This window comes from Mya arenaria, chromosome 14 (genome assembly GCF_026914265.1).
Source record: "Mya arenaria isolate MELC-2E11 chromosome 14, ASM2691426v1".
Taxonomy (NCBI): domain Eukaryota; kingdom Metazoa; phylum Mollusca; class Bivalvia; order Myida; family Myidae; genus Mya; species Mya arenaria.
The window spans coordinates 36,087,991-36,232,169 of NC_069135.1; the positions used below are offsets into that span (position 1 = coordinate 36,087,991).

General features: G+C 35.9%; 6 protein-coding genes across 7 annotated transcripts; 2 read left to right on the forward strand and 4 right to left on the reverse strand.

Annotated features, from left to right (window-relative positions):
* The first annotated feature begins 2,169 nt into the window (after positions 1 to 2,169).
* On the forward strand, positions 2,170 to 4,481 carry LOC128216049 (GTP-binding protein Rheb homolog 1-like). The gene is made up of 2 exons (XM_052922641.1): positions 2,170 to 2,249; positions 3,731 to 4,481. Exons 1-2 carry the CDS (start codon positions 2,170 to 2,172, stop codon positions 4,479 to 4,481), a joined length of 831 nt encoding a protein of 276 aa, XP_052778601.1.
* Positions 4,482 to 5,994: 1,513 nt separating this feature from the next.
* On the forward strand, positions 5,995 to 6,636 carry LOC128216050 (uncharacterized). The gene has a single exon (XM_052922642.1). The coding sequence runs from the start codon at positions 5,995 to 5,997 to the stop codon at positions 6,634 to 6,636; it is 642 nt and encodes a 213-aa protein (XP_052778602.1).
* Positions 6,637 to 9,197: 2,561 nt separating this feature from the next.
* LOC128218248 (glutathione S-transferase 1-like) lies at positions 9,198 to 22,629 on the reverse strand. Of its 2 annotated transcripts, XM_052925861.1 has the most exons (5): positions 22,417 to 22,629; positions 22,078 to 22,172; positions 14,898 to 15,014; positions 12,761 to 12,880; positions 9,198 to 9,715 (listed from the first exon to the last, which is right to left on the reverse strand). In XM_052925861.1, the coding sequence occupies exons 1-5, from the start codon at positions 22,547 to 22,549 to the stop codon at positions 9,539 to 9,541; spliced, it is 642 nt and encodes a 213-aa protein (XP_052781821.1). In that variant the 5' UTR covers positions 22,550 to 22,629; the 3' UTR covers positions 9,198 to 9,538. The 2 variants fall into 2 exon arrangements, with proteins under 2 accessions (XP_052781821.1, XP_052781822.1); XM_052925862.1 differs by lacking the exon at positions 12,761 to 12,880.
* A 4,433-nt stretch (positions 22,630 to 27,062) lies between these two features.
* Positions 27,063 to 51,843, reverse strand: LOC128218534 (sodium- and chloride-dependent GABA transporter 1-like). The gene is made up of 14 exons (XM_052926220.1): positions 51,192 to 51,843; positions 47,569 to 47,700; positions 40,548 to 40,759; positions 38,778 to 38,893; positions 36,979 to 37,111; positions 36,311 to 36,445; positions 35,730 to 35,833; positions 32,737 to 32,861; positions 32,274 to 32,386; positions 31,747 to 31,878; positions 31,167 to 31,269; positions 30,186 to 30,286; positions 28,206 to 28,373; positions 27,063 to 27,780 (listed from the first exon to the last, which is right to left on the reverse strand). Exons 1-14 carry the CDS (start codon positions 51,556 to 51,558, stop codon positions 27,670 to 27,672), a joined length of 2,052 nt encoding a protein of 683 aa, XP_052782180.1. The 5' UTR covers positions 51,559 to 51,843; the 3' UTR covers positions 27,063 to 27,669.
* Positions 51,844 to 56,551: 4,708 nt separating this feature from the next.
* LOC128216051 (uncharacterized) lies at positions 56,552 to 87,156 on the reverse strand. The gene is made up of 17 exons (XM_052922644.1): positions 86,149 to 87,156; positions 83,003 to 83,082; positions 82,086 to 82,191; positions 80,170 to 80,244; positions 77,676 to 77,764; positions 74,571 to 74,644; positions 72,637 to 72,791; positions 69,725 to 69,783; positions 68,740 to 68,817; positions 67,801 to 67,861; positions 66,015 to 66,102; positions 62,654 to 62,838; positions 61,696 to 61,857; positions 60,765 to 60,789; positions 60,059 to 60,396; positions 57,687 to 57,833; positions 56,552 to 56,719 (listed from the first exon to the last, which is right to left on the reverse strand). Exons 1-17 carry the CDS (start codon positions 87,154 to 87,156, stop codon positions 56,552 to 56,554), a joined length of 2,898 nt encoding a protein of 965 aa, XP_052778604.1.
* Positions 87,157 to 90,587: 3,431 nt separating this feature from the next.
* Positions 90,588 to 105,442, reverse strand: LOC128217780 (uncharacterized). The gene is made up of 9 exons (XM_052925155.1): positions 105,265 to 105,442; positions 100,599 to 101,514; positions 100,175 to 100,398; positions 97,641 to 97,755; positions 95,953 to 96,090; positions 95,342 to 95,640; positions 94,771 to 94,870; positions 91,210 to 91,301; positions 90,588 to 90,721 (listed from the first exon to the last, which is right to left on the reverse strand). Exons 2-9 carry the CDS (start codon positions 101,512 to 101,514, stop codon positions 90,668 to 90,670), a joined length of 1,938 nt encoding a protein of 645 aa, XP_052781115.1. The 5' UTR covers positions 105,265 to 105,442; the 3' UTR covers positions 90,588 to 90,667.
* Positions 105,443 to 144,179: the final 38,737 nt, after the last annotated feature.

The window sequence follows — 144,179 nt, forward strand, 5'->3', positions numbered from 1 at the left end:
TAACAGGTTAGTTTTTATACGCAGTTGCTTTATACCCATAGACTTAGCATAAAACAAAGCTATCAAAAGCTTACTACAATGTTCCGCTATTTTAAGATACTTTAAGATTATACTAGTAATTTCATGTAATATTTAATAAGCTTTTATGTATGTGGATAAAACTTGCAGATGGGATGACTATCATCAGTGAAGGATAGTCTCGCCAAAATAAGGCCTATATAAAAATAATTCGTCAAATGAAAATGAAAATGAAATTTGAAATGGATTTGACAAGTCATCCATTTTAGTCCAGTCATAATAAGTTCAGTCGTATCGTGACAAATTCCACCAAATTGTGCACTTTCGTTCAAGATATCTGCCAAAATCCAAGATGGCCGTCGTGACACTTCATATTATAAAGAGGAACTGTAATAGTAAATAAATTGACTCATTTGAGGTGAAGGAGACGAGCAATATTATATACCGAAATGTCCACCGAAATCTGTTATATAGAAAATGATGGCATAACTTTCCAACGCGTGGTGCGGACCGATAATCCAAGATGGCATTCAAAATGGCCGCCATAAATTGTCGATTAAGTGAAAATACTATGATTGAATATGATAACTTTCTTACTTAGATATAGATGGAATTCAAATTTCCATACACCATTTACCACTTCAAGGTCAAGAGATGATCATTTGAATGACAAAGCATGAAAAATTTAAGGAGCATTAACACATTCAGAACAATATTAGAATGGCAATATTGTATGAATAAAATACTGGCGAAAAGCAAAGTAACACATCATGAAAAATCACCTTCCAGCAGTACTTTCAATACTTTGATTATTGATAGAAACGTTATTTTACTCATATTGACAAAGTAAAATCTTCTTCCCATGTGTTGTATTGGGAGTCGTGAAACATTAAAACTCAGTTTCATTATTTTGTGCAAGTTGGTCAAATCACTATAGGATATACACAGATTTTATTTGGTGATCTGTGACCTATACAATAAAGCCAATAGCCATTCACCTCTACTTCGCATTAGAAAATAAAATAATTTTTATCTGATATTTATTCATTTCGAGATTTTCTGACATTGTTAAACTGCAGTAATTCATCTTTATTTCATGTTGGTAGTAGTAAACACTTTGATAAACCTGAAGAAAAAATAAATAGTTTGGGTTAAATATCATGATTTGTTTAAATGACACCAAATGATTACATGATTAAATGATTACAACGGTCATATGACACTTAAATTGGAGATAATTCCCATCAAATTACTGTGGTTTCGAAGTCCAGATAAGCTTCTTAAGTACCATTACACTGAGGACTTCAACAAAGGTTTATTAACTCGTCCTTTCGTTTCGTCTCTTAGCACATAGATTTACCTCCCTCTGTAGATTAAGAAATGTGTAATAATATGTTTTTATATGAAATGTCAATATTTCTTGTCTGTTCGTTATGCCTCTAGAAGGTTTATTATTTCTTTGTAATGATCTTTAATTGTATAAAAGGATTTTTTTTATTGATCATGAATAGCTGTCGAATACTTTTTTCGTCGTTTTTCGGTGAGCCTTTGTTCAAATGGCCATTCTTTAACACTCGTTCTAGAACTTTGTCAGATACATCGACTTGAGTCGGTATATCGTACCTTTCTACTATCGCTTGTTTTAAAATTTATTTTAAAATCCCCCCGTGCACGTTGACAGAGTAAAATGCCCATACTGTATATGCCATGTGCTGCATTTGATAATGACAAACCTGTAAGTGTGACCTTGACCTTCGAGGTTGGGACAAAGGTCTTGCACGCGAAACCGTCGTCTTGTACCTTTCTACTATCGCTTGTTTTAAAATTTATTTTAAAATCCCCCCGTGCACGTTGACAGAGTAAAATGCCCATACTGTATATGCCATGTGCTGCATTTGATAATGACAAACCTGTAAGTGTGACCTTGACCTTCGAGGTTGGGACATAGGTTTTGCACGCGAAACCGTCGTCTCTATCTACCAAACGCATACATGTGCAAAGTATTTTAAAATCCCTCCGTGAGTGACAAAGTTTAAACATAGACAATTTTAAACAGACGGTAGAAACACTTTTATTTTGCCCACTTTGAGGGCATGCACACAACTCTAAGGCAAAAGTCAAGAAACATCAGATTCTAGATCTGATTCGAAAATGCATAAAGCTGAGATTCGACAGCATACTCAACAGCATAATCAACCGAAGCTATTGTTTTCCAAGTATGAACAAGGGAGGTAAGAGACGTCGTACATGTACTAGCAAAAGATAAAAGGGAAAGAAAACTGATCTTGAAGGTAACTGCTCGGAGGCCTTTAAGAATAAGAAACATTGATTCAATGCACCAAAGGGCGCCATAAACATGCGTAAATACGTAATAAATGCTTAGTCTTATGGAAATGAATGTCAAACGAAATATAAATCTAGAAATAAAGTGCCTTTTAAATAATCGTTTATCGCTTTCAATCAAACACCTCATAACAGCTTTTGTCCATTAGGCCAAATAACCCGTATCGATACGCCCAAAACCGTATTGCTATATATATATATTGCAAAACGTTAGATCTGTATCATGGTATATTGCGATACGTTTTTTTGCAAGTTATTGCAGATACGCCGGTAAGAATAATGTAAATATTCTTTAATAAAGATTTTACCTAAAAATAATGTTACTGTTTTCTTATGTATACTTTATCAAATCACATAAGTTGACGTAGTATATTGCAAACCGTGTGCGTGTATGTATACGGTAAAAAGTGCCGACTCGGCTAGGTATTCATGAAACATATTAGGGCATTTCCTCTATCAAGTCAATTTCCTGAAATTTTGTAGTCAAATTGAATGAAAAGTATACGAGTTGTTTTACATGAAAGTATGTTTTTTGAATCAAATAAATGAAAATAAAGCATTTCGGATATGTTAAAGCGATGATTTCATATAATAAATGAGAATAAAGCATTTCGGATATGTTAAAGCGATGATTTCATATAATAAATGAAAATAAAGCATTTCGGATATGTTAAAGCGATGATTTCATATAATAAATGAGATACTTATATATAATAATAAATTTGAATATCAGAAAATGACTTAAAACGTAAAATAAATACCGGTCAAGGACAACAAGCGTTTTATTGAAAGTGAAAACAACTATCAGGGAAGGAAGATAATGGACAGGCGACAAAATTTAACCATGATTTCCCGATTCCCTTTAAAAATGTTATGGTAAGAAATACCACAGCTTGTTCAACATTAAATCAATGCGTTCACATGTTTTTTTGTAATATTGAAGATAGTTCTATATAAGATCTTGATATTTGTTTTGACGTGACTTCGGAAGCGATAATGAACGATCCGATAAACACACAAGGTTGTCCAGCAATCCCATATTTTGGATGCATATATATACATGCGAGTTTCCACCAGTGACTTTAACTGAGTCAACGGCTTGAACAGACTGCTTGGAAAGGTACTGGTTCACAGCAGACATGGCCTGCATCGTCCTTCATCCGAAACAGTGAGTACGACTTTGATTTCTCTGTCTGTCTGTCTGTCTGACTCTCTCTCTCTTTATATATTTATATTAGACAGTTTTGATATTAGTATACTGATTGGAGTATTGCTAGAACTTATGACTTTAAGTAATATTAACTAAGTTATAAATGACACTATTACCGAACTAAATTTATATATAATACTCATGATTTCCAAATTCTAGGTCAAATTTCCACAATATACAAACGCCGTCATTCCGTGTGAGGGCAGGGACGTCACCCAGACGGAGCACACGTATCGCTATCCTGGGCTCGAAGCAAGTCGGCAAATCCACGATAGCGGATTGGTTTGTCAACGAATGGCTGGCGAAAGAGTTTGTTTCCACCATAAGCGGCCATCACCTTCTCATGACTGACAGTATGACTGTAGATCTGATCGACAACGACTACCATGACCTACCATTTACCAGCGTCATGAAGATGAATCTTCGGCGAGCCGATGGATTTGTGTTAGTGTATTCCGTTGACGATGAGTCTTCGTTCGAATACGTCCGACAGCAGAGGGAAGAGATCATACGCATTCGCGGACACCATCTGCCGATAGTCGTCGTGGGGAACAAAACAGACCAACAGACCCGCCACATAAATCCGGTTGTTGCGGACTGCATTGTCACAATGGACTGGGAACACCAGCATGTGGAAGTGTCCGCGCTGAAGAGGCGGGAGCTACAGGTCGTGTTTGAGGTGCTGTTCACCCATCCGGTGATCAGGCAAAAGACCGGATATTGTAGCATCAAACGCGACCGGGCCAAGTCCCTACCCAACTGTGAGATGCCTATTTCAAAATCACGAAAGGGGGTCAACTCATTTATGAAATTCATCAACGTCTTGAAAAGGAAGGAGTCCAGCGACAGCCTGACACCAGCCGGTACAAAAAGCAAGAAACTGTTGAATAGGAAGGTGCCATGCAAATAACAGTGGCTGACGAATAGTGCTGATACTTGTGCACAAAGATCAACATATATATATATATATATATATATATATATATATATATATATATATATATATATATATAACAGTCGAACCCGGCTGGCTCGAACTCTTAGAAACCGGCGAAAAAACCTCGAGCCTCGGAAAATTCTTATCTTGAGTATAAAGAAGTGGGTCCTTAACATCCAGTTCGAGTCAACGAGGAATTCGAGCCAAACGATTTCGAGCCAACGGGGTTCGACTGTATTAGCACTATTATACCTCACATGCCAATATCATTGATTCTAGACAATGTTTCAACAGTCGTTATATTTCCATATCACCATTTGTTTGCAGTTATAATATCCACTCGTTTGTTTAGTTTTATCAATAAACGTTATGAAAATATACCGTATGTCGTTCGTATTGTTAAAGAGTTGAGGAGGGAACTATCGTGTGTATATTCAAAATTGTTCGAGCAAGGCTGGACTCAACTGTTGCCGTAAACATTGACAACTAGATTTGATGCCGTGTATTTATCCGGTGTGTGTGTGTGCGTGCGCGCGCGCGCGTGCGTGCGTGCGTGCGTGCGTGTGTGTGTGCGTGTGTGTGAGCTAAACCGGTGTGTGTGCGTGTGTGTGTGTCCATTCGGCGAGTGCTCCGATGAGATTGTCAGTCATTTTAGGTTTTGGAGCATAGTGCACAGACAGAATATTACCATTGTAAGAGCTACCCTGGTTCTTTAACGTGCACAAGTGTATAGCACTGTCATACGGTATCCCAATTAAACGTCCCACCCGGAAGACGATTAGTAGTCTAAGTGGTGCGGCGGGGAATCGAACCTGCGACCCCTTGATTGACAGTCAAGTGTGTTACCACTAGATCACGAATCCGCCCCATCCCATGGATGTTATATTCTTTATACAAATAATCTTATTATATCGAACAAGGCGACCAATAATAGTTGGTATCATTCGAACAGGAATAGGTTGCTGGTACAATGTACAGCAAATGACCGAAAATACATTATACGTATGTACAGTTATCGCAGTTTGTTTGTTCTTTACTTCAATTGAACTTGGACATGGAATGGCCAATTTTATAATCGTTCAAGGATCTAAAAGCTGGAACGAGCCAATGTTTGCGAAAATCCATGGAAACCAGTTAAATAACACTGCTGACAAAAATTGGATCGCAGATTTTTATATTTCCGTTCAAAAATTAATGTTTTATGCATTTTCCTTAAACCGTTAGTAACGGAAATATGAAAATCTACGATCTGATTTTTTGTCACCAACCTTATATCATCGGTCTGCAGATATTTACGCAAAAATTTGCTCTTTCCAAGTCAAAAAATAAAAAAAAGTTGTAAACATGGTAGATCTGTGAAAGTGCAGCTTTAAACCGTTTCAAATGATACCAACTTGAAATGGAGTGACCAGGCGACAAACACCCAAAAAATTGTACATTAGGTACCTCAGGTGCTGAACACTAGACTTATACCTTTAAGTTGAAAATGAAACTGGGTACAGTAGCCAAAATAAACAACCATGGATCCAACAATAAACTACCCCGGGCCCAGCAGCCGAATATAACCTGCCCCAAGCACGCCGAGCAGCCGAATATAACCTGCCCCAAGCACGCCGAGCAGCCGAATATAACCTGCCACAAGCACGCCGAGCAGCCGAATATAACCTGCCCCAAGCACGCCGAGCAGCCGAATATAACCTGCCACAAGCACGCCGAGCAGCCGAATATAACCTGCCACAAGCACGCCGAGCAGCCGAATATAACCTGCCACAAGCACGCCGAGCAGCCGAATATAACCTGCCACAAGCACGCCGAGCAGCCGAATATAACCTGCCACAAGCACGCCGAGCAGCCGAATATAACCTGCCACAAGCACGCCGAGCAGCCGAATATAACCTGCCACAAGCACGCCGAGCAGCCGAATATAACCTGCCACAAGCACGCCGAGCAGCCGAATATAACCTGCCCCAAGCACGCCGAGCAGCCGAATATAACCTGCCACAAGCACGCCGAGCAGCCGAATTTAACTATTGTGGCCCCAGCAGCGTCATATCTACCTTGGGCCGAGCAGTCAAACATTAATAACTATGGACCTAGCTGCTCAAAAATTATACCCTGGGCACAGTAGCAAAAACTAAATTACCCCAGACATAGCAGGTTAATAATCCCTGGGCCCGGCAGCCCATAATAACTCACCTCTGGCCCACCATGGTCTTGTTTAAAGACGCATTAAATTAAGAACCTAACATTCACACAGCAAGAGCTAAACTACGCCACAAGACAACATATCACATAAAAATCAGATACCCAATTTTTGCTTCACTACGCCACAAGACAGCTTAACACATGCCACTCAATCTCCAATATTCGCTTTACTACGCAACAAGACACTCATGACATTAAAATAAGATCCTAAGTACCCGCTTCACTACGCCACAACACAACACACATTAAAGAAAGTCAGATACCCAATACTCACTTCACTACGCCACAAGACAACCTATCACATTAAAGTCAGATACCCAATACTCGCTTCACTACGCAACAAGACAACATATCACATTAAAGTCAGATCCCAAATACTCGATTCACCACGCCACAAGACAACCTATCACATTAAAGTCTGATCCCAAATACTCGCTTTACCACGCCACAAGACAACATATCTCATTATAACCATATCCCCAATACTCGCCTCACCACGCCGCAAGACAACATACATGTATTCAATTTTAACCATATTCCCAATACTCGCTTCACTACGCCACAAGAAAACCTATCACATTAAAGTCAGATCCCAAATACTCGCTTCACTACGCCACAAGACAACCTATCACAATAAAGTCAGATACCCAATACTCGCTTCACTACGCCAGAAGAACCCCTATCATTGTAAAGTCAGATACCCAATACTCGCTTCACCACGCCACAAGACAACCTATCACATTAAAGTCAGATCCCAAATACTCGCTTCACTACGCCACAAGACAACCTATCACAATAAAGTCAGATACCCAATACTCGCTTCACTACGCCAGAAGAACCCCTATCACTATAAAGTCAGATTCCAAATACTCGCTTCACCACGCCACAAGACAACCTATCACATTAAAGTCAGATCCCAAATACTCGCCTCACCACGCCGCAAGACAACCTATCCCATTATAACCATATCCCCAATACTGGCTTCACCACGCCGCAAGACAACATACATGTATTCAATTATAACCATATCCCCAATACTCGTTTCACCACGCCGCAAGACAACATATCCAATTATAACCATATCCCCAATACTCGCTTCACCACGCCGCAAGACAACAACTCCAATTATAACCATATCCCCAATACTCGCTTCACCACGCCGCAAGACAACATATCCAATTATAACCATATCCCCAATACTCGCTTCACCACGCCGCAAGACAACATATCCAATTATAAACATATCCCCAATACTCGCTTCACCACGCCGCAAGACATCATACATGTATTCAATTATAACCATTTCTCCAAATACTCGTTTCACCACGCCGCAAGACAAACTATCCAATTATGACCATATCCCCAATACTCGCTTCACCACGCCGCAAGACAACATATCCAATTATGACCATATCCCCAATACTCGCTTCACCACGACGCAAGACAGCATACATGTATTCAATTATAACCATATCCCCAAATACTCGATTCACCACGCCGCAAGACAACATATCCAATTATAACCATATCCCCAATACTCGCTTCACCACGCCGCAAGACAACATATCCAATTATAACCATATCCCCAGTTCTCGCTTCACCACGCCGCAAGACAACATATCCAATTATAACCATATCCCCAATACTCGCTTCACCACGCCGCAAGACAACATATCCAATTATAACCATATCCCCAATACTCGCTTCACCACGCCGCAAGACAACATACATGTATTCAATTATAACCATATCCCCAGTTCTCGCTTCACCACGCCGCAAGACAAGATATCAATTTATAACCATACATGTATTCCCAATACTTGCTTCACTACGCGACGCGAGTACCAGCTAGTACTCAGATTGGCAACACTTATCGTTAACAGCTCCTTTTGAAGTACCATGAGTCCACATATAATGTCTTAAAGGGTATGCGAGTTGTGTAAGATAAAACATTTGCATTCTTCTTTAGTTTAAGGTTTGAATAGAATATAAGCAAGTGTTATATTCGCACAGATTGTACGCGTGTGTCTGCTATTCGATTCAAAATTTGCGCTCGTACAAGGTAACCATGATGAAATAAGGCTTGCTCCAGCAATTAGCCATACATGCTATATTTCTGAGAGACTTCCCAGGGGATTTTGGTCTGAATTCCAGGGGATTTTGATATAACACCAGGGGATTTTTACGCGGCGAATTTTTGCGCAATATCTGCATTTATAATATAAGAATAAATACAGAAATACACTCTAATTACAATATTGTTTTGATTTAGTCATCAAAGTCCTTCATGGAATGTTACAATCATAAGATTATAAATGCTTTCCACTGTCAACATAAGCAAGTTAAAAAAAATAATAATAAAAAATAAAAATAATTAATTCCAGGGGACCAGGGGATGGGTCGAAATTCCGGGTGATTTTTACCCCCGCCGGGGGATATTGCATGTATGAATTAGCAGCCATTACGATAATATCAAACACGATCTGAACTTAATCGATTTTATTGCATTTTAGAACAAAAAGAAAACAAGACTTAAACATGACAACGTTCATCCGTTATAATGCGTCAAAGCAATTATTAGTCCATTTTTAATGTATTTGCATACTTGCAACATAAGCGTGGCCAGAGTAAAGACTGTTGAATTGGTTTCAGGCGATTTTGTGTTTGATCTTCTTTCGCCATCCATTTTGTCATAAAATTTTGTTTCATTTATCATCTATGGTATATAAGGATAATACATGCATAGCCAGCTAAAAATAAGTTCAAACATAATTATTATGGTACGTATGTCCATATTTAATAGTCTTTCTGAGGGCGGTCCGTGTTTAAAATTCTGTCTGAGGACGTTCCTTAAGCCACTTTGCAATATTAGGCAGCTGCTCCACCCTGGCCATGTGGTCACTGATAGCCGTCCGGCCCTCCAACAGATCAATGTCGTACCTTTTCATAAACTCACGGATCTTGAACATCATGTAGTAGATCCCAAGATCGGCAACCGTCACCTTTGATATTGAAATAAATTATGAGCACACTTTGTTTTTTTGTGATGTGATATAGAGTCCACCTATCACACGTGATGTCTTGGGTCCGAGCCCGCCACTACAACTACAACTACTACAATTGCTACTAGTGCTACTAGTGCCTCTACTACTACCACAACTGCTACTAGTGCCTCTACTACTACCAAAACTGCTACTAGTGTCTCTACTACCACCACTTCAACTACTACAACTGCTACTAGTGCTACTAGTGCCTCTACTACTACCACAACTGCTACTAGTGCTACTAGTGCCTCTACTACCATCACTACAACTACTACAACTGCTACAAGTGCCTCTACTACCACCACTACAACTGCTACAAGTGCCTCTACTACCACCACTACAACTGCTACAAGTGCCTCTACTACCACCACTACAACTACTACAACTGCTACTAGTGCCTCTACTACCACCACTACAACTACTACAACTGCTACTAGTGCCTCTACTACCACCACTACAACTACTACAACTGCTACTAGTGCCTCTACTACCACCACTACAACTACTACAACTGCTACAAGTGCCTCTACTACCACCACTACAACTACTACAACTACTACCAGTGCCTCTACTACTACCACTACAACTACTACAACTGCTAATAGTGCCTCTACTACCACCACTACAACTACTACAACTACTACTAGTGCCTCTACTACTACCACTACAACTACTACAACTACTACTAGTGCCTCTACTACCACTACTACAACTGCTACTAGTGCCTCTACTACCACCACTACAACTACTACAACTACTACTAGTGCCTCTACTACCACCACTACAACTACTACAACTGCTACTAGTGCCTCTACTACTACCACTACAACTACTACAACTGCTACTAGTGCTACTACTACTACTACTACAACTACTACAACTACTACTAGTGCCTCTACTACTACCACTACAACTACTACAACTGCTACTAGTGCCTCTACTACTACCACTACAACTACTACAACTGCTACTAGTGCCTCTACTACTACCACTACAACTACTACAACTGCTACTAGTGCCTCTACTACCACCACTACAACTACTACTAGTGCCTCTACTACCACCACTACAACTACTACTAGTGCCTCTACTACCACCACTACAACTACTACAACTACTACTAGTGCCTCTACTACTACCACTACAACTACTACAACTGCTACTAGTGCCTCTACTACTACCACTACAACTACTACAACTACTACTAGTGCCTCTACTACCACCACTACAACTACTACTAGTGCCTCTACTACTACCACCACTACAACTACTACAACTGCTACTAGTGCCTCTACTACCACCACTACAACTACTACAACTACTACAAGTGCCTCTACTACCACCACTACAACTACTACAACTGCTACTAGTGCCTCTACTACTACCACTACAACTACTACAACTACTACTAGTGCCTCTACTACCACCACTACAACTACTACTAGTGCCTCTACTACCACCACTACAACTACTACAACTGCTAATAGTGCCTCTACTACTACCACTACAACTACTACAACTACTACTAGTGCCTCTACTACCACCACTACAACTACTACAACTGCTAATAGTGCCTCTACTACTACCACTACAACTACTACAACTACTACTAGTGCCTCTACTACCACCACTACAACTACTACTAGTGCCTCTACTACCACCACTACAACTACTACTAGTGCCTCTACTACTACCACCACTACAACTACTACAACTGCTACAAGTGCCTCTACTTCTACCACCACTACAACTACTACAACTGCTACTAGTGCCTCTACTACTACCACCACTACAACTACTACAACTGCTACTAGTGCTACTAGTGCCTCTACTACCATCACTACAACTACTACAACTGCTACAAGTGCCTCTACTACCACCACTACAACTACTACAACTGCTACTAGTGCCTCTACTACCACCACTACTACTCCTACAACTGCTACTAGTGCCTCTTCTACTTCCACTACAGCTGCTACAACTACTACAACTGCTACTAGTGCCTCTACTACTACCACTACAACTACTACAACTGCTACTAGTGCCTCTACTACTACCACTACAACTGCTACTAGTGCTACTAGTGCCTCTACTACTACCACTACAACTACTACAACTGCTAATAGTGCCTCTACTACTACCACTACAACTCCTACAACTGCTACTAGTGCTTCTTCTACTTCCACTACAACTGCTACAACTATTACTAGTGCCTCTACTACTACCACTACAACTACTACAACTGCTACTAGTGCCTCTACCACTACCACTACAACTGCTACTAGTGCTACTAGTGCCTCTACTACTACCACTACAACTACTACTACTACTACTACTACTACTACTACTACTACTACTACTACTACTACTACTACTACTACTGCTGCTGCTGCTGCTACTGCTGCTGCTGCTGCTACTGCTGCTGCTGCTACTACTGCTGCTGCTGTTGCTGCATATACTACTACCATAACTACTTCCACTACTGCTACTACTGCTGCTGCTGCTACCTCCACTACTACTACTACTACTGCTGCTGCTGCTGCTGCTGCTGCTGCTGCTGCTGCTACTGCTACTGCTACTGCTACTGCTACTACTACTACTACTACTACTACTATTACTCTGCTAATGATGATGATGATGATGATGATGATGATGATGATGATGATGATGATGATGATGATGATGATGATGATGATGATGATGATGATGATGATGACATGATGAGATGATGATGATGATGATGATGATGATGATGATGATGATGATGATGATGATGATGATGATGATGATGATGATTATGATGATGATGATCTACTACTACTACTACAACTACTACTACTACCTCATTTCAAGTTTGAAATTTATTTGTACGCATAGAGATAAGATATAGGTAGGATTTGGAATTTTGTATGAAGTTTGGCTGAGACACAGTGAAGTGTTAGAATATGTGTGTAGAAGTACATATTTTTTTAAATTAGAATTACATATGAATAAAATACGTGCCGTTTTTCCGACATAGTACCCGTCTTCACCATTCTTGTTTTTGTTTTCATCTAGTCGTTTTTCAATGAATGACGAATACAAAGGAAAGGTCTCCTCTTTAAACTTCTTGACCAGTTCGAGCTGAAACAATGAACATATCTGGTAGCTGTAAAGGGGATATACACCGTATGATGAAAAAGCGGAAAAAAGAAGAAAATTGTCGAAAACTGACATAAACTTGGTATCGATGTGTACAATGCATTGAAACTAACTAACTGAAGTACCCCATAGTTTACAAATATTTTTTTTTCGCATTTTCTTCGTATTTTTCCATTAAAAAGATTACTAGGTATGTCTACTTAGTAGAATTCATTTTTATGCGTGATTGGCTAGTCGATGTTATCACGTGATATTACGAAGTTAGGTATATAGCTTAAATATTCCAAAGGTCTAGGGTAAGCCTTCGTAGCACAGTGAATACAACACGGGACTGCAATTTTGGCGACACTGGTTCGAACCCGGACTCAATTCCTTTTTTGCATTTTGGTATTTTTTTTACAATAATGATATCAAAGTGTAAATCATTTTATTAAATAATTGTCCTGAGATTCGTTACAGAAAAAAACTTTTTTTGGTGCCAATCTTGTGTATAGTCCCTTTTAGATAAAACAATCAATACAAAGCCACGTTCCGTAAATATTTGAAATAACTCCTTTCTCGTTATATATATATTGCTTTGCATATTTTAAATGGTACATATATTAAAGACACAATGACTGTATATGAACGCATCATTGGCAAACATTATATAGGTCATACAAGTATACACAATGGCATATATATATAAAAAATCCCACTCATTTTTGTAAACCAGCAGCATTTACTTAAGGATAATATTGCTATGATTACTATTTTCAGCAAAACGTTCATATGTATCTTTTATTTTACTTAATTGGACAAGACACCAGATGATCCAAAATTCGACAAATACAGTATTTCCTCAAAACATAAGACTAGAGCGGTTAAAGCTAGCCAGTGGAAGGTCATCAATACACCCCTTAACATGATTAAAAGAATAATCGATACCTCCCTTAACTTGATTAAAAGAATAATCAATACACCCCATAACATGATAAAAAGATTAACCAATACAAGAATAATCAAAACACCCCTTAACATGATTAAAATAATAATCAATACACCCCTTAACATGATTACCAGAATAATCAATACACCCCTTAGCATGGTTAAAATAATAATCAATACACCACTAAACATAATTAAAAGAATAATAAAATACCCCTTAACATGATTAAAAGATTAATCAATACACCATTTAACATGGTTAAAAGATTAATCAATACACCCCATAACATGATTAAAAGAATAATCAATATACACTTTAACATGATTACAAGAATAATCAATACACTCCTTAACATGGTTAAATAATAATTAATACACCCCTTAACATCATTACAAGAATAATCAATACACCCCTTAACATCGTTAAAATAATAATCAATACACCCCTTAACATGATTAAAGAAACAATCAATATACCCTTAACATGATTAAAAGAATAATCAATACACCCCTTAACATTATTCAAAGAATGAGCAATACACCCCTTAACATTACTAAAATAATAACCAATACACCCCTTAACATGATTAAAAGAATAATCAATACACCCCTTAATATGGTTAAAATAATAATAAATACACCCCTTAACATTATTTAAAGAATAAGCAATACACCCCTTAACACTCATCTTAAATTCGGGCTCCATTTGATTTTTTTATTACACTACTTAACATGATTAAAAGAATTATCAATACACCCCTTACCATGATTTAAATAATAATCAATACACCCCTTAGCATGATTAAAAGAATAATCAATACACCCCTTAACATGATTAAAATAATTTTTAATACACCTCTTTACATGATTAAAAGAATTAACGTATTGATCATGTTGCTGTCTCATCTGAGGTTCCCCATTTAAAAATAGCGCATAATGATTTCCCGTGTTGACAACTTTCTTTTTGTTACCTGCAATTGTATTATCAGGTGTATAGTCCCTTTAATACCAATGAAGCGATGTTTAGATAACACGAACGGCCAGGTGAAATCATTCTCTCAATGATTCCTACCTTTTTGGATTCATCCTGCTCCGTCTTGAAACCTACGAGGTGTTTGTTCACCATTTCCGCAAACACCTCCATGAGTTCATCAACAACAAGTCCCTCCTCCTCGTCCGATCCCATCAGACCAAACAAACACAAACGTGATAACAGGCTTTCTTGACTGCGTACCAAGGATAGATTTTAAACATTTCATTTAAAGATGCACTCTTATTCCCAAATAAGATTACCAAAATTAATAAAGTTGTTTTAATCTATCAAAAAGGATGAATAAATGTCTAAAACAATGGTTTTTATGAAGGATACCGAGTTTAATTTGAAAGAAATGAGCATAAAACACGGTATTTCTACCTTATGAGACTATAGTAGACCGCAGTAAATCTTTTAGCATTCACCAATCATTTAATATGTTTGCACTTTCTGCTATTAAATACAAGGCTACACTCGTGTTATCAGTAATTAATATTTTCCATAAATGCATTATTTAGTAAGTAGTTAAAGGTATATAAGTCAAAATTGATATTTGTTTTACATATGTTTGCATTGATTTTGAATAAGAGTGTCACTTTAAGGATATTAATGCATCAGTACTATTGTCGAAAATCTAACCCAGGTATGAAACCGATACTAGAAATCTTGATTAAATGGTCTCACCAAGGTACGAAACCAATCCTAGAATAATCTTGATGAAATGGCAATCTCCCACAGAAATGAGACCGCTCATAAGATTGTCGATGGAATCAATGCGCCAAACTCAAACCTTAATCAGTACATGCAATACAATATTTTGTGGCTTCAAAACCCTTGTTCCTACTCAATTCCAATGAACTCATCAATTATCACTGACCATTCTATGGCGGTGACCATTCATTGTAAACTTCCTTTGCTGTATTGTGTGTCTTTCATCAATAGTCTGCATGGCTTTGCCTCATGACCATCGTGCCATACATGAATGATCCCCTGCCTTATGACCATCGTGCCGTATATGAATGATTCTCTGCTTTATGACCATCGTGCCATACATGAATGATTCCCTGCTTTATGACCATCGTGCCATACATGAATGATCCCCTGCTTTATGACCATCGTGCCATACATGAATGATTCCCTGCTTTATGACCATCGTGCCATACATGAATGATCCCTTGCCTTATGACCATCGTGCCATACATGAATGATTCTCTGCCTTATGACCATCGTGCCATACATGAATGATTCCCTGCTTTATGACCATCGTGCCATACATGAATGATCCCTTGCCTTATGACCATCGTGCCATACATGAATGATTCTCTGCCTTATGACCATCGTGGCATACATGAATGATTCCCTGCCTTATGACCATCGTGCCATACATGAATGATCCCCTGCCTTATGACCATCGTGCCATACATAAGTGATTGCCTGCCTTATGACCATCGTGTCATACATGAATGATTGCCTGCCTTATGACTATCGTGCCATACATGAATCATTCTCTGCCTTATGACCATCGTGCCATACATGAATGATCCCCTGCTTTATGACCATAATGTCATACATGAATGGTTCTCTGCCTTATGACCATCGTGCCATACATGAATGATCCCCTGCTTTATGACCATAATGTCAAACATGAATGATTCTCTGCCTTATGACCATCGTGCCATACATGAATGATACCTAGCCTTATGACCACCGTGCCATACCTGAACGATTCTCTGCTTTTTGACAATCGTGCCATACATGAATGATCCCCTGCCTTATGACCATCGTGCCATACATGAATTATTCTCTGCCTTATGACCATCGTGCCATACATGAATGATTCCCTGCCTTATTACCATCGTGTCATACATGAATGATTCCATGTCTTATGATCATCGTGCCATACATGAATGATTCCCTGGTCATATTATGGGCATCGTGTCATACATGAATGATTGCCTGCCTTATGACCATCGTGCCGTATATGAATGATTCTCTGCTTTATGACCATCGAGCCATACATGAATGATTCCCTGCTTTATGACCATCGTGGCATACATGAATGATCCCCTGCTTTATGACCATCGTGCCATACATGAATGATTCCCTGCTTTATGATCATCGTGCCATACATGAATGATCCCTTGCCTTATGACCATCGTGCCATACATGAATGATTCTCTGCCTTATGACCATCGTGGCATACATGAATGATTCCCTGCCTTATGACCATCGTGCCATACATGAATGATTCCCTGCCTTATGACCATCATCCATACATGAATGATTCCCTGCTTTATGACCATCGTGCCATACATGAATGATCCCTTGCCTTATGACCATCGTGCCATACATGAATGATTCTCTGCCTTATGACCATCGAGCCATACATGAATGATCTTCTGCCTTATGACCATCGTGCCATACATGAATGATTCTCTGCCTTATGACCATAGTGACATACATGAATGATCCCCTGCCTTATGACCATCGTGCCTTACATGAATGATCCCCTGCCTTATGACCATCGTGCCATACATGAATGATTCTCTGCCTTATGACCATCGTGGCATACATGAATGATTCCCTGCCTTATGACCATCGTGCCATACATGAATGATTCCCTGCCTTATGACCATCGTGCCATACATGAGTGATTGCCTGCCTTATGACCATCGTGCCATACATGAATGATTGCCTGCCTTAAGACCATCGTGCCATACATGAATCATTCTCTGCCTTATGACCATCGTGCCATACATGAATGATCCCCTGCTTTATGACCATCGTGCCATACACGAATGATCCCCTGCCTTATGACCAACGTGTCGTACATGAATGATTCTTTCCTTATGACCATCGTGCCATACATAAATGATTCCCTGCTTTATGACCATCGTGCCATACATGAATGATCCATTGCCTTATGACCATCGTGCCATACATGAATGATTCTCTGCCTTATGACCATCGTGGCATACATTAATGATTCCCTGCCTTATGACCATCGTGCCATACATGAATGATTCTCTGCCTTATGACCATAGTGCCATATATGAATGATCCCCTGCTTTATGACCATCGTGCCATACACGAATGATCCCCTGCCTTATGACCAACGTGTCATACATGAATGATTCTTTGCCTTATGACCATCGTGCCATACATGAATGATTCCCTGCTTTATGACCATCGTGCCATACATGAATGATCCCTTGCCTTATGACCATCATCAATACATGAATGATTGCCTGCCTTATGACCATCGAGCCATACATGAATGATTTTCTGCCTTATGACCATCGTGCCATACATGAATGATTCTCTGCCTTATGACCATAGTGCCATATATGAATGATCCCCTGCTTTATGACCATCGTGCCATACCTGAATGATCCGCTGCCTTATGACCATCGTGCCATACATGACTGATTCTCTGCCTTATGACCATAGTGCCATATATGAATGATCCCCTGCTTTATGACCATCGTGCCTTACATGAATGATCCCCTGCCTTATGACCATCGTGCCATACATGAATGATTCTCTGCCTTATGACCATCGTGCCATACATAAATGATACCTTGCCTTATGACCACCGTGCCATACCTGAACGATTCTCTGCTTTATGACCATCGTGCAATACATGAATGATCCCCTGCCTTATGGCCATCGTGCCATACATGAACCATTTTCTGCTTTATGACCATCGTGCCATACATGAATGATTCTTTGCCTTATGACCATCGTGCCATACATGAATGATTCCCTGCTTTATGACCATCGTGCCATACATGAATGATCCCTTGCCTTATGACCATCGTGCCATACATGAATGATTCTCTGCCTTATGACCATCGTGGCATACATTAATGATTGCCTGCCTTATGACCATCGTGCCATACATGAATGATTCTCTGCCTTATGACCATAGTGCCATATATGAATGATCCCCTGCTTTATGACCATCGTGCCATACACGAATGATCCCCTGCCTTATGACCAACGTGTCATACATGAATGATTCTTTGCCTTATGACCATCGTGCCATACATGAATGATTCCCTGCTTTATGACCATCGTGCCATACATGAATGATCCCTTGCCTTATGACCATCATCCATACATGAATGATTGCCTGCCTTATGACCATCGAGCCATACATGAATGATTTTCTGCCTTATGACCATCGTGCCATACATGAATGATTCTCTGCCTTATGACCATAGTGCCATACATGAATGATTCTTTGCCTTATGACCATCGTGCACTACATGAATGATACCCTGCCTTATGACCACAGTGCAATACGTGAATGATTCTCTGCCTTATGACCATCGTGCCATACATGAATGATTCCCTGCCTTATTACCATCGTGCGATACGTGAATGATTCCCTGCCTTATGATCATCGTGCCATACATGAATGATTACCTGGTCATATTATGGGCATCGTGTCATACATGAATGATTCCCTGCCTTATGACCATCGTGCCATACATGAATGATTCCCTGCCTTATGACCATCGTGCCATACATGAATGATCCCCTGCCTTATGACCATCGTGCCATACATGAATGATTGCCTGCCTTAAGACCATCGTGCCATACATGAATCATTCTCTGCCTTATGACCATCGTGCCATACATGAATGATCCCCTGCTTTATGACCATCGTGCCATACACGAATGATCCCCTGCCTTATGACCAACGTGTCGTACATGAATGATTCTTTCCTTATGACCATCGTGCCATACATGAATGATTCCCTGCATTATGACCATCGTGCCATACGTGAATGATTCCCTGTATTTTGACCATCGTGCCATACATAAATGAGTCCCTGCCTCATGACCATCATGCCATACATGAATTATTCTCTGCCTTATGACCATCGTGCCATACATGAATGATTCTCTGCCTTATGACCATCGTGCCATACATGAATGATTCTCTGCCTAATTACCGTCGTGCCATACGTGAATGATTCTCTGCCTTATGACCATCGTGCCATACGTGAATGATTCTCTGCCTTATGACCATCGTACCATACATAAATGATTCACTGCCTTATGACCATCGTGCCATACATGAATGATTTCCTGCCTCATGACAATCGTGCCGTACATGAATGATTCCCTGCCTTATGACCATTGCGTATAATTGTCTGCCTTATGACCATCGTGCCATAAATGAATCATTCTCTGCCTTATCACCATCGTATCATACATGAACGATTCTCTGCCTTATGACCATCGTGTCATACGTGAATGATTCCCTGCCTTATGACCATCGTGCCATACGTGAATGATTCTCTGCCTTATGACCATCGTGCCATACGTGAATGATTCTCTGCCTTATGACCATCGTGACATACGTGTATGATTCTCTGCCTTATTACCGTCGTGCCATACACGAATGATTATCTACCTTATGATCATCGTGCCATACGTGAATGATTTTCTGCCTTATGACCATTGTGTCATACGTGAATGATTCTCTGCCTTATTACCGTCGTGCCACACACGATTGATTATTTGCCTTATGACCATCGTGCGATACATGAATGATTCCCTGCCTTATTACCATCGTGCAATACATGAATGATCCCCTGCCTTATGACCATCGTGCCATACATGAATGATTCTCTACGTTATGACCATCGTGCCATACAAGAATGATTCTCTGCCTTATGACCATCGTGCCATACCTGAATGATTCTCTGCCTTATGACCATCGTGCCATACCTGAATGATTCTCTGCCTTATGACCATCGTGCCATACCTGAATGATTCTCTGCCTTATGACCATCGTGCCATACATGAATGATTCTCTACCGTATGTTCATCGTGCCATACAAGAATGATTCTCTGCCTTATGATCATCATGCCATAACTGAATGATTCTCTGCCTTATGACCATCGTGCCATACATGAATGATTCCCTGCCTTATGACCATCGTGCCATACATGAATGATTCTCTGCCTTATGACCATCGTGCCATACATGAATGATTCTTTGCCTTATGACCATCGTGCCATACATGAATCATTCTCTGCCTTATGACCATCGTGTCATACCTGAATGATTCTCTGCCTGATGACCATCGTACCATACATGAATGATCCTTTGCCTTATGACCATCGTGTCATACGTGAATTATTCCCAGCCTTATGACCATCGTACCATACCTAAATGATTCCCTGCCTTATGACCATCGTGCGATACATGAATGAGTCTCTGCCTCATGACCATCGTGCCATACCTGAATGATTCCCTGCCTTATGACCATCGTACCATACATGAATCATTCTCTGCCTTATGACCATCGTGCCATACATGAATGATTCCCTGCCTTATGACCATCGTGCCATACATGAATCATTTTCTGCCTTTTGATCATCGTGCCATACATGAATGATTCTCTGCCTTATGACCATCGTGTCATACCTGAATGATTCTCTGCCTGATGACCATCGTACTTAACATGAATGAGTCTCTGCTTCATGACCATCGTGCCATACATGAATTATTCCCTGTCTTATGACCATCGTGCCATGTAAGAACGATTCTCTGCCTTATGACCATCGTGCCATACATGAATGATTCTCTGCCTTATTACCGTCGTGTCATACATGAATGATTCCCTGCTTTATGACCATCGTGCGATACATGAATGATTCTCTGCCATATGACCATCTTGTCATACATGAATGATTCCCTGCCTTATTAACATCGTGCCATACCTGAATGATTCTCTGCCATATGACCATGGTACCATACAGGAATGATTCCCTGCCTTATGACCATCGTATCATACAAGAATGATTCTCTGCCTTATGACCATCGTGCCATAAATGAATGGTTCTCTGCCTTATGATCATCGTGCCATACATGAATGATTCTCTGCCTTATGACCATCGTGCCATACATGAATGATCCCTTGCCTTATGACCATCGTGCCATACATGAATGATCCCTTGCCTGATGACCATCGTGCCATACGTTAATGATCCCTTGCCTTATGACCATCGTGCCATACATGAATGATCCCTTGCCTTATGACCATCGTGCCATACATGAATGATTCCCTACCTTATGACAATCGTGCCATACATAAATGATTCTCTGTGGCTGGGCTTGCCCTTTGGTTTCACTTATTCCTAAAATAAAAATCCTTGACATACAATTTGCAAGATAAACTACAGCGTCGATAAACTCACCAAACTTCTTTCCTAGATATCGTACGATTGCTGCAGACTGACAGAACTTCCGGCCGTCTATCTCCAATACCGGAAGTGCCTTCATCGGCTGTTCTGTGGAGAAAGAATATTGAAAATGAAACGGTACGATAATACTGTAGAAATTCGCTATCCCGAAGGGAAAAAGACTTCGAGTCAACATAATTCCGAGATATCCATCATCGCACCCACCTCGGTACGTATTTTACTTGAAAATGAAACAATGTTGCGAATTGCCATGATCTGATATGTAGTCATTTATTTGTTTACCTTTTTTCTGAACATTTTAACTAAAACAATGCTCGCTACTTAGACCAACCTTCTTTAATCCCGGGCCATTGATCCATCGGTATTCGAACATCCTCGAACTCCTGTCCAGCCTGCTTAAACACGAGCCGTGCAAATTCCGCTGTACCTCGGGCATCAAAGTAGGTCAGCTTATAGGATGGCATAGTAGCAATGTATCGAGTGATCCCTAATTAACTGAAATTATTTGAATGTCCTGTTTATTATATAATGGACGTAATCTGAATCCGCAATCACACTGTCTTGGTTAGGCCTAAATAAATAAATTGCTTGGTTAGGGTAACATCCTATATACATATAAAAAAATACAAAAATAAAAAACCTATCTACCCTACCTATTGGAGAATGGTGTTAAAGTTATCTTCTGTATAAGCATTTAAGGTTTTAAACTACATATCGAAAAGCAATTGAAATATATATATATATATATATATATATTTTAAGTTTTTCATTGTTTTTTCATTTTGACAATAAAAACGGTAGGGTCGGCGCGTATTCGGTAGATACGGTCGGGTAACCCGAACCAAATGTATTTTTAAGGCCTTATCTCCCCTATTTTGATGACAAACTGGTCAGGATGGGCTCAGTTGTAAACGAGCTAGATTAGAGTTCATATCATTTAATGTACACCTCTCTGCATATATAAACTGAGATATGATCATGAGCATTATCGTTCACAAGAGTGATTATGCTATGCGTACCACAGATTTATCACGATCGAACCTCTGATGAATGAGAATAAATCATGAGTAACTCATGTTAAACATAAGTATAAGCGTAGTATTTGATTTGCATTTTGCATTGTGACAAATACAAAATATTCTTCATATTAAAATTATAAATAGGAAGTCGTTTTGTTCCATGAATTCAGTATAGTTTACATTATGTTTACATTATGTCCAAAGTATTTAACTTTAGGCTTATCAAGGACATTCATCTTAAATTCGGGCTCCATTTGTTTATACAGGAGAACTTCTATAGAGACCATATCAAGGCCACTTAAAGTGACACTCTTATTCAAAATCAATGCAAACATATGTAAAACAAATATCAATTTTGACTTATATACCTTTAACTGCTTACTAAATAATGCATTTATGGAATTTATTAATAATGATAACAAGATTGTAACCGAGTATTTAATAGCAGAAAGTGCAAAAATATTAAATGATTTGTGAATGCTAAAAGATTTGCTGCGGTCTACTATAGTCCCATAAGGTAGAAATACCGTGTTTTATGCTATTTCTTTCAAATTAAACTCGGTATCCTTTATAAAAACCATTGTTTTCGACATTTATTCATCCTTTATTAATTTTGGTAATCTTATTAGGGAATAAGAGTGCATCTTTAAGTGACATTTTTCCACGGCTAAAGTGGACTATTTGCTTTGGTCACTATTTTGTAATTGCAACCTTTACCTTTGTTAAAGTAAACTTTTGCTACGTTCACGATTTTGTAACTGTACATTTTTCCTTTAGCCAAAGTGGACTTTATATAGTATATTGTCGTATTTTTTTTTGTATTTTTTAGCTGCATTTTCTAAAATATGCAAAAATGTACCAGTTCAAATATACATTACTATAGTTCATTTCACATTTTTTTTTTAAATTTTAAAATGCCATGTGTATTCAGACAGTGACAAAGCGTACTATTTTTGACCAGTTTACCGTTTATTAATTTGTAGCAAGGGTCTGATATGCCTACGATGAACGTTGGACCTGAAGGTCTTCCGTTCAGAAACTAACTGTGGTGTTTGTATGCCCTTGTATGAGTCTCTAGTTGGCTGTCGTTTTGACCATCACCAGGGTTTACAATTGAATTTTTGGGTGCTGTTTTTGTCCCTCTAGTTTTTTGACAGGGTTGTTTTCAACCCTGTTCAGTGTAGCCACAAACTCGACACTCACAACATAAGATGCCTATTAATACTAACAAGTGTCGTCTGCCTCTTTACCACCAAAATATAGTTTGAGAAAGTGCGGACCATAAAAATTGCAAGCTATGTTTCCAATAACCGAGCTAGATTTGACAAAGCAAGAACAAATCATAACACAATAGCTATTTAATTATTGTATAGTACATGAGCGGGATGTTGGAGATTAATGTTATAATATGTTAGGATTTAATACTTTTACAAAGAGAATGATAAAAAACTTGAGCAATGAATGGTGTTTGAATGTTAATTAAGGAAATGCATAAGAAATGTATTTTTTTAAATTCCACGATGGTAGCAGCAGAAAAAAGTTTTATATAGTTTTATGCATTATGCGAAACTGTAACAGTTTGTTGCTTGTTCATGTCTACTTCGGAAGGCAATATTTTGTTTTGAATGAAGACTTTAAACTAAGATCACTTCACGATTTCATCACTATTGTAAATGAAACATAACGCATTATACGATGCTTAAAGATCCCTACCTTCGGTATTTAAGCAGAGTTTGATTGAGAGCTTAGTTTCTGAAATCACTTCGACAAACCTTACACAAAACCGCAGATTGATGTAGCACTGTCAAAACATTTATTTGGAAACAGGTTTGTCGAAGTGTTTGAGGAATCTAACCAAATCAAACTCAGGTAATAAAACGAAGGCGTGGCTCTTTGCGCAGCACAGACCTCCTTTTGTTTCATGTCATCATTCGAAGCCTTCCGCATTTTTGTGACGTAATTTATCACGTGGTATACACACACTGTTGTTTAAAGTTCCAAAGTCTATATTCCTACTCCCAGTAGCTACTTTGATATGCCTATTATGCCAATTTGGATGGTAACCATTGATGGAGCTCATTCAAACCATTATTTTGCCAACAGGTTTGTCAAAGTATTTGAGGAAACTAATCATGTAATCAAACTCCGGTAATAAAACAAAAGCGGTACTTTTTGAGCGGCAACGTCTGCCCTTTGTTTCATAATTGAATTACGTAATTTATCACTTGGTTAACTTACACAGGTTTTAATAACCTTGGTAACATGGACGTTTGGAGAAGGTTATACATTTTATAGTACTTTCGAGAAGGCAATACATTTTATAGTAGCTGACTTTGGAGAAGGCTATATATTTTTATATTAGCTGAATTTGGAGAAGGCTATACATTTGATATTAGTAGCTGAATTTGGAGAAGGCTATACATTTTATTGTAGCTGACTTCGGAGAAGGGTATAAATTTCATTGTCGCTGGTAGAGTTCTTGGATGAATCTTGGTATAGAGGTACGGGACACATGTTTGCAAGAAAATTTGCCCAAAGATATCGTGTTAATTATAGTGTTAACATTATCGTATATTGTATATTGCAATTCCAAAAATAAAAATGTAAGTCTCGTCATCGGAAGTATAGGGCCCAAAAATATGTCAATTGTGGATAGATGGTAGCCCCACATGAATTTGGTATATTTTGAAAGGTTTAATATACATACAAAATTGACAAAAACTAATATAACATATCAATCAAGTATTTTCGGCTTTGAAAGCTTGCACATAAGTCTCTCTCTCTCGCTCCCTCCCTCCTCTCTCTCTCTCTCTCTCTCTCTCTCTCTCTTGTTTTTTGGCAATGTATACCACTTCGTGAAGCATTCACTATTTTCGCATGCATTTCATTTTTTAAGACCTTTTTTTTAACTTATTGTGAAAGTAACTCATTTTAAAGGACCAATGTGACATCTTTAAACCTTTTTAACTTTACAGTGTTTTGTTTGCTAAATGAATCGGAGATATTCCGAGAACTTCTTACAAATTGTTATGTTTTTAGACCTTGAACATTTATCCTTTTACTACAAACATATTTCGTCAATTATTGCTCACAGTTTCTTGGGTAAGTTTATAGGCAATTTCACTTGATACCGTCTCTTTTATTGTTTACTTGTTAAAGACTCTTGTGCCATATAACAGTTTCTTGGTTAAGTTTATAGGCAATTTCACTTGATACCGTCTCTTTTATTGTTTACTTGTTAAAGACTCTTGTGCCATATAACAGTTTCTTGGTTAAGTTTATAGGCAATTTCACTTGACACCGTCTCTTTTATTGTTTACTTGTTAAAGACCCTTGTGCCATTTAACTGTTTCTAGGTTAAGTTTATAAGCAAATGCACTTGTAAATGCTATTTGTGTCCTTTGATTTTTAAAGACCCATGTGCCGTTTATTATGATATTGGTTTAGTTTATAGGCAATGGCACTTGACACTGTCTCTGGTGTGTTGTTTGATTGTTAAAGAGCCTTATACCAAATGTTTATTATTATATTTAATATAACCTAACGACTTCTGTTACCTTATTTATAGCGCTTAATTTGTAATTGATATGTACTTTATTAATTAAGTTTTTAAATGATAGAATTTCATGTGTTTTTTTAATATATCCTCTGTATTCCCTATGTCCCCTGATATTTTTAGTAGTCAAACTGTTGTACAACAAGAATATTAACTCGCAGTCGGGAACGTTTTATGAAAGGGTATTTACCCACTGTCTGGAGAGTTTTTTTGACACGATATTTGCAGCTGTGTTGCAACCATTTACCCGACAGACCTCGCGCCAACTCTCTTGCGGTAGTCGGACGAGTATAGGACGGTATCTGTGAGGATGATTTATTTTAATATAAAGGTAATGTATACCCGTGTGCTGGTGATTAAGCTCATTTCAAGGATACAAAGGTAACATATACATAGTTTACAATATATTTTATTACTATGTTTTAACTCCAATTGCAAATATTTCTTTTTGAATACACTACAAGTCTATGAGTAACAACATAATAGTTAGATCGTATAACACAAAGTCTCGAAACTTCTTAAGATAACAAGCTTATTTCATTTGACCAAATACAGATTGGCTTATCGTGTTAATCATACGATTATTCAATATCAAAGTCCGAATACAAAGATTGTAAAAATAAATATTAGAACGAAATCAAAATATAAAAACGTAGTGACCTTAGCTTAGTCATGTTACAGGAGATATTTCGAGAAATTGAAGCCATATTCTTAAGTTTAAGACTACTGTACATGCATCTTTTCCGCTATATACACACAACATATTTGTTTAAGGATAAACTATATGAAAAGTTATTTTTCTTGATATCCCGTTCTTGCTCTAAAAACACAACGTGTGTCCTAATTTGCGCACTCTCGTTCCCATTACTGTCAAATGTTCACGGCCTTGGTTCAACAACACACCCTTTGTCCGAGCCGCATAGCAAACAAAAAACTGCAAGCTATCAAGCTGTTTCATCTGAAGAATCCCCACAACTCACAATCACCTCAATACCGCGTCGCCTTCAATCTAGACGGCCGCGTCTCTAAGCACGTGCATAGTAACCTCAGAGTACGGCGGAGGTGCGTCTGGTCGCTCCCCCGGTAGTTTGATATCGGGCCGGAAGATGGTCTTGCACCGCTGAAAGTGTTTTACATAGCATGAATCCCTCCAAATGAATTGATAATATATGATTTAATATGTCAAACGTGTAAGTCGCCCTGTGTGTTTAGTTGATTGCCTATTTTGGATTATTTTTTTTGCCTTAAATCAAGATCAACATATCACTGCTTTCCTCGTCCATGCACGTAGTTTTCATTACACTTCAATATAAGGGTTTATTTAAATTTGCTATTTATACAGTTTTGCCAACCGTTGAAAAGATATAAACGCACCAAATAACCTTGTACACATTAAATGCTACTGTTGATATACATGTTCATAAGAATCACAGCCAAACTAAATAAAATCACGTTTATTCCGAATGAAAACTACACGTAGATTTTATTGGAGAGATTTAAGACAAAAAGATACGTAAATTACGGAACTAACAGTTATATAACAACCTCAGTATATGTTCCAGGCGTCTTTAGAAAGATGTACACCATGTAGATAGGTATGAGCCCGACCGAGGACAGCGCCATCATAACACCGATGCCATGAGCCCAGCCCGGGTACTTGTAGCTGAGGTAGGTCACAGGCTCAAACTTGACCGTGTAGAAAAGAAACACGCCCTGAAACATTAGGAAGCAAAGCAGATAGACAGGTCATTCTTTTATACATCTACCATGAAGAAAGTAACAGTTAATGATATTGAAATGTTATGTCAAAGTAAACACAGTAAAACAAACAAACAAAACTGAGCATTGTTAAAGTAAAATGAAAGAATATACTGCAGGAGTAGTTTAGAGTAATACTGAGCATGCGAGAGTCACAGCATTTTTCAAAGGTAGCTCCGGATATAGAAAGAAAATCATTGGTTCAATGTAAACATAGCAAATAAAACTGAATATAGTTGATGTAAAATAAAAAAAATAAATACCGCAGGAGTAGTTTACTGATTGATACTGAGCATGCGCGAGAGTCATCGCATTTTTCAAAAGTAGCTCAGAAAATATTTAGAAAATTATTGTTTCAATGGATAACGTATGTATGCAGGTAGGATTTCATGTTCACCTCGAAATTTGTCGACTGTCAACGCTGCATTAATGCATAGTCTACTTTGAATCGTATGTAAAGACATTGCTAGCGTAGCTGCGGTTATTAAAGATGTACGTAAGTGTGGTTCCCTCCTTCCTACTGGCAGACTACCGGACATGTCAAGGAATTTATGCACCAAATTTCTTGCGTTTAATTAATATAGCATGGAAAGTCGGAAAACAGGGATATGAGGTATGTAAATGTGTCAGTAAGATTTAAAAAATATGTTGATAACGTAGATTATATGATTGTTTTAATATTTTGACCAATCGAGGCTGCATAGAACAACAGCTATCCCGACTTATATCCCAAATTGTATAAAATCTATATGGCTATTCCTGTTATTAGAGACATATTGTTCTAAGATATATTCTACATTCAATATAAAACCCCCCACAAAAATTCAAGATTTAAAAAAAACAACAAAAAAACATGTTTTACTCAGTGCATGCGATTTACTAGTGTATGTCTACTACAAGGCGAGTTCAAAGTCTCATAACTACAAACGTGTAAGTATGAAATTAATGAAGCTCCACAAGGGAGTAAAACTGCACCATATTACTAGTATTAATTATTGTAACATTGTTTGGACCTTAACGACCATTTTACTAAAAGTTTGCTAACTGAAGGATCGCCTAGCTTTTTTTGGTTTTTAGAAGATTTTTATTCAAGGAAAATAATATATACTGGTATAATGCCGTTTGATACCTTATTTGAGTATTTTGTCATTTAATTTACAAGTACTCATTTTTGATAGAGGCATTGAGAGAAAAGCATTCATTCTTTGATTAAACTTTGTAGCACTGAAGAAAGGATACATTTTCAGGCAGGAATTTAGAGCATTTGGCATTTTTTCGCAAATGTTTTAAGTAAAATTTAGGAAATGTGTTGTTTTGAAAAAATGTTAAGATGAATTTTGTTTTAATTTTCGTTTCTATTTTGCCATAGCATCATGGCACATATTGGAAATACTCACTTTTCTGTCTTTCTACGAATATTTAAGCCATCATTTCTAAATCAATTTAACGCAATTGATAAATCAAACTTGAACGTTAACAATCAAGTCAAGAACATGTAGTATCGTTTGTGAAGTACAATAAACAAATAAACACTATTATATTCAATCACACACATGAGATCATGACATTGATAATATATATGCTTGTTCCTAAAACCCTTCGTTGGAATATGATTTTGTGTCAATATTTAGACTGAACGAAGAGTTTTTATCTTTAGAAAATGCTCGATTAATATATTCAATTCATATATATTCAATTCATTGCCAATTTTAATTGGTACGTAATTTAAAATAGTTCGCTACTTGGTAATCTTCATATTTTACTCACCATAGTAATTCCTGGTGTGCCGATCACCCACGTGAACTTCCAGAATGCGCTTGGGTAATAACCCAACATCGAATGGAGGTTTTCATAGAAACGGTTTATACCTGAAAACAATAATACAATGGAAACTACAGGGACAAGCCAAGAAGTCGAAAAAATAATAAAGATATAAACCCTGATTAGAGCCTGGCCCCAATTTCTCGAAACTTCTTAAGTCCCTTATAACAGGATTAAGCTAATCTCACTATTTTTGTTGTTCTATAACATGTGTTATATTTACTTCTTCAAGAATTTTTAGAAATTATGTAGGAAAAATCTGTATGATTAACAGAATAAACCATTTTTCATTTATCAAAATCCATTTTCAGTATGTTTTTTGGCTAATTGAAATAAGCGACTTAAGCCTGTTAAGCTTAAGAAGTTTCGAGAAATTGAGGCCAGATGGCAAGGGTTCTAACGACGATGTGCTAAAGTCACCACCAACACAAATACAAACACCACATACAAAGTCATTATTTACTATCAATTTTATTGCGTGCTTTACTCACTGTAGAACTAAGGTCTTTAGCGATACTTATATTGTTTTTCATTTCAAATGATAACAAAATTGGCTGAACAGTGTAAAGCCTCATTTTATTTTTAGTTCTTCCAAAATGTACTTAACAAATATCTTTATGTGGAAATTTGGTTCCATTCATTTTAGGTAAAATTTGTCTTCCAAAATAGGACTTCGTAAAACGAATGAAAAACGAATAAATAAAGAGTGTTAAAAGACATCTAATTATATAATAAAAGAGCTATAGAGACTCATCGGTACTCTTATAATCAAACGCTGTCCCATAAACCGAATTGTTATGGCTTAAACACGGAATAAAACAGATCATTTCAAAAGCTAAACATACGGAGCGAATGTGGTAATTTGAGTAAAGAACAACACGAAATAGATGAAGGAAAAATTGCAATAAACTGAATAGTTTTAAGTACCGTAGCCCCAAGCGACAGCGATGCACTCAAAGAAGATGAGGAGGAGAAGACAGAGGCCGCTGGCCGCGTAAAAGTCAAACAGCTGGTACATGTACATACCACCCTGGAACAGGTTTTAAAATTTAAATCTAACTATAACATGAACTCCATAGTAAATTGTTTCCCTTGCCATGCTTTGTACCTTTTTAGAATAGTCTGCTTTGTAAAACGTTTTAGTCATCTTATTTATAAGTTGTGTCAACATATCAGCATTCAAATTAATACTGTTTTCTTTCGATTTAACTGTTTTTTCCTATTCCTTTTAGAATAATCAAAATGGTCATAGAAAGTATATTTGCTAGTTAATGGGATTGCACATACGTCTAAGGCATCCAAAAACTTGTTAAATGTATAATGTATAATCTCTATATATAAACATTGTTGGCAAATAATTTATATGCCATAATGGAGTTTTATTATTGGCAAGTTTCCGTTTAGAGAAATTAACAAAAACACATGATATGAACGGAAATTTGAAACTCAATCATGAAATGAATAATTGATGTCATGCATTTAATTATATTAGAGACAGCAGCCACACCTCAGTGACGCAGGACAGCCCCACGATATAAGACATGAAGCAGACGACACCGATAAAGATCTCGCGCCTCTTGGAGAACAGGGACGGGAACTCATCAATCAGAGCAGTGAAGAACCCCTCCATTGTCACAAACTAAAAAACAACAACAACGAAAAATGGATGGTCATATGCTTGCAATTCTAAAAAGGAAAAATATCACAAACACTTTCACAAAAGCTCTGTTTTTTGTGCAAATCTGGGGCATTTATTTCAACAGACCGCCCGAGTTAGCACGAAAATCTGGAACTACAAGTTTTTTTCGATACTATGGTGACAAGTCCTTTTCCTATAAAGATTATCCTCTACAGACAAGAGTCAAACCTGGATTAAGTGGCCACCTATAGGAGAAGGTCAAAGTGGTTGCTTTCGACAGATGGCCACTTAATTCAGGTTGGAAATTTCCGCCACGTAATCTTTGTACTGCATTATTCTGTTCAAATTATTTTTTGTAAACTCTTAATTATACTGGGTGAACTGTAATTTGTTACCTGACTGTCTAGTCCCAACATGAGGAGCATGAGGAAGAAAAGAACGGACCAGAGGGGCGAGATGGGCAGCTGCACCATTGCGCTCGGGTAAGCCAGGAAGGTCAGTCCTGGACCTGCAAGTTAAGCCCAGAACATTCAATATCTGTCAAAATTATATATTTCAAACCTATGTATTTTACAACGACTGTGAAACAAGTTATTAGAACATTATACGTATTAATCACGCTCGTGGGCAACATGTTATGCGAGAATGTTGTCTTGTGTTAAAGGGGAAACCGGAGTACCCGGAGGAACCCCATTTGTTCGGCTTGGTGACCACCAGCCAAACTCACATGCCCCCAGGCCGGGAATCGAACCCAGGTTTTCTAGCTGAGATATGAGTGCGCTAACAACTAACAATACTCGTAAAATAATAACATAAAATCTAGACAAAAGTAAACACGAAATAAATAATGATACGCACCAGAAGCGGCAACCTCGCTGACCGGAAGTCCTTGTTCTCGTGCCATGAATCCGATGACAGAGAATATAACGAACCCGGCAAACAGGCTGGTACAGCTATTCAGAATTGAAATACACACAGCATCTCTGAAATTTAAAGATCATTACAAAGGTGATAAGTATACAGTAAGTATGTCTAAAATAATTTTATTGTACGATTGTTCAGTCTTTATCTAGGTCAATGAAATCAGAAACCATTAAACCAATATAAAATAACTGGTAAAATTATATCAACAATATTAAGCCGTCGACCGTGAGTTTTTTTATCAGGGTAGTACAAGCGTGGATTATATTCACGTCCTCGTGGACATTTGCTAGATCATCGGTCGTGTTACAACAAAATAACATATTTTAATGTTTTAAAGGGAGGCAAACGCGAACACGGTTGAGGAACTTTTGATGGTTATCGATAAACACAACGACTTATTAGCAACGTTGTCATTCACTATTCGACAAAGTAATAAAGCGGCGTATTTGTTTTCTAAAATGTTGAACAATTAACAACAATTTTGACATCAAGCGTTCGAAGTATTTCTTTACTTTGGAGCATACATTTGTTCGTCTTGCTACGCGTTCTGTTTTAAATATTTTAACTTGTAAAATCATGAAAAGGAAGCGTATCAATGATTCGTACATACACAAGAGATAATACCTGTAGAAAGTTCATGCTCAGTAAAAGTGTAAAGGTGGGATGGAAAAATGAATTGGCAACCCGGTTTCTTATATGAAAGTCATCGTCGGTCGAGTGCTATGTATCTCTAATACAAGCAACGATAATTGATAAGTCCCACTAATAATGTGTTCCGCACGTATGATATTTGGACATTATGTCCGGGTGCCAATATTTAATGATTAAACCGTGTGATATTTGAAACGGTCATACCTGTACACCAGGTATTAAGGAAATGAGAGAACGACGTACACTTTGAATGTTCAAGAGGTTGGTTAACGGTTCGATTTGTTAGATGATTTGAATTACCTGACATTAACGAAAGAGAACAATTTTTTTATGAACATATGGGAGTTTTTGTTGAACGCATTAAATCTGCCAAAAACGGCCGAGTCTTTTGGTGAAGGAAACTCATGAACGGTTTTCATAAGCACAATATAGGAAGACGTCAATAACCTAAAATTTATGAAAGGGAATGGAAAGTCACAAATCAATTTTAAATGTTTGTGTGGAACTTGTTGTAGCTACAAGGTCCGGCCATCGATCCAATACCGAGCCCATGGGATGAAAATACTTAGCGAAAATTCATTGGCGATTTTCATTCGCACGATATAAGAAGTTGTAAATAACCTGACCTTTACGAAAGGGAACAAAACAAAACACTTTGTAATTGTAGATGTTGTTTTGGAAAATGTTGTGGCTACCAAGTGAGACCAGCGACCCTAGGTCGAGCCCGTAGGAGAAGAAGACTCATTGGGGATTTTCATTCACACGAAATAGTAAGATGTGAATAACCCGACCGTGACGAAAGGGAACCGAAAACCACTATATACTTAAAGAGGATGTTGCGGAACTTGTTGTAGCTACCAACTAAGACCACCAACCCCTAGCCGAGCCCTTAGGAGAATACAATTCATTGAGGAGTTTCATTCGCACGAAACTAAAAGATGAAAATAACATATATGGAAGGGAAAGGAAAATACAATGAACATGACTCAATGAACATGACTATTGTATATGTTGGTGTGGAACTTGTTCAAGCTACAAAGAACAACGATCCTTTAGTAGAAGTAAATTCATTGGCGATTTTCATCAGCATTCATTTAGATGTGAATAACCTGAAATTAACGAAAGGGGACGGAAAAACGCAAGGTAATTGTATATGCTGTTGTGGAAAATGTTGTAGCAACAAAGTACGATCAGTGACACTAGTCCGAGCACGTAGGAGAATAAAAAAATATTAGGGATTTTCATTCGCACGAAATCCGACGTGAATAACCTGATCTATGCGAAAGGGAACGGAAAAACACAATGAAATGATAAATTTGGGCTCGGAACATGTTGAAACTACCAAGTGCGATCAGCGACCCTAAGCCCAGCCCGTGGGAGAAGAAAATACATTGGGGTTTTTCATTGCACAACATATGAAGATGTGAATAACCGGACCTATACGAAAGGGATCGGACCCCCCCCCCCCCCGCCCCCTCTATATACTTGTAGATGTTGTTTCTGAACGTGTTTTAGCAACCAAGGGCGACCAGCGACCCGAGGCCGAGCCCGTCAGAGAAAAAAAAACTTATTAGGGATTTTCATTCGCACGAAACACGAACCTATACGAAAGGGATCGGGGAAAAACACTATATACGTGTAGATGTTGTTTCTGAACGTATTGTAGCTACCAAGAGCGACTAGCGACCCAAGGCCGAGCCCGTCGGAGAAGAAAACATATTGGGGATTTTTATTCGTACGAAATAAGATGTGAATAACCTGATCTATACGAAAGGGGTCGAGAAAAAAACCCACTATATACTTGTAGATGTTGTTTCTGAACTTGTTGTAGCTACTAAGAGCGACCAGCGACCCTAGGTCGAGCCCGTCAGAGAAGAAATTTCATTGGCGACTTTCATTCGCACGAAATAAGAAGGTGTGATTCACCTGACATATACGAAATGGAACGGAATAAACTCTATAAATATGTAGATGTTGTTTTGTCCAGAACATGTTGTAACTATTTAGTGCGACCATCGACCCTAGGTCGAGCCCGTAAAAAAAAGAAATTTCATTGGCGACTTTTATTCGCTCGAAATAATAAGGTGTGAATGACCTAAAATATACGAGAGGAAATGGGAAAAACACAATATACTTGTAGATGTTGTTGTGGAACTTGTTGTAGTGCGATCAGCGAACCTAAGCCGAGCCCGTAGGAGGTGATTTTCATTCGCAAGAAATAAGAAGATGTAAATAAATTGAACTATACGAAAGGGAACGGAAAAAACACTATATACTTGTAGATGTTGTTGTGGAACTTGTTGTAGCTACCAAGTGCGATCAGCGAACCTAAGCCGAGCCCGTAGGAGAAGAAGATTTGAGTGACCGCGTCGATCCATACCTAAAAGGGAATAACCACAATTTAACTTTAACATCTTATTAATTTTGCAACGATTATAAAATATGTTATAACAACAGGTCCCTAATTACTTTCATGATAATGGTGTTACGCTAGAATGTGGTATCATTCTAACCAAGTAAACCGAGTTCATGGTGGACACCCACTTCTCCGGCTTTGTCAAGAAGACTATATTTGAAGGTGGGAATGAACTAGTTGTATAGGTGCTCGCCTCTAACATATTGAGTCTGTGGGCTCGATCAAATAAGTGGCTACTTAAATTTGCCTTCAAAAAATCGTTCTTTAATGAAAACGAATAAAGGTGAAGTCGCACTTACAACAATTAATAACGTTTCCAAATAATTTCAGCATTGTTATGTTTATAGAATTATGTTTACTGGTTGTCGGTTACGTAGGGAAAAGTAGGACACGATGCTCGGTTCTGATCATATAAATCAAAGATAATTAGCCAACACTTACACTTGAGTTCTTGATCTTCTCGAAGTCTGGAAGTAGGTAGAACTTGATGCCGTCCATGGCCCCGGGGAGGGTCACACCTCGTATAAGCAGTATTGACATTAGGATGTAGGGAAACACCGCGGTCACGTATACGACCTGTTGGTGGAGAAAACAATGAAAGTTATCGTATATCAATCGTGTCAAATGAATCACCATAAGGCTCCGCTTAGGCTGATCCTTTATTGTGGAAGGGTGTCAATGCACTTAAAAGTTAAATGCAATGCATATACCATATCCAGGCATGTATCGATATCGTTTTGAATAATTAAAAATTAAAGTAACTACAGTCAAAACCTGTTGTGTCGAACTCCCAGGGACCTTGAGCCACGGGGAGTTCGAGCCAAGCGGGAATGCTTACAATTAGTATAAAGAGTTCGGTTCTTTACATCCAGTTCGAGCCAACGAGGTAATCGAGCCAAACGAGTTCGAGCCAACGGGTTTCGACTGTATATCTTATAATCGTAACATACAAGTATAGACTTTGGTTTGTCCACTTATTACAACACTTATGTTTTATGTGTTCTTAATGTATCTTTGCTTATGTTTGCTTTATCTCTTTCTTAATCAACTTTACATCAGCATCGTTTCCTATTAACTTAGTAGTTGGCATTAATGTATCCGCAAATCACCTTTCCTGTCCATTTGATTCCTTTCCAGATACAGAAGTAGCACATGATCCAGACCGCCGCTAGACAAAGTGCGAGCTGCCACCGTATAGCGCCCGGCTCGTCTATACCGGACGAAATCTGCAGCACGTAACGTCTGCAACACATGCCACATATCAAGATTATCTGCGTATTATAATGAACTTAACAACTGTCAAAATGTGTCTATATATTTCGGACCAGGGGGTTGAAGGGGTGGGATGCAAGCTTATTTACCCTCGCAATTGGGTTATAGCCATTCGGTGAGCACATTTCTGACGATATTTTGGGGGTTTCTTTTATGTAACCAATGTATAGATAGAACAATCCTGATTCCTCGGCGGCTTTAACAACTACAGTCAAGCCTGTATTACATGTAAGTGGTCACACTGGGGAAAAGGTCGAAGTGGCTGCTTAAAACAGGTGGCCACTTTATCCAGGTTGGACCTTTTTTTGGTAATGACTTGCATCAGTTACATTCCTGTACAATGACTGTTAATTAGGCCATTTTTTTTCGACAAGCGTATTGCTTCACAAAAGCCATAAAGGGAGTACGAATCCTGCATCCGGATGTTATTTAAAGGGAAAAATGGAATTGGTGCGGTAAAATATAGAACGATATGTTCGAAACAATTGTTGACGATGACAACGAATGACCACTGGTACCGGATTATTTGAAACTCAAGTAAAAGAAAACCCACACAAAAACCCGTATAATTCCTAACTAAAAACTACGATGCAAAACATGTGAAAAATATTGAAATATTCTTTTTTCATAAATATTTTATTTGTACTGTCTATAAAGTACAAAGTTATTAGTTGTGAAAAAACAACAATACTATTTTTTCAATACATCCGGTGCAAGAGCGAATGACTTGCAATACTTACCTTGGGTCTGTTTTAATAAAGGAATTCGTAACTTCAAATATCTAACATTCTTATGCTAGAACGTCACACCTATCAATATTCATCTTTAATTCTGAGAGAAGTTCAATTCACTCAAATATAAAATAAAACAACGAAAACACTACGACTTATTTGAAACAGGCCACTAAACCTTAAAACTGATTTGTATAACGATACATGATCCGTATTTAACGGACTGTGAGCGGACAAGTTATTTAAAAATAACACTTTGGCATAAAATAGTAAATATATTGGGTATTTTGGCCATAAAAGACAGGTTTAGGATAAAAAAAAATAATTCTTGTTTGTACAGAAGAGCTGCTCATTGGGCTAGTGTTAGTAAATTATTATTTATCTGAATTTAAATGAAGAAAATTGAGTCCTGAATCATGTATCTTGACGCTCTAATGCCTTTCGTTGGCAAGGGAGATCTCAATAACCAAAAATATGAACTTTATGGTCATTGGTTGTTGCTAGTTCTGTTTACTTGGCGACCTGTTTAAATGTCTGAATGCTAACGACTCTCCCTGTTCCTAACTTCACTACTTACATTCAGAACACCTCGGCCATTTTTCATCGAAAACAACCTCTGACAATGTCAGAAATCTGTACGTTTCACTATGCTGCAAGTAGATCGCGTAGTAGTTTCAATTAAGCAGTTAAGCTTAATGACTTTACTCTTTGGAATCATAAGTATTTATGCAATAATACACTTCAATGGCAATCAATTTAGACTTAGTGCGACACAACACACGTTAGAACACTGCAATTAATTAATCTATTATTTAAAAAAATGCACTACTTCTACTGATGTACCGGCATACATCCGAGGTTGTTTTCGACGGAAAATGGCAAGGAGTTCCGAATACACTACTTACTCCCAGAATTCACGGACAGGCGATGTGTACTTGGTGCCATCGTAGTACTGCTTGCAGGAAAACTCACTTACATTTCCATACATTAGCGATATATTTGAATAGTCGGTTTTGTTCACCTGAAAGAAGACGCGCATAATGAAACAGAGTTGAAATGAACAGTCTTCTTCATACCTATTTTAGAAATCGGACTCAATGCCCTTGCCTCTCGCTGAGAAAGATTTCAAGTGGTGTAACACAATTATTAACAAGAACAATGGCAAATAGAAACTGTGGAGCATGTTTTCTACATTTTGTGTACACAGTCAGAAACAACGCCCTTGCAGTTGAGCTGTTTCAGTTGAGCTGTTATGAAATAATTTACAAGTGCAATAACAAAAAGAAAACTGTGGAGTGTGTTTTCTACGTTTTGTCAAAAATCAGACCCCACACTGCGCTTATGTTGTTCCAGGCCATTTACTTTGCAAATAGGATCTGTGTGGAAAGCATAGTCATACATGTCAACAAGAGCAAGCCAATATTTGAAACTTAAGTACACACAGAACATGGAGAAATAGTGTTAAAGGGACTAGACACCAGATGATACAGTTGCAAGAAAAAACAACAACAAAAAATGTAAAAAAAAACCTTACATTAAATTGATATCGTTGTGTAAAACACAATACTCTTACTTACTGGTGTACCCCATCGCTTTCGCGGTTTTGTGCATTTGAATAAAGGAAAGAATACTCGAAAATTGTCAAAAAGTTACATAAAATTAATATCGTTGTGTACAACACAATACTCTACTTACTTTCGCGGTTTTTGTGTATATTTTCCAAATCGAAATTAACTGGGCCACGAAAATCCCAGTAAATTTAAAAATGGGGCCGGTATATGTATCTATACTAATCACGTGACGTTCACACACTAAATATAAACACTATAAACTGGGAGACCATTGTGCGCTCTTTTCAAAACTCAACAACACAATATTGTTTTAATTAGAAAATTGGTGTATTATCGGCCTAATACTAGCTTTTTTTGGCAATTCTATGCTTGTTTTGTGGAAATAATGTATTTGCCGATTTTGAGACAATCTGGTGTCTAGCCCCTTTAACAGTCAGTGTAGTAAAACATTAATAGTTTCAAACCCAAAATACAAAGACCCTGACTTCTCACCATACAGAGGAATGCCTGCTTCCACCACAAACGCGTACTAAATACCTGGGCTGGTATTCAATATTGATCTTAACTGGATCTAAGAACGATGTAGCTAATCGGATTATTTGTCAATAGTAACTGACCAATTGAGTAAATAAAGTCAATGATGCATGACCATAAGATTTACTTCAGTTGAGTATTGAATACCACCACTTAGCCTCTTTCAAAACTTCACAAAAGCGTCTGATTGGATTGAAAGCTGCACAGATTGAACGTTTTGACAACTTTTTTATTTTTTGTCTTGGAACGAGCCAATTTTTGAGAAAATCCATGGAAACCAGTTATATAAGACTGCTGATAAAAAAATCAGATCGCAGATTTTTATATATAAAAACAAAACTTGATATTTTATGCATTTTCTTAAACCGTTAGTAACGGTTTAAGCCATAAAACATTAATTTTCGAACGGAAATATGAATAAATACGATACGAGCAATCTTATATCATTGGTGTGCAGATATTTACGCAAAAATTTGCTCTTTCCAAGACAAGACAAAAAATAAAAAAGTTGTTAAAATGGCCAATCTGTGAGAGTGCAGCTTTAATAGATCTGCAAACCACTGTAAATACCTCAAACACAAATGTCTTATTCGTGCATCGGAAGGGGATATGATCTCGGTCATAGTTGGACATGCACGTCTGGGTGTTCCACCAATTATCGCACGAGGCCCAAGGGAGCGCTGCCCGGAAGCTCGAAAACAGGTAGAACAGGCCCCAGGCCAGGATCACGATGTAGAATATGTTCAGCCACGCTGCCATCACTGCGGCTGCGTAACCTACGCCTGCATCCAAAATATATTACATACATTAGCCTTGTCTTTTTTATTGAAACAATAATTCCGCGAATGGAATAATTCACTTGCTTGGAGCGCCCTCTACTTTGATTGGGAAATTATTAAACAATAATGCATTAGGTAGGACTGTTGTAAATATTGAGCAATTTGAATTTTAACATTATCATGATAAACGAAACAGTCGAACTTGGCAATTTCGTCACGAACAAAATGAATGCTGCAGTTTGGCAAGCAATCAAACTAGAGCAATTTTAAAAGTCTATAATCGTTGCAATTCATTCTCATTCATAATAATAACAATAACAACAATAATAATAATAATAATAATAATAATAATAATAATAATAATAATTATAATAACAACAACTTTATTTAACGAAGGTTACATACTAAGTGTACAATCATTACAGACATACTACTTATTTCCAGCATGGCCTTCACACAAAAAGTATTACAAAAACACATATACTAAGTTACATATTAAGCAACATACAAAACATACAATCACACTATCACTATCATACATTTCTTCGACAAACACAACTTAGTTTAATAAAATGATTATAAATTACAATAAGTTCATACTGTAAGTAATGTAGATATATTCGGTAAAACCACATTCAATCAATATATTTTCAACATTTACATATTTGGTAGTACAATGAACTACATGTATTTATTATAATGTGAATTAAATAAAGTGTCAAGATTTTTTTTCATGTGATAAAATTATTCTGCCAATAAGTAGCCTTTTAATGCATGTTTAAAGGCTGGTAGCTTATCTTGACATTAAATGTATGTAGGAAGAGAATTTCAAATTTTCATTGCTTTATAGGCAAATGTAGTTTTGATATAGTTTGTTCTAGGTTTTACAACAAAAATATCCTTGTTTTCTGAAGAACGCAAGCTATAGTGCTCATTTTTGGCAAATGTTAACAATTCTGTGAAGTACGAAGGAGTCAAACATTTCATGCTTTTGAAAACAAGTAATGAAAGATGATAATAGCACCTGTCTTCAAAAGATAGCAACCCTGACTGTTTGAATATGTTTCCACAATGGCTAGTTCCCGACTTCATTATTAGCTTAATCGCTCTTTTCTGAATATTAGTGATTTTTGTGGTATCTGAGGAATGTGTTAGTCCCCAGACACTACAACAGTACTCAATGTTTGACATGATAATTATATGCATTATAATACAATAATTTCATCTCATCTGTTAGATGATATGCTATTCTTCTTAGAATTGCCAATTTTGAATTAAACTTATTCACTACAGTCTTAACATGTGTATGCCATGACAATGTCTGATCAACATGCACCCCGAGGACCTTTTGACATTTCACGTTTTCTACTGACAATCCATCTATTGATAGTTCAAGTTACAATGCATTTTTGCCTTATAATTAGTACATAGAATCATACATTTGGTTTTTGATGGATGGATTGACATATTATTTGTCTTACACCAACAGTTCACGCTATTAAGACTTTTTTGTAGATCTGATTGAATGCTCAATATACTTGGACCTATTTTGTATAACGTGGAATCATCTGCATATAAGTCAATACATGAGTTGGAAGAAATTAAAGGCATATCATTGATGTATATTAGAAAAAGTAAGGGACCGAGTATTGATCCTTGAGGGAAACCCGACCTAGTTTTCATTTTCTCAGAATTAATGTTGTTCCCTTTCACAAATTGCATCCTGTTAGTAAGATAGGACCTAAATAACTTCATAGACCTTTCTATGAAGTGATAAAGTTTAAGTTTGTGTAAGAGTATTTCATGGTCAACTAAGTCAAATGCTTTTCGAAGATAGAGATAAATGGCCCCCACATAATCACCACTGTCTATTCATCAGAGCTTTGATAATGATATTTCTGTGGTGCGCATATCATCATCACTCTGGTATACGAGAATGTTGCTATTATGTTTGGTAATTGTTTGCTAAATATAAAGACAGCTGCAAGGATGAAACACAACCGGAGTAAAATATATGCATGTAATTATTCATATAATCATAGTGACAACAGTTGGAAAAGTTTGTGAATAAGAATTGCTACGTTCAAGGGGAGGACATTTGGTGAATTTGGTCAGAGCTGACAGTTTTAGAGCAACAACACCACAGTAAATAGTGCGATCTCGGTGTCACTCGAACTTCGTCAGGATAGAACATCTTACGCATGGGACTTAAAAATGGTCGTTCATATGGGGTTACAACGTTATTTTGTATACCTAAGTTGTGTTCTAATTAAATCAACGCGAGATTATTTAACCAATTATATACGACGTTAAAATTACTGCATCGGCTGTTTCTGTTTTAATACATATAACATAGAACCTTTCATTAACTAATATTAAAATTATGTTAAAGGCCTAGTTTAAGCTTTCTATAAGTGAACCCCCCCCCCAAAAAAAAAAAATAATAAAAAAATAAAAAATATATATATATATATATATATAATAAATAAATAAAAAAAATCGTGTATAGTACACAACTTCTGTGTATTGATCTTTATCTTAATTGACTTGGGTTGCTTATCAGATCTCCGATCTGAGTGTCCAGCTGTGCAGTTATAGAGGTTTTATTATCGAAATGGACAATATATTTTGTCTTTTAGTTGTTTTTGTTGTTGTTTTCAAATGATAATTATATCATTATTACAATGCCTTTGAATAAGAATAAGAGTCATTTGATATATAACAATCCATTAATATAATTTAACCAGGATGGTTTTTTATATAACAATGGTGACCATGCAATTAAAATGGATTTAAATTTATATGTTATATAACTATTTAAAAACTTATCACTCTTATTTGTTTATTATTTATTTCCATTTGGTCTAATTGATAAATACATCAGCTATGCAAATTGTTTTATATGTATTAGTGAGACAAATACACAGGAATTTGGCCCCTACTGGGACACCAGTGCAATTAACAGGAGATGCACAGCAGGGGATTATCATGGCAAACATTCCTTAAACTAGGCCTTTAAAGTGGAATTAACTAACTTTTATCACTGATTAATAACTAGTAAGGATTTGATCACATTTGTTTGTAGTAACATAATTTTACATGCAAATCTGATCAAATCTGCCAAGATGCGCTCTATGGATTCATTATCTTTATAACCGGGCGTTCTTTATACACATAAGCATACGTATGTCCATAAAATAATTATGTACAGGTTTGGAACTCATATATATAATTGAATATTTCTTTATATATGTCTTACTCTAAAATTATAATTATTAAAAATTTAACCATCAATTAATACCAACATACTTATTTCATAAAATAATTCGGTGAAATAAGGCCCCAATTTCTCGAAACATCTTAAGTCCCTTATAACAGGATCAAGCTCAGCACGCTATTTTTGATTTGGCATAGATTGCGTTATATTCTAATTGTTTATGAAATCCTATTAACGTCAGTAATTATGCTAAATGAGATGAACTATTTAAGTGAGTTACGCTTAAGAATTTTTGAGAAATTGTGGCCAGATTTCGAACAGCGTTAGTCTGTTTTCTAGTGTTTTTACAGAGAAATGTAGTTCTAAATGATTTTGAGAAAAATGTCGTCAGGTTCACAAGTCGGTAGTACCGTGCCCTTTGCAAATATCTCAGTTTACAAATTCATATAGAACGATTGTATCAAGCAATGTTTTTCTAATATAAACAGAAACCCTATGCGTTCATATATATTAAAACAAGTGAATAACTGACACGAGAATTACTCAATCCCAACTACTTTATTAAAACAATCCATCCCACACTAAGTATGTGTATACCACGTGATAAATAACGGCTACGTCAGAAGGCAATATTTTGCTTCAAATGAAGACCTTTAACAAAGACAGTTTTACTATTTATTCACCATATTAAATAAAACATGGCACAGTCTACGCCGCTTACATATTCCCGCATTCAGTCTGTTACTAAAGTGTTTAGTTTCTTAAAACACTTCAACAAACCTTTTCACAAAACCGCCGCCTGATGCAGCACTGTCAGAACATTATATTGAAAACAGGTTTGTCGAAGAGTTTGAGGAAACTAACCACCTAATCAAACTTTGGTAATAAAGCGAAGGCGGGGCTCATTAAGCAGCATAGACTGCCCTTTGTTCCAATTAAAATGGTGGAGAAAAAGAAAAGTCATCTTCGTTTTAAGTCATCATTCGAAGCAAAATGTGCCTTCCGACCTAGCATTTCATGTGGTATACACACACCGCACACTTATTTCAGCTAACTTTTCGTTTTATGACTATCACTGCATTTGCCTATATTTTGACACAGTTACTAAGCACAAGGCGTGCTTATAAGCGTGTCTAAGCAGTGCGATTTATCTGGCCGTAATGTACTTGCAACTACTGTATTTGTTACTATGATTGTTTTGCTTTTTTCACTTTGATGCTGCTTCGATTAGACATTGCTTTTATTGATAAATGTAGGATAATGCGAGGTTTCAGAACCGGTTTTGGCACCCAGTGAATTGTTTTCACTTGGTGTTGAAAGGCGGTAGACCGTACATTTGTATTAGTCGCAGAATAAAGACATCTTAGTTGTTTAAACATTGTATATTTTACAACGATTGTGAAGAAAGTTATGATAACTTATACTAAGTCACTCTCTTTGGCACTATGTCGCGCGAGATTGTGGTCTTGTGCTGTCGGGGAAACCAGAGTAACCGTTGAAAAACCACTTGTCCGGCTTGGTGACCACTAACCACAAACCAAACTCACATGGGCCCAAACGTCTTGAGGGATGCATGTTTCCAATGTTGATAAAATATATATTTTCAAACTAAAACCTATTCAGACGCGTCTTTGATGTCTTTGTATCAAAATTCGTCTCGTAATCTTATAAATGTGATATGTGTTTGTTCTCTGGTGGCGTTGTGTGTCCCTTTGAGTGAATCTGGGACTTTGATCTTAGTGTCTGTGGGCTAGGTAAGGCCTTGTTAAAGTGGCTCTCTCATGCAAAATCAAATATTCACATGTATAACAGACATACATTTTGACTGACAACTCTTTAACTACTTACTCTTCTTAATGCATTTATGAAAAATATTAATTACTGATAACACTGTGTATTTGAAAGTTCAAAAGGCAAAAATATTAAATGATTGGTGAATGAAATAAAAGATTTACTGTGATCAGCTAATGTCTCATAAGGTAGAAATAATGTGTTTTATGCACATTTCTCTCAATTTAAACTCGGTATCCTTCATAAGAACCATTGTTTTCGACATTTATTCATCCTTTTTGGAATATTAAAACAAAAATAATAATTTTGGTAAACCTTATTTGGGAGTAAGAGTGCATCTTTAAAATACATTATTAGAAGTGCTTTGACAGAGACTAGAATTATACTCGATTCTTATCGGTCCTCACATGCTTTTGTCCACTACACATGGAAGTATATACAGTCGAACCCCGTTAGCTCGAACTCCCAGGGAACTGCGAAAATACCTCAAGCCTCGGAAAATTCGAGCCAAGCGGAAATGTTTAACTTCAGTATACAGAATCGGCCATTTACATCTAGTTGGAGCAAACGAGGAATTCGAGCCAAGCGAGTTCGAGCCAAAGGGTTTCGACTGTATTAAACCTTACACAAAATTAAATCCTTGTTCGGATTACTTCTTCTATTTTCTGCATTCTCATTCATCAAAGGTTTAATAATGATAAATCTAGTATAGCATCGCATTCTGGTGTACGAGAATGATTTGCTTTAGAACGTTAGTCATACTAGAAACAGAAAACGACCTTTGTTTAAGGATTGGCCTTAGTGGTGTGCTTGACCATCCTGTATGAATGCAGGAGGCCATAAAGCACGTAAGCGCTAATGGTGACATTTGCATATCAGCCCTCCTGCGTACACACACCATGACAATACATAAAAAATGTACCCCATACACTTCGAAATCAATTATTATATCACTTAATGGTTTTGTCTAATAGACCAACGCGTCCGTATATATTAAAAACAAGTCTGGAAACGGGGACATGATAAACAAGATGGCCATGTTATATGGAAAAAAAAACGAAAAGAAAATCAAATAATGTTTTATCTTATAGAATGAGTAGACCTTTATAAAAACAAGTAAATTTGGACAAATACAGGACATGATAAACAAAATGGCCATGTTATATGAAGAACAAAGAGAAAATCAAATAATGTTTATCTTATAGAATTAGTTGACCTTTATTAAAACAAATAAATTTGGACAAAAACAGGACATGATACACACGATGGCCATGATATATGAAAGCGCGAAAAGAAAATCAAATAATGTTTTATTTTATAGAATTAGTTGACCTTTATTATAACAAGTAAACAGACGCAGGATATGATAAGCAAACAGGCTATGTTACATGAAATCAAATACTGATTTATCTTATAGAATTAGTAGACATTGATTAAACAAGTACATTTGGAAAACACAGGATATGACAAACAATGGCTATGTTATATGAAGAACGAAAAGAAAGTCATGTTTTTTCTATTTTAGAATTAGTAGACCTAAGTTAAAAAAGTCAATTTGGACAGACACATGATATGAAAAATAAGATGGCCATAATATATAAAAGCACGAAAGGAAAATCAAATAATATTTTATCTTATAGAATTAGAAGACCTGTATAAAAACACGTAAATTTGGTGAGAGACTCATTTAAAATACATATATCGCTGTACAAGTTTATACAGTTGCATCACATATTTCTCTTTACCTAATAAAAACAAACGTTATCACACGTGCACAACTATATTATATGTAGAATGCAATTACCTTTAAACGCCGGTGTTATTTTCCACACTCCGATTCCTCCGATGCTGAGCCACTGGCCGAGGGCGAGCTCCATGAAGTACATGGGGATACCGGCAAAGCACATCGTCAGTAGGTACGGGATCAGAAACGCCCCTGTCAACGAATGTAAATTATATTATAACACCAATAAAAAGATAAACATTGACATTATAATGATATATTTTCGGACATAGGGATACAACTGTAACATTCATTATTGACCCCGTTGTGTATTGACCACTAGGGTCATTTTACAATTTTGAAAATTGACCCCGACAAAATGTTAAGGCTAGCTTTTGATAACAACAGCTATTGAAAACTATTCACTGTTTGGTCAGTCTGTTTTTATCAGTTGTGGAGTAATTCTAAAATTTAAGATGAACGTTAAAGATAGAAGTAGACCAATAGAAGATACCCCCCCCCCCTCCTCCCAAGGAGGAACCAGCGCCTTATTAGTTTTATTATTATTAATATTATTTTAATTATTATTATTATTATTATTATTATTATTATTATTATTATTATTATTATTATTATTTTAATTATTATTATTATTATTATTATTATTATTATTATTATTATTATTATTATTAATGTTATTATTATTATTATCATTATTATTATTATTATTATTATTATTATTATTATTATTATTATTATTATCATTATTATTATTATTATTATTATATTTTTTTTTTAATTATAATTATTAAAGAGAAGTTGCAGGTTTAAATGTACGGCTACGCCAAAGGGCACCAAAAAAAAAATGTCCTGAAATCGGAGAATAAAACCTTCACGGTATAAGATTACACCAATTACTGTGATAAAATCGGTTCAGGCAAGGAAACAATATATCACTACAGATAAGCCCCGCAAGATCTACACTTTTAGATGTAGGCAAATTCTTAATGTCATAATTATTTCCTCAGATGTTTATATCCTGGAACATGTGTTTTCTTAAGAAATGAAAAAAAAGAAGATTTTTTTATTATATTTTTAAATTTGTAAAAATGATCGTCAAAATGCTTTTATTGAAAAAAAATGTCTTTCAAAAATAACAATGCCATTGATATGTAACAGAATCGGTTCCCAGTTAAACTACTCGGCATATCTATATAACAACGGTGAGGTATATAGTAGTTTTGGAATACACTGTCCGTCCCTCTGTATGTTCAAGCTATGACTTGAATTTTGATTGAACTTCACATATAGTATAGAGCACCATGGGAAGGTGTGTCCAGGATAAATTTCGTGCCCTATTGTCACACGTGGTCTGATATCAATGTTGTACAATACATTGTCTATGCATTTTATAGCAAAATTTGCAGAATTTGTAAAAGTTGAGCTTTTTTAGGGCCTTTCACAGAGCAAAAGTCGTTTGAAGGACCAAAACAAAAAAAAATGTTTAAAGAATTCATATAATTTATTTCTGAGTTTCAATATTCAGCAAGCATAATATGTACATACATCCGTTGCAACATGTGTAGCTGTTATTAGGAGTTGAGCAAATTTTACGGAAGCAGATTTTATCAGATTTCTTATCAAAACGGATTGGCTTTTTCAGGAAATGTCTGTATTAATATTGAATATGTTTTAAAAATAGCCAGAATAACTACCATGTCAACAATGTCTTGTTGGTGATTGCAACCAAATAAGACTGCTGTCAAAATTTTAGATCGCAGTTTTTCATATTTATGTTCGAAACTTGATGTTTTATTTATGGCTAATAGCGTTCCATTCCATTGAAGGAAATTGATTGCAGCTATGATATCAGTTTAATAAAAGACGTTTAATATACATTGACATAATAAGGTGTTAACCGATTACCTCGAAAACTCTGTTATACCCATTATCTTACGATTTTGTTCCTCATTTTCCAAAATAAAACAATGGGAACCAAACTAATATCGCGTTTATATGCCGAACATTTACCGATGTGGGCAAATTTACCAACGTACCGCCGAGGGTAAATTTATTTACCCCAATTGGGCAATTTGCGTTCAGATGCACATATTTGCTCTCAGTGGTAAATCTCGCCATATCATCAGCATAAACGATATACGCGTCCGTACAAATAAGCTTTCACACTATTTTTAAAGGGGTAAGACACCAGATTGTCCCAAATTCGGCAAGTATATTTTATCCTCAAAACAATCCTAGAATTGTCAATGCGAGCAAGTACAAGACCGATTATACATCATTTTACATTATTAAAATAATAAAAGCAACGATTATTTTGCTGCCTCATCTTTGTTTCACCGTTTAAAAAAGAGCGCATAATGGTTTCCCGGTTTAAATCATATCTGATAATTATACAGACGCTATATGAATTGTAAAAATGCGCAAAGAATCAAAAGATACATGTCTTGTAAGCAATATGATACATCAGTAATAAAGATTAAAATTTAATGCGTTGTATACTACGATGTCAATATTATATAAGTTTTTGACATTTCTCTTTTCTTCTTGCAATATTATCATCTAGTGTCTAGTCCCTTTAGTACCTTTGTCATGTAATGGTGGGTACCAATGTCAGTTAATTAGCAGCAATAGATTGATTTCAATATCAGACAAGTATCAGCAGAGTTATTGTCCTTGGTTTAGCAAACAAGTAGTATTTTCACCCTGCACGGTATCACCAATTTAAAATTATTACCGACACGTTCCTGAATATTACAAAAAATGTTAGTCTAGAAGTTGTTTCCATACAATTACTGTTGATCAGTTTTAAACGAGGGCCAAAATATTACAAGAGGAAAGGTCATGAATTAACGGTAGGTCATTTTTAAACGTATCGAATTATCACTAAAAAATGACCCTGGGGGCTACATTTTCAACTGGGTAAAATGTAATGTTTCATAGTTTATCACATATGCTTTAATGCCTGAGGTCCATGAGCATAAACCAATGATGTTACACCGGCAAACACATCGTCAGGTAAAGTAAGAGGGCCAGAAACGCCCCCTGCCGAACACCAATAATAAGATATGTACTTGTAAGTGTATACAGACTAAAATTGTGTTCATTTAAAGTACATACATAGAAATAACATTGTCAGTTGAACTTGATCCAATTTCGAATTACAGGTAAAGGATCGGGAAAGGGGTGAGACTTCATAACTATGCATACCGTTTTCCATATTTAACATGCGAATATTATTCTGATTTTCACAACCGCAGATACATGTTTTACGTCGACAAGAGACCACGTTGGAAAACCTCCGAAAATAGGACCAAGCGGGAGAACATTTTACAACTTATGTTTTTATATTTAAATTATAAAAATTGTTATATGTTTTACTGTTGTTTATATGCAAGATGTATGGATATTAAAACTAAAAATCTCTTACGGTGCGTATTCACAGAAGTATGTATATACAGTTATTATATTTATACAGTCGAACCTTGTTGGCTCGAACTCGCTTGTCTCGAATTCCTCGTTGGCTCGAACTGGATCATTATACTGAAGGTAAGCATTCCCGCTTGGCTCGAATTTTCCGAGGCTCGATGTATATTTCGCCGGTCCCTGGGAGTTCGAGCCAACGGGGTTCGACTGTATATCAAATTCATTTGAAAGTTGTTATTACTGCCTGTTAAGATTCTTACCGCCGCCATTCTTGTAACAAAGGTACGGAAACCGTGTGACATTCCCAAGTCCTATACACTGTCCTACGCAAGACAAAATGAACTCTATCTTGCCGTTCCATAAGTCACGCTGCTCAGGAGGCGCCACGGAAGAGAGCATCGTCTCCATGGATTTCATCGGCGGTTGATTTTGCGAAATTGGTGGCTTGGAGGCAAGCGGGGTCCTTTGACTGTTGTAGCCGAACTCTGAGCTCGTTCCGACGTCCCTAGTCTCAATACCCGGACTCAAACGGTTATCCCCCAAGCGGGAAAAGTTTGCCTTATCGTCACTTGTAAATAAATTCATTTGGTGATTCTCTATTGTTGGATCCATGGTAACCTTTTTCATCTAAAAGTAGCGTATTGAAACAGACTAACCGTTTGTCACTATTATTTTAATCAAATAAAAGTAAATCCATTTTTAACTGAATTCCATAAGAAAAAAAACACAAAGGTTTAATTATTTTCTTAAAAAAAGTCCTAAAGCTTTTTATTCTCTCGTATGTTGATATGATGAAACAATTTTCTGTCAAAATGCTTCACATATATTACGTAATCTTGTAAATTGCTTTATCTCTGTAATACAGCACTATTAATAAATATCCCGGTCGTACGGCAGTTCGGGACGGGTCTAATCTCGTAGTGAAGGCCGGGCAGTTTCCATAGTGAAATTAACCAATAAATCACAGGATATGAAAGTAGTTCAGCATCCGAAATATATCGGAATTTCATTCGGGTAATTCCGTAACCTGTTATACGGGTTACTCGCTAATCGGAACACCTCGGCCAGTATCAAACAAAATTGACTCTCGAGGCTTGCCGGAGATGGCCGAGTTGTTACGATTGGTTACTCGTTTCTCACGGGTCTGGATTTCACACGGTCGATGTTATCTTAAATTGTGATGGATAGGAATGAACGGGAACATGTGGCGAATTGTTTTACAAAACATTTTTTTTCACTCAAATTTTACTCAAGAATGTTTCTAGCTTTGTTTTTTTTTATAATGAGTAGGTTATTCTACAGTGTATATTAACACAAATTATTCTTTTACAGGAATAATATTCGAACTGAAATGACCTTCAAAATGATATATTTTGGAATTATAGAGAAACAAACTCCGAGAGTGATGCTTATCATTTTTATTTCACTTTAATCAAAATGTTGTATTCATAAATGTAAACTAACAAACGATGTTCCAGTTCTTGAAAGCTTAAAAATTGTAAAGTTTCTCAAACAAAGAAAACAATTAGAGAGATGTTTGGCAGAATCAAAACTAAAAAAAAATACAGCTACATGACCTAAAATGAACCAAAATATAAGTCGAATTTTATTTTAAAGGCAATCCTATTTTTTCTTACATTACTTACTTTATTGGATTTGATTTTCTTATTCGACTTATTATTTTTCGCTCATTTTTTTTACAAAACTTTATTTTCCTAAGGTAACAAAAAAAAATAATAAAGCATTTCCATCTCATGTGTAACATATACCAATATCAATATTTGGACCAATATATCTATATAGCAGACAATTTTAATATTATATTAATATATTTTCAAAGATGGTGTAAAATGTATGTTATGCATGATACCAAAATAAAACTTTACCACAAAAGCGGTAGCACAAAGCTCAAGCTTAGATAGGTCCTAGAAATGGCATGATTTAATTGCATATTACCATTTGATTAAAATATTACATGTATCAGGAACGTAGCTAGCCCTCTAATCATGTGGATTCAAAATTGTTCTAGGGGGGCTCGGGGCATGCCCCCTCAGAAGATTTTGAAAACCATGGTGAAATCTGGTGCATTCTGAGGTGCTTTATTTAGTACTGAAAATGGACAGTTTTAGGATCATGGAGTCAAGTATGCATATTGCAACTTTGGCTGATTGTTCGTCAGAACCATGCGCATTCAGCCGCGTACTCGCGTTTAGGCAGCTACGCGCCTGTGTATATTGCAATGTTTTCCGTTTGTAATTACTTTAATAATTTTGATTCACATGCAAATATGAGAATAAATTTATATTGAAAATAATAAAGAATAGTTTTTTTCCAAGATTAAGTGTTCAGTATAGCTTTAAAGCTACGGAAAGGACGTGTTTTATGACTGATAATCAATTATTAATTAATTAATTAATTAATTAATTAATTAATTATTAATGTGCCAAAAAGTACTCTTATTAACTTATACCTTAAAGGCAATTTGTTAATTTCAGAATACTACATCTCAATTGAACGATTATTATATTTCAGCAAACCCTTTGCACTATACAAAACAGAACAGAACAGAACAAAACAGAACAGAACAGAACAGAACAGAACAGAAAAGATATAAAATATATGTATAACTTAAGAAATCTTTACCGTAAATGTATGAGAACCAATAATATAAGAGTGATGACAAATGATCATATTACGTTCGAAAATTAATGTTAATAATACCCATTTTCCTAAAGCGTTAGTAACGCTTTTAGCCACTAAACCTAAATTTATGAACGTAAATATTAAAAGCTGTGGTCTGATTTTTATGTCACCAGTCTTATGTCACTGGTTTCCAGATACGTTTGCAAAGATTGGTTCATTACAACACAAAAATAATAATGTCAAAACGGTCGATATGTAAGAGTGCAGCTGAAACCGACTTTGGTGACCTTTCTGCACTGATATTTGTTTCTATAAATATGTATCAACCAAGTTTGAAAAATGGAATTTGTTGGCCAAGGCAGTCAAGCACCCGGGTTTGAAAAAAATAGGAATTAGTGTGGCCAGAAACTATAAAATAGAGTTTTATTATTCACGAACATATGTCTATATAGTTTACAGACATTAATGTCCTCATTTGCATTGTTTATTATCTCAAAATAAGTTTTAAAACGATTTCATTTTAACTTTCAGAAAAAAAACACATTAGAACACAACTTACATTTTCAGCCAATGAAATTGCAGATAGGCAATCGTAAAGTACTACACTTAATCATGAAGAATTTTAACTTTCGCGGGTGTTTAAAGGTCCATCTCCTGCCAATCTCATTAAAATCATATCGTGACGTTCACTTCATTTCATTACGTTATGTAACGTCGTGAAGCGTGTATTGGGGATCTGATATTAATGAGACTGATCTTCTGCCACTCATCCGATACACAAACCGTGTGTCAGATTTTGCGTTGACAATGTATCAGCAAATAAGATTGTATTCTTAGTCAGTTGGATGACCTGAAGTAGTATCTGAATGATTAAGAAGGGCTCGTCCGCTACGCTCACTCCACCCATTCTTTATCATAAAGAATTTTCTTCATGTCATCTTACTATTACATAAGCTCAGGTAGTTGAATTAAGAATTATGTTGCTTCTGATAAACGGGCAGGTACCAACCTTAACCATTTAGAGATACGTTACTATCTAAATTTAAGTATCATTTTGTGAGCAAACAAACAAAGCAACCAGTCTTATTTTTTTCGATAGTTTTTCTTTTTCTAAATAGGATGTTAATCGGTCACATAACACTTTTCATAAACAAATGATACGCACATAATTTTATATTTTGCAGTGCAGTAAAATAAGTGAACAGAAGTATATAACATTTTATAACACATATAACACTATAAGCAATACATGTAAATGTCTTTTAAAGGTTACCTACTAAATAATAGACTAATGCATTTATGTATGCTAATATAAATAACGTGCTGTAGTTAATGGGTAAAACATTTCATCGTGAATTCAATTATATTTCATGGCATTTAGGAAAACGCCAGTGCAAAGAAAAAAGCTTCCCTTATTATCATACAAGTGATTTACGCGTTTGACATTATTTTAGGTAAAGCTCAATATCATAATGTTTTCGGTGGCACTGCTTGCTTTAAAGTAAAATTGAATTTGCATTTGCACTTTGATATACTACTATCCTTGATCTATCTTTATTAATATTTTTTCTCATTTGACTTCTTTTTTCTTAAGAAAATTCTCCTCTTTTCTTTCGCCCCTTCACGTCCATCTGCTTCATGAATTTTAGTTCTATTGCCGCAATTAAATGATATTGATGATGAAAATGTTGATGATGATGATGATGATGATGATGATGATGATGATTTTGATGATGATGATGATGATGATGATGATGATGATGATGATGATGATGATGATGATGATGAATGATGATGATGAATGATGATGAATGCTGCTGCTGCTGCTTCTGCTGCTGCTGCTGCTGCTGATGATGATGACGATGAAGATTCCAGTGAATCTTCTCAAGAAGCAACCAGTGAACTTACTTAGACAACTTAAGAAGCCTTCAGTTAATGTACTGAATAATTTATTATTAACAATGTTTTAAATGGGATTTAATTACGGAATGAAACAGAAGAAAACAACAACAACAAATTGTTGTTTTCAGTTTATTTGTTAAAGTAAATTTTCACAGCATCTAATGATCACACTAATATCACAAGGGAACGTACATGATACATAACACAATGTTAAATAATGCTTCGCAGTGCATTTAAACCATATTAACAAGTGAGTATTCTTAATAAGAATTTGATTGACAGGCCCTAAAATTGTAGGTGAATATAAACTCTGATAAATAGAGTAGTATACATTCAATTTAGTGTATTTATATATCAGTGCTTATAAAATAAGACAAATATTAGACAAAAATGTTTATAAAATGTATAAGAACAAAAATATCACCAACTGTTCTTTTTATAAAATGCTTTAAAACTACGATGAACTGTCATTGTACATACGTATTGGCCTAATAAAAAGATGAATGTTTGGTTTCAGTGTAAGACCGCTATAAAGTTGAACACCAAACGTTAATATTTCAATCGTAGCTACGCCACTCCAAAAATATAGCTTTTTGTGCTCTCTCATAGCGGACTATACTATTTCTTTACTTGGAAACAAACACACTTTATCCTTTATAACTTGTAAATTGACAGTGGACGTTATACTGCACACGTTTATACGTGCTTTACTTACGCTATACTGCGCACGTTTATACGTGCTTTACTTACGTTATACGGCACACGTTTATACGTGCTTTACTTACGTTATACTGCACACGTTTATACGTGCTTTACTTACGCTATACTGCACACGTTTATACGTGCTTTACTTACGCTATACTGCACACGTTTATACGTGCTTTACTTACGTTATACGGCACACGTTTATACGTGCTTTACTTACTTTGTAGTCATTTCACGTTTATTTAATGTCATTTTTCACCAGTTATTGCGACCATAATACCAATCCGTCTAGTTTCATAAACATGATCCATCAAAATGTATGAATACCATACTGATACGGTATAGAAATATCGTTTAATCAAACGTTTATCTAGCGTACTGGCGGCAAACGTAAAGTCGATCTAGCGTCATTGACGTCGCTTTTACGTTGATTGACGTCACGCAGAATCGTGTTTATCGTAAGTTTTTTATGAAGGTCCCATCTTATCTTATTTTCCAGATTTGACTGTAAATTTTCATTCGATGGGTAAGGGAATGTCTGAAATAAGAAATATGTACTTACATTTTTAAAAAGTCAATATGTGTGAGAGTTAACATTTTTAATTGGTTTAATTTTAAGCGATTTTCTATATGTTATTCGTTCGGAAAAATAAGCAAAGAAGTTACAAAAAATATGAAAAAAAATATGGGCCGATTGTTTAGAACTCCACTTAAGGTTTCAACGTTGTTAACGATGATATTGTTGTTGTTAACTATTAAAGTTTTACTGCTCTGAAAGTTCAACGGACACACCAGTGATCTGCAGCACGTCTAATAAGATTTGAGACAGTTTCAGCTATTCTTGTGTCATTTAAGTACATGGCGATATCGTTCGTTATCGTTCATTATCATTTAAAAGTTAACAACGATACCGTTAACAACATTGTTAACTTATAAAAATCAGCCCTATATCTCATGCGAAACCACAGGGACAAACCAAGCTGCCAAAAACTTAATCTTGCTTAAATCTGCGATCTGATCTTTTGTCAGCAGTCTTTCATCACTGGTTAGCAGATATTTACGCAAAAAATTTTTAATTCCAAGACAAAAAAAAGAAAGTTGTCAAAACAGTAAATCTGTGAGAGTGCAGCTTTAATGGCACGAAGGGTAAAATGGGAAAGGTCAAACATGGAATTAAACATAATACACAAAAGACATCAAATACTGAAATATCGTTTGTCATTTAAGTAATAGATAGATGACATCAATTTTATTGAATTGAATGGGCCATTCATTTAGAAATTACTTTAGGCCATCTAACTGACTTAGAATACAACCTCATTGGCTGATACATTGACAACGCAAACTCTGACGCAGGGAATGTTTATCGGACGAGTGGCAGAAGGCGGAATTTTAAACACCCGCGAAAGATGAAATTCTTAATGATAAAGTCAAGTACTTAATAATTGCCTATCAGCAATTTTATTGATGAAAAATGTAGATCGTATTCTAATTATACTTATTACCATTTCCTTCAGTTTGACAATCTGCGCCTGTGATGCATTCTCCATGTAGAACTTCTTCTCGATCATAATGCACTCCGCTCCGTTACTGACCAGACTGAAGTTAGGCTGATTTTCAAACAGCATTTCCGCCAACCCCTGCAGTTCATTTACATGAAAAGTTACATAATTATAATTTTATGGTCGACATTTTTTTTTCGATTGTCGAAATAATTATTTATTGCTGTTTTGATACAACTTGCTTTTTCGATATTATTTGCTGTTTCTAGATTGCTTGCTTTTTCGACATAATTTGCTTCTTCGATATAATTTACATTTTCGATGTTATTTGCTGTTTCTTGATTACTTGCTGTTTCGATGGTTTCTATATCACCTGCTTTTTCGATATTACTTGCGTTTTCGATATTGTTTGCTGTTTCTATATAACTTGCTTTTTAGATAGTATTTGCTGTTTCGGTATTATTTGCTGTTTCGATAGTTTCTATATCACCTGCTTTTTCGATATATCTTGCGTTTCCACAATTGTTTGCTGTTTCTATATAACTTGCTTTTTCGATATTATTTGCTGTTTCGATATAACTTGCTTTTTCGATATAACTTGCTTTTTCGAGATTATTTGCTGTTTCGATATAACTTGCTTTTTCGATGTAACGTGCTTTTTCGATATCATTTGCTGTTTCGATATAACTTGCTTTTTCGATATTATTTGCTGTTTCGATATAACTTGCTTTTTCGGTATGTTTTGCTGTTCAGATAACTTGCTTTTTCGTTATCATTTGTTATTTCTATATCACCTGCTTTTTTTAGTTACTTGCTTATCCGATACGTTTTTATTACTAGAAGAAATGTAAATTTTAGTATTTAAATTGAAAGAGTAAAGAATAGTGAACCCTTGTTTTGTAAGAATTTGATACACCGAAATAATGTTTCATTATAATTGTTAAAGTTTTCAATGGATTTGTCTATATATTTTACAATTTATTGTAAAACAAAAAAAAACACTTATCAAACCCAGACAGTAAGCATTGTAAAAAGTTATGCATCTCTGAAGCCTTATGTTGGACATTTTGTTTAAATTCAAATTCAATCGTACATATTTTAGTGAATTTCATGCGTACACCATCAGCGTTCGTGGAATAAGCCGGTCACGTGACTAGGCTTATGAAACAAGTGAATCTCATTGGCGGATAATAGTAATAAAATACGCCCAAGAGGCACCATTTCGAATAAGAAAAATGTTTAAATTTTCCCAGTGGAATACACCTCAAACCCCATGCCAACAATTAAATCCAAATAAACTTCGGTTCCGAGGAAGGGGCGCAAGCTAAAAGGTTACGCCCCTTAGCTTCACCCCCTCTAATGTCAAATCCTAGTGCCGCCCATGAATTTAGCCATAGCTGCTGTTGTGGCGTGTACTGCTTGGCCTTTAATTTGATTGAAACTCGGCTTATAAATGCAATCGCCATCCAAGCTAATAAATTCCTTACATTACTGGTTTGTGTTCTTTTGTATGTGCAATTAGTCAAAAATAATAAAACAAGCTTGTAGTTTCAATTGTATATTGTATTTACATTTTTATATATCCAAGTAGTCAAAAATAATAAAACAACCTTGAAATTTCAATTGTAAATTTTGTTTACAAAAATATCAATAAGCCTTATGTAACGTATTGTATAATAGTTACAGTTTTCTCTCAGTACGTTAATAAATGACAATCAGGAACGCCCGTCTTATTTAAGTGTGTAAACATGTTTGGTTCAGTTCCATTAACAGTGGCTGTTGGCGAAGAGAGACTCCAGCACGCTGTGATTAATATATAAAATACTAATCGCAGTAGGAGATGGCGAATATCATTTTTTTCACAAACATAACATGAAGTTATGTAACCATTTGTTTTATACCCTTGCCCTTGGTTTTTTTATTAAGGAGTGATTCCTGTTTTCACAAAAGTGTATAATAACAAAATGTTGGAACATATATATTCTATTTTTATATATGTATACAAATTGTTTCAACGCTTTCAGCGATGTGTTTTCGGTTTCAATTAGGTACAAGGACGATACGGACAATCCCTCCAAAGCCCAGACGATAGAACCATACGAACGGACGTCTGCCAATCTTGGCCGTATGGTCCCCCAAGCTGGACAGTTTCTTTTGCCAAACTGGGCTGTATTAAAAGTACACAAGTCTGGTCCGTATTGCATCGGAACTGCCCCCCACCCCTTCCCCTCTATATACATGTAATGCACCCTTCATTTGACCTTAGTGTCTTGTCACTTACAGTTACTTTGTCAGAGCCCAAGTGATTTGTTTCCATAAAGGATAGTCGGTATTGTTTCAGCGAGCGCAATTAAATATACAAAAAAGTAACTTACGAAAACTTGTCCTTTAAGAAGTGCCTGTATCTCTACGAACACAGGTCGTGCTTCTGGCGGCTTAATGGTCAGGTCCCGAATGGGGCTCCCAGCTACCATCGTGGGCAGAGCCATCTCCTGCCAGTCGTCCACCTTTTGGATATTGTCAATTTCAGATCCCTCTCGAGCTCCCAGTCTTAAATTTGCATAACTTTCTCTTCGGGCCGGTTTAACATTCGATTCACTTCCTCTGGTTACCGGTTTGACAGATAAATCGAACGCGACTCTTGAAGATTTTGCCTCGCGAGAAGCAATACCATTGCGAGATGAAATCGAAGCAAACGAAGATTCTCTGTTCACTGAATAAAATATACACATGTTGACATATACAGGGGCGTAGCTAGGCCCGATGGTTGCACACAGCACATAGTTTAGAAAAACACCAGACTTGCTTTTGCTAAAAAGAACGTGATATATCACTTTTGTACATGTCATCAGTTTTTATTGCATTTTGGGCTTATTTAAATTTAATCATTTTTCAGTTGAAGACCCAGGCCTACAAGGTCTATATGTAGATAAGCCACTGAATTATACCTAATTGAACAGAAGAATCAACATATTTAACATACATTTGTGCTGTTATTACTTCTTGTTTACATCAACTGTTGAATTATCATCGTGTCTTTAGCGTGTGTTGTTTCTAACAGTCCATTAGACGGATACTTACCTCCACCCATTGATTTGAAAGGTCCCTGGAATGTAAAAGACAAAAACACTATCAAAGGCTATATTATAAAAATAAAAAGTATTGATAATACAATCATATTTATTTAATGCTAATTCAATTATATATCTCAGTGTTTATACTAAGATATGTATCAAAAGTTAAGACTTGAATTTTATAACGATACATGCTCCTAATATTATACAAGTATACAACTAAATACAATGAAAATGTATTCGCCAAGGCTTATAAGCCATCAAAATACTTCTATTTCCCGTTTTGGTTTAGGAGTTCCGACTTAGCTCATTTTTTCTGTTTTGACCCGGCGTTTTTTTACAAATATTTGCTTAACAGATCGGAAACACGCTTGGTACAAATATAGTAACAACTATTATAATTAAAGATGCACACTTACTCCCAAATAAGATTTATCACAAATAATAATACTGCTTTAATATTCCTTAAAGGATGAATATATGTGGAAAACAATGGTTCTTATGAAGGATACCGAGTTTAAATTGAAAGAAATGAGCATAAAACACGGTATTTCTACCTTATGAGAAGATAGTAAATCACAGTAAATCTTTTAGCACTCACTAATCATTTAATGTTTTTGCGTTTTCTGCTATTAAATACACGGTCACAACCTTGCTATCAGTAATCAATATTTGCCATAAATGCATTATTTAGTAAGCAGTTAAAGGTTTATCAGTCAAAATTTATGTTTGTTATTCATGTGTGTGTATTGATTTTGAATAAGAGTGTCACTTTAAGTAATAATTCGCACAAAAGTTGTTATAATACTAAATCGTATACCCCTGCTCTTAAAATGTTGGTATACATAGAAAAGTGAATTGTATGTCACATTTTGAAAAGTTCCAGGAACTGAGTAGATAAAACAGTATACATAAAGGAACAAGGGTAAATTTCTCACTTTAAGCATGGCCAAGGACTTCCGTCTGCTCATCTGGAGTTTCTTAACAGATTCACTCCGCATGGAAGTCGAGTTTCCGGTCTCTGAGCGCACGTCCGCTCCCGCGTCCGCAAGCTTCTCCAACTGTCCGAGGGCGCGGTTTACAGTATTTGCGTTCATATACTGGAATTAACAGATGAAGCTGTAGGTTTAGCACAATGCTTTGGCAAGAATATATATTTTGTAATAGTAAACCGACCATAAATGTGTCCCGTCTTTGTATAAATAAAGTCGATCAATGTATTTTAACAAAAAAAACAAGTTTTATGACGCGGGTCCATATAGTATTTTGGCTGGTTGGGACCTGTCCAAAATATATGGACCTCTGACGTCGTAGAACTGCCAAGTGCGGGCAGAAATTTTGCAAGTAGACAAGGCCAAGTACAATAGAACACTTCAATAAAGATAAAAATGAATGGTAATAACAGAAATGTTTGGTATAATATAAGAAATATGACAGTACACACTGGGCCATATGCCATTTTAAGGATCGGCCAGTCAGGCCCCGTAGGTGAATTGACTCCGGCTAACAATTCGGTCCATATAGAACTACGGGAGCTTACTGACCGATCCTTATAATGTCATATGACCTTCAGTGGTATGTAATATTTCTTAATAAAGCGATTGCTTTACCAGGAACATATAGTGTGCTCCACAAATGTAATTGTAAGCATTTTACGTAAAATACACAAATACGTGTTTACATATAATTGCTCACTGACATGTGCAGTTACAATTAATGTATTTACAATTCCAGCATTGCGAACAAAAACGCCAGTGTAACAATCCAGAATTAAGTTATACGACCGAATTTTTATTTTTATTTTATTGACTTTATGTGTTTGAATTGTATAAAACGAAATAAATCTTGTTCTGTTCTATTCTGTTCTGCTCTGACAAAAAAATATGGTCATCTCACCTCATCCTTCATAAGCTTGAGTTCGTTGTACGAGTCATTTGTTTTCACGTTGATCTCGGGAAGGGCGAAGAAGCGCACGTGCAGGTTCTGGTCCTCGACGTTCCGCTTCTCCTCCTCGAACATGAGCTGAACCTGCTCCTCGTGGCTTAACATCGCCTCTGACTCGACCGGACACTCAGATATCACTGGGAAAAAAAACGCTAAAATCATCAAAGGAAAACAAAAATTCAAATAAAATTAGGTTCATTTTCTGAAATATTAATGACATATGTAGACAAACATGAGCTGAACCTGCTCTGACTCGACCGGACACATCACGGGACTAGAATGCAAAGGTCCTTAAAGAAAACAAAAATGGAACATAAAACATGTTCATTAGCTAAACTACTAATGACGTACATGTAGACAAACATGAGCTGAACCTGCTCCTCGTGGCTTAACATGGCATCTGACTCGACCGGACACTAAGATATCACTGAACAAGTTTGCAAAGATTAGCAAAGGGAGACAATCAATGTACATAAAAACTTTTATTTTCGGAAATATTAATGACACATATAGACTAACATGTCTTGACTGGACACTTCTATACCAGTCAAAAATAACACGAACGTAATACAAAAGATTAGTATATATGATTTATATCAATACATATGATAAATGAAATATAAATAACATGGAAATATAAAAATGAGTTGTTTGCGCCTCTTACTCGTTCTGACTCGATCGGACACCAAGATCTCATTATAAAATAACTGGAAATCGAAAAAATGTCATAAGATATTGAATTCGCTGTCAATAACTGTAGTTTAACGGCTAACGACAAAATATTCTACCTGCTTAAATAACATAATCTATAGCAGTTGTATATATTTTTAATAGCGTCTAGAATACTACGATATTATTCTACGCTGTCAAATATTTACATATGGGATTTGACACTCTATGTAAGGTATCCATTGTCCATTAGGAATGCAGGCCAATAGTATGTAACCAGTAACTAGTAAATGTTGTTCAGTTTAATCGTTTATAAGTTGCCGACATTCACAAGATTCGGTCATTAGTCGACAAATTCAAGCCACCATGGGTCATTTTAGTTCAATGCCGCCTGGAGCTCAACCAGAAACATACCACGGAATCAAAACAATACTTTATACATAGTTTCACATACACCACAGTTTGTCTCTTTTTTTTTATTTTTTCTTACAGACGCAGGGGGGCTTCCATTATCACTGAACTGTACACGTCGAACCTTCCATCGCTCCAATTTCACGATAGGCACAACGTTTGCTCACTCCGCTCATTCTTAATCATGAAGATTTTTATTCATGTCATCTAAATACTACATATTCCTCGTGGTACAATTCCCTAAAACTCGAACCGACATATATAACTGATATCGGTTCGAGATCATAAAATAACAATTGCATGCATTATACAGTAAAAATTAGGATTTCTCGCAATGTATTCGAGTGTTTTCATGAACATATGAAGACACGAAAGCAAAGAAGTAAAAATACTATATATGTTATTCTCCAAATTTGAGAGCAGTAAAACAATCGAACATTCCTTGTACTTTTTCTTATTCGTCACGATTAAAATTAGTTAAATGTTTTGTCGCTTAGTATTTATTATATAGCGGTTGTGTTTGAAATAATAGTCGGTACATCGTGAACAGTTGGTTAATAGACGTCACGTTAATCAACTCAGGGCCGGTTAATAGACGTCACGTTAATCAACTCAGGGCCCTTATTTGAACTATAAGCTTTTATTTCTGGGTCACAAGCCCATTGGTACGTTTTGATATATTATGTATGTTTGTATTAAATTCCTGTCGGAAAAAATAGCTCATTGAGCGTATGTTTATTGGTAACATATACCAGACTTTAAATAAAAATTCTTGTGTCTTGTATCTTGTGCGTAATATTAAAATTAATAATGACGTATTAAACGTTTGTGGACGTCAAGTGGTATCGATACAACAATTTAGATAAAAGAAATATGTGCTTATAACCGTAAATCCCGAATAACCAAGCTTAGTGCATGATCTTTAAATAAACCGTGAATAAGTGGACAGTCGGCAACTTTCAAAGATAGAATAACACGCCATATTGACCTATCTGTGTATATACATAATAATACAAAAAATTCATGTTCCTTGTTCATAATGCCTCGAAATATCATAAAGCTGACGGCTATCAATGATTTTTTTTCGTCCATACGACAGTATGTTTCACAGCTAATAAGTAAATAAGTGTATGATAGCCCCGATTGTTCAGAACTTTGCTAAAGTTAACAACCTGATTATTTAACGACATCATTGTTAACTTTTAAAGGTGAACTATTTGATGATATGCTCATATATTTAAATAAAACAAGAACAGCTGAAATAGTTGTCTCACCTCTTGTTAGGAACACTGCATATCATAAGTGTATCTGTGAAACTTACAGAGCAATATTAATTTGAAAGTTAACAATGATGGCGTTAACAACATTGTTAACTATAACAAAGCTCTGAACAATCAGCCCATGGAGTGTTAACTGAGAAGTAATTTGACAAAGACCAGAAACAGTTGTCTCACCTCTTGTTAGGAACACTGCAAATCATACGTAGATCTGTTAAACTTACAGAGTATTATTGATTGGAAATTTAACGACGATGACGTTAATACCGTTGTTAACTTTCACAAAGTTCTGAACGATCGGCCCAATTGTTTTGTCTTAATTTGGAACATTCCATTGCACTTTCACAGATTGAACTTTTTTACAACTTTTTTTATTTTTTGTCTTGGAATTAGCCAATTTATACAAAAATGCATGGAAACCAGTGATATAAGACTGATGACCAAAAAAAAAACCCAGATCGCAGATTGTCATATTTAAGTTCAAAAATTGATGTTTTATGCATTTTTCTTAAACCGTTAGTAACGGTTTAAGCCATAAAACATTAATTTTTGAACGGAAATATAAGAATCTGTGATCTGATCTTTTGTCAGCAATCTTTTATCATTGGTTTGCAGATATTCACGCGAATACTATATACACATAGCATATTTGTTAAGGTCTTTACATTGAGGTTATGATATTTTATGCACATAGCATATATGTTGGTCGTTGCATTGTTATATTATACAAATACAGTCGAACCCCGTTGGCTCGAATTCGCTTGGCTCGAATTCATCGTTGGCTCAAACTGGTTGTAAAGGACCAATTTCTTTATACTATTTGTAAGGATTCCCTCTTGGCTCGAATTTTTCGAGTTTCGAGACTCGAAGTATTTTCGCCGGTTCCTGGGAGTTCGAGCCAACGAGGTTCGACTGTATTGTAATTTCATATCCCGGTAATAGATGTAATAATCAACCTTCATCTCTAAGATCCCAGAATTGTTCTTTTGTCTTCTTCTTCTTCACATTGACGTTCTGAAGTTTCTTTAGAAGACTTGCACTCCCCTATGAATGGACAAAAAAAACACGTTGAAATAAGAAAGAGTAATCTATAAATAAAATCAGGAGATAATTAGTAGAGAGGAATGGCGTTATAGGATTGATCTTTTAGAACTTAGTTATCTAAGTGTGTGGGATTTTCTGTTATACAACAGCCAGTAATAAACTAGGAGAAACAGCGATAATTACTGTATATAAAGTTAATATCCATCCCTTCTATTTTGTTGTTTCTTATATTTTAGAACAAATGCACTCCGCATTCATAAAATTGATGTTTTATAACGCCCAGTGCACCGGTTCTAAGATGTTTACATTCTCAATAGAATGTAACATGATTTTTGAAGCTGCACTCTCACAGATTTACCGTTTTGACAGCTTTTTAATTTTTTGTCTTGGAATGAGCCAATCTTTCGTAAATATCTGTAAACCAGTGATATAAGACTGCTGACAGAAGAGCAGATCGCAGATTTTCATAGTTCCGTTCGAAAATTAATGTTTAATGATTAAAAGCGTTACTAACGGTTTAAGAAAAAATGCATAAAACATCATTTTTTTCAACCTACATATGAAAATCTGCGATCTATGGTTTTAGTTAGCAGTCTTATATCACTGGTTTCACATTTTCGCCTAAATTGGCTCCTTCCAAGACAAGAAAATAAAAAAGTTGTCAAAACGTTCAATCTGTGAGAGTGCATCTTTAACTGGTACAATAATACAATGAAAACTACAAGGAACATCCAGTAATCAAACAAACATTCAAATATAGACTCTGTTGAGAAAGCACAAGGTAAGATCCCAAGTGCCAATGAAGGACAGACACATGCGTCCATAGACTGCAAACAGACCGCACAACCAGAACAGATTGGAAACATTCTTCACAATGCGGGTCTCATTTATGTAAGAATGCGGTGCATATACACTTACTAAAGCTTATAAAAACCTGCGATCTGATCTTTTGTCAGCAATCTTATATCATTGGTTTGCAGATATTTACGCAAAAATTGGTTCATTCCAAAACAAAAACAAAAAGTTATAAAAATGGTATACCTGTGAGAGTGCAGCTTTAACACCATTGAATATACATCTTATGTTGCATACATTTATTTTAGATATTGAATCGAAGTTATATCGTACAGTCAAAGGCTTTGAAAAAGAGGTTAATAGTGTCATAGATGATGCCCTATGTAGCTTTGTGTTACATGTATTCAATATATTATGAATTGTCCGATATTGTATAAAACGTTCTACTTGTATGTGCAATTCCGAGGTCTACGATGTTACTGTTGGTGTTAAACAGGGTGAACCGTTGTCCTCACTATTAATTATATTATTTTTTAAATGAAATCAAAGACTGTAAATGTGATACAACCGTATTAAAAAGGACTTATGTAAGGGTGTTCATAAATTCGCACATTTTAGAAAATGGCAAGAGTGTGATGGACATCGGTTAGATTTCAATCTCATTAAAATCAGAAACCAATACACGTTTTAAGACGTTACGCTATGTGCCTAACGTAATGAAACGAAGTGAACGTCACGATTTAATTTTAATGAGATTGGTTAGATTTTTGACGATGTCCACGTACTATTTTTCGTTTTCCCATTTACAAAGAAAGAAAAATAATACAACGTTGCACATTTCAAATTTCGGTATGATGATTTCGCTAACAAATTGGTATGATAAAAAACAATATGGTATCGTACCGATTTTACCACTATAATCCAGTCGCTATGACTAGTGTCAGTAACCAGTATGGTCCCTCGTCTGAAAAAAAATAAGCCTCACTATACAGGCAAATAAAAGAAGAAACTTATTAATCAATGATACTCTTTAAATTTTGATCGTCAAATCACTGTTGAAACCACTATTCACCCACATTTCCATAATATATCTTATTAACTAGCTATACATATTTTTTATCTATTAGTATTCATAATATTGCTATACACGAACATTCTCCATATTTCCAAAGCTTTACTTGAATTGTAACTGATACTGGCTACCTAATGCCACGATTATCATCTTTAACTTCTTACTTAATGATGCATTTGTGGAAAATATTAATTACTGATAACAAGATTGTAACTGTGTATTTGACACGCAAAAATATTAATTAAATGATTGGTGATTGCTAAAAGATTTTCTGTGGTCTACTATCTTGTCATAAGGTAGAAATACCGTGTTTTATGCTCGTTTCTTTCAAATCAAACTCGATATCCTTCATAAAACCCATTGTTTTCGACATTGATTCATCCTTTTTGGAATATTTAAACAAAAGTTTGAATTGTTAGAAATCTTATCTTGGAGTAATAGTGCATCTATAGTAATCTGCATAAATCTACTAAAACCTATAATTTATTAATACAAACAAAATTTATTGGGACATGGCGCCGATATTTTCCATGCATTTCTACTAAACATAATGCAATTCATATATTTACTTTTAAGTCGGGCCTCCACACACTCCCACCATTATTTTTGAAGCAAACAGGTCAAATAGTATGGCATAACACGTGATTGCATTCATTTTTATATATCCTGTTTTCTACAACACAAATAACAAATGTATAGTAAATCCTTTTTTCATAGCTAAATTCGAATCAACAAGAACATATTTACAACAACATCTTGTGTATACCCACTTGAAGTAACTGAAAATACATCGCTTGGGATTGTCTATCAGGAGTTCCCGAGGCCATCCCTTCAAGAAATTGATGGATCTGAAAAACACGTTGGTTTATTTCACGTGACTTCTAGAAAATACTAACAAAAACTTTCGTGTTTTTTTTGTTAATTTCTGAAAACCATTCCATATAAATGCATTGTGTGGAATAGTAAAAAGATAAATAATTATTTTTTTTAAAACGAAGATTTCAAATGGATCAAATTGGCTCACACCACACGTCTTAAAACATTAATGATATCCTAGTTAGGATAATTAGCAATAAATATATATTTTGATTTACATGAACGAAAACTGTACTGCGCTTTTCTTCAAAATAACATTTTCAATTTTAAAATAAAACCCAATGTTGATGAAATATTCCAAATACATAACTTGTACTTGCTATAACTAACCCACCGGCCGTTGGGGGGGGGGGGGGGGGGGTAGGGTTATAATGTGAAGAATTGCTAAATAGTGTATTCACTTATTCAGTTATGTGTTACCACCTTTTCACTTATTTATTCCTACCGTTACTAATCTATCCGTTGCTCCAGGGGTGGTGTTCAATACTCAACTTCGATCAAACTTATGGCCATACATCATTGACTTCATTCACACTATTGGTCAGTTATTAATAACAAGTAATCCGATTAGCTACATCGTTCTTAAATCATATTAATATTAATTATGAATACCAGCCCTGGGCCAGTATTCAATATTGATCTGTTCTTTATCCTTCGACATGCCTTAATTATTCCACTCAGCTTATTGGTCAGCTAAATATACAGGCCAATCAAAACACTTCGATTAAAAAAATCAACTTAAGTTTGAATACTACCCCGGGTTATTAAGTTCTTAGTATGATAAATTGTACATTACATCATAATACATTTAAAATTCATATTTGTTTTAACTATGGCTATACACGCGCAAATTACAACACTTAGAAAGAAGTTTCTTACTGCAGGAAAGGGTCATTTGAATCTCTGATCCCACCAGACATGAATATGTCGACAAAATCCTGCAAATAAACACCTATATATGAATATGATACTAGAATACATTAAGAATTATAGACTTATATAATTATTATGTAAACAAAAAACAACAGTAACAAAAAATCACGATTTCTTTTAATTTAAAATCAGTACTAAACAAAACAAAGTTGAATCTTGGCATCACTGGGAAGTATACTTTCTTATGATCATTTTTTAGTTTGCCTAAGATAAAAGTCATCGAAGCGCATAATGATTAAATTTAGTTTAACTTTTTTTTCTTTTTTTTTCACAAAAATAGAAATAAATCAAATAAAAATAAAAATGTATGAAATTACCTAGATTATGTATTGCTAGTATTATAACAATATTAAACACAAATGGGCAACTTTATTGTAATGTGTTTGGTGGATGCTCTATTCATTAGCCAAAGCCTTAATTACGGTAATAGCATCTCTTGTTGGAAAGTATTGCTCAACAAAGGTCACGCATGGCATGTTCTAAAACCTGGCCTGGCCTGGCCTGGCCTGCTGACTCAGCATTTTGAGTCGGGCCAGGCCAGGCCAGGCCATATTTTATACATACTGAGAGTACAAGCACTGAATATACTGGAACACAATGATATATCTTTCTTTAGAAATCAAACTGCATGTTTAATGTAATGTATTTTTGTTGCTTTATTAAGATAAAGGGTAGTTTAATTGAATGCAGGGAAACATTCTTAATACTAATCGGATATTTTTTTATTTAAGTGCACAGCTCTGGGTTTACAAATCGAATCTTAAAATCAATGTGTTCAGACTCAACTTTTACATACATATATATATATTTTTTTTTACATACATATTTATTTTATTTGTGACGATTTTTATGTTTTGTTTTTATTTAAAATGTAGAAATTTTATCTTACAGTTCATACAATAGTTGAACATCAAGTTGTTCAAAACTACATGCATACTTCAATTGAAAACCTGATTTTTGTATAAGTAAATGAATTAATCATTATTAAACTACATTCTTTATTAGAATAAACCCCCCCAAAAATATTATATTAAACATGCAGTTTAGTTTCTAAAAAAGGTAAATCATTGTGTTTCAGTATATTCAGTACTTGTACACTCATTATGTATAAAATATGGCCTGGCCTGGCCTGGCCCGGCCTGGCCCGAGTCAAAATGCTGAGTCAGCAGGCCAGGCCAGGCCAGGTTTTAGAACATGCCCTCACGCATGTCGTAAATCCGGGAAAGTCGGCATCGTCGGGAACCACGGTATTGGATTCCGTTATAATTAATAAATACCGTTGGACAATTGAAAGACAAACTATCGTTTTAATGAATATGCATGAGGCAGAGGTGACAACTGTTCTTCTAATGAATTCGAATGTAACAATTGAATATTCTTCAATAGTCCTGTAGCAGCATTAGCCTCCTGGGCCGCATACTCTTGATAGCTTACAAATAAATATTGTACTGTAAGGCGGTCCGCGTTCAATTCGGGCTTTTCGCCAGAATTTCTTTCAACGGGAATGCATCTGGTTCCTTGCGGAACCAATTAAACTGCCCCATTAGTTAGTCTTGATTACGAGATCGCCCACGGAACACAAGAAACAAAGCGTAGAATTCTATCGGGGGACTATCCAACGACATTAAAGTTATATTTTCACTGTTGTTATTTTACTGATAAAACTCCATATTTTATCGAAAAGCACGAAAGAAATACGTATTCTGACTTAATTTACATCGCATGTGTTCTGTCGCTTCTAACAGGTCATAATAGTGTTTTTCATAGATGGCTTGTTCTTGGATTGCATTAGGCTTACATTCTTTGACACTTTATTTAATTCACATTATACTAAATAGTTCATTGTTTACACGAATTGTGTTAATGTACGTATATGACATTCTTGCAACAACTTGTAATGGATACTACCAAATGTGTAAATGTTGAAAATATATTGATTGAATGTGGTTTTACTGAATATATCTACATTATTTACAGGATGAAATTATTGTAATCTATAATCATCATATTAAACTGAGTTGTGTTTGTCAAAGAAATGTTGAATACATGTTTAATTATGTTGAATTACATGAGAAAAGTATGTTAGTGATAGTGTGATTGTATGTTTTGTATGTTGCTTAATATGTAAGTTAGTATATGTGTTTTTGTAATACTTTTTGTGTGAAGGCCATGCTGGAAATAAGTAGTATGTCTGTAATGATTGTACACTTAGCATGTAACCTTCGTTAAATAAAGTTGTTATTATTATTATTATTATTATTATTATCAAGTTCTGATGTTCATTCGATCCCGCTGAACGTGTATTTCATTCTTTTTATAAAATGAGTCATATTTTAGATGTTAGATATTAGTCTGATATCTCCGGATTTATCTCTAACCTCATAATACTGGTGTGAAAGTAGATTCCTCGCATTATTACCAATGTGTTTGTTCATAAACGCACACAAAGTATTAGTTATCTCTCGTCTAAGAACTTATAACAAAACATATATCAAATGTTTGATATCTGCCCCCTATTGCGGCACGAACATCACGAACATACTAAAGTGAAGTCTGAATCTCACTCTCAACGCGAAAAATAAGAATAGAATATAAATAATTCTAGAGCAAATATCACACTTAAGTCAAAATAACTATTCTTGAGTAATTATCTGATTATATATTTTGTGCTTTAGAAATAATATTCTTTAACATTTTGAGAAAAGATGTTTATCAACACAATGCATAAAAGTATGCGCTTTTAAAAGAATAGTCATTCTGAATCATGCCATGCTGTTATGTGCAAAAATAAGTTAAGCTTGGGTTTGAGAAATGAATTGAGTATTTTTTTGATATACGGGTCTGGTCCAGAGGCTTACCGTGTCCGTCATACAGAGCAGTTCTATTTTATCCCTGGTGATGACCGTGGTCTCGCGGTGGGCGTGGTTCAATATAGCCACATCCCCGAAACTGTCGCCCCTGTTGAGAAACATCACTGTCTTTGGTACCCCATTCTCCATTGTAGACACAATAGCTGAAACAGTGAGTGGAACTCAATTCAGTCGAGCTTCAATGTTGTCTTCATAAAAGGGGCGTGACACCAGATGGTTAAAAATCGGCAAATTCTGTATTTTTTAAACAAGCCTGGCATTGCTAATGCGACCTACTATGAGGCCGAACAATTATGATGCTGTCTAATCTGTGTTATTCCTTTTAAAATAGCGCAAAATGGTTTCCATGGTTATGTTTGATCATATATGTTTATGAGTACAGATACATTTACCGACGCTATTTTTAAATTCACTGGGATATTTACGTGGTATACAACTCTAGTAAATTTGGAATAGAAAAAAATGCGCCAAAAATGCGAAAGATGCATGTGTCTTAAACGATGTGATACATCAGTAATACAGATTCAATTAAGGAATGAATTGCGGGCTTGATGTCATTATCGGGGTATGAACGCAATTGGGCTGGTCAAAGTGTGTGGAGTCCGAAGGACTCCACGAGTACTTTGACCAGCCCAATTGCGTTCATATCCCCGATAATGATATCAAGCCCGCAATTCATTACTTATATTTGCACCAAAAGTTCATTATTTCATTCGAGAATTGTTAAAAAAACTTAATTTCATTTAAAAAAAAACTTTCAGTAACCCATTCCTACCTATCCTGAAAATAGAACGACCCGACTCTAACCGGAAGCATTTTTTAATGACGTCACAATATCGCGGGAAAAGATCAACCACTTGAAATCACTTTTAAAGGTAAAATTCAAACAGTTATGGCAACTACACATTTAAAATTTAAAAAACTAACACTTTCTAAAATGTTGATTTATATTTTACGGGACCTTCTGACACAATACAAACAATAACAAGATAAATATTTTTCATGTATATTGTTGTGCAATGAATTGCGATCCGAAGATGTTGCGTTCATCGATTGATGAACGCAATTGCCGAAATGACGTTCATTTAAGGAATGGAAGTTGAGGTGTAAATATTGTGTTGTACATAACGATGTTGATTTAATGTAAATTTTTGACATTTTTTCTTTTTTTTTCTTGCAGTTGTATCATCTGGTGTCTAGTCCCTTTAAGGTCAGTTTGGTTTTATTTATTATGGACAATTCGTCCCAATACAAATTTAAAATTAAATATAAAATTTCTGCCCATTGGTATTTCATTGATGTAGAAGGTGAAAGAAAAACATCTATGCTTTTTACAAATACTACATATATTACATATATATACCGTTTTATCAAGTGCGAACGAGAACATGTTATCAAATAAAGAATTTCGGGTATACAGTCGAAACTCGCCATGTCGAACTCCGTTATCTCGATCTTCTTGTTATGTCGAACCTTTTCGATTTTGTTTGTTTAGTTATACCCTTTTTGTATTTCGGGTATTTCGAATGTTCAGTATCACGAAGTTTTTCCCTAGGTCCAAACGACTTCGACATAGTGAGCTTGACTGTATATAATGCCAGTGTTACAATTAAGATTGCACGATCTGCTCGCAAAATTAAATACACCATGTTTGAGCAGACTTAATAACTATTAATTTCTTAATTTAATTAAAAGAGAAACTATAGTTGAAACCCGTTGGCTCGATATCCCAGGGACCGGTCAAAATACGTCGAGCCTTGCAAATATCGAGCCAAGCGGGAATGCTTACATAGAGTAACAACAAATCGTTTCTTTACATCAAGTTCGAGTCAACGAGGAAATCGAGCCAAGCGATATCGAGCAAACGAGCTACGACTGTATTACTACAGAGAAGCAACGACAACACATCACTGCACGATTACCTGATCCGGAGAGAATGAAGTAAAAGCACATGGGCACGTGACCCTCTCTCACAATGACGCGTTTGATGTCGTAGCTGGAAGAAGAGACGGACGAAAACTACTTACCATAATACTTATCATTGATAATCAAGTTACATTTCATAGGGTTTAAGCTAAAGGGTTATGGGAGGGTGCTGCGCCCTGTCCTTTTTTGGAAGCACCCTTCTGCTCTCCTGGAGACCAGTATGGGCCCCCTCCTGCCTTAGTAGAATTAAATGCTTAAGATAATCAAATGTATCTTTTTTTGACTACAAATTGAAATATGCGATTATGAATTCACACAAAATTAAAACATTTAGTAGTTGAAACCTAATATATCTTCAAATAAGCACAATTTCTAACATTTTCTATGGCGATAATTAAATAAGTCGAACTTCAACACAAATCATATATTAATGAAACAACGTTTCGATCATTCGGTCTTCATCAGGTTGTATGTAAATAATAAACAATTCATAATGCTTTAATAGTTCACTGCCTAGGCCTAATTTTTTGTTTGTTTGGTTAGGGTTACATCCTTTTCAAAAATGGGTAGGGTAGGTAGGCTTTTTTATATTAGGCTTTATATAAGAATGTCATTTTCATTATTGGAATGCTATCTTCTGTATTTGCATTTAAGGTTTTAAACTACATATTGCAAAGCAATTTTTTTTTTTATTTTTTTTTTTTTAGTTTTTCATTTTTTTTTCAAACTGACTATAAAAACGGTAGGGTCGGCGCCTATTCCGTAGGTAGGGTCGGGTAACCCGGACCAAATGTATTTTGTTTTAGGCCCTAGTACGATGAGCCCTTTTATCCCTTAGCACCATGTCCTTTTAAAACACTGGCTAAAACCCTACATTTTATGTCATAAATTGTACACACAATTGACCACCGTAGGAAGCAGGTTGGACAGAAGACGTGTCAATAAGCACATACGTGTCGTAGGTTCTTCCGAGGAAAAATAAGTCATTTCACGTCCGATTCCATATAGTTTGCTTATTAGTTTTCAGCAAGCAATGCTTTTCAAATGATTCAAAACTTAGATGGGAATTGTGGAAACATAAATTCAAACATATATGCAAATATCAAAGCAGTTAACCATGTTCATTTCAATTTCATAATATTTCATTCATTGAACAAAATTGATACAAAACGTTCGTCTAAAATATTTTTTTATTTACGACCATTGGCTCAAATGGACAGAATCATTTCAGTACAAAGAAAACATTTCGTCCTGCAATGTACTTGCTGTCTGGCGGACCACATTTTCCTTGATACGAGGTTTAATCTTCAGTAACAATAAGTTCCAAGAGTCGGGCTAATTTACTATTCCTTTATACTGTTTTTCTCCAAATCATTCTCGTTAATTTAACTAACCTCTAAGTCCACAACACAGAGTCAATTAATTCGTTATATTAAATTCTTTTTCCAGCTAATAAACCACTGGGTTTTGCCTAATTGTTTCAAAGGCGTCTAAAATTGATTTAGCGGTCAGGAATATTAACTTATTTCAGTCTAGAGGAAATTGTACGCCAGCGTTCAGGTCCAATTTTTGATTGTTGACGATAAATCAAATCTACGGATTACAAATGGAAGTGATTGGAAAACTTGCGGAGTCAACACTTGAAAGTCTATTGGCAAAGCGGCGAGGCGATTACAGTCAAAACCCATTTGCTGGATATTCCAGGGACCGGCCAAAATACCTCGAGTCTCGAAAATATCGAGCCAAACGGGTGTGCTTACATAGAGTTAACTAAAATCGGTCCTTTTGTAAACATCAAGTTCGAGCCATCGAGGAAATCGAGCCAAGCAATATTGAGCGAACGGATTTCAACTCGTATATGCCTATGGCTATCATAATTATAATCCACAAGTTTCAAACTATATTGGAAAAGCGGCGAATACAGTGGAAACCCATTGGCTCGATATCCCAGGGACCGGCAAAAAACATCGAGTCTCGAAAATATCGAGCCAAGCTGGAATGCTTACAAAGCGTAAACTAAAATCGGTCTTTTACATCAAGTTCGAGCCATCGATGAAATCGAGCCAAGCATTATCGAGCGAACGGGTTTCGACTGTATATGTCTATGGCTATGGCTATCATAATTATAATCGTTGGAATATGCGAAATACAAAATATCCACCATCCACCATCCAAACATCCACCATGGTATCACACAGACAAGTCAAAACCTTGCACACCGAACAGACCCCAAACTTCTCGAATATCCTTAAGTACTTTAAATGTGCTGAGTGCGTTATTAACGTGCTCGGCTTGATCACGTGAATCATTTGCATTTCGCGGAAAAATAGCATGCTCAGTAATGGAATCATTTGATAGCGTTATTCCTACTGAGCAAGTTAATATACTTGTGATTTTTCAGAAATTGGGGATTTACGGTAGCTTTGGCCGTGCCGACAAATTCCATTGTCATGAGTCACGCGCAACAGCGCGCCACTTATTATTTTTTTTAAACTGTAAATTTTATTTAGAGTAAAGCATTGTATTTCAATAGAGTTCGATCGAATACACATTTCAACGAGAAATTTGTTCACAAAATGAAATTAAATAATCATCAAAAACTTGATGTTTTTTTTCCTATTTCAAACTAGAACGCGTTATGACGTCAGTAAAGAAACACGTCAGTATTTGGTGAAATGTACCCAAATACGTTTTCCATTTCAAATTTGTTAACGAAATAATAAATCAATGTATGAAAGGAAATATACTATTCATGTGTTTCCGGTTTATGCAAGATTTTTTCCATCCGGACCGGAAACACATAATAGAAATAATTAGTAATGGAGGATCATGTGAATATCATTAACGATCTATGAGTTTGGATCAACGATCTATGAGTTTGGATCAACGATCTATGAGTTTGGATCGATCTATGAGTTTTGATCAACGATCTATGAATTTGGATCAACGTTAAACACATTCAATACAGGGGAGGCCACAAACAACGACACCAAAGTAATCACAATACCTCTACATTTCTTTAAACATCAGAATAGCTCAATGTCATGACACTTAAATATAAAAAAAAAAACATTGTATAAAGAAACATAAACAAATCGTACCTCTCAATCCATGCACGTTGAGCAATCATTTTTTGCATTTTGACAGGATATTCAGCAATACTTTTGTAATTTCTTAGAAAAATCTGCACCTGTAATAGTTCAATAATAAAACAGTATTACTTTAGTATACCATTATTCTGTATGTAAAGTCGGTAACGATTCAAACGCAACAACTTTCAAATTTTGTAGTAAGACGTACACAACAAATTTACACACCTGCATCAAGCCGTGTCTGTACTAAGAATAAGACCAAACAAATATTATTCCAAGTATAAACTAATAATGATACTATAAATACAGGAGATACAGAGGTCACAGTTTCTATGGCAACTGTAAAAATGTTAGTATTAACATGGGTGTACTGCTGAAATAATCCCTGAATGATGTCAATAAATTTTGTTAACATATTTCAGAGTTATCTATCATCATCGTCAAATGCTGCTAAAATCCAGATCCCTAATCTAGACTTTTAATACCGCCTTATCTCCCTGAACGTGACCTTAATACTGCCTGTCTCCCTCACCGTGACCTTTATACTGCCTGTCTCCCTGACCGTGACCTTTATACTGTCTGGTCTCACAGACCGTGACATTTATACGGTCTGTCTCCCTGACCGCGACCTTAATACTGTCTGTCTCCCTGTCCGTGACCTTTATACTGCCTGTCTCCCTGACCGTGACCTTTATACTGTCCGGTCTCCTTGACCGTGACCTTTATACTGTCTGGTCTCCCTGACCGTGACCTTTATACTGTCTGGTTTCCCTGACCGTGACCTTTCTACTGTCTAGTCTCCCTGACCGTGACCTTTATACTGTCTGGTCTCCTTGACCGTGACCTTTATACTGTCTGGTCTGCTTGACCGTGACATTTATACTCTCTGGTCTCCCTGACCGTGACCTTTATACTGTCTGGTCTCCTTGACCGTGACCTTTATACTGTCTGGTCTCCCTGACCGTGACCTTTATACTGCCTGTCTCCCTGACCGTGACCTTTCTACTGTCTGGTCTCCTTGACCGTGACCTTTTCTACTGTCTGGTCTCCTTGACCGTGACCTTTTTACTGTCTGGTCTCCTTGACCGTGACCTTTTTACTGTCTGGTCTCCTTGACCGTGACCTTTATACTGTCTAGTCTTCTCGACCGTGGCTTTTTTACTGTCTGGTCTCCCTGACTGTTACCGTGACCTTACTATTGTCTGTCTCTGTGTCCGTGACCTTTATACTGTCTGGTCTCCCTGACCGTGACCTTTATACTGCCTGTCTCCCTGACCGTGACCTTTCTACTCTCTGGTCTCCTTGACCGTGACCTTTTTACTGTCTGGTCTCCTTGACCGTGACCTTTTTACTGTCTGGTCTCCTTGACCGTGACCTTTATACTGTCTAGTGTTCTTGACCGTGGCCTTTTTTACTGTCTGGTCTCCCTGACCGTAACCGTGACCTTACTATTGTCTGTCTCTGTGACCGTGACCTTTATACTGTCTGTTTCCCTGACCGTGACCTTAATATTGTCTGTCTCTGTGACCGTGGCATTTATTTTGTCCGTCTCAGTGTCCGCGACCTTTATTATGTCCGTCTCCGTAACTGTAACCTTTATACTGTCCGTCTCCGTGACCATGACCTTTATACTGCCAGTCTCCGTGACCATGACTTTCACTCGGTTTGATCTCCCAGACTGTGACCTTTAAACTGTCTATCTCTGTGACCGTGACCTTTATAGTGTCAGTCTCCCTGACCGTGACATTTCTTTGAACATCTAGAACAAATTTCATATAAATCTATAGTGACATTCGCTTCATTTCACTATGCTGTGTACAATCTGAGAGCAATACGTTATAGACGTAACGTTACGTCTTGAAGCAAGTAGCGTAACGATGTATTGGTGATCTGATCTTAATTTGCATTTAGTTTATTTTGACCATCCGTTACCGTGCATGATTACTTAATAAACTTCATTACCAATTTGAGGACCTGAAGCACATTTTTTACGTTGTCAATCGGTCTTTGTCTACTCACTTTTTGAAAGGTATTTTACCCTTCCTGCCATTTTTACATTACTTTCAATTGATTGAATCTGATTCCGAAGCGTTAGAATTCCCACATACATTTTTTTCTGGTAGGAATATGTCAATAATGAATTGATCTTCATTAAAAAAAATGTGTTACGTCATGCTTGTTTAGAACGTCATATGACGGTGAATAACGTCATTTCAAGGCCAATTATATAATATAACCCCTCGTCAAACTGACCATTTATCCACAAAGTTGAGACATAATTACGGATTAGTGAATTATAATTTAATTATGTATGCCCCAAAGCATAACAATAGTCAAAGGGAAATAACTGAACATGGTTCTCATTTTGCAAGTTAATGATTTATCCACCTTGTTAAGACATAATTACGGGCAAGTGAGTTATAACTGAATTAACTGCCCCAAGCACAGCAATGTTAAATGGGAGATAACTGATAATGGTCCTCATTTTGCAAAATGAACACACATAGTACTGTTCCTCGTCCGTTCTCTCCTTTTGTTTCTTCAAAAGTATCTTTTTCACCGCAGGCGGGATATTTGCCTGTAAAAAACAAAAAAATAGTTTTAAGGTTATTAATTACCCAGTGTGTGTATAACAAGTGGTAAATAACGTCATAAATGGTACGTCGGAAGGCAATGTTTTGCTTATAATGAAGACTTAAAACAAAGATGACTTTTATTTTACAACGCAATTTAAAATGAAACAAAGGGCAGTCTATGCCGCCTAAAGAACCTCGGCTTCTTTTTATCACCAGAGTTTGATAAGGTAATTAGTTTTATCAAACACTTCGACAAACCTGTTTCCAAAATTATATTTTGACATTGCTCCGTCAGACGGCCGTTTTGCGAAAAGGTTTGTCGAAGTGTTTTAAGACACTTAACTCTCAATCTAACTCTGGTAAAAGACCGAAGGTGGGGCTCCGTAAGCGGCATAGATTGCGCTATATTTCATTTGAAATAGTGAAGAAATAGTGAAGTTATCTTTGTTTAAAGATGCACTCTTATTCCCAAATAAGATTACCAAAATTAATAAAGTTGTTTTAATCTATCAAAAAGGATGAATAAATGTCTAAAACAATGGTTTTTATGAAGGATACCGAGTTTAATTTGAAAGAAATGAGCATAAAACACGGTATTTCTATCTTATGAGACTATAGTAGACCGCAGTAAATCTTTTAGCATTCACCAATCATTTAATATGTTTGCACTTTCTGCTATTAAATACAAGGCTACAATCGTGTTATCAGTAATTAATATTTTCCATAAATGCATTATTTAGTAAGTAGTTAAAGGTATATAAGTCAAAATTGATATTTGTTTTACATATGTTTGCATTGATTTTGAATAAGAGTGTCACTTTAAAGTCTTCATTCGAAGCAAAATGTTGCCTTCCGACGTAGCATTTATTACGCTATTTGTCACATGGTATACACACACTGTTACCTAAATTCTTTTAAATCATACATTGGATTTAGAGACAAGCATTTGCTCATCTTCAGTTTTGTTTTATTACAAATACTACACTCATTGTGTATCAAGTTTTTACAGGAAAGGCTATTAAAATATGGAGACTGAAAATTCAGAAATATGATGTCGAAATGTTTTCAAATATCAATGTGAAGGTTACAAGGCAATTACTTAGGCACCCAAGTTCATTTAAAAAATATGCGTATAAAATGATACCTCATTCAATTTTGAAATCTGTCAAATTCTACACATAGAAATTAAGAAACTTCTGGCAAAAAATAATAATTCATTTTAGGTATGTTTTGTACTAGTACATACAGATTATGTAGTATTTTCGTTCTAAAAATAGAACTATTACTTCGATATTGTGTTTTATTTTTTGTTGTTTTATGTTGCAACTTTCTTTCAACTTTAGAACTGTTCATGTTTTGAAACATAGAGTTTAAGAAATGTATAACTTGTTTATACTGTATAAGGGTTTTAGACGCATATGGGCATGAGTGCCTTTTAAAAAAACGTGATTATCAGAGGTAGGTTTGGAAGAATCGTTTGTAAACAAACAATGTTTATTCAGTGTTTATTAAGCAAACATGGGGTGGGATTATTTTTCATTTAGTCAGACTACTGCAGATGAAAAATAGTTTGGTATGGCTAGTTCATATTCACAAACAATATTCTGACACGAACTTCCAAGACAAACATCATCGTCTGCTATTGTTTATTTGAGTTTATCAAGGTCTGCCCACACCCATTGGCTGCAATATGGCTTGACCCCGCCGTGACGCCATCACGACTTAAACTGTGTTTGAATGCCATAAGTGACATGAGATAGAAGTGACAGCAATTCGCAGTCAAATCCGGACATTGGAAGACTTGAAGAGAGTGAAATACAAGAGATCCGCGTGCGAAACTAACCTCCTTTGCAGCCTTGTACTCCGTGATATCGAACATCAGATCCACCTGATTACCCCGCGTGATCATGTCCAGCGATGAATTGTTATCCACAAGCGACTCGTTGATGCTAAAAACGTAAAAATATTAATTTTTAGGGCCCAAAATTTGAAACTGTTTTTTACGTAGACAATGACGAGTTAAGACTGCGAGCAAATTTGAATTTCGTCCAACAAGTTCCATAGCTCGTTAATAAAACAAACCTGTTGATGTTTCTTTTCAGATTGTTATAGTTTTTTTTCTTCTGTTCTTTAACTGGTGATATTTAAAAACTTTGTTCGTCAACAATCATCCAATTATACGTGATTTGTTGGAGTTTTTATTAAGGCTATCAAGAAAAATAATTTGATTGGAACCACTGAAATGTATTATAGCTGGATAGTAAGATTTTTTTATCAAAACAAATAAATCAAACATGCAGTGATATATATTAGATGAAACAACTTTCACGTATTAAAACGACGCTTAGTCGACGTCAAAAGTGACGTGTCAACGTATAGGTATAATGTTTGGGCATGTGTCATAATAATGTGCGAATTGTTTAGAACGCTGTTAACATAATCGTTGTTAACTTTCTAATCTGTACCGTTTTATGAATACACTTTTGATCTGCTTTTTTCTCACAAAATTTGAGACGTCCTTTTCAATTTAACTATCTTATTTTATATATATTAGAATGGCATAGTTATAACAAAAAATCTCAATTTTCAAATTGTGCGACGATGCCGTCAACCACGTTTTTAACATTAACAATGTTCTGAACAATCAACTTATATATGGGTTCAAAAGTTCTAACTTATGTTTACTTCGTCGAAATAGTATGCTCTCTTTACAGACATATTTATCGTATAATCTATAAAACTGCAAGCGAGCATACGTACTTGTTTGAATGTACTTTCCAAGCACGAAGCAGCAAGACGAGAAACTTGGCCTTCTTCCGCCACACCTGTAGCGGCCTGAACTGCGGATATAACAATTATGTTGTTTAAGATGCAATCTTACTGCCAAATTAGATTAACCATAATTAATAATATTGTTTTAATATTCCAAAAAAGATGAATAAATGTCGAAACAAGGGTTCTTATGAAGGATACCGAGTTTAATTTGAAAGAAATGAGCATAAAACACGGTATTTCTACCGTATGAGACTTTAGTAGACCACATTAAAACTTTTCGCATTCACCAATCATTTAATATTTTTTGCGCTTTCTATTAAATACATGGTTACAGTCTTGTATTCAGTAATTCATATTTTCTGTAAATACATTATTTAGTAAGTAGTTAAAGGTTTATCAGTCAAAATTGTTATACATGTGTATGTATTGATTTTGAATAAGAATGTCACTTTAAGAGTAATAAAATTTACTTGTATGGATATGTATAATCAAATATATCTAGCAATTTTATAGAAAGCGTTGATAGGCCGTAGGCGTTATTATTTATTCATTTTTCATAATTTTGTTTACAGGCAATAGCAATCAAATTAAAAAAATATATATGTTGAGAGTTGCCCCAGACTATAACCGATAAGTTCCTGTCGTCACCCAAGAACAGGTAATGTAGTTTGATTTTGTATACAATTAGCCAGTATCATTACAATAACCAATGAACCTATATGTACTAGGATATATTCAAGGGACTGTACTCCATATGAAAAAACAGCGAGAGAAAAAAGAAAATTGTCGAAAACTGATATAAACTTGGTATCGATGTGTACAATGCATTGGAACTTACTAACTAAAGAACCACACAGTTTACAATTAATTTATTTTTCGCATTTTTTTCGTATTCTTTCATTAAAAAATATTACTAGGTATGTCTACCTAGTAGAATTCATTCCTTATGCGTGATTGGCTAGTCTATGTTATCACGAGAAATGACCATGTTAGGTATATAACTTAAATATTCCAACTGATTAGAATAAGCCTTCGTAGCACAGTGGATACAGCACTGGAATGCAATTTTGGCGGCACCGGTTCGACCCGGTCTCTAACACGATTTTTGTCCCTTTTGGTATGTTTTTTTTTTTTACAATTATGATATCAAAGAGTAAAACATTTTATTAAGCAATTGTCCTGAGATTCGTTACAGTAAACCTTTTTTTGGTGCCAATCTTGGGTACAGTCACTTTAACATTGCTTTCATCTGACAATTTATATGTATTGCTATAGTGAAGTAAAATTAAATGAAACCCGGTATTGGCTGGAGACGTTTTGACATTTTGTTGTAGATAAGGTAAGGCAGGGTCTTTTAGTCGACACATTTGCATTTTTTTGCGTAATTATCTATTCCAATCGGTTCCTTACAAATATTTATTTAGGATATTTTTGTTTGCTTTCAATTTCACATTAACGTTGGACTCATATGAACGTATTTAAATAAAGTGGTCTTATATTTCGTACCTTCTTACTACCGCATAACGCCTTACGTCCCATTTTGTAACCCGGTGCCTTAATTCTTTTAATGTGTAAAAGTAGATCTTACGATACCTGATTTCGATTTGCAATACAGTCGAACCCGGATGGCTCGAACTCATTGGGACCGGCTAAAATACCTCGAGCCTGGGAAAATTCGAACCAAGCGGAAAAACGTTATGTTAAGTGAAAGGAGATCGGTCCTTAAGGCTACACCAAATTGATATTTCGTTCCTCGGATTTACCGCTCCTATTTTTTTGAAAATGTATTTTTTTTTATTTTTATTTTTATGTGCGCCCGCACCTCCATTTTGATCGCCAAGCAGATTTTTTTGAGGTAATAATTTATTAAAAGGCTAAAAATAATCAAGTATTATTTTTCTACGCTAGTTTTCGTGTTTTTGTAAAGGGAAGTAACCAATGCGTAGTGTTTTTATACTGTATCTCGATCGGTTTAGCATGGGTTTCAATAATTTTTATCGCTCTTCGCTCGCTTCAGTTTTAATGAAAACTGACAATTTTTTTTTCGCTCGCTCGCTCCAATTTTTTTGGCAAAAATCCGAGGAACTAAACATTAATTTGGTATGGCCTAACATTCAATTTGAAACAGCGAGAAATTCGAGCCAAGCGGCTTTGAGCCAACGGGGTTCGACTGGACTCAAGTATGCAGGCTTGCGACATTCAGCCTTAAAGATGAACTGAATCATAATTTCTAGTTCTTAATTTTATCCCTTTTCTCATGTCATTATTTCTGGCTGTGTGTTAATCTCCATACTGCATTCTACAGTATTAATGTGTTGCCTTTTGGTCACACATATGTACCGAATGCTTTGCTTCATTAAATATACATGGTAGTTAGTGTTATTTCGTGTGATATGTATGGTATACACCATAACAAAGAACTACTGTACTAGTACATGCATTGTTATAATGGTTAGAAAACAACTTCTCTTAAATTATATACTTAATTGCTTTAATGAAAACTGACAATTTTTTTTTCGCTCGCTCGCTCCAATTTTTTTGGCAAAAATCCGAGGAACTAAACATTAATTTGGTGTGGCCTAACATTCAATTTGAAACAGCGAGAAATTCGAGCCAAGCGGCTTTGAGCCAACGGGGTTCGACTGGACTCAAGTATGCAGGCTTGCGACATTCAGCCTTAAAGATGAACTGAATCATAATTTCTAGTTCTTAATTTTATCCCTTTTCTCATGTCATTATTTCTGGCTGTGTGTTAATCTCCATACTGCATTCTACAGTATTAATGTGTTGCCTTTTGGTCACACATATGTACCGAATGCTTTGCTTCATTAAATATACATGGTAGTTAGTGTTATTTCGTGTGATATATATGGTATACACCATAACAAAGAACTACTGTACTTTGGTCACACATATGTACCGAATGCTTTGCTTCATTAAATATACATGGTAGTTAGTGTTATTTCGTGTGATATGTATGGTATACACCATAACAAAGAACTACTGTACTAGTACATGCATTGTTATAATGGTTAGAAAACAACTTCTCTTAAATTATATACTTAATTGCATTATAATAACACTACAATTTCAAAGGACTAATACACCTGGTAAGGCGTTTACAAACATACCCGCTTCTTCCGTAGCCGTCTTTTAAACCCCATCATTACATTTTTGGCTACATCCCCTCCCTTTTCGTTCCCGCCCCTCGGAGACTCTTGCTTCTTTGACAACATTTGAAACATTTTCTTGGCCCGTTCTTGCTGCTCCTCCGCCACCATCAACGATTCTCTACGCTTGGGAGATTTTGCTCGACCAAACAAATCAGCCTTCTGATTATGTCCGCGGTCGGTAAATGCTTTACGCTGATGTTTCGTCTTCACCAGGACATGAGTCGCTATGCTAGACTTTCTTCCCCGTCCAAACGATGCTTCAAGAATGGCAAGTTCTCCCAATTGGCTGTCTACAGAATCGTTTCTCTTATATCGTGAGTTCGCTTTAGAGTCCATTTTATTCAGAGTCTGTAGCATTCTAAGTTTTCGAATTTCGCTTTCCGTCAAAACCGACCCTTCAAAACTAGCGATAGATTTTCGCGCTTCAGACATAGTAAACACACTTGACGACCTCCTTGTCCTTCGAGTTGGCCTTGGCGACCAAGATTCGATATCATCGTTTTCATCAGGTTCAACATCACTTTCTACCGCTTCAGACCGCCGAGTTGACAACGCCTGAAGACAAGGGATCTTATCTAAATCATCGCGGATCAGATTCATCATCGACTGACGCCGGCGATTTCGCCGCCGTTCAGTTTTCGATAAAAGCTCGTCTGGCTTTTCATTTTCATCCTCTCTTGCATTCGAAAGAGATAAAGTACGACTTTGAGTCGACACAAGACTACCCACTGATGAGGTTCGCCTAAGAGAGTGACGACGGGAAGATTTGGGATCATCTCTGACATCACTTTCGCTAAGGTGTCGCTTTCTTTGAAACGTTTCATTCTGCAAAGGTTTCGTCCGTCTGTCAGTGAATGATACGAGATCACCGACTGTACTATGCTCTTTCTCCAAGTTAGGAGTTAGAGCAGAGGCAGCATTATGCAAAGATGATAAGTTTAATGGAGATACATGTCCGAGGGCCATCTTTTATTTTCACATACGTAAGGAAACACTCACCACTCGCTTACTTTTTTATACGTTTTTTTACCATGTTCCGTATTAAAGAATAATCTTTATTAAATCTTCAAAATTGAATTTAACACATTTTAGGTGTTCCACGTGGTCTTCATTCGATGATATCTCACAAACATGTTGTATAAACATATTAATCAAAAACACAATTTCTAATGTAAATATTGTCTGAATGTAAATAATGTTTTACATAAAAAAACCCGATTTCTACATTGTTTTTTCGCTCATTACAATTTAAATATCCAAAGAATGTTTATATTAAATGCGATTAAATTACCTAAAACGTTTATATATAATAGTATTTACGTTTTGACACGCAATTCACCTTTAATAAGGCTTTTAACTAAATCATTTTCTTATTGTTCTATGTACCCATAAGGTCAATGGTAATCTTAATAAATCTGTTTTTGTGAATTAATTTTACTTGATCTATAATAATGGGGATTAAAGCTTACAACAAAGTTATAAGGTGTTTAAAGATGCACTCTTACTCCCAAATAAGATTTACCACATTTAATAATATTGTTCCAAAAAGGATGAATTAATGTCAAAAACAATGGTTCTTATGAAGGATACCGAGTAAAATTTGAAAGAAATGAGCATAAAACACGGTATTTCTACATTATGAAACTATAGACGACTACAGTATATCTTTTAGCATTCACCATTCATTTAATATTTTTGCGCTTTCTGCTATTAAATACACGGCTAAAATCTTGGTATCAGAAATTAATATTTTCCATAAATGCATTATTTAGTAGGTTGTTAAAGGTTTATCAGTTAAAATTTATGTTTGTTGTACATGTGTATGTATTGATTTTAAATAAGAGTGTCACTTTAGATATCGAGCTGTGTTTATGTTTCACTGATTAAATGTGTGTCGTACATTTTCGTTCCACTCCTTATCAACGTTTAGATTTTTTCCTTGTAATATGCCATATTTCATTATGTCCATATTAATTATTTTCTGATGCATATCATGTTTTGTCAAGAAATTATCATTATTATACAGAAGCGAGACATAGAATAAGCCTCAAGGCTTTCTTCTCAATTCTGTTTTTACACTAATGTTTTGTGCATAATTTACATGTTCTTTGTTTCAATGCATTGCATATGTGGTCTTTGTTAATTTTGATTATGCTCAAATTTGTTGAACTATACTTATTTTAATGTTATGTCGAAATAAATATTGTTTAAACCAAACTAGTATTTACATGTTTAGGACATAAACAATTATGTCTGTCATGAATAGTCGCTATGCCTTTTCTACGCTTAAATGATTAGGCACTTTTTCAATTTCATTCTCATTCATTTTTTTGGATTGTGAGAACCTAAAGGCTGATAATTATGAGGCAAACTTTCTGTGTAGTAACAAGTTCTACTCGGATGGTATTCATAAAACATCTGAAGACATATCCTAAATCAAGTATCTCACCGGTCAAGTTCATATTCTTGGATCGAGCCATTTTATTTTGGCGAAAATACATGGAAACCAGTCATATAAGACTGTTGACAAATCAGATCGCAAGTCTATATATTTATGATCAAAATTAATATTTTGTGAATTTTAGGAACGCTTTTAGCCATAAATCATTAATTTTCAAAGGTTAATATGACAAACTGCGATCTGGTCTTTTGTCAGCAGTCTTAAGTCACTGGTTTTCAGATATCTACGCAAAAAGTGGCTCATCCCAAGACAAAAAATGTAAAAACGGTAAATGTGTGAGAGTGCGACTTAAAATAGTCTAATGATATCTGCTTCTTTATGTTGAAAATACATCTTCTTCTCCGAGGAATGGTTTTCTGGGAGGTCAAGAAAACATGCCATGTCGCTGGTTATGCTCAATCGCTCTTCAAATAGATATGTTTATGTTATTAATGCTTGCTTTAATGACTGATGTCGAATTTGAAATTGTACGTACATCAGGAGCAAAATCATAGCTTGGGTCTTTTATTTCAAGAATACAATATATTATACAGTAACAAGCAGGGTAGTAAACAATACTAAACGAGATGCACAAACGAACAAACGCCATAAACAGGTCGCACACTTACCAAAATAGCGAAATCAGTAAATAATGGGATATCATAATCTCATAATAATATAGTACCATTCCCGTACACCAGAGTTAGATGTATCACTATCAAACCACTGATGAATGTCACAGGCTCGTGCTTTTGGTAGTTTAAAAACAATGCAAGGTCGTGTATGGAGTGCACTTAATCACGAATTAAAGATGCACTATTACTCTCAAATAAGATTAATCATAATTAATACGATTGTTTTAATATACCAGAAATGATGAATAAATAACGAGTCTAATTTGAAAGAAATGTGCAGAAAACCCGGTTTTTACTGCAACGTAACTTTCTACCTTATGAGATTATAGTAGATCACAGTAAATATTTTAGCATTCACCAATCATTTAACATTTTGGTGTGATTTCAGCTATTTGAATACACGGTTACAATCAAGTTAACAGTAATGAGTATTTCAATAAATGCATTATTAAGTAAGTTGTTAAAGGTTTACCACTCAAAATTGATGTTTGTTATACATGTGTATTCATTGATTTTGAATAAAAGTGTCACTTTAAGTACATCGTGTTTTTTTGTCCACAAAAATACTTTTGTAAAGATGAGAGTGGTCTTGTGGTAAAAGTGTCCGCCTCTAATTAAGAAGTTGTCGGCTACATCTGCCCCAAGGGTACTTTTTCATGACCCCTTAAAACGGACAACAATACTGTTATTTACCAAGAAAACGGATTCGAAAGTGACCCCTATGCTTTATATCAGCTAAGAGAAAGAAGTAGAAACTAAACCTGTTTTCAAAGAGTATACGCAAGTGTGTGTATACCACGTGATAAATTGCGTCATTAATGCTACGTCCGAAGTCAATAATTTGCTTTGAATGAAGACTTTAACAAAAGTAAAACTATTTCTTTACCATTTTAATTGAAACGAAGCGCAGTTTACGCCGATTGAGCCCCGCCTTCGGTCTTTTACCAGAGTTTGTTTACGAGTTAAGTTTCTTAAAACACTTCGACAAACCTTTTCACAATACGTATTTTATCACGTGGTATGTACACACTAATATGCGCAAGGTCATAACCCGAAAGTAGTTTCCCACGAATGCTGAGTTTTGAAATAATTTGTCAACCGTATCTGTCGACGTTAAACATAGGTCAAAAAGTACGTTAATCGATCAAACTTGTACGTTCCATAAATATTGCTGTTATATTGTTAATGAAATTTAAAATAATATGACAGTCTCAAATTATTTGGATCACAAAAATATTCAAATGTAAGTATGTGTCTATTTTTAAGAAAAAGGTCGCATTCTTAAAAGTAGAAAACTATGAAATTGAAAACAACTCTACATAGGAGTCTTTTAGAAATTTAATAAGTTTTCACATACAAAAAGATATACAATTTTGAGGTGGGTTAAAACATTTATAGAATGTTAAAGGATTTTGATGTTCGCTTCATGGAATTTGCAGTCTTTAACAAGGTTGACCTGAAAAAGAGAAAACAAAAATTACACATGATCACACAAAACACAACTTACATTCTGGTTAGGGACCACTATTTATCCGTTCCCATAATTCGCCTTTTAATCCCTTGTTTAGCAGTTTCTTAATGATTGTTTTTTCAAACACATGATATGTGGTATCTAAATAAACTTTTTATATAAAATTATCTTTTTCTAAAAAAATGAGCAATTTATCAGCAGCATTGAAACTACATCAGGTTGTGCTATAGTTCTTCCAGTGTAGGACGCTGAACAGTTGTATAGAACATAAAAAGAAAGGATAAAAAAAATTTGCCAGACGGAAACATTTTTTTTTCATATATATTTAATTTTCTAAAGTAAGCGTACTATTGGTTCAGTCCACTGGGATTTCAGAGGATTTTACTTTTTTCCTGTGAAGTTCCATTAGAACATATTCAGAATTTCTCAAGTTATTAAAGAAAAACATCAACAATATGTTTATAAGAACTCACGTTGTCCAGATATCCATAGAAGTCTTGTGATCGGTCATACCCCTGTCCTCTACCAGCAATATACAGAGGACATTTATTTTGGGGGATCTTTCCTGCAAACACAATTGGAGTATTTATACGTGTGTGGTTACGGGTTCACAAACTGGTCTTAACTACAATTCTGTTCGTTAAATGGTATCAGGTTAGGCATTCAAACCCGGTTTTTACTGCAACGTAACTTTCAACCGGTGGCAATTAGCCTTGATACTAGTGCATCTGTTGCTTTTAATCTCTGTTTACTACAATATCAATATTCAATATGGTTTTCGGTGACATTTCCAAAACTGTTGACGTAGTCTGGCATATAGGTCTTATTTTTGAAATACATGAATATGGCATTGAACATAAAATATTTGATTTTTCATTATTTGTTGTATAGGTTACAAAGAGTCATTGTTGTACACACATTATCTTATGTTTGCAATGCTAATGTTGGTGTTTCTCAAGGTTCTGTACTTAGTCCAATGATTTTCTTATTCGTGTTAATGACATCGCCGACTACCTTGTAATTACAACGAGAATCTTCTAGAATACCTTACATATACAATCAAATCAAACAAAAAGAACAAATGGGCTACAAATTATGACATTATAAGTTGCAGCTCTTCCCAGGCGTAAATGTAACGTCAATGTCGTGGAAATCCGTGATTAAACGTAATTAGAAAAAGTGCATAGTGTAAGTCTTGAGGGGATTGAACTGTACAAGCCCTTGTTTAATCCAATTTGAAATCTTTTTAAGATCGCTGTTAAGTGAATCTTTTATGAATTGGAAAATGTAGTATCTGTATCATCTGTGTGATACTTGAAATTCTTTGACTAAAATTTTGAACGTAAATGTTACCTATCATAGTTCACGCCAGAATTTTACAATATTTTACAATATTACATTTGTATTTCTAATGCGTGTTTTGTTATTTTATACCCTCAAACGAAGATTATTAATTGAAATCCGGTTTGCTGTTGCAGTTCATAATCGATCATTCGTTGTTGTTATTGCTGTTGTTGTTGTAATTGTTGTTCACTAACAAAAGGTTGTAATTGTCACATGCATGTACTGACATGTCAGGCGCTCTCTCACTTGAGTGAAGAGAGTGATGGGCTGTGAATTATGAGTTATTATGCCTATTTGCCATGTGACCAGAGTTGGTAAGGACTGAATAAGAAATAGTTAAGTAAGAGAGAAGAGTAGAAATTATGATTAAGGTAAAGTTTTGGAAATTCAAGGCCGTTCCTCCGTAATAAATAATACACTAGCATTATCTTAACTTTGAAATATTTAAGTATTAATTGCGTAATGCACTTTTACTTTCTATTTGTATTTGCGGCAGTATGATTGTATGGGGCAATGCGTTTCAACTTTAATATGATTGGTTTTGGGGGTTCAAATAATGAAAAAGATGCGAGCCTTTTTAAGTTGGTATATTTTCGTTGATTTGCGAGATGAAATTGCATTAGACGATTTTAACCCTCCCTCCCTACCCTTTATATGTGTGCATGTATTTTCGGATTATATATGGAGTGTTACGTTATAACTGCATGCATGTTTATTGTTTTTAATGAATGAACTTGTTTATAGTTCCTTGTGATAATATTCAAAATATGTATGTAGGTGCATTTTGAGAAAACATTTCAGGGTCAAGGTCATGGTATATAAGTACAAATGATTGGCGTGAATACATGGTATACGTTGCTTTGATATGAATTTTGTCTTGGTGTTTAATTCCTAGTGCCAAATAAGTAATCAGTATCAATTTGGATACTCCTTTTTTGTATTATCTGAAATATAGAATTTCATAATTGATTCAAGGTTTGTGTTTGTTAGTTTGCGGTTTGCCTTTATCATTTCGTTGTGGAAATTGATTCGTCTACTTAGATTAATTGCTGGTGTATTTGTCATTGATTTATTTGCAACTCGATCATGTTCAAATAATAAAATACATTATTTACTATGATCTTGATTTTTGTTGTTTATTTAGTTTTCCCTCTCTGGAATTTATATATTTAGATTCTTGGTTATTTGTTAACTGGTCAAATAGGTTTAAGTTTCAATGAGCAATGTATTTTTTTTATCGAAATGTCTTGATATATTAATCATTACAATTGCAACACCATTTGGTTGAAAATGGACAAAAATGCCCTAGAAAGAGAAAAGACAATGTGAACATTGCAAATCTTAAACATTTTAGGGCCATATCACCCTAGTGATCGATGTTGCTCGAGATAAGACATTGTGACCAAGCTTAATATATAAAAAAACTAAGTAAGAGAGCTGGCAAAATGAAAATGGGCAATGCCTGACATTTGAAAGGCCATAACTCAAGAGTGAATCGTTCATTCTGGCTCGAAAATAAACATTGTGAATATGTTTGGGTAAGCAATGCTAAAATCATTCGATCTGGTTCCTGATCTCGGTCTAGGTATATTGCAAAATAACATTGTGGTAAAGGTTGGTAAATATTTGAGATCAAGTGTTTAAGAAAGAGAGCAGCCATTAAAGTGTGACCGCACAAAAATGCAGACGACGACGACGACGCTGGTCAACAATACCCCTAAATGTCTACCGTGCTTTGCAGGTGATATTAAAGCTATTAGGTAAGGAGCGCGCAAGACATTTTAAACTGCAACATACTCTGTTTGTTTGAATCTTGGACCTTGTTTGGTTGGTCTGTGTTTTATGACTGAAAAGTTTCGGTAGCATGAAAGTGGCTCATATATTTGGTAATGCTTGTTTTAAAACTGCTTTGTTTATTTTGTTTAATTCCCAAAACGTAGTAGGTTTTTTGTACATAAAACAAACACAAATAACATAGAACGGTTGGCGTATCCCAGCAAAATATTTATATCTACAGAGATTTCGAAATCGAAACAGTATAGCTTTATCGTTCTACTAGTGTCAATTGTATTGTTCATGTGAAGACCTATTTTGTCAGATCAAAACACTTCGAGTAGAACATATGTGCGGAATCACACATACCATTATTTCCATACATAAAGGTGAATCGTATGCCCATGAGTTCACGATTTGCATAATCATTTAATGATTGGGTGATTAATTGAGACGGTGAACAGGCTTGGTTTTCATCTAGATTATAGAATCCATGCATGAAAAGTAGAAGGATAATAACAGTATAGTTCTTTTTAAAACACTCATTTATCATAATCAAGATGTTATTATAGCATATTGTATTGACAACCTGTCTAAGGTCAGTGACAAATTAAATGTAACACTTCTGATTTATGTATATTAACTAACATCTGGTGTACATTCAACAACAAAGTCCAAACACGGTTCATCTGTGATCCTTGTTATCTGCTTTGCCAATAAGGCGCTTAGACAATCATCCTGTTATTCCTATTGTTTTAAATGACAATTTAATCTAGAGGACCAGCTGGAATATGGTGGAAAACATCGTATATTAAGATTTAATATTATTACTATCAATTAATCTATTTGAAAGCTTACAGGGCATTGACATCTACAAAATGTAAGATATGTTTTGCGTCATATGCAATGTTCTTTACCTTGTACATCTTTTTGGGAGAAAAGCAGAACTCCATTTGACTCCATATTCACCGTTTGGTCTTCAAAATAAACCACTGTTCTAAACCATCCAAACTCATCCTAGAAGAAAATATCACAATGATAGGTATTTGGAATAAGCTCACATCAAATTTCATAGTGTACGATCATTTGTTAGGTTTTTTTTTAATTTCAATGTCATCCCTAAAAGCTGCACTCTCCCAGATATATCGTTTTTACATTTTTGAGCAAATTTTTGCGTATATATCTGCAAATCAGTGATGAAAGACTGCTGACAAAAGATCAGATCACAAATGTTCATATTTGCGTTCGAAAATTAATGTTTTTTGTTTAAAATGTTACTTACGATTTCAGAATACTGCATACAACATCAATTTGTGAACATAAATATAAAAATCTGCGATCCATTTTTTGTCAGCAGTCTTACATGACTGGCTTCCATGCATTTTTGCATAAATTTGCTCGTTCAAAGACAAAAAAAAGTTGTCAAAACGTTCGATCTGTGAAAGTGCAGCTTTCAAGAAGATAACATTAAAAAGAAGATCAACTTACTGGTTTTGCGCCTGTTATATTTGTATCAATCTCTACCAATCCTGTTCTGAACTGCAGGTTGAACATTTGTGTGCTTGGCTGGAAGGCCAACATAATGCTTGGTTTCCTCCCCTTGTTTTTCCCGCCTTGATTACCAATACACTCGTCGGTATATAGCACCATGAAGTTTGTTTTAGTCTTATGTCTCGGGGAAATTTTAAAACTAGCTGCGTATGTCACTTGCTTTTGAAAATCGTTTCCTCGAAATGAAAGAAATTCTAAAGGCTGGCTCACAATCATTGCAGCTTTGTCCGTTGAGCCTGGGAAACAAATCAAATTGCAGATATGTTAACAAAAGGATCATGTATATCAATGAACGAGAGTACATCGATATAATCATCACTAAAACGGCTAAAACATCTAACATGATACAAATAAAAGAGTTATATTAAAAGGTTTCGAATGTTTAATTTTAAGTAATAACTTAGTTTAATCTGACGATAAGATGATATCACGTTTTTTAAACCGGCTATTTCGATTATTCAAAGAGAAATTGTTTACACCCTTAAGCAAATATTATCTGAGTAAGCGCGTAAAGTTTACGGTTTGAAAGTGAATTCAGAATCGCTTACCCGGAACCTTCCTGTATCTTATCCTCGGCAGCTTTCCGCGTCTCTTCAGCTCCACAAGTTGCACGTGGTAGCCTTGCGCGGAGTTCTGCAAGTCATTCTCAAACTTAAGCTCTAGGATCTGTTTGCACTTCACCTGTGCTGGAATGGAGATGGTCAACATGGTGATGTCTTTACCCATATGCGACATTAAAGAAGACTTCCTTTTAATTATATTGTTATCGTTTCAAGTTACACGTTTAAAAACTAGAGCGACAGGTCTGGTAGCCATATACTTAATTGATTTGAACAAACAAATAATCAACACAGACAACAAAACACGCACGATATTGTATTATACCGGTATAAGTGTACAAAAGCTTTTACAAGTAACGCAATAAATTAAATCAGTGTTTAACGTAAACCAGAGTAAATACTGTTCATGCCATTTTGCATATATTGGCGATCAAGTTAAAAAGTGATATTTATAAAACATCTTAAGTCATTTCTAAACTTTAGTTGATTTCCTAACATATTCAAAGTCCTATTTAAAGAAAAGTAAAAATGCGTTTAACATGAAAATAATATATAACATAAAATAAGATATATAGAGTAATTTACATGCGTTTTGTTATAATAGCATATAACCAGTGAGATTATAACCTAACCCAAGAAAACGACTTAAGTAGTTTCTGTTTCTGACATGATTAATGTATCATTAGCACACAACAAAGATACAGTTTTTGAAAGGTGTGCATATTGTCATTATGAGCAGGATGATCTTGAATATCAACACCGCCATTTATTATATGTGGGACAAATATGAGTGTATATCATTAAAAAAAAGTGAAAAGGGAAGCGGAGAGAGATATTCCTTTTGGCGGACACCAATGTTACTTTGAAAGAAGTTTAAGTATTCTGAATTGTTTAATACACATAAATTTATATTGTTTTACATGTTCTGAATCGGTTTTAGACAGTTTCCTTTAATTTGTATTAATTAGTTTCGACCACAGCCCAGATCTACAGACTGTGTCATATGCTTGTTTCAAGTCTATAAATGCACACACTTTCTTGTTTCTATTATTCAAGTACTGCATTAAATGATTCAATATAGACATGCTGTCCTTTGTTGAATAACCTTTTCTAAAACCGGCTTGACTTTGATCAGTACGATTATAAGATTCGACGAATTGAGCATGGCGATTATTCAATAAGCAAGTACAGAATTTACCAAGACACTTAAAAATGTAATAGAACCCAAATTTTAAGGACGGCTGGGATCTCTTTCATTCTTATAAATATAACAATAATTCCAGTCTAGAATTAAATTGAATGGTTTAACGTATATACTCTGAAATATCTTAAATGTTGTTTTGAAATTCCCATTTTAAACTAGATCAATTCCACTGGCTTCATTATTTTCCAAAGTTTTTATTGCTTTTTCAATCGCTTCAACAGTATGTTTTGAATTGATCTCTTCATTAATTGAATATACACCGTTGTTCCTGCGTGAGTACCATTTAATGATCACTTTAAACTATTTGATATAACATAACCTTTGTTGGCAAAACTATGTATTTATATTCAAAAGGAACTAACAAATGTAGACAAAAAATGGTAGTTAGTAGAAATATGCGTGTCACCTTTATCAGCGTATCATACTATAGTGTTTCAATGATCAATCTTTTAAACGCAATGCACGCTAATACCTTTCGCTTCAATTGGCCTTTCAGCGTTTGCTGGGTCGTATATACAGGCGCACTTCTCCTGGGACCAGACCAGGCTGGCCGTACAGTCCATGACAGCATTGCTACCGTGGGTTTGCTGAAAAGAAGGAAGTCTTTTAGTGGTCTATTATACAATTATACCGGGTATTCAGGTGAATTTATGATTATACACCTCAAAATCAATACATACATTTTTATACATCAAAACCAGTCTATACATTTTAAATATCAAAACCAGTCTATAAAAAGGATACTTTCAAATCCAGCGCTATTCTTTTTATTATTATCTTTTTTTGGGTGGGGGTGGGGGTAGGGGTTTGGGTAAACATTTTGTTCTTTTCTCCTTTTAAGAGTTTTGAGCTTTTTAAAGGACTTTAAAGATAATCATGATAGACTATGTATTGGTTTATTGAGCTAGATGCAATTTGATACTCAAAGATATTTCGTAAAATTCGGGTCAGTCTCTCAATCAATCGGCACAAGCTTAAGTAAAGTATACGATATGCAATGGTATTTGACAACATAAGCTATACAATAATGTTCGATACTATTTTAATGGTCCGGACACGCTCGACATTGTGAAGGTGAATTTTGGTTTGAGATTCCCTGTTTAAATTTCTTGCTTATCAATATATACTACATTTAAACAATTTAAGTTATCAGGTTTCAGTACAAAATTAAACCACGGTGTTAATAACAAGTGAATGTGTTAATTAGAAAAGTTGCTGACTTTTACGATGCAAATACATTTGTTTACAAGTTAATTAAAGAATACATTTAGAACTAATTTATAAAAAAATACACACTGTACACATATATGTTTTGGGATTGATAGTTCTTGTGTAAATATCTGAAATAAAGACAATATAAAACAAAGAATTAGTATGACGAAAATGAAATGTTGACGAAGTGGAATAATAAATTATACTTCTGTCATCAGAACAAAATTTCTGTGTCATAAAACACACGACTTGTAACGTTTAATTGCTTCATTCTCACCTTTGTGATAGTGTTGTCATTTGTTTTATTTTTTCTTACTTAAACCATTAAACCACCTATAAATCAGTTGTATAACTATATACAATTGCATACTATTATATATGGCCTCCCAATACGCACAGTGGTTGAATGTAGGTTATTTGGTTAACTGAAGTGCGAAAAGCCGCAAAAAAACGGGCTTTTGTGGCCCTTTCCTGTAAAGCCCGGGATTCGATACGTCTTTTCGTGAAAAGCTTTAACTTTGATACAGTTATGTTCTTGCTGTTTTTTAAAACGAAATCCCTCGACATTGTAACAAGAAAACCCGGATTTTAATGAGATTTTAATGTATTTTGTATTGTGTTGCATTGTCTACATATTTATTAAGATGAGGATTTTGGTGAATTGATAGAAATCTGTTTACACAATTTCAATGATTTCATTAAGTTGTTTTAAGAAAATTCTCACTAAACGCAACGAAAGTAATCGGTGTTCAACAAAAAATCCTTTTTGATCCGGAAATGCACATAAAGCCGGAACTAGAAGAACAGCACTGAAATGAATTGTGCGAAATTGCGACGTCATAACTCGTATATCGTACAACAAAAAAACATAAATGAAGTCGGCGTCCTGAATCGAAGGTCGTAGATCGATAATGAAATGAACATCGGACTCGCTTGACCTGGATCGTAGATCGTAGCTCAACAAAATAAAACAGTATACAAATAGTGTCGATTTGTTATATACATAACCGGATTTAATCACTTAAGATACACATGATTTCAAAACAAATGTCACTTGATTGGCGCACTAGTTTGTTTACGACATCATTTTAAAATTGTACTTGTTATGACCTGACGACAGAAATGTGAAATACGGCCGTGTTACTCTTGAGTAGAATACGAACTATATTATCGTATTATGTTATTGGTATTGTGTATGTATTCATGACGTGTAAATATAATAAATGTACTTTTTAAAGATTGGATATGGAGCCAATCTAATCACTAGATATTAACATTTGTTTGATATTTTTAACAACCTATGTTTTTCATAAAGAAAAGAATCTCCATTTTCCGGATGCTAACAATGTTGTTAGCGTTTTATTCGAAGATATTCTCACCGTGGTTATTATTAGTGTGCTCCGGTTAAGTCCCGGCTAGGAACATGGGTAGTTTTAAACAGGACCTTTAGGCAAATCTTTGACATCGGACGAATTAGGCAACAGGATCTAAGATTTGAGTTTTTACTGTATAAATAAAGAAGTCTACCCATAAACAGTCAACACTCGCTATGTTGAGGTCGTTGGGTCTCGAGAAATACTTCGAGATAACGAAAATTGGATGTAACCGAAATACGAAACATGTTAAACTAAACCAAACACATTCGACAAAACTTCGACATTACCAGATCATCGAGGAAACAGACTTCGGCATAGCGAATTTGGACTGTATAATAAAGTCGTTTGTATGCAGTGAAAAGTATCCTTTCTGTGACTTGTAACTACAATTGCGTGTATAAATGCATGTTGGACTTACCCGCATATATTTATTTTGGTCAGTGTGTGGCACAAAGCCAATTTGGGCACACCAGTCATTGGGATCCTGCGCGATCAACTTCTCGCCGCAAGAGCACAGGTCCTGTCGCCAGACCAGTGAACCTCCGAAGCGGGTGGGTGCACAGCGCAACTCCAGCCAAACCTCAGACAACATCATGTACTTCGTTGGGTCTGTGTCGTGGGATTTGTACGTCTCATTGCATGCTATTAAAGTATTAACAAAGGTGTTTTCTTTTTATTTATTTTAACTGTCAAGTTGAAAAAACCCACCTCAAAATCAAGTATTTTAATGTCTTTGATTTTTTTAAGAATGCATCCCATTTTTGAACTAAAATCAATGAAGGAATACTAGTAAATCGAATTAACATTGCAAGATCGTAGAATTTGTACAATGAATAGCATACCTAAACCGTCATGAGAAGTTGAATTATCCACATTGACAATCGGCTTGACCTTTTTCGGGGGCGGTTTGTTGGGGTCAAAAGCCGGGGGCGGTTCATTATTGGTCGGTTCTGTGGTTGTTACGTCTTCATCTGCGAAAAATGTGCCGAAAAAATCATCCTGACCTGCTTGAACAGGCTTTTTTGGATTGTTTGGTTTGCGAACTCGTTCTTTCTTGACAATCTGCGTTTTCTTCACCCCAGACGCTAGGAATTCTTGCATTCTAAGTTTCGGAGGGTCTATAACGTTTGCCTTAGGTGCAGCTTCAGTGGTTGTGACTTTTGTTATAACCATAGTTTTTTTCGCCGGTCTTCTTGTGAGTTTTTCCCATGTAGGTTTTAGTTCTGCCTCACTTTCTTGTGCTTGAGTTGTTTTAGGGGCAGTTGTTTTCTGAGCCGTCGTCTTCTGGATGACTTTTCTGGTTATTAATTGTTCTTGCGTTACTGGCGCTCTCGTCGTTAATGGTGCTTTTGTCGTTACTGGCGCTTTCGTTGTAACTGGCGCCCTCGTCGTTTCCGGCGCTTGCGTCGTTGCTGGCGCTTTCGTTGTTTCTGGCGCTTTCGTCGTTGTAACTACATTTGTTTTATTCACTGGTTTCTTGACAGCCGCTTTATTTTTATTGTTTTGCTGGACCCTTCTCCGACGTCCATTACCTGGGCCGCCCTTTCTGTTACGCATTCTGCGCCTGCGCCATTTCACTCGAGCATTTCCTTTTCCTTTTCCACCTTGGGGCGCAGCTTTACCGCCACCAGGTTTAGGTTTATCCACCGCTTTTTCATCTTTTGCAACGTCTGTGTTTGAAGATTCTTGGGCCTCAGTCTGGTAAATGTATACTATCAAAACCACTGCAGCAAGCGCTAATGTATACTTTGAGACCATCTGCAATACAATAGAATAATCGAATATTTGAATTACCAATCAGTCCAGTATTCAAAAAATATAAAAAATACACGTTGAAATACTGCAACGAATCATTACTTATATTTAAAATTTTACAAAATACTTCTACTGATGTACTGGCATACATCTGAGGTTGTTTTTGATGAAAAATGGCCGAATTTGGAAGTGTTCCAAAGGTATCGAATAAAAAATGGTGTGAACTATGAACAAAATACTTGTTTCATTTCAAAATCGAGCTCTATTGCTTATAATAATTTTAAAAAAATGATTAAAAAAAGGCTCTACTTCCCTAAATGCGTAAGTAAAGCTGGTGTAAATTAAATTGTTTTGATCTTAAAGGCTCAGTGCCACTTAAAATTAAATAATTAGAGAAAAAATGAAAGTGAGAAAATGACTATGATATTGTATCATATAATGTCTGATAAATTCCCGAGTCCGCATGATGCTTCTCTAAGAAAAAATGTTTGGGGAAATACCAACGAAATTCCAAACCGGATCACTGACTCACTTTATGCTAATGAGGTAGATAAGTGGGCAGAGCATAGCGCTTTGCGGTTGCCGGAATAGATTGGAGAAATGACTAGAGAAATAATGGAAATTCGCATTAAGAAATTAAACTTCTGTTTCTAAATAAATGTGATGCTATTAGTTTCGAATGTAACATTATCAATGTTGTTTAGTGAAACATCATAGATTGGTTAACGCTTTTGTAAAATGCACTTTTTGTGTGCTACGAAATAAAGTGTGGCAAATTATAAGGAGGGTTAAAACTAAGATACCAAAAGCTCGAACCTTTCAGCAAATGTTGATATTTCCTCAAATAACATTTTTGAAGGCCACATTTTTTCATTTTAAGCGTAAACAGTTTTGTTGATGCGCAATTAGCATTATCACATGATGTTATCAACGTATGTTGAACATGTCTACATAAATCATTTATGATTTGTGATGACTCGCATGGGTTATTTTTTCTTGAATTTAATGGCGTGGGTCTAAAACCAACATATTTTTTTATACAATGATGCAATAATCATAACCGGGAAAACTATTTCAACTCAAAACGTCTTATAAAAGATAAAAAAGCAAATCCTTAGATTTTCAGAAAGTCACGTGATATGCAAATTTAGTAATGGCGTAGTGCGCTTAAATATATTAATTAAAAGTAACTTTCGGTTTTGCTGCATTTTTAATTGCGATAAATGCATTTCTTGGGGTTAAAAATGAAAAAAAGGTTAAGAGAAGTCATTTGGATATACATATAAACAAATACGTTTACATCACTAATACATTATGGACTTTAAATTAACAAAAGTTTGTTTGGTGCGTGTTTTATTCAAATTAATTACAATAACACAAGTTCAATCACAAACTTACAAGCACATAAATCACATTTTTGTTCAAGGTGAGTCCTTTATCTGAATTTAATTAATTTTACAACCATTTTACAACATCTGCGCGTTTTACAAAGAATTCGATTTGAATATGAATGATATATGAAAAAAAACAAAAAAAAACAAACAAGAACAAAAACATTGTAACAGGAACACACCGTATTCAATTTAACTTAATTATCCCAACAAAAATATGTATCATTGGTCGTTAAAGGGACTCGCTCATGTTTTTTTTAATGCACTGATTTGTATGATGGAGGTGGCAAAGCATAATGAATTTTGAAACTAAGATACAGACGACTGGATCCCTTCGAAAAATCTTGATATATGCTGAAATATTGTCTTTGAACATCCATGATTTTGAATAGCGTTAGGAACGCGGTTCAACATAATACTTAAATGTAAGTGTATGAGTTCTAATGGGCGGGTGGTTTTGTTGTCAGTTTTATTATTTTTCATTGACTATACCGACGTGGGTTCGGACCTGTTTAAGACCAGAGTATTTGTTTATCATTGTATTTTTTCTGCGTTTTGGATATCAAAGAGTAAATAGTTATAATGTAATATTTTCAGATGCATCACCTGGAAAATGATTTATTGTCATAATGTGAGCGCGTCCTTTTGAAGTAAGTGTATAATTCGATGTTAAAGCTGCACTCTAACAGATCTACCGATTTTACAACTTTTATAATAGCACATTTTTGCGTAAATATCTGCAAACCAATAATAAAACATTGCTGACAAAAGATCAGAGCGCAGATTTACATATTTCCATTCGAAAATTAATGTTTTATGGCTTAAACCGTTACTAACGGTTTAAGAAAAATGCATAAAACATGAATTTTTGAACTTAAATATAAAAATCTGCGATCTATTTTTTTTGTCAGCAGTCTTATATAACTGGTTTCGATGGATTTTCGCAAAAATTGGCTTGTTCCAAGACAAAGAAAAAGTTGTCAAAACGTTCAATCTGTGAGAGTGCAGCTTTAAGTGTTATATCAAGCATGTTAGTGAAGTCGGCATATTGCCAAACATCAGTCCATTCTGCATATATGATTTTTACTTAAAGTGACTCGCTCATGCTTTTGGACCACTTATTTTATCATTACTTTACCCTATGATATCAAAATTACAGAAAAGAAATACAGTTATAGCATGAAAAAGTATTTCAAGTTTTTTTTTTTAGAAAACAGCCGGCTAATCCACACGGCCATCGGGCCTTTTACAAAGATCATGGATATGTTGACCAGTTAAGGATGCATTGATAACATCACGTAATAATTTCAATCAACCAATCACGCAACACCACAGCCGTAATTAATTTTCAATCGCGTTATAAACGCTAATGAAAAATATGGTCTTCAAAGACGATATTTGGGCAAATATCAACATTTGCTGAAGGGTTCCAGCTTTTCGTATTTTTGTTTCAAGACTCCTTACGAGTTGCTACACTTTATTTCGCAATTAAAAAGTGCATTTTAAAAACCATAATCGAGTTGAATAAATTGCTGTCGTAAAGGTTTCTTCTCAAATTTTGAATATCTTATGGATACAGGTGTGCATAATTTGCTCGTTGCTTACGGTCATTCATTTTATTTGACAGGGAACTGATCATCCATTTTCGAAATGCAAAATTGAGTCGAGTTTGATGTTGTCGATTCTGAATAAATTGATGGATAAGCATTATATTTCTACGTCGTTGTTTTAAAATGCGTACTTATAAAATATACTTCAGGTAAACAATAATCGATGGTCATTTGGAAATATTTGTAGTTGATTGGCAAAATACAAGACTCAAACTCTTTAATAAGAGTACTTTCAAATTGTTTATAAACATAATTTAAATAAGAATAAAATAATAAATAAGCAAGAATATTTTTTAAATGAATTCATAATAGTACTACGCATGTCTAATTTTTGTTTTCTCAACCCTATAAAACGTTGATTACAAAAAAGGCGAAACAGAAATATAATATGCTCATAAAATATGTCAAAATGTCATTGCTCAGGCATATTAGTCACACATACACGGACAATGCAAGTCTCACTGTTTCATAATGTCAATCATTTGTATATACGGTTATTCCACATTTTTCAGTAATGATAAATCATAGTTAACATTCAGGGCGGATAATTTTAACAGCATTATACTCGGTAAATGCGCATATTTATTATGATGAACTAGTTTTTAATGTCAAATTATTAAGAAACATCATGAAACGAATGTTAAATTTATAGCCGTAAAATAACTCACAGCATATAGAAATTTCATCTAAACATGTGTGTTTTTTCCTTATTTTATACATGAGTCGCATTAAAAGATAAAACTAATCCATACCTTTGTAAATATATTCCTTAAATCCTTAAAATAACCCAGGAACAATTATCCTTTAAACTTTCCTTTTTTGTAATTTAGTTACGTTGACCAACAGTAATCTTACATTGACATATATAGTATAGAGCGTTCTACGTTACGCCATGTTAAACCCGCGGAACAGTTGTTGACGTTTGAATGCGTAACCAACGTAATAAAACTACTAACGACAAGGCGGACAATCGTGCCATTTATTGTTATTAGTAGTTTTGTTGGTCTCGTTAGTAGCATTTATGAGTTACCTGTTATTTGACACATATCGATAAACGCCCTAAACATGTGCAGTTTTCTTTGCATTCCTATTTTTTTTTATTTTCTGGAATAGGGCGTATTTAACCTGTCATTTTTTTTTTCGGTTGTTAAAATTAGTACATTTTGCATTCCTATTTTATTTTTTTCGGGAATAGGGCGTATTTAACCTGTCATTATTTTTTTGGCTGTTAAAATTAAAACATTTTGCATTCCTATTTTATTATTTTCGGGAATAGGGCGTTTTTTACCTGTCATTATTTTTTTCGGTTGTTAAAATTAATACATTTTGCATTCCTATTTTATTATTTTCGGGAATAGGGCGTATTTAACCTGTCATTATTTTTTTCGGTTGTTAAAATTAATACATTTTGAAATCTTAAGATTGTATTTATGCAACTCAATATTATCCGTGTTTAATATTTTTTTCTATTTTCGACATTTTGAAATTTAAGATTGTTTTTTATGCAACTCAACAATATCCGTGTTAAATATTTCTTTTATTTTCTAGAAAAAGGGCGTTTTTAACCTTTATCGTTAATTTAATTCGGTTGGGAAATAAATTTTGAAATTTTAAGATTGTTTATTTATGCAACACAACAATATCATGTATATATATATATATATATATATATATATATATATATATATATATATATATATATATAGCTACTTAATAAATTTCATATATATATTGTTAAAACTTTTGACCAGTTTACTCGCGAAATGACACTGATTTCTAGTGCTTCACGCCGCCAAACACCTTATATTGGGAGAACATTTAACAGCCTAAGAAAGAAAGTTACATTGCTTATAAGAAAAATAAATGGTTGAATGTTACCACTGTGTATTCGATAAAGTGACCAAATAAAGCATACAAACAATGCTGTTAAAATGAAAAAAGTAGATCAAGTAGATCCAGCATGTTCAGCCTGTTGTTGATAAAAAACTAAACAGCTTTCAAGTCTATAACGATGGAAAGTATTCAATGGCCTGATATGATGTAACCATGCTTTAAATCACTTTCATTTGTTAATTAAAGGGAATAAGGAACATGTCAAAATGAGTAGGCACATCCGAATTGGTGTAATTTGCCCTAAAGAAGGATGTTTGAAAGGTCTACTACATTAAGCGGAAACGGGGTCTTGTGGCAACACAATTTAATGTCAATCGAGGGGTCGCAGGTTCGATTTCCGGAATAGTAATTGTCTTCCGGGAGGGGCGTTAAATGGGAGCTTTGCGTGACAGTGCTATACACTGGTGAACGCTCAGAACCAGGGTAGCTCTATCCAGAGTTATTTTTACATACTTCCTGTGCACTATGCTCAAACAGACATAAATTAATCAGCTGTGTGAAGTTAGCTAAACATTGACATTGGAAGTTGGGCTTTCAAAAACGATAGTCGTGCTGGCACGACATTGTACATTGGACATTCAAAAATCAAAGTCATGCTGGCACGACATTGTACACTGGAAATTCAAAATTGAAAGTCGTGCTGGCAAGACATTAGACATTGGACATTCAAAATTGAAAGTCATACTGGCACGCCATTGGACATTGGACATTCAAAAATTAAAGTCGCACTGGCACGACATTGGACATTTGACATTCAAAAATGAAAGTCGTGCTGGCACGGCATTGGACGTTGGGCTTTCAAAAATGAAAGTCATGCTGGCACATTAGACATTGGACATTCACAAATGAAAGGCATCGTTTCACGATATTGGACATTGGATATTCAAAAATGAAAGTCGCACTGGCTCGCCATTGGACATTGGACATTCACAAATAAAAGTCGCCCTGGCACGACATTGGACATTTGACATTCAAATATGCCAACACGACTTTTGAATGTCAAATGTCATATGTTAAGCTAACTTCACACAACTTATCATATCAATCATATCAACATTGTCAGAACACTCAACGAATAATCCCTGGCCTTGTATAAATAAGCTTGCATCTACGTGCGCGGATTAAACAAAGAACGTCACAACATTGCTATCCCCATTATAACTACAGCTTGTCCGTTTTATTCCTGCAATAAAATGCAGAATAGCGGATAGAATGTCTGTAATGTGCAATGGAAAAAGCAACAGTTGGATTGTATTGACCAATCTCGAGTAAACATCTTAAAATGGATTTATGCAGAAAACCTTGACTGTTAATTATGTACTTTCCTAAACATGTTTTCCACAAGTTAAGGACGATATGATTCATGTGTTCCAGCTGGCATCCCGGATACAAACCGTATGCTACATTCCAATGCATTGCGTTTGCATTTATATGATGTGGGTATTACAAAAATGGGAAAAAATAGTTCGGAAGAAAATATGGATCAGAACAATTCAACCATTCATCGATCATATGATGTTCTCTTTCTAACTAAATGTTGCAGGTTATATTGTTACAAAGTCATCTGAATTTTTTGATTGTCTATCATGTCTCTTTCTATGTCTGTATCTTTATAATTCAGTCCTCATTTCATCTCATCGCCCCTCATTTACCCATCTGCATGCATCATTTATACGCAATAAATGTCCCTAATATCACGTATACTGATTGTTATTTCTGTGCATTGATATTCCTTCTGTGTATTTATTTGAAGTTGGCAGTTCATATATTCATTTTTTTTTTTAATTATAAATATTACCTTTTACATTTAGCTTATTTGCCCATTGTAAGGCATTGTTATCAAAAAGATTGAGTTTCAACAAACGTACTTTCCGCCATGTTGTTTTCAAAGTAAAATAGTTTTCGGATGGAACAAACCGATGAAACCGCCTCCGGTAGGGGTTTCGATAGTTTCAAAAACCGGTCTCGGTTTTCGTTAAAAAATCGATCAAACTGGTTTTGGTTTTATTTAAAACTGTAACAACAAAAGCACAGTTCGTGAAACCGATATAAAATCGAAACCAGTTTATTTCCAACAAAAACGCCCTTTATAATTTTTTTGACAGAATTTTTTTGAAAATATATCTTAGCATATAAAAGACTATGCTATTTTTTAAACTATTTTAAATTTGCTTGTTTTCTAATGATGCAATCCTTAGCCAAAATTTCAATTTGAATAATGACGCGACGCTGATTTTTTTTAAGAGATAAAAGAACTTAAGTCCTTCCTTTCTAGACCAACATAATTGAACAGACACTCTAATAACAGCAAAAATGTCCATTTAGAGGGAAATGTAAAAAACCCCATAGACATTAAGGTCACAGACGTAGAAAAATCCTGCAAATTATTGAGCCATGGCTTCGAAACCCAATCACAGGAACTGAAAGCGGAGAGTGATACAGTAAAAAAATGAACACACAATGCCATTCCCCTGAAGTCTCAATGTTGAAAGTAAAGGATGAAAATGAGAAATTAAAAATGAAAAGACCTTGACCTTAAACATCTCTCAATGAAAAATAATGTGCTGTTTTGGGAATTCCTGATTATCCTTATTATGACACTGAAATAAATCATATCCGATAAGTTTGAGGTCGACATCAGTGACAAACCTTTAACTACATACTAAATAATGCATTTATGGAAATTATTAAATACTAATAAAAAGATTGATTAATAGTTGAAAATGCAAAAATAGTAAATGATTGGTGAATGCTAAAAGATTTACTGTGATCTACTATAGTATTATAAGGTAGATATACCATGATTTCTTTCAAATTAAACTCGGTATCCTTAGTAAGAACCATTGTTTTTGACATTTATTCATCTTTTTTGGTATATAAAACCATTTGTTTTATATGTGGTAAATTTTATTTGAGTGCATCTTTAAAACCCTAGGCCAATTGTTGTGAACTTTCGCTATTTCCAGGAATGAGTCTGTAAGGCGCTCACAGACACTGCGAGGAAAACAGGTATGGTGTCGGGCCCAAGTGCCCGAAGAAATAACGGGATGCAGGAAGAGCCTTCGTGGCAGTGGCGTATGGCGACAATCTATACAACACGCTATATCCCCCACAATCGCAGATGGAAGGAGAGACCGCGTCAGCCACTTCCGTAAACTAAGGATGGAAAGAGAAGCAGCTGAATATAGTGAGTTGGAATGTGAACGTTTAAGTGCGAAAATCAGCAGATCATCATTTCTTAAGTTTATTAAAAAACACCTATGATATCATAATTTTGATGGAAACCTGTCCCCAAATTCTCGAAACATCTTAAGCTTTACAGACTTAAGTAGCTTATTTCACTTAGCCAAAATATATGCTTAAATTAGATAAATGAAAAATTGTTTGTTGTAATTATCATAAACATAAATTCTAGTTTAAGTTTAAAATATCTAAAAAATGAAAATATTACACAAATAAAAGTAAGCAAAAATAGTGAGATTAGCTTAATCCGGTTATAAGGGACTTAAGAAGTTTCGGGAAATTAGGGCCTGGATATGAACAAAAAACATCACTTTTAATTCAGATATTGAATGCAAAACATTTTTTTAACGCTATAGTAATAAAATACATCGGTGGGGCCTATTTTTGCGGCTTGCCCGTGAGAGGGAAAACATTTGACAATTAATTTGGGGAGCTACGGTATAAGCTGAAACGTATTCTGTCGTCTAAACGTGGCGTGAAATAAGCATTAGTGGTCCTTTGTACCATAGTATAAATAGTTTTTATTTCTTGGAAACAGTTGCCTTTTATGCAGCTGTCGCTGTTAACGGTTATCCGATTATCCTAATATAATCTGTTAACATTTGTGTATAAGTCTACTTATGATAAAAGAAATGAAGCAAAACAAGAACAAAGTGTATATTATATAGGTCTCATTCAACACCCACCGTCCTTAACCAGCTATAACAGTAACATTAGCCGTAGCAGCAGTGTAGTAGTAGTAGTAGTAGTAGTAGTAGTAGTAGTAGTAGTAGTAGTAGTAGTAGTAGTAGTAGTAGTAGTAGTAGTAGTAGTAGTAGTAGTAGTAGTAGTAGTAGTAGTAGTAGTAGTAGTAGTAGTAGTAGTAGTAGTAGTAGTAGTAGTAGTAGTAGTAGTAGTAGTAGTAGTAGTAGAAGTAGTAGTAGTAGTGGTAGTGGTAGTGGTAGTGGTGGTAGTGGTGGCAGTGTAGTGGTGGTAGTGGTGGCAGTGGTGGCAGTGGTGGTAGTGTTGGTAGTAGTATTGGCGTTGGCAGTGGCAGTGGTAGTGGTAGTGGTAGTGTTGGTAGTAGTAGTACCAGTGTTAGCAGCAGCAAAAACAATAGTAGTAGCAGTACAAGCATCAATTGCAAAAATAATGGTAGTAGCAGTAGCAGTAGTAGAAGCAGAAACAGTATTTTAGCTGTTATTGTTGTTGATGATGATGATGTTGTTGTTTTTGTTGTTGTTATACGAGCTATATATCTATACTGGCACCCTACGCTACATTTTTGTAAAAAGAGAACAAGGCAAGAATACTTAGTCTACATATGTTTGGTATTTATTGTTGTAATGTCGTTTTGAGGTGTTCACCTTTTGCAGAGTTTGCGATCCTAGAGGGACACCGTCGTTGGTACAAATTCTTTGAAGCAGAATGGACAACAGTCGAACCCCGTCAGCCCGAAGCCCTAAGGACCGGCGTCAATACCTCGATCATCAACCTTCAGTATAAAGAAATCGGTCCTTAACCTCCATTTCGAGTCAACGAGGAAATCGAGCAAATGAGTTCGAGCTAACGGGATTCGAATGTACATATTGATCAGTATTAATTTCATTTTTTTTACAAACGTGTGCAGAATTAAACATTGTTTCGATTTATTTTCTGTTTTTTTGCCTGCTCAGTTAAATTTCCTTAACTTGACGTCACAAACATGGTATGTTTGCCTTTCAACCATGCGACCTCGCATCCAAAATGCAATGGATATACATGTATAATTTAATGAAATTTCTTTCTTTAAACTTTATATCAAATACTTTCAAAATACAATTTGTGACAACTGTTTCAGCTGTACTTATTTTACACAAATACATGAGCATATTATAAATACTTCACCTTGAAAAGATGGCAACAATTTTCTTAAAGGGACTGTCTCACAGATGAAAAAATAGCGAAAAAAATAATAAAATTGTCGAAAAATGACATAAACTTGGCATCGATGTGTACAATGCATTGAAACTTAATTATTGAAGTACCACATAGTTTACAATTTATTTAAGTTTAGCAGTTATTTCGTATTTTTCCATTAAAAAAGTTGCTGGGTTAGTCTACCGGGTAAATTCATTCCTTATGCGTGATTTGCTAGTCGGCGTTATCACGTGATATTACCAAGGTTGGTTTATTACTTAACTATTTCACCCTAATTGTGTAAGCAAGATAGCTCAGTTAGGAAGACACCAGTTTACAACTTTGGCGACGCGCGTCCGAACCCGAGCTCCGACACATATTTTTTTAACATTTTGGTACTTTTTTTTACAATTTTGACATCAAAGCGTAACACATTCTATTAGATAATTGTCCTGAGATTCGTTACCAAAAAACACACTTTTTTTGGTGCCAATCTCTTATTTAAAATCAATACATACACATGTATAACAAACATACATTTTGAGTGATGCACCCTTAACTACTTACTAAATAATGCATAATGGAAAATTTTAATTACAATTAACAATATTATAACTGTGTATTCACTAGCTGAAAACGCAAAAATATTAAATGATTGGTGAATGCTAAAATATTTACTGCGATCTACTATAGTCTCATACGGTAGCAATACCGTGGCTGCTGCACAAAAGTTAAACTCGGTATCCTTCATATATTAGTACCATTGTTTTCGACATTTATCAATCCTTTTTGGTATATTGAAACAATGTATTAAATGTGTTAAATCTTATTTGGGAATAATAGTGCATCTTTAACAACTTTATAAACTTTTAAAAAGTTCTGAACAATCGGTCCATTATTTTGTAAAATGCTTCACTTAACTTAAAGGCTCTTGTGCTAGGACATTGCCAAGCTGATTTTCTGTATCAAAATAAATATGTTGTGAATATAATATGTTGCTGCAGTACACTTATCTTTTGCTTGTTATTAATTTACCTCATCTACCACTGTATTTCTGGAATTTGTAAATAAAATTCATTGTGACATTCCAACGGACAGTCGACCTTGATGTGTTTATTTTCGCCACCACAACAAAACAACAAAACATATATTTTTCTCCTTCTTTACGCCTACCTAACGCCAGCTTCACCGCGTATCGGTGGTGCAAAGACATTTGAACACTTACATGTTGCAGCTGTGCCTTTTGATGATTTTTTCATGTTTCGAAAGTCGTAGAACGAACATCGTTTCATTAGGACATTGACTCTACGATATACAGAGCACACTGCTACGACATCACTATTGATTAGGCAGGGTCAAATGTGAAGAATGACGTCGCTCTTCAACGAGGTGTTGAAGCCGCGCACGCTCACGCTAAAGTTCATCACTTAAATGAACATCAGAAGAGGGTTTCTTTGGCGTCAGCTTTTGTAAGTCTGATTTCAAACGCACCTCTTTATTTTCAAGACCAACCAGCTGATCTTGAATGCTTGCAGTATGCTTAGATACTATTTCTTTGGGACGAGCCCCAGTATCCGCCATTTTTGCCAACGAACGAAGAAAACACACGTCCAAACCGGATTAAAACTAAAGAACAAGTGAGAAAGGCGCCAAAATAAAGAAGGGTGGACAATTAAACATTCGGCAATGAGAAAGAGTTCCCTCCCTTCATAATTATTAAATTTCCTCAAAATTTGTTAATTTACTGGCAAATGGCAATGAAGTTATGATATAGTACAATGGATGGTAATTTTACGCAATGTAAAACAGAAACAACACGACATCGGGAATATTCTGATTATTCTAGGTTAGTATCAGTAATAATTTGAAAGTAATTGCAACCTGACATTAAAGGTACACTCTCACAGATTGAACGTTTTGACAATTTTTTAATTTTTTTTTCTTGGAACGCGCAAATTTTTGCATAGATATCTGCAAAACAGTGATAAAAGACTGCTGACAAAAGATCAGATCGCAGCTTTTCATATTTCCGTCCCAAAATTGATGTTTTATGTATTTTTCTTAAACCGCTAGTAACGGTTTAAGCCATAAAATATTAAATTTGGAATGGAAATATGAACATCTACGATCTAATATTTTGTCAGCAGTCTTTCATCACTTGTTAGCAGATATTTACGCAAAAAAAGCTAATTCCAGGACAAAAAAAAAAAGAAAAAAAGTTGGAAACACGGATAATCTGTGAGACTGCAGCTTTAATGATTAATATGTACATATATTTCTTTAAATATCATTATTAATTGTAAAAATGAAATTACTAACTATAAACTACACAAGCCCAAAGAGTTTAAATATCATTGATTTTATCGTACTGGAAATGTTCATTATATACAATATACATAACATACAATGGGCCGATTGTTCAGAACTTCTTAAAATAAACAAAGTTGTGAACGTCATCGTTGTTCACTTTCAAATCACTATTGCTGAAAAACTAAATTGACAAATTTTTGATCTGCAGTATTTTTTTGACAACATTCTAGAGACCTGTTCAGCTGTACATGTCTGATCTAAATAGATGACCATGTTACAAAACAGTTCCCATTTTAAATTTAACAACGAAAATTGATATTTTATGCATTTTTCTTAAACCGTTGGTAACGGTTTAAGCCATACAACATTTATTTTCGAACGGAAATATGAAAATCTACGATCTGATTTTTTTGTCAGCAATCTTATATCATTGGTTTGCAAATATTTACGAAAAAAAGCTATTTCAAAGACAAAAAATAAAAAAGAGTTGTTAAAATGGTCAATCTGTGAGAGTGCAGCTTTAATGCAGGTCAAGAATTTTAAAAAATCCAGAGAGCAGCTCCCGGATACCCCTTTCAATTCGGACCTACACGTTCATTCTGATCCAGCAACGTCACAGGCATGTAAATACTGCGGGTAACAAATCCGCCGATTTAAACTTAGTTTAACCACTTGCGATTTGATAACTTTGATGTACGAGGGTCCTTCAAAAAGTGCTGTTATATTTTAAATATCATGAAAATACCACAGTTGATGCACGAACTCGCTTTGCTTTGAGCCCTTACTATATGTCTTGAGTACACTTAAGCATTTTCTTTATCCCTTCTTGGCATTGTTTAAAACCGTTAGAGTAATCGGCCTTTGGTATATGTTTAAGGCACTGACTCAACTCTATTTAAATGCAATATCCATCCCGAAAGTACATTTGGAGCCTAGGACAAAGGAACAGGTATCTTCATCATATTTCTACTGAGAAATAATTAAAGTTTAGCACAGCTGCATTATTTTTGTCCAGAAATACAACAACCCCTCTTATTTGTATGGGCTTGACAATCGTCATTTAAAAGGAAAATGCCATTCCTTGGTTTCCATACTTATTCAGAATAATAAATTTATTCCTTTGTAAAATCCTTTTTTTATGAATTTTTGTATACAGTTTTACATCAGTAATTATTATACACATAATTCTGCTGGACGAGTAATATATCAGTAATATACCTGTATATAAAATTATGCAGGTTATGTTAAGAATATTTAAAGCTGTTGAGGGTCAGTCTTAAAAATGTAAAGGTAGGTTGATTATATAAATACATTCGTAGTCTAATTCTATGCGTTTGTTTCTATCATTTGTAATTACAAAACCTTTGTATAACGCTGTCGCTTGATCCGATGTCCACTCAAATTGCTTCATTTTGCAGAATCATATCAATGAAGCGTAGTGAACCAGCCCTTAATACAAAAGGCTTGTTCATATTCAGTTTTAAACCTGAGCTATTTCTAAAATCGTTATTTGTGTGAAGAAGGGCGTAAATAGGAGTTTCAGTACCATTAACGAAACATAATGCATCGTCCGCAAATAGAGTGTTTTTGAAATCTTCATCATTTTCAATGAGTCCCTTTCTATAAAAATTGTTTCTATTTGCTATAGACAGCATTTTTATACTTATTTTAAAAAGATTAGGGGATAGGGACAACCTTGCCTGACTCCTCGTTCTATCGTAAAGAAATCTGATAAATGACCGTTGTTAGTTATACAGGCCTGCATATCGTAATAAAATATTTTTATCCATTTATTAAAAGAGTTACCAAAATTAAAGTATTCTAGAGATTTAAACATGCATTCATGATCAATACTATCAAAGGCTTTTTCAAAGTCAGCAAAAAGTCCCAGGTTATTAAAATTATCTGAATGATCTATAATAGCATGTATTAGTAGTATAGTTTCCGCAATATATCTGCCTTTTTATTGGATATAGACTTTGTTGCAATCTTATAATCTATATTTAATAAAGATATATGAGCTGCGTCGCGCGATTTTGGGCCTTCGGACATATTTTTGCTATTACAATGTTTTAAGGTATTTGAAAGCCATGGTATTTCAGAAAGATATTCTGAAATTTTCAAGATGATATCACTTAAATTGCGTAAGTTACGTGTTTACAAGTGAGATCATGTATTGCGTATTTTGAATACTAAATTTGACGTCATTCAAATGACGTTGTAACGAAAGTGCATTATTCAAATGACGTGCACAATAATCGTATCAATATTACAACTAGCTTATACTTTAAATTATTTTCTTATCACAGAATCTTTAAGGAATATAAATTAAGATAAAAATAATGAATCATTTTTGTATTTTTAATACATTTGGCCGTTTTAAACACAGACTATCAATCCAGTCAAAATATGTCAGGACGAAATCCATGGTTGCTATGGAAACAAGAGTAAACCAATGGTCATAAATTATCGAGAAAATGATGCACCAATGACAAACCTTAAAAAGAAAGAAATCAGGAAGAAATTGATTTACAAAGAAAAAAATCATTATTTTTGGCATTTCTTATTAATGATTATTTCATTTGTAATAATAATGTCTGAAGGCCCAAAATCGCGCGATGCCGCTCATATGACACGAATTGTTCAAAGAGGAGACGTCCTTATCTTTTTTTGGTATTTAATTGATAATTCTTTGCTTTTGTAATTATGTAAGACTTTCAATGATATATAAATACTTTAAGGATTTTAAAAGAAACAACTGCATATCAATCCAGAATGATTGATAGAATTCTACCGTTTACCCTTTGTGCAATGCTACCTTATAGGCGGTACCTAAAATGGGCTAGACACAAGATCGTCCCAAAATCTGCAAATACATTAATTTACACAACACAAGCCTAGAATTGGCCATACAAGCTAGTATGTGGCCGATAATACATCATTTTACATGAATAAAATTATATGTTGTTGCTGTCTCAACTGAGTTTACCCGTTTAAAAATAGCGCATAATGGTTTCCCATTTTATAGTGTGTATATTTAGAATGTCAAAGTCACGTGAGTAGTACAGATACACATACCGACGCCATCTTTGAATTAACTGGAATCTAGACAAACCCAGTAAATTTCGAATTGGAAAGTACGAAAAAAACTGCCAAAGATGCATGTGTCGTAAGCGATGTGACACATCAGGAAATATGATTCAGTGCGTTGTACACAACGATATAAATTTTATATAAGTTTTTGACAATTTGTTTCTTCTTGCAATTTTTATCATCTGGTGTCTAGTCCCTTTAAATCATGAATCGCCAATATCGTACACAACAACAAGATACCATACAGTCGAAGGTGTTTTGACGTCCATTACTATGACCATGTGTTAAACATAATTGAACAGCTTTGAATATCTTATTTAGGATCTTTTTGGTCATCAACTTCATGAGTTATGCTCCACTGATATGTGAGAAAATTTCATAGACGTGTTTTGATTAAGTTGACAACAAAATTGTTATTCTTAGACAATTCATTAAGGATCTTACTTCATTTAACGGTCTAAATATTGGCCAAATCGTGCACAATGAATTTGAAATGTTCATTGACCAACATGTTCCAATAGAGGATTTGAGTTAAATACGTAGCTAAACATGATATATTTACACCTCAACTTCCATTCCTTAAATAAACTGCCTTTTGGCAATTGCGAATATTTTTCGAACGCAACATCTTCGGATACAATGTATGTTCCTTCGGACTCAACACATCTTAACCAGCCCAACTGCGTTCATACCCCGATAATGACATCAATTCCACAATTTATTCCTTAAATAAAATTCATAACAGAACGTATTAAAATACCTTCGTTCGGAATAAACATCTTGATGTTCAATGAAAAAGTACATATGTTATGAAATATGGTCCATTTCACTGATCCGTTTAATGTTTGCTTTACTTAATCTCATAAGCTTATTTCCAAGTAATCAGCCGCAATGAATTCTCTGTTTTGTTATGTCACAACTGTTGGAAGGCTTAAAATGTTCGTATAAAAGCCCTACAAAGTAAGTGCGTCTCACTCCGACCAGGGATTTCCAACCGACAGTGTATTTTGCATTGGAGTCAACATCAATTTGAAATTGAAGTTCATCGAATTTAGTTTTTCGGTGTTTGGTGACCTGAAGAGGGTCTGGTTGAAATGTTTTCTTATATGACGGGATGGGTATTGACCTTACTGACTTCTGTACTCGGTAAGTCTCGTTACACAGTTTGAAAACTTGACATATTTCGGCAACAGAAATATGGCTATTATAAAGACTAAATGGCGATAGCAGTTAACATTAATACAAAATATTTGAACTGTTTTAAGAGTAGAAAAATACATGTTAAGTATAGAGACAAAATAACATTTAAATAAATAAATGCTTATTTTACACCTTAAAGCTGCACTCTAACAGATTGACCGTTTTGACCGTTTTGACAAGTTTTGACCATTTTGACAAGTTTTGACCGTTTTGACCGTTTCGACCGTTTTGACAAGTTTTCTTATTTTTTTCTAAGAATCAGTTTATTTTTGCGTAAATGTCAGGAAACGAGTTTTGTCAGCAGTCTTTTATCAGTGGTTGTCGTAAATATTCACTTCCGATTGCAATTTAAGGACAACACCACACTGATACCAGCAATGGATCCGTTAAAAAACAAGATTATCTTTTGGTCGAATACCAGAAACTCTTCGTTGGCATGGTGATAAGCATTACAATTGGTAGTTTTTGCATATGATATATTTAATTGAAGGGTTTTTAAAATATATCAATGATTTATAAATAAAGAAATCATTTTTCGTCGAAAACACTCGAATATTATCCAATTACTACCAAAGCTATTGACGAAGTAAATATTATACTAAGCAGTACAGCTGTATCTTTACAACATAACAGTTGGATGTACACAGATCAGGTGGTTAATACTTAAACATATTTCCCGCTTTTTATTAAACTGGCAGTTTCTTTCACTTCCAGTTGGCGATGTGATCGCTGGTGTTCCCTCATGCATGATGCCAGACATCCACATGAAGGACAACGTCTGCTGCGACGGGAAACTGCAGCCCAGAGAAGGAGACGCGGGCACGTGTTGTTGCGGGAATGAAAGCTTTGATCCCACAGACAAAATATGCTGTAATGGCCAGATCGGCGAGAGGAAGGGTATTTACAAGAGGATCGAATGCTGCTGTAAGTAGATTTTATGATCCCATTTTTGTCCGAACAATCTATAGTCCCATATAACAGGATCATATTAAGTAGTGTTTGAAAATCGGACTCCATTTGTTATCGATAATCGAATCGAATCGGACCAAGTATTGCGATTTACTATCGGACAATAATCGAAAGTTCATAATATCATTTAGGAATACATTCTTTATACATAGTATAATAATGATCATTTAAATGGTTTAACCTGGAATCAGTACGTGTGATGCTATAGTCATGCTTTTTGGCAACAGTATGTAAATATCCTTTTTCTGTCTTTAATAACTCAACGAAAAAGATAACAACCAAACACATACTTAATAACTGCACATCAATTGCAAAATGATGCATCAGGTAGGTTATCTTAGCATTTTATCCATGTAAAATCATATTAATTATTTGTTAACCAGTTTAACATTCAATAACCTGTAATATTGAAGATTTCATTAAAATACCTTAAGTTCATAATACTTTCACAAAAAGTAAATTTGTTAATAACAACGCTACCAAAGAAAGGTTTCAAAAAACAAAATGTATCGAGCCTAGATCCCAGGTATTTGCAGGTAAGACCGGACCCACTACACCATAGAGACATATTATTGAGGTTTTATAAAATATATAAACAATTAAAAACAATTTGTAATTTTGAGAAAGTTTGTAAGGTTTTAAGTAAAAGGTGTTTACATTCACCGCATTTGTGTAAGAAAGTGACCTCCCTTGTTGAAATAAACTCAACGAGATATTACCGGAGAGAAAATTTGACATTTACTCTACTTTTACCGCATAACATAAAATACGTAGTTACCGGAAGTAACATTAGCGACATCGATTTTGGACAACCACTCTCGATTGTCGCCGGCATAACATGGTCAGCGACGATTTATCGATTGTACTCAATAATCGCTTCATCACTAATATAAAGCTCGCTATTCTGTTTTAGTGTAAATCGTGTTGTATTTGCTTTTAAAGCGTTTTGAGACTTAACGGATTTTTTACGAAGTCTTGATAAATTATGTTTATGATTAAGAAAGTTGTTAGGGTTTTTGAAATATAATACCTAAATCTGTTTTAAGCTATACCAATCGTGGCGTATGTTCAAAAAGGCACCAGCATACATATATATATATATATACAATTTCGGAATAAAGCTGCTGCGCAGGACCAATAATACGAAATCCTCAAGCACCCTTTAAAATGCCACTTTTTTAAACGATTATATTATAAGAGTTGTCTCCTATTATGGACATATGCCCGTTTGCACCAGAGCTGTACCAATATAGTACACTATTGAAATGAAAAACAAGTGCTCATCAAATATTTCAACGTCATATTTAGACAGATATCGTGTAATATGAATAGTTTCTGTTGTTACTACATATCTAGTATTAATGTATTAAAATTGTGTATTTTTCCAAATTTCATCAATATAATGATGAAATATTTGCATGTTTTAGTTTTGTAGTTATTCCCTTTTTTCCTTAATTTGTAAAAAATAGAATTCATGGATATTCAAGCAAAATTGTAAATATCTTGATTGATTTTAATGCATGTTACACATGTATAATGTTTTATTTTATGATGTATATTGTGTTTTATATGTTGGCGAATAAATGAAATATATAAACAAAAATGAATAGTTTCTTTCTTTCGCTTTATATGCTGATGTCATTGATAACTGGAATGGGTGCATGTTAAAGGATATGTTTAACTATTCATTGTACACATATCAAACTGCTGTGTCCTCTTTATGCCTACAGCTTGTGCATCTCCGCTGGTTGATATGGTATTTGTCCTGGACTCGTCAGAGAGCGTCAGAGCCGATAATTTTACAAAGGTCAAGCAGTTTGTAGCTGATCTTGTTATCAACCCGAACGCAGAGATAGGTGAGATTTGTGCATTGGTGTACATAAACATTGCTTGGTAGGCAACACATTTTTAAAGAAAGTGGAGGGATGGAAGCGTAATGCACAAGTCGACTGGAACCACGGCCCCCAGTTCCGGGTTATAACTGGGACTTTGACTTTTGGTCCAGCCAATCCAAGGTACAATCCCCGCCCTCCGGGTACAAACTACTGGTAAAATCCCCGCAAAATACCCCCGCACTCGGGGACATTCTAGGTAAGGCCAATTTCCCGCTATTTTCAGCGCGACAACAAAACCACCGCATGCACTCGGCACTGTGGAGCCAACTGGAATATAAAAACACAGCCCGCTTTTCCCGGTTTACCCCCGGACCTTGGGGGGGGGGGGGCGTGGTTACAATTGACTGGCGCATAAATATGTACGTGTCATTAAAATAAGGCATGTTTTCCTGTTTATCCCTCGAAGTGGAACAGAAAAAAATGTAGTTTATTTGCCTTTTAGTTTGCTCACGATAAAGAAATATTGATTAAAAAAACTCATAACTGTAGGTTTGGGTAGCGGCGCAATCATTTCGGATTTTCCGTTGCAAGGCGCACGAACTTGTTTATATTGACGAGGACATTTAATGAAGGTATTGTCAACAACGGCTTGCTTTCAAAAACCAAAAGACGACAGAGGCTCATGTTAACCGTACATATTGTGTTGATTTCGGTTATCTTTTATGTTAACACTATTGATGATTAATTAATTATAATAGCATAGTGACTTCACAAGAACATCTTAACATATACATATATAACCCTACATGTAATGATAATTCTTATCGGGATATCCTGATCGGTACTTAAATGAACAAATTACTTTCAGTGATGATGTAAACGTTCTGACTTTTTGTGTTTGTAATTTTGAAGAGAAAAAAATGAATATCAGTGTCTACCGTTGAAAATAACAAATCGACACCGTCCATCAGCGTCTACGGCGCTTTGATTTTTAACCGCATTACGTGTACATATGTATTCATTGTTATTTCATAACTGTGTTTGTATGTGTCTTAGGGGTTAGACGCATGGATGCCTTGTTTAGTGCTTTCTCTTCTTTTTTTTTCTTTTTTTTTGGGGGGGGGGCGTATACGCTTATTTATACTCGCACTCGGGCCCGGCCCTTTCGGCGAGCTACCCTGGTTCTTTAACGTGCATCAGTGTATAGCACTGTCACACGCAACCCCCATATAACGTCCCTCCCGGGAGACGATTAGTATTTTAGTGGTACGGCGGGGAATCGAACCTACGACCCCTGGATTGACAGTCAAGTTTGTAACCACTAAACCACGGACCCGCCACACCTCTCTTTATTCTCACTTGATAACCCGATGAAAACCTATCGTGTTACGGGTTTTAAAAATAATGTCCAGATTACCCGGTGTCGCACACTGTCTTAGTCGACTAAGACGTAATGTTGTTATACTTATAAGTTGTCCAACGCTCACTTTGAAAGTCTCCAAGTAAAACAGCATACACGTTTAAAGTGTTTTATTTGATTGTGATAATAATGAATAACAATTCCGTTTCTCTGGTTTAAAATGTTAATATATCTTTGTAATTTTGATAGGAAATCCTAACAGAGGTGTATCCTCGATGCTTGTCAAAAACAATATTTTATCAAAATCTTTTGGTCAGCATCTACCACGTGACTGTCATTAGGCTATACATCAGTTCATAATACATAAATTGTATCCATGCTGGACCGCCGCATTTAGAAATAAGACGTTTTAACAACAAAATGCGCTTAGGGCGATAAGCCTTAAAGATAGATATTTAAAGCATGTACTTGTAACGCGGTGGATATGTAACGAACAAAAGAACATTGTAAAAATAATGTGCAATGAACATTTAAATATTGCAAAATACGTATATATGTATTCTTATGAAATAAAATTCAGTGATTAAAATGCTACAATTAAATTATTTGCAAATAATATTGGCGTTGTAGCACACCGACTCTCTCTCTTACGCAGGTCCCAACGGGGTGCAAGTAGGCGTTACTTCCTACAATCACTTTTCGCTTCCCCAGTTCAAAATGAACAAATACGAGGACAAGAAATCGCTTGAGGAAGCCATCAATGCCATTACTTATGCACCCGGGAGTACCAATACCGCTCTTGCCATCAAGTAAGTATGTAACCTTGAAATCTGCTCTCTCACAGATTGAACGTTTTGACAAATATTTTTGTTTATGCAAAAATGCATGGAAACCGGTGCTTTAATACTGCTGAAAAAAAAATTAGATATCAGTTTTGCATATTTCTGTTAAAAAAATATGTTTAAGTATTTTTTAAAGCGTTAGTAACGCTTTTAGCCATACAACATTCATTTTCAAACGGAAACATGAAATAAAAAACAACAACTGCGTTCTGATCTTTTGTCAGCATTCTTATATCAATGGTTTTTAGATATTTACGCAAATATTGGCTCATTCCTTTACAAAAAAGAAAAAAAAGTTGTTGAAATGGTAAATGTGTGAGAGTGCAGCTTTAAAGTCATAATTAAACATACTCACCCCCTTATTGCATGCAATAAGCGTTTATCAGGCAGTGCCAACGCCGCCGCTGATACCAAGTGAAGGTACGGTTTTAACTTTACAATTGTTTAAGGAACTGATTTAGTCTACACTTACGAAATGAAATCTGCATATCAATATAAGAACGTAAGCTCTCTTTGGTGCTTTCTAAATGTTTCAATAACTTGTTTCATGAGTACAGGTAGTATACAGTCGAACCCCGTTGGCTCGAAATCGGTAGGCTCGAAATTTTCGTTGGCTCGAACTCGGTAGGCTCGAAATCCTTGTTGGCTCGAACTAGATGTAAAGGACCGTTTTTCTTTTACTGAAGGTAAAAAATCCCTTTTAACTCGAATTGTCCGAGGCTCGAGGTATTTTCTCGCCAGTACCTGGGATTTCGAACCAACGGGGTTCGACTGTCCGACGGGGTCGGACGCTATTTTCAACGTGTCATGACCTCGAGTCTCGGCCTGGGCGTATCTGTGTTTGGTTGATGGTCACAAAGTCGGAAAAGTGGGGTTCGTCCGTCTACGCCGCTTTCACACAAGACCACACCATCGCCAAACATCCGTTAATATAACCTTGCAGTATTACCAGTGTTTATACCACGTGATCAAATACGTCATAAATGCTTCGTCTGAAGGCAATAGTCGGCTTCGAATGAAAACAAGGATAACTACTATTTCTTCAGCATTTTAAATGAAACATTGCGCAAATGACACAAGTTGTAAATAAGTTCAAATGAAGTAATATCTTTACTATATTTCAGGCACGCCCGTGAAGAATACTTTACGAAGGAGGCTGGCGACAGACCGGATGTGCCCAACGTGATGTTCGTCATAACCGACGGCAGGTCTGACGTGAAACAAGAGACCATTGAGGAAGCGGCGAAAGCGAAAGCAGCGGGGATAAGGTACGTATTTTATAATAACAGTTAACTGCAAATAGCAAATCCAAACAACTTTTTATATCTTATCAAAACCTTTTATGAACACGCATTATGCGTCAAAAGTAAAACTAATTTATTACTTACACTAGCGGATTATTCACCCCCCCCCCCCCAAAAAAAAAAAATAAATAAAAAAAAATGTCCAATTTTACTTTTTTATTTCAATATAGGAGAAGAAAAGAAATGAAATACGCCCAAAATGCACCAGAAATTGTTAAACTTTCGTGGGGGAGGACCACCAACCCCCCCTTCCAACACTGTAAACCAAATAAATTTCGTTTCTGAGGGAGGGGCGCAAGTAAAAAGGGTACGCCCCTAAGTTAGGCCCCCTCTTACGTCGAATCCTGGATCCGCCCCCTCTTACGTCAGTAGTATACACAACACAACAAAAACGTTGGAGCTAGTTACCGTACCAATATGGTATCCGATTAAACAAACGAGCTAGCCATCTCAATGAGCCATTGGTTATAATACTAAATGTTGATGCCTGATGTTTTGGAATCATTTGAAGGGGCACTGCTAACTTATTACGTTTATGTTAAAGCTGCACTCTCAAAGATTGACAGTTTTGACATTTCTTGTTTATTTTATTTTATCGGAATCAGCTTGGTATCAATGCCTTCAATTTAAACAATTAAACAGATCTGAATTGTTGAAAAAAACTACCGTTAATTTCATTTTTAGTAAAGCGTTAGTAACGTTTTTAGCTATAAACCTCAATTTTCGAAAGTAAATAAGAAAAAATACTGCGATCTGATCTATTGACAGCAGTCATGTATCACTGATTTCCAGGTATTAACGAAATATTTGCTCATTCCTATCCAAAAAATAAAAATGTTGTCATTAAATGGTCAGTCTTTGAGAATGCAGCTTTAAATAAATGTCCGACAGAACAGAAATCGGACGAGAAATAACATAATTTTTTTTCGATTTTGACAATGTCAACAAAATAGGTTTCGTCTTCTATTTATGATAGTTTTTACATATTACTTTTCTATTCATAAATCAAAAACAAATGATAACAAAATAGAATGGGATCACCTAGGGTAGTATTCAATATGCGATTTAAGTCATTCTTATGGTCATACATGATTGACTTCATTCACTCAATTGGTCAGTTATTAATAACAAGTAATCCGGTTAGCTACATCGTTCTTCGGCCCAATCAAAACCAATATTGAATACCAGCCCAGGCATCTAAAACTCACGTAGTTGAACATTAGTGAATAAAATGGACATCAATTTAATCAGAGCTTAGAGCTGCACTCTAAAAAATTCACAATTTTGACCTTTTCCATTTATCTTTTTTGTCTGAGAACTCAGTGCCTGCAATTCAGTCATATAAGATAACGAACAATAGAACAGATCTCAATTGTTTGATAAACTGACGAATAATTCATTTTATTTTTTATAAAAGAGTTAGTTACACTTTAAGCGATAAAAAAATGAATTTTCAAACATGAATATAAAAAGTGCGATCTTCTGTTTTGTCAGCAGTCTTATATCACTGGTTTCCAGACATTTACGCAAAAATGGGCTCATTCCAAGACAAAACAAAAATAAAAAAGTTGTTAGCCTGTGAAAGTGCAGCTTTAAACGACAATAGAATATTATTGTACTGTGGTACTTGTGAAATTATATCTTAATGCCGTTTTACCATTAGAAAGCATGGACCATTGGTATACACCAACCATAATAATTCACATATAAGAAGACACGGACATAAAGAATATACCATTAGAATACATTAATCATTGTATAATAGAGAGCATTAGAATACACGAACCATTAAGAAAATGTGGACCATTATAATACACTGGCCGTTAGAGTTCACAAACTATTAAAGCTGCACTCTTACATCCAAATAAGCAGTAGCACAATTAATACAATTATTTGAATTTACCAAAAAAAAGGATGAATAAAAATCATAAGCAATGACTCTTATTAAGGATACCGTGTTTAATTTGAAAAAAGGTCAAGAAAACACGGTATTTCTACCTTATAAGATGATAGTTGGTCGCTTTAAATCTTTTATGACTCACCAGTCATTTAATATCTGTGCATTTCCAGCTATTTAATACGCGGTTACTAACTTGCTGTCAGTAATTAATCTTTACCATAAATGCATTATTTAGTAAGCAGTTAAATGTTTATTACTTACACGCGCGTAAAAAACCTTTTTTCCAGGATGATAGCAGTTGCCATAGGCAATAAGAAAGATCTGGATAGGGATGAGCTTGTACAGATCGCCTCAACCCCGACAAAGACGAATCTGTTTGAGGTGGGAAGCTTTATCGACCTTGGCGACATAGAGTCTTCTCTTTATACTTCCATTTGCTTCGGTAAGTCTACGTCTGTGTGTTTGTAAAAGTACACTTTGATGCAGTGCTGGACCATAATTGTGTATGTGTAAGCTTATTTATACTCGCACTCGGGCCTTGCCCATTCGGCGAGTGCTCCGATAATAAGATTGTTAGTCATTTTAGGTTTTTGGAGCATAGTGCACAGACAGAATATAACCCTGGTTAGAGATACCCAGTTCTTTAACGTGCATCATTGTATAGTATTGTCACACGGTGCCATTTATCGTCCCTCCCGGAAGACGATTAGTATTTTTAATGATGCGGCGGGGAATCGAACCTGCGATCCCCGGATTGACAGTCAAGTGTGTTACCACTAGACCGCGGATTCGCTATAAAGCTGGACCAGTATTCAATATTGATTTTATCCATATCCTTAGATATGCCTCAGTGATTCCTTTCAGCCTATTTTTTAGCTAAATATACAGGCCAATGAAAATACTTAGTTTCTAATCGTAAACTTAAGTTCAATCTAAGTTGCTTCTTGAAAATGGCCCCTGATTTCGAATGAATAACTTCATTAACCTCTTTAAATCTGCCTCGGTAGGTTACAGTCCATGGTGAATGCGAAAAGAATGATGAAAGTTTTTTGCCATTCGGGCTATTTTGTTGTCAGAATTATATATTTGTTTTAAAACAAAACTCTTTGAACATATTGGTATTAAAAGTCGTCATGTAGATTTTTTTTATTGAGATTGTCTAAATATATCAAATATCGACGCATCTTTTCATAGTTTACGATATGTTATCGAAATACATTGACGTACTAACATGTTCCCACAAGAATACGAAGGGCGTTCAATGTTTAATGGTATTAAAGCTGCACTCTCACAGATTGACCATTTTAATATATTTTTTTTATTTTTTGTCTTGGAAAGAGCAATTTTTTTGCGTAAATATCTGCAAACCAATGATACAAGATTGCTGACAAAAATTCAGATCGTAGATTTTCATATTTCCGTTCGAAAATTATTCCGTTCGAAAATTAAGGTTTTATGGCTTCAACCCTCACTAACGGTTTAAGAAAAAATGCATAAACCATCAATTTTGGAACTTAAATATAAAAATCTGCGATCTGATTTTTGCCAGCAGTCTTATATAACTGGTGTCCATAGATTTTCGCAAAAATTGGCTCGTTCCACGACAAAAATAAAAAAGTTGTCAAAACGTTAAATCTGTGAGAGTGCAGCTTTAAGGTTGGTACACACATTACTGGTTTGACATATCTCTTGTTCACACTTGCAGCCGCCCCGAGAAAATACGTCGCACCGCCAACAACAACTTCAACAACAACTACTACAACAACACCGGCAGGTAATTACCACAAAAATAAAGCATTCCTTATAAATTTTCAGTTTTGATAAACAAGTAATTAACAGTCACCATCCGTACTTTATGGTTTCTGTTAATGCATAAACATGAATGTGATTAAAGACGCACTCTTACTCCCAAATAAGATTTACCACAATTAATAATATTGTTTTTATATTCCAAAACGGATAAATAAATAAATGTTGAAAATAATGGTTCTTATGAAGGATACCGAGTTTAATTTGAAAGAAATGAGCATAAACCACGATATTTCTACCTTAAAAGAAATATAGTACACCGCAGTAAATCCTTTAGCATTCACCAATCATTTATTTTTTTTGAGCTCTCTGCTATTAAATACACGATTACAATCTTGTTATCAGTAATTAATATTTTCCATAAATGCATTATTTTGTAAGTAGTTAAAGGTTTATCAATCAATATTGATGTTTGTTATACATGGGTATGTATTATTTTGAATAAGAGTGTCATTTTAAATATCTCCAAACATACTGAAGTACATTTATTGTGCTAAGTAAATGGTTTAATCTGATATTTGTGCAAAATCCTATCAACAAATAATGTTTCATGACCATGGAAATATTATAAGGAATGTTGCTTTAAAACATGCACAAATAAAATATAAGATTGGATCAAATAAGGTAAGTTTAATTAAGATAAAGGTAAAGTAAGGTGTGTTTTTAGTCGGCAAGACATCTATATATATGTGTTAACATACAACATAAGCATGTATATATGCTCATACATATGAAGTGAACGTGACTTCATACCTGGACCAATGATAAACACCACTGGGCCAACTTCGTACTTACACGCTTATTGTGTATGATGCACGCTTATGGTGTATGATGCACGCTTATGGTGTATGATGCACGCTTATGGTGTACGCTTATGGTGTATGGTGCACGCTTATGGTGTATGATGCACGCTTATGGTGTATGATGCACGCTTATGGTGCATTATCCACGCTTATGGTGTATGATGCACGCTTATGGTGTATGATACACGCTTATGGTGTATGATGCACGCTTATGGTGTATGATCCACGCTTATGGTGTATGATCCACGCTTATGGTGTATGATTCACGCTTATGGTGTATGATGCACGCTTATGGTGTATGATGCACGCTTATGGTGTATGATCCACGCTTATGGTGTATGTTACACGCTTATGGTGTATGATGCACGCTTATGGTGTATGATGCACGCTAATGGTGTATGATGCACGCTTATGGTGTATGATGCACGCTTATGGTGTACGCTTATGGTGTATGGTGCACGCTTATGGTGTATGATGCACGCTTATGGTGTATGATGCACGCTTATGGTGCATTATCCACGCTTATGGTGTATGATGCACGCTTATGGTGTATGATACACGCTTATGGTGTATGATGCACGCTTATGGTGTATGATCCACGCTTATGGTGTATGATTCACGCTTATGGTGTATGATGCACGCTTATGGTGTATGATGCACGCTTATGGTGTATGATGCACGCTTATGGTGTATGTTACACGCTTATGGTGTATGATGCACGCTTATGGTGTATGATCCACGCTTATGGTGTATGATCCACGCTTATGGTGTATGATGCACGCTTATGGTGTATGATACACGCTTATGGTGTATGTTACACGCTTATGGTGTATGATATACGCTTATGGTGTATATTATTAACAAGTATAGATAATTCACCGTATCTTACCTTTATCTTACCTTTATCGTATCTTATCTTAAACAGTCGAAACTATTTCGATGTTCTTGTTACGTCGAATTTGTTTCGATTTTTTTCGGTTTAGTCATACACTCTTTTTTGGTTATATCGAATGTTCGTTATCTCGAAGTATTTCAGCGTCTTCGACATAGCGAGTTTTCCCTGTATTACATTTTTTCATTGTACTTTACATCAAAGGGGACATGTGCGGGCAACAGGCATTTAATCCGGACGAGGAGATATGTTGCCAGTGGTCGGTGGCCAAGCGGGTTGCGGGCCGTCGGACGGACTGCTGTGGCTCAACCGCGTTCGACCCGGACTCCCATATGTGCTGCACAAATGACCACGTTGTGGAGAGGATCGCCGGGGAGAGGACGGTGTGTTGTGGATTGGAGCCCATGGACCCGCGGACCCACACGTGCTGTAGTCACACTGTAAGCTCGGTAAATTTAGTTATATACAGCTACATGCTTACAGATCTGAGCGCAGGGAACCAGCCAAATGTGAAAATTGTAGCAAGTCTTCGTAATTGTAGAGTTGATGGCATTTAATATTAATATATTCTACTAGTAATGCATTTAAGCTCGATCGAGCTGATAGCTTATAGAATCACCCTCGAGTCCGTTTCCTGGGCAGAATCCAGTACTGTGTCCTTTTTGGGAAGCCATGAGATAGTACCATTAGTGGGAATCAAACCCATGACCTCTTGGGTGAAAGGCGGATACCCAAACCACTAGACCACTCTCACCCCTCACCATGTCATTTGATATTACTTGACTGTAATGGAACTTTCTAGCCAAGACAGTAACTCTTTACTTATTTTGAAAATGAGTTGACAAAGAAAACAATTTAGAAACCGGTCATTATCTTAACGAAGCCCACTTTTTTACCCAAAGCGCACTTATAATAATTCAAAACGCGGCCACGCGACGCCAGTGAGTAATGTAGGCCACGGTAATATATATTTCCATCTGTCTCTTTAAGCCCTGGGACCATTATCGGCATGTTTGGGCTGTATCGACTTAATGACACAGTCGGCCATATGTTAACTTCTAAAAATATGTTCATATATTTAACGACATAGTTGACATAATTGCATCCTGTAATCCGACTGTTCAACAAAGGTTAATGCATAAACTAAGTAATATCTAATCAATAAAAAAGTATTGACAAACCACGTGTTACGAACACACAACAATAAAATACTTGCTTTGTGCAACCCCATAAAGTATAAGCCTTCTTAACGACATAATGTACTTGATCCCCAGAAAGAAATTCCTATTTGTTTAGGATAATATGTGGGATTTATTTGCACAATATCCAACAGATCCGACAGATATGCATATTTATTATTATATATCCATTATAAAATACGGTAATCCGTAATCCCCTCAAGTGCAATACGGCCGTATTCCACTCTTGTGACGTCACGTAATAACAAGTATCGTTGCACGATGTTAAAATGACGTCATAAAATAAAATAGTGCGTCTTTAAAATGACATTTATTATGAAAACATGCGGCTTTTAAGCGATCTAACCAGTAATGCATATAATAAAAGGGTTATTAGTACTGTGTTTTGATCCGGAATAACCCTGTTAATTTAGAATATATAGCATACGTTTAACGTTTACAGCATTGTAGCAACTGCTGAAAATGTTGAGTATTCAAAGGAACACCAACACATGTTGACCCACTCCAAAACATTATCTTGAAAATGCAAACCAAGCATTGTCGCATCAATGAAATATGAACCAAGGTCTTTGCGAAAATAAGTAAAGCTCAGACCTAGTATTCATAAAACATCTTATGGTGGCATATAACTGCCGTAAGATAACCTGTTAACGTTCGCGAATTGTTTCGTGTTAACCACTTAATTTTCACGATAATTATTTAGTTATTTAGTTAATACTCGTTTAACTTTTCGGTAAGATAAATATCATAAGACTTAAAACAGGCTTGAAAGTGCCCAGAACTGCAACCTGCTACCTTTTTTTAGCTGTATTACACTAACAGGTTATCTAGTTATGGTTTGCGAATTCCACTTAATAAGTAACATACAAACTGGTTAACGTAATAAGATACGTGTTACCACTTAGTAATAATGATTTCTAGCATGGCCAAATATTTGGATATACATTCGAACCCCATTGGCTCGAACTCCAATGGACCGGCGTAAATATATCGAGCCTCGGAAAATTCGAGCCAAGCGGAAATTATTACCTTCATCATAAATAAATAGGTCCTGAACATTCAGTTCGAGCCAACGATGAAAACGAGTTCGAGTCAACGGGGTTCGAATGTACTTATCTTGGGTGGGAGAAAATATTACTCCACCTTGACTAATGCTATTGCTGCCATAAAGATGGAACATCTGGCGGCTCGGGATGCCAGTTAGTGCGCTACCTGTAAATATGCGTGTATCGTATTGATTGCATAGTAGTTTGTTTGGAATGAACTCCTGCTTATGGTGTCATATGACCTGTTAAATAATCACTTTGTATATTTAAAAGTGACAGTACTCCAGACAAGGAGTACAATCTCCTTAAAATGACTGTTGTGTTGGCTTGTGTACGGGATCGTTGTATTCAGTCGGAGCTCCTCGGCCATTTTTATCGATACAAATGGCCGCGGAGTTCCGGATGTCGATAAAAATGGCCGAGGAGTTCCCGATCGCTGTATTGCGATTTGAGATTTTACTTACAGATATTTAGGCATTCCGAGATTTTCTGACATCGTTTAATAGCCGTAATTCATTCTTTTTTGCAAGACTGTTAAAAAAGTGACCCATTTTATAAATCTGAAGAAAAAAAAAATATATTAGGTTAAATGGCACTAAATCTTTACATGTCATGTGACACAAAAGCACGAGTTCATTCAAGTCAAACTACTGTGATTGATTGTGTATAGATGCTCTTGCCACAGTCCCCGGTAGCTAATGATCTTACCAAATTAAAGGTTCAACCTCTTGTGGCTGGGGAAGACACCCATTGCTGCGGGCACGAGAGCTACGACCCCATGGATAGACTCTGCTGTGAAGGTATGCACCATTTTTGCACCGGGGGTCGTCTTTAAAATTTAGTTTAAGATATAACTAAAATATTATCTTAACTTACTTGGCGTTTCTAAGCCAGGGACTCCACCGCGATATAATGAGACATAGATATCAACGTGGTTGTAGAAACCATAATAGTTTATTTCTAAGGTTAGTTTTTAAGGTATATAAAAACTAAGAAGTATCCTTAATATAATCTAAGCTTATATAGAATAATGATATTTAAATGTGTTTACATATTTTGTTTTATATTGCATTACTAAGTTTATCCACATTTCTACTCTTAATATAATTATTTGACTGTTTATTCAGGACTGGCATTCAATATTGTCTTAATTGGATCTAAGAACGATGTACCTAATCGGATAACTTGTTATTTAGAACTGACCAATAGAGTGAACGAAGTCAGTGATGTATGAACCTTCGATAAACTTAAGTTGCATATTGAATACCACCTCAGTAGAGCTACATCGTCAATGACTGTCGCAAAAGCATTTTCCTTGTACATGTATTAACACACGAGTTTGATTGTTTTTGCAGGTATGTTGTTTCCACCACACGTTCACCCCAATTGTTACGGCTGTGATGGAATGCACGAAAAGCCGTTCTTTGACAACAATAAGCAAGCCTGTTGTGAAGGAAAACTCGTCCCTGCTATTGTTGGCAACCTGACCTGTTGCTGTAAGGCACAGGCATTTGACCCGCAAGACCTTATCTGTTGTGCCGACAAACTGCAAGACAGAGTTGGAGGGGACATATCGGCGTGCTGCGGGGACAAAAATTATGACCCGAAAGCATCCATATGCTGCAATGGCAACGTGCAGCCACGTGTCGCAGGAAACATGACCCGCTGCTGCAATACGCGGAGTTTTGATCCGGATACACATGTCTGCTGTGACAATACGAAACTTGCGAAGAAAACAAAGAAGTCTGACAGTTGTTGTTGTGGAGACGAGGCGTTCTCACCTGATAATGAAGTGTGTTGTGACGATGAGGTACAGCCGAAATTCAAACGCGGTACACAGTGTTGTGAAAAGAAGAGCTTTGATTCACTAAAATTTATTTGTTGCGAAGGTTCAATTCAGTCGCTTGCTAAAGGACGTAAGAGCATTACGAGATGTTGCGGACAAAAGAGCTATGACGCTAAGAAAGATCTGTGTTGCCACAATAGAGTAATGAAAAGGAGCAAACCAAACCATATCGGTTGCTGTGGAGACGTTTCGTACGATCCGAGAACGGAAATGTGTTGCAACGGAGAACCAGGGCCTATGCTGAAGGAAGGAACAAGATGTTGCAATAAGCAGAGTTACAATGTTAAAACTGAGATATGCTGCGATGGAAGGGTGTATCCAAATACCATGGTTTGCTGTAATGAAAAAATAATCAGAAATACCAACAAGGAAATATGTTGTGATGGAAACACAATTGAAACAAAGGCGCACAAAGACGATAACTGTTGTTGTGGCAATACTACAATGAATACACTTGACAATATTTGCTGCGAAGGTGTTCCACAGCCATTGAAAGCTTCTGACAAAACGAGATGTTGTGGGCAACTTAGTTATAACCCCGACAAAGACATGTGCTGTGAAAATCGCGTAGTACCGAAACTCGACTCTAAGGATAATTGGTGTTGCGGGGATATCAGCATCAACACTAATTTGCATATATGTTGCAGAGGAAATAAACAGCCAATTTTAACATCAGTCGAAAATACGTTTTGTTGCAGAAATGAAAGCTTCAATGAAAGACTGCAGATGTGTTGCGATGGTGACGTGGTCGACAAACGCACGCCATCAGATGACTACTGCTGTGGAAAAGCTACAATCGATGCAAAAACCGAAATTTGCTGTGAAGGAAAACCAATTGGGGTTTCTGATACTGATTATGGGTTTTGTTGTGGAGATGATGCGGGCGACATAAGAGAACAACTATGTTGCGACATGAAACTTGTGCCTAAACGAAGACCGGATGATGATTGTTGTTGTGGCGGTACAACGATGAATGTCAACACCATGATATGCTGTAAAGGAAATCCTGAGCCAAAAGAGGGTGGAGAATTCACAAAATGCTGTGATGACAAAGCATATGATTCCAGGGACGAAATGTGCTGTGATATGAAAGTGCGCCCGAAGCGGAATACAGAAGATGATTGTTGCTGTGGAAACACAACATATGATGATAATAGCGAGATTTGCTGTATGAACGTGGTTCAGCCAGCACCTGCAGGGAAGGACACAAAATGCTGCATGGACGAGAGCTACGATCCTAATGCGTTCATTTGTTGTGACGGAAAAATGAAAAAGACTAAAAGGTCGCCGAACGACAACTGCTGTTGCGGAGATACAACTATGAACTCCAAGGAAGAAATATGTTGCCAGGACACACCTCAGCCAAAGGAGAATGATTTCTACTTTTGTTGTGACAGGAAAAGTTTTGACTCGAAAATGTATGTATGCTGTGAAAACCGGATTGTTCTAAAGGTCGATGACGATGATGACTGTTGTTGTGGAAATACTACAATGAACTCGAAAGACTTTGTATGTTGCCGAGGGAAACGTCAAATGAAATATAAAGGGCAACAAACAGGTTGCTGTGGCGATGAAAGCTACGGCATGGACGATTCAATGTGCTGCGATCAAAAAGCGGTTGATAAAGTATCCAAGAAAGACGATTGTTGTTGCGGTAAAACTACTATGAATACAGAAGATCAAATTTGTTGTCTAGGAAAGCCACAGATTGTTAGTGGGTCCAATTGGATGTGTTGCGACAAGAACAGCTACAACCCACTAACACATATGTGTTGTGAAAACAAAATAGTAAAGAAAGAAAAACCCGAGGACAACTGGTGTTGTGCAGATGATCCCTACGACACAAACACCCAGGTGTGTTGTGACATGGTTGTTCAGCCCGCCTATGGTGATCCAGATACGACAAAATGTTGCGGCACTATTAGTTACGATATGGAGAACATGATTTGCTGTCACGGTGATTTATTTGAGAAGACGGATGAAGATGATAATTGGTGTTGTGGGGATGAAACGTACAACACGAGAAAGCACGTTTGTTGTAATGGAAAAGTGAAACAGCCAAGATATGGGGACCGGACACAATGTTGTGACAATAAAAGTTTTGATATGGGTACGCATATATGTTGTAATGAAAGCATTTACAAAATGAATTCACCTGACGATGACTGTTGCTGTGCAGACGAGTCAATGAATACAAGAAATGAAATATGTTGCGAAGGCGTCCGGCAAGCAAGAATCGGCGGAGAATATACTGATTGTTGTGGTACTGTCGCATATAACACAAGAAAACAAATCTGCTGTGAACGAGACGGAGTCAGAGACAAACGAAACGATGACGACGACTGTTGCTGTATTGATACAACAATGGATTCTTCGGAAGAAATATGTTGCAAAGATGGTCCAGTTCCCATCAGGGGGTCACTGGAATTTACAGACTGCTGCTGTGGTCAATCGTATGACACCAGAAACCAGATTTGTTGTGAATGCAATCTTGTCAAGAAAACCAAAGACTCCGATAATTGGTGTTGTAATGATACTTCAATGGACACAGAAACAGAAGTATGCTGCTTTGGTAAACCACAATCTGCTGTAGCAGGGCCGGACACCAGATGTTGCAAATATAAGAGTTATGATATAGACGAATATTTATGTTGCAATGGCACAGACCTGATTAAAAAAAATTCTGCCGACGACAATGTCTGTTGTGCGAATGAACCTATGAATTCCGACACTCAAATATGTTGTGACGGTGAAGTTGATAAAAGGGACGGTGGCGAATTAACACAGTGCTGTCGTAAACAAAGTTATGATCCAAGAAAAGAAATATGTTGCCGTGATAAAAATGGAGATTGGAACCCACGTCCAAAGAGGTCCAGGAAGGATGACATGTGCTGTGGTAATGGGACTGTTGATACAGACAACGAAATATGTTGTGATGGAATGGCTCAACCTGGTGGTCCATATTCTCATTGTTGCCACGGAGTTGGCTATGATAGTAGAACACAAATATGTTGCGGAGATCATGATGAACATTATGTCATTGATAAACAAGAAAAGGATGACGATTGCTGCTGTGGCAAACCAGGAAGTTATGTATCGGCAAATGGAATAACAGACATATGCTGTGAGGGAAATAAACAGCCAAGACTTGCTGGTCCTGATACCAGATGTTGTAGGGATGTTAGTTACGACCCAGAAAAATCGTTGTGCTGCAACGGAATACATGTTCACGAGAAAGATTCAGCGGATGATAACTGCTGTTGTGGAATATACACATTTAATACTGAAAATGAGCTTTGTTGTGAAGAGAAAAAACAACCAGGCGGGCCGACATGGGCATGTTGTGTCGACAAGAGCTATAACACAGAAACGCACATCTGCTGTGAAAACCAGATAGTAGCTGTAGCAGAACCAGGTGATAACTGGTGTTGTGGTGACACAACATACAATATGAAGAAACATGTTTGCTGTCAAGGCTTATACAGACAACCAAAACGAACGCCGGATCCAGAAGATACAAAGTGCTGTAATAAAAACAGCTATAATCCTTCGACTCATATTTGTTGTGACGGCGATACCGTTGAAAAGGATGACGTACAGGATACAATGTGTTGTGGAAACGGTACAATGAATACAAAACAGATGTGTTGCAATAGAAATGTTCAGCCTGGCGGTAGAACTTACATGTGCTGTAATGAGTATAGTTATAATACACGAACGCATTTGTGTTGTAACGGAAAAGTTAGAGAAAAGAAAAATGACAATGATGACGGCTGTTGTGGCGATGACAATTCTGTAAATAGTCAAACGGAGCTGTGTTGCAAAGGTGTTCCGCAAGCTGTTGATCCAGAGTTTGGTGATTGTTGTGGATCAAATGTTTACGATGAACGAACACATATTTGCTGTTATGATTCAGAAGTTATAGCAAAGGAGGATGAAAGAGACAACGTTTGCTGTGGTGACAGCACGATGCATGCATCAGACCATATATGTTGCAATGATGTAAGACAACCGAGAGTTGCCGGAGACGACACGCTTTGTTGTCTTGATAAGAGTTATGATCCAGCTAATAAGGTATGCTGTGATGGTATGAGGTTAACTAGTAAATCATCACCAGACGATGACTGTTGTTGCGGCGTAAAAACCTTCAACAGCAAGACTGAGGTATGCTGTGAAAATGTACCGAATCCTGGATATGGGTCTGACACACAGTGTTGTGGCAAGAAGAGTTTTAATCAGAAAACGCATGTTTGTTGCCACAGTGAAGTCATAGAAAAGATAAACGAGCAGGACAATGGCTGTTGCGGCAATCGAACGATTGATGCAAGTAGCCAGATATGCTGTAATGGTAATCCACAGTCAGGACCAATCAGAATGTATTCCTGTTGTGGCGATGAAAGCCACAACGTCAAAACTCATATTTGCTGTGATAATAATGACATAAGGGAGAAACGTAATTCTAAAGATGACTGTTGTTGTGGCGATACATCTATGAACACCAAATCTGAGATTTGTTGCGATGGCAAAGTACGAACACGTGTTGCAGCGGAGATGACAAAATGTTGTCTGGAAGAAGCATTCGATCCAAGTAAACAAATTTGCTGCGAAGGTCGTGTTGTTACCAAAGTTGATGAGGACGACAATTTATGTTGTGGAAATGCAAGTTTTAACACAAAGGAACAGATATGCTGCCACCATACACCGCAGCCTCTTGTCGCAGGATCCTCTACGCAGTGTTGCGATACTGTCAGCTTTGATCCAGAGAAACAACTGTGTTGTGAGAAGGGTGTTGTGGAAAAGGAGAGCGATGATGATACATGCTGTTGCGGTAAGACCAAAACATATAATCCTGATGATGAGGTTTGCTGTGGAGGAATCAATCCACAGCCTAAATATGGAGACAATACTAAGTGCTGTAAACTTAAGAGTTACAACGCAGATACACAAGTATGTTGCGACAAAGATGTTGTTGACAAAAAAGATAATGATGATGATCATTGTTGTGGAGATTCAACGTACGATAGTATAAACGAAATATGTTGCGAGGGTGTCGCGCAGCCAAAGAAAGGTGGACCTTTTACTGACTGTTGTGGTGAGAAAAGCTTTGATATAATGTCTGAGCTCTGTTGTGACGGAGAAGTTATAACAAAAGATGATCCTAGTCATGATGGATGCTGCGGAAAAAGTTCTATGAACTCAAAGGACGATATATGTTGTGAGGGTGTTACAAACAAAGGATATGGAAGAAATGGGAAATGTTGTGGTTCGGAGAGTTACAACATGAAAAATTCAGTTTGCTGTAATGGGAATATTATTCAGAAAGCCAGTTCCGAAGATACCGGCTGTTGTGGTGACAGTACTTTCAACTATGAGACAGAAGTCTGCTGCTTGGGTGTAACAAATGATTATTACGGGCCACGTACTGGTTGTTGTCTAGATAAGAGTTACGACAGCAGTGAATCAATTTGCTGTGATGGAACCACTTTGACAGCTAAAGGTGATAAAAATGACAACTGGTGTTGTGGCAACAAATCTTTCAATACAAAGAAGGACTTTTGCTGTGAAGGTAATATACAACCGAAGTATGGGCGAAATACCCAATGCTGTCACGAGGTAAGCTTCGATTCAACTTTGTCTTTGTGCTGTGGACGAACCATCGTGACAAAACATTCACCCGATGCCGACATGTGTTGTGGAAACACTACAGTTGATATAAGTAACGAAATATGCTGTGAAGGAGTTCCAAGATCGAGAACAGACGGTGAGTTTACGTCATGTTGTAGAGACAAAAGCTTCTCAACAATGTCGCAACTCTGTTGTAATGAAGGCGATGTAAGAAACAAAAAGAGGGATGATGATAGAGAATGCTGTGGAACTAAAAACACATTTAACCCAGCTAAAGAAATTTGCTGTAACGGGGAAGCTTATGATGTAGGAGGTGTCGACAGCGCAGCATGTTGCGACGGAAAAGGCTACAATATTGAAACACATATCTGTTGCATAGATAAAATTGTTCCACGTGGAGATGAAGGCAATAACTGGTGCTGTGATGATGTTCCATTCAACACTGCTACACACATTTGTTGTAATGGAAATGTTGATGAAAGAAAAGGGGGTGAAATGGCAAGATGTTGCTCACAGGACAGTTTCAACTCCCAAACCCACATATGTTGCGACAATATTGTGATTGAAAAAACAAAAGACAATGATAACATGTGTTGCGGCAACTCAACGCTTGATTCAACTATTGAAGTTTGTTGTATGGGAACAACCCCACAGCCCAGAATTGGCGGGAACAAAGTCCAGTGCTGCTTTGAAATAAGCTTTGATCCAGATGCTCATATGTGTTGTGGAAAAGACGTCATTGAAAAGGAAAAAAGAAAAGATGATTGTTGTTGTGGCCGCAAATCAATGAACTCTGTGGATGACATTTGCTGCCTTGGTGAAAAACAAAAACGTGTTGCTGGGGAATTTACTTCATGTTGTGAAGAAACGAGTTACGACTCTAGAGAAGCTATATGCTGTGATGGAATGGTAAGAACAAAAGATGGCTCAGAAGATGATGCTTGTTGCGGGGACGAATCCACAGTGGACTCCAAGAGTGAAATGTGCTGTGATGGTGTGTCAAACAGACTTGTTGGTGGTAAATACACGGACTGCTGCGGTAACAAGACATTTGACAGTCAAACCGAAATGTGCTGTTATGGTAAAATCATACAGAAAGTGGACAATGATGATAACTGTTGCTGCGGATCAACAACGATGAACACAGAAACCCAGATTTGCTGCATGGGAGTACCACAACCTGCGGTTGGGGGTGATGCCGCAAGATGTTGTAATGACAAGAGTTACAATTCAGATGAAGAGATATGCTGTGATACAGGAGACATAAGATACAAAGAAGAGCCAGATCACGATTGGTGTTGTGGTTCATCAACCTTCAATACCAAGTCCGGTATATGCTGCAATGGTGTCCCACAAGATAGAAAGGGGGGTAAAAACACAAAATGTTGTGGAACAGAAAGCTATAATTCTGACACAACTTTCTGTTGTGATATGAATATTGTTCAAAAGAGGGACAAAGACGATGATTGTTGTTGCTGCAATATGACTATCCAATCATCTAAAGAAGTATGCTGTGAGTGTGAACCTCAACCAAGATACAGAGGTCCAACAACATGCTGTGGAAAACAAAGTTACAACACAAAAGAACAACTTTGTTGCTTTGGTAAAGTTGTTGACAAAAACAAACCCGCAGACGACGGGTGTTGCGGCGATTCCACCTTCGATGCTAAAACAGAGACCTGCTGCATGGGTGTGCCTCAACCAATGCGTAATAAAGATTCAACGAGATGCTGTAAGAGAGAAAGTTACGATAATCGAAAGGAAATGTGTTGTGAAGACAAAGTAGTGCAAAAGAATAGCCAAGCCGATGATTGGTGCTGCGGAGACCAGTCATATAATACTAGAAATCAAATATGCTGCCATGGGTCCGTCGTGCAACCTTCTTATGGCGATAGTTCACACTGCTGTGGTGACATTTCTTACGACGCAAATACACAGATATGCTGCGATACAGGCTTATTTAACAAAACAGATGATAAGGATAACTGGTGTTGTGGAGACACGCCATATAACACGGAAAAACAGATGTGTTGCCAGGGCAAGTTTGTGGCAGACAAGGTGGCTGGTTCTTCAACCCGCTGTTGTGGACGCATGAGCTTCAATCCAAGAAAGCAGCTATGCTGTGATGTCGATGTTGTGGACAAAACGGATGATGATGATGATGGATGTTGCGGCAAGGGTACGATGAATGTAGAAGATCACATTTGCTGTCATAAAAAGAGATTTGATCGAAGAAGTAAAAGTATGGAGTGTTGTGATGAAATTGCGTACGACACAAACACAGAAATATGCTGTGCACCAAATGACGTAAAAAACAAAAGCCACGAGGATGACAACTGTTGCTGTGGTGAGAAAACATTTAATACACAGCGGGAAGTTTGCTGTGACGAAAAACCTCAACCATCATTTGGAAAGACAACGAACTGTTGTCACAAGACCAGTTATGATTATTCAATACAAATTTGCTGTGGAGATGGTTTACGAAATAAGAGATTAGTGACAGATAATTGTTGTTGCGGAAACACCACTATGACGTCCGGTCAACACATATGTTGCGAGGGTGTACCAGGTATAGGAACACACTGTTGTGGCGAGATTGCATATGATGGTAAAGACTACGTGTGCTGTGATACTGGAGATCTTCGAGAAAAAGAAAATCCAAAAGACAACTACTGTTGCGGAAAGGACGAAACATACAACACGAAAACACATATATGTTGTCTTGGAAAGGTATTTACAAAAACAGGTGACGATATGATGTGCTGTGGCGATGTAGGTTATGACGCTACGACCCATATTTGCTGCCAGGGTACTCTTATTAAAAAATCCAAGAATAGCGACGACACATGCTGTGAAAGTACACCCATGACAGAACGGAGTGAAATATGTTGCAACAAGCAAGTTTATCCTGGAGGAAAATATCATACATGTTGCGGAGATATGAGTTTTGACACAAGAAACGAGCTTTGTTGTGATGGTATGGTGTTTCTTAAAACCGATCAGAAAGATGACTGTTGCTGTGGAAACAAAACATTTAATACCCAATCACAAATCTGCTGTGAAAAAACTGTAAGAGATCGGTATTCTGCTAGAGATAAGTGCTGTAAGGATGAAAACTATAATCCTGACTCACATTTATGTTGTGATGGAGAAATGAAAATTATTGAGAAGAACGCCGAAGACGATAACTGTTGTTGTGGCAGATGGGCAATGAATACGCGACGCCACATTTGTTGCCAGGGCAAGAACGTTCAGGACAGGGTTGCAGGAAATAAAACAATGTGTTGTGTAAATAAGAGCTTTGATCCTAATGGATACTTGTGTTGCAACATGCAGCTTGTTAAGAAGGAAAACAAGGATGATAACTGTTGCTGTGGCGACGAGCCATTTAATTCAGATGAACAGCTCTGCTGCGATGGTCTGTATGTGCAGCCTGGAGGAAACAGGACACAGTGCTGTGACGAAATCAGTTTTGATCCAAACATGTATGTTTGCTGTAATAAAAAATTGGTAGAGAAGAGAGGAAAGAAAGACGATGGTTGTTGTGGAAAAGGAACGATCGATGCTGAAACGGAGATTTGTTGCGATACAAAGGCGCAGCCACTCGTCGCTGGTGTCGAGTTTACGTCTTGCTGCTTCGGTGAAAGCTTTGATACCCGCTCTCATCTTTGTTGCGAGGAAGGCGTAAGAGAGAAACGCAACAAACGTGACGACTGCTGCTGTGGTAATTCAACGTTTGATACAAGGCGAGGAGTTTGTTGCAATGGAAATCCTTATACAAAGTCCTCAGTAGATGACGACGCAAATTGTTGTGGCGATGTTGGTTACAACACAGCAATGTTTATGTGCTGTGATAAGGGACTAGTACCGAAAAACGACGCTTCAGATAATTGTTGTTGTGGAAATACCACGATGGATACACGGAAGGAAATATGTTGTAACGGTGTTCCTCAGCCACTTACGGGCGATATTACACTCTGCTGTGATATGCGCAGTTATAATCCAAAAAATAAAGTATGCTGTGATGGTTTTGATCTGATGGACTCTTCCAGCGAAGACGATGATTGTTGCTGTGGCAAGAAAGCATACAATACTGAAAGGCAGATGTGTTGCGACATGGAGGTTGTCGAAAGGAAGGGTGGCAAGTACTCTGCATGTTGTCTTAAGAAATCATTTGATACAAGATCGGAAATATGTTGCAAAGAGGACGTACGCAACAAGATGAACAATAAAGATGATTGTTGTTGCGGAGAAAAAGGTACGTACAACACAAGAACTCAAATATGCTGCGATGGAATGCCTCAAGATGTCGATGGTAATGTGAACGACGGGTCATGCTGCGGTCCATATGGCATGAACACGAAGAGACAACTATGCTGTGATATGAAAGTAATTGATAAAGAACATCAAAATGACGACTGTTGCTGCGGTAATTCAACTTTCGATGAAAGAACTGAAGTTTGTTGTGAAGGTGTAGTACAAGAGAAGGTTGGAGGTGCGAAAACACGGTGCTGTGTAAAGAAGAGCTATGATCCTGATTCACATCTATGTTGTGACGATCAAATCAGAAGGAAAGAGAAACCGGATGATACCTGGTGCTGCGGTGAAGGCAGTTTTAAC

What these genes read in the sequence shown, in the direction of transcription:
- LOC128216049 (XM_052922641.1), top strand. Translation starts at nt 2,170, where the DNA reads ATGCATAAAGCTGAGATTCGACAGCATACTCAACAGCATAATCAACCG. An exon ending in TCCAAGTATGAACAAGGGAG is followed by an intron (nt 2,250 to 3,730) that starts GTAAGAGACGTC and finishes TCCAAATTCTAG; the next exon opens with GTCAAATTTCCACAATATAC.
- LOC128216050 (XM_052922642.1), top strand. Translation starts at nt 5,995, where the DNA reads ATGAAACTGGGTACAGTAGCCAAAATAAACAACCATGGATCCAACAAT.
- LOC128218248 (XM_052925861.1), bottom strand. Translation starts at nt 22,549, where the DNA reads ATGCCATCCTATAAGCTGACCTACTTTGATGCCCGAGGTACAGCGGAA. An exon ending in ATGGCCCGGGATTAAAGAAG is followed by an intron (nt 22,173 to 22,416) that starts GTTGGTCTAAGT and finishes CTTTCTCCACAG; the next exon opens with AACAGCCGATGAAGGCACTT. An exon ending in AGCAGGATGAATCCAAAAAG is followed by an intron (nt 12,881 to 14,897) that starts GTAGGAATCATT and finishes TCATTGTTTCAG; the next exon opens with CTCGAACTGGTCAAGAAGTT.
- LOC128218534 (XM_052926220.1), bottom strand. Translation starts at nt 51,558, where the DNA reads ATGAAAAAGGTTACCATGGATCCAACAATAGAGAATCACCAAATGAAT. An exon ending in CAGCGAGGTTGCCGCTTCTG is followed by an intron (nt 32,387 to 32,736) that starts GTGCGTATCATT and finishes CTTAACTTGCAG; the next exon opens with GTCCAGGACTGACCTTCCTG. An exon ending in CGCCTGGAACATATACTGAG is followed by an intron (nt 27,781 to 28,205) that starts GTTGTTATATAA and finishes AAACACTTTCAG; the next exon opens with CGGTGCAAGACCATCTTCCG.
- LOC128216051 (XM_052922644.1), bottom strand. Translation starts at nt 87,156, where the DNA reads ATGGCCCTCGGACATGTATCTCCATTAAACTTATCATCTTTGCATAAT. An exon ending in CTTCATTCTCTCCGGATCAG is followed by an intron (nt 72,792 to 74,570) that starts GTAATCGTGCAG and finishes TCACTGTTTCAG; the next exon opens with CTATTGTGTCTACAATGGAG. An exon ending in GGATTATAGTGGTAAAATCG is followed by an intron (nt 66,103 to 67,800) that starts GTACGATACCAT and finishes GTCCATTCATAG; the next exon opens with GGGAGTGCAAGTCTTCTAAA.
- LOC128217780 (XM_052925155.1), bottom strand. Translation starts at nt 101,514, where the DNA reads ATGGTCTCAAAGTATACATTAGCGCTTGCTGCAGTGGTTTTGATAGTA. An exon ending in AACTTCTCATGACGGTTTAG is followed by an intron (nt 100,399 to 100,598) that starts GTATGCTATTCA and finishes ATACTTTAATAG; the next exon opens with CATGCAATGAGACGTACAAA. An exon ending in ATATAACAGGCGCAAAACCA is followed by an intron (nt 94,871 to 95,341) that starts GTAAGTTGATCT and finishes ATTTTCTTCTAG; the next exon opens with GATGAGTTTGGATGGTTTAG.